At 42.0% G+C, this 142373-nt stretch overlaps 7 protein-coding genes and 1 long non-coding RNA gene across 9 annotated transcripts in view; 6 read left to right on the forward strand and 2 right to left on the reverse strand.

The window, feature by feature from the left end:
- The window catches only part of LOC133215116 (uncharacterized), a 5944-nt gene extending 1842 nt beyond the window's left edge, over positions 1-4102 (forward strand). The window contains exon 2 of the long non-coding RNA XR_009726317.1: positions 3976-4102. This is a non-coding gene — a long non-coding RNA (uncharacterized LOC133215116). The remainder of the gene's footprint in view (positions 1-3975) is intronic.
- A 5980-nt stretch (positions 4103-10082) lies between these two features.
- Positions 10083-17162, forward strand: TMEM72 (transmembrane protein 72). 2 transcript variants are annotated; one of them, XM_061358845.1, is made up of 5 exons: positions 10083-10463; positions 14324-14390; positions 14808-14879; positions 15622-15761; positions 15938-17162. In XM_061358845.1, exons 1-5 carry the CDS (start codon positions 10394-10396, stop codon positions 16396-16398), a joined length of 810 nt encoding a protein of 269 aa, XP_061214829.1. In that variant the 5' UTR covers positions 10083-10393; the 3' UTR covers positions 16399-17162. The 2 variants fall into 2 exon arrangements, with proteins under 2 accessions (XP_061214829.1, XP_061214830.1); XM_061358846.1 differs by lacking the exon at positions 10083-10463 and having other exon boundaries at positions 14816-14879.
- A 17106-nt stretch (positions 17163-34268) lies between these two features.
- On the forward strand, positions 34269-45071 carry LOC133215088 (lipase member M-like). The gene is made up of 10 exons (XM_061358848.1): positions 34269-34557; positions 35939-36050; positions 37198-37315; positions 37967-38165; positions 38835-38944; positions 39625-39761; positions 40340-40486; positions 41555-41626; positions 43091-43162; positions 44315-45071. The coding sequence occupies exons 1-10, from the start codon at positions 34541-34543 to the stop codon at positions 44546-44548; spliced, it is 1218 nt and encodes a 405-aa protein (XP_061214832.1). The 5' UTR covers positions 34269-34540; the 3' UTR covers positions 44549-45071.
- A 148-nt stretch (positions 45072-45219) lies between these two features.
- Positions 45220-61759, forward strand: LOC133215089 (lysosomal acid lipase/cholesteryl ester hydrolase-like). Its single transcript, XM_061358849.1, has 10 exons — positions 45220-47704; positions 51357-51495; positions 52803-52917; positions 54029-54227; positions 54499-54608; positions 55925-56061; positions 56645-56785; positions 58303-58374; positions 60142-60210; positions 61061-61759. The coding sequence occupies exons 2-10, from the start codon at positions 51364-51366 to the stop codon at positions 61289-61291; spliced, it is 1206 nt and encodes a 401-aa protein (XP_061214833.1). The 5' UTR covers positions 45220-47704; positions 51357-51363; the 3' UTR covers positions 61292-61759.
- Positions 61760-63773: 2014 nt separating this feature from the next.
- Positions 63774-72561, reverse strand: ANKRD22 (ankyrin repeat domain 22). Its single transcript, XM_061358851.1, has 6 exons — positions 72229-72561; positions 67926-68117; positions 66366-66473; positions 65968-66045; positions 64990-65088; positions 63774-64240 (listed from the first exon to the last, which is right to left on the reverse strand). The coding sequence occupies exons 1-6, from the start codon at positions 72247-72249 to the stop codon at positions 64163-64165; spliced, it is 576 nt and encodes a 191-aa protein (XP_061214835.1). The 5' UTR covers positions 72250-72561; the 3' UTR covers positions 63774-64162.
- Positions 72562-78336: 5775 nt separating this feature from the next.
- Positions 78337-89583, forward strand: LOC133215012 (lysosomal acid lipase/cholesteryl ester hydrolase-like). Its single transcript, XM_061358615.1, has 11 exons — positions 78337-79213; positions 80947-81085; positions 81929-82043; positions 82303-82501; positions 83241-83350; positions 84205-84341; positions 85289-85429; positions 86347-86418; positions 87506-87684; positions 87755-87891; positions 89017-89583. Exons 1-11 carry the CDS (start codon positions 79074-79076, stop codon positions 89130-89132), a joined length of 1485 nt encoding a protein of 494 aa, XP_061214599.1. The 5' UTR covers positions 78337-79073; the 3' UTR covers positions 89133-89583.
- A 4520-nt stretch (positions 89584-94103) lies between these two features.
- Positions 94104-118267, forward strand: STAMBPL1 (STAM binding protein like 1). Its single transcript, XM_061358847.1, has 11 exons — positions 94104-94250; positions 105664-105841; positions 107212-107429; positions 108778-108853; positions 110858-110953; positions 112261-112615; positions 113197-113321; positions 114217-114354; positions 114991-115103; positions 116661-116760; positions 117964-118267. Exons 2-11 carry the CDS (start codon positions 105758-105760, stop codon positions 118018-118020), a joined length of 1362 nt encoding a protein of 453 aa, XP_061214831.1. The 5' UTR covers positions 94104-94250; positions 105664-105757; the 3' UTR covers positions 118021-118267.
- A 1570-nt stretch (positions 118268-119837) lies between these two features.
- Positions 119838-130302, reverse strand: ACTA2 (actin alpha 2, smooth muscle). The gene is made up of 9 exons (XM_061358850.1): positions 130184-130302; positions 127364-127535; positions 125460-125588; positions 124030-124140; positions 122795-122879; positions 122541-122702; positions 122103-122294; positions 121022-121203; positions 119838-120222 (listed from the first exon to the last, which is right to left on the reverse strand). The coding sequence occupies exons 2-9, from the start codon at positions 127490-127492 to the stop codon at positions 120079-120081; spliced, it is 1134 nt and encodes a 377-aa protein (XP_061214834.1). The 5' UTR covers positions 127493-127535; positions 130184-130302; the 3' UTR covers positions 119838-120078.
- Between the last annotated feature and the right edge of the window lie 12071 nt (positions 130303-142373).

Genomic DNA, 142373 nt, shown 5'->3' on the forward strand with positions numbered 1-142373 from the left:
GATGTGCCATGGACTGCATGTAGTGTGGTGAGACTGGGTGTGTGAGCTGTGAGCTCTCACTGGTGCACACCCCTCTGCTAGGTTAGAGGGTGACTGCTAACCTGCACCACAGTGGGTCTCTTCTGACTGAAGAAGTCTTCATCAAGCTAACCACTCTGATACAGTCCTCTTTGCCTCCCCATGGGTGCAAAGGAGCAGGAGGAAGGTGGTCCAGTGCACACAGCCACCTAAGAGGGTGAGTTTGCAGGATGGGACAGAGTGAGAGCAAACCCAGGCTCTAGCTCACTGTCACACTAGCAGAGCACTAAGCTGCTCCTACTTTTCAGCAAGTACAGAAGAGCCCACATCAGGTTCAGGGACTAGACATCAGTGCAAAGTGTGACAAGAAAGTTGGCATTTGCGGTTCCTCCAGGGACTCATCTAACCTCATCCAATTCATCTCCAGGTCTGTTTCTTTTGCTGCTGCATCTCCTTGCTCTCAGTCTTTTCCTGTGTTCAGCCCCATGTACGGGTGACATAGAATCATAGAATCATAGAATAGTTCAGAAGGTTGGAAAAGACCTTAAGATCATCAAGGTCCAACCCCCCTGCCATGGGCAGGGACACCTCACTCTAAACCGTATTACCCAAGGCCTCGTCCAACCTGGCCTTGAACACTGCCAGGGATGGAGCATTCACAACCTTCCTGAGCAACCCATTCCAGTGCCTCACCACCCTAACAGGAAATAATTTCCTCCTTATATCCAATCTAAGCTTCCCTTGTTTAAGTTTTAACCCATTACCCCTTGTCCTACCACTACAGTCCCTAATGAAGAGTCCTTCCCCAGCATCCCTATATGCCCCCTTCAGATACTGGAAGGCTGACATGACAACCCTCCTGGTTTTAAACCTACAGCTTGAAACCCTTTTAGACAACATAGTAAATAAAGTGATGGATCCTGCTGTGCTTGTTTGCTTTGCGGTCTCTTGGAGGCAATGCCAAATAAAATGAAGTCCCAAGAGTATATCCCACTGAACAGGAACATTTTCACAAATAACCTCAGCTACACAGTTTGCCAGTCCTCAAGTCCTCATTTCTACATCTCTGCAGCCCAAAACATGTGTTTTGTGTTGTTTCACATAAATCTCTCTGGTTATTTATCTGCATAAACCCTTCTACAAATTACTCACTGGGTCTCAAAATGCAGCAAGCAGGCTCTTTGATGTATGTCTCAATCACCAGGTGCATCAATCACTGCTTCGCACACCTTGTTTGCTCCCATGCAGGGAGAAGTTACAGGTCCCCTCTGCCAGAAGAGAGGGCAAAAAGTCAAATGGTTTTGATGGATGGATAAATGTCTGTGGGCTAAACTTCATCCACAGAGCTTGTTTATATTGAGAGTTACTAGCACTCCTTCCTCCCACTAGCTGATAAAGTACTCCTCCTCCATCCATCCTTATGAAATATACTACAGACCAAGAGCCTTCACATGAATATTTGATCTCTTTGTGAGCTCTTTTTACACTATTGCATTTCCTCCTGTGGTGGCAATTCCTCTCCGTACAGGAATTAGTAAAACAGCAGCCTTATTCTGTGGTGTTAAAGTGGTGTATCAGTCTTGTTACAGATCTGCTCCACACAGATGTGGGTCTCACTCTTCATCATCACAACACAACTTTTAGCATTTATTCTGAGCTCTGGGAACGAATCATGTTTTTAGGTTAGGGTTTAAGTGGGTAACTCTCTTGATTGAGAGCTACCATCGGATTTCACAAGGCATGTGCAGACTCATTGACAGACAGGCAAGATTCATCATCCTTAAATCAGCTGTGCTGCTGACAAGCTGTGGGATAATGGCTGGATCAAGGCATCACCCTGCCTCAGTTTCCCCATTCGAAAGAGAAATGAGTCAGTGCAATATAAAAACTGAGACCATGTATACTGCCATAGCAGTCGTTGGGTCTTAGGAATGAAAGTCAGCCTGCAGTACACTGTAACATCATGCTTCTCCTTGTGAACACCCTCATACCCCTGCTCGTGGCTCCTGCATTGCTGTTACAAGTTGCTGTCTCCCAGGGTGACAGTTCATATTAGTGATGTTTTTGTAGAAAGGCAGCTGGAGGGATGAAGAAATTGGAAGAGGAAAATGGAGCCTTAAGCAGCTTGACCAGCAGTTAAAACACCTAGTGTGACAGCCCAGAGCTCCTATCGACTGGCAGCTACTGAGGAAGGATCTGGCTGGCTTTGGGAGCAGGCTGCAATCTTTATTCAGGGGTCCCAACATCAGCTGAACTGTTGATGCAGACAATATGTGTGACTGATTTCATCCCTTCTTTAGCTACATACAAACAGGCTGAGGCTTCTCTCAAGTATTTCATGGGTAATTTTTCTGCCTCTGCACTGCTGCTGTGTAGTTACCTTTTATAGCCCCTGGGCTTTGCGCTTTCTTGTGTTGTGGGGCTGGACTTTGTGTAGCCTGCTGCTAGTAACAAACTGCTATTATGTGGATGGGTCTTTCAAGCCTCTTATTCACCTCACTATTTGATCACTTCAGTTCCATGGGAATTCTTGTGTGGTAAGGAATTTCTCAGTGCCAGTGAGAAAAGTGTCTGCTCACATGGATCACATTCTCCCATGGGGCTGAAATCCATGGTGTTCACATCCAGGTCACAAGCTAAGTCTATGTTGCTGTAAGTGATCCTAAGCGTAGCCTTTTCGACCTGCTCTGCCTACCTGTCTGCCTTGCCAGTCACTTCTAGCTGCCTTTTAGACAATACTAACCAGCTCACCTGCTAGGGGGTTTGTAGACTTTAGCCCAGATGTGCAGACTCTATGGAAAAGGATATAGATCTGGTTTTAGTGTAGCAGTTGCTTGGCAGGCATTGATGCCAGCTTCAGTACAATGAGTCCCTCCCGAGTTTTGCAGCAGACTGACTGATTCATGGTGGGGGGGGTCCTGTGTGTGTGTGCAACGTGGTCTATGTGCCATGTCAGTTTATCTTTGAAGATATCTGGAGTCCCAGTAGCCATAGTATGGAGCAGCTCACTGCAAGGGTGTCTGACTAAGCCCACACTCCTGCAAGAAAGGATGGGAACTGAGGGGCAGCAGGTATACAGAGGACATGCAAAGGGTGTAGCCATATTTCTGGATCACACACAGCTCCCTTTATGTCTCCCTTCCCTCTTCACATGCCAACTCAAGGTCTCCTGCATCCACTTGACAGCCACGGTTAGACTCCTGAAGACCAGAGCCTGATCTGCCCAAAAGAGAGCAACGAAGCCCCAGGTACCCACCACCAAACCCTGCACTGCTCCCTTTGTCCTGGGCATGCCACATGTAATCCCACCATGCTGAGGCTTTGCCCCACTCTCAGTCACTGGAGACTTTGCTGTGTTGCCCCTCAGCACAGCAGACATTGTGTCACCGAAGAGGGCCTGTGCCTGCAACATGGAGCATCCCACCACTTGGTGTACTGGGCATATCCCTGATGGCAGGAGCAACCTGCTGCCTCTGGACAGTAGGCTTGTGCATCCCACTGGCTGGCACCCCCTCCCCTTGTTAATCTGGCGGGAGCACCCCTGTCCCTGTCAGGACTCTGCTGCCTCCACAGTGCTTTGCAGCTCCCAGCCCCACTCCTAACTCAGCCCTCCCAATCACTCACACTCTGCTGTCAGCAAAGACACTTCACAGGCAGCTGAGAAGTGGCAAGATTGGAGGCATTCATTTCCTTGGGGCTTAGCCTTGAACTTAGTGCCTTCAACTTAGTCTCAGCTCTCCTGATATCTCCTCTCCCTCATTCCACTGCAGCATTCTTGGTTTAGGTTTATTGTAATCCCCCAAAGGTCATTAATATAAATCATGCAATTAGAAGTAAAACTACTAATAACAGCAAAAAAGTTTTCTTTCACTTGGGAATTTTCTTTTTTCTGGGTTTTGAATCTCTTCTTATGACCCTTCTCTGCAATTCTGTGACCTAAAATGTGTTTTAATGCAGAGTCTTGCATAATCACATGATTCTGGGAGCTGGATACCAACCTCTGGGAGCCGGACACCAAACTCTGGGACCCCTGCTATTGAACTGAAGAACAGATGCATAGTAAATAAATCTACTTTTGATAGTTCTTGTTATTACAGGTTGGTCTAAGACACACACGCAGGTTTTCTGTGCATACATACACACACACATACATCTTGATCACACATCTCTCTGCCAAGCCCGATGTAAAATACCACCAACTCAGCACAGAGTGCCCAGTCCACCCAGTGCTGGTGAGCAGGGTGGCACTGGGATAGTAACTGGTCCCAGCTGTCCTGGGCAGAGCCCTGGGGGATGGCCATCCAGGAGCCTCTCACACATCCTGCTGCAGGGAATCAGTGTTAGTCCACTCTTTGGAAAGCCTCTAAGGTTGGTGTCAAACAGGTGACCAAATAAGAGAAGGTAAGTTTATGCTGATTTGCCAGGAGGTCCCCTCTGAGCAAGGGGAATTAGCCTGGGGTTTTGGGGAGAAGGCTTGCAGGTTTCACAGGGAAACGAGGAGTTACCAGTAAGTGAGAGGCACAGTCTACTTGGACCCTTGGCCCTCATCCCCCAGAGGCTGATATAAGTGCAATAGAGGTCTGTGAGACCCTCACAGCTACATCACATGTGTTCCCACAGCCAGTTTCTGTTTAAGATTGCCTTTGACACAGAGCAACCAAGCTCTGTCCCCTTCCCTGGCAGCACCCAACACCATCCCACTCCATAGTGTGATAAGCTTGTTTAATGCTGGATGTCTGGATGAGAGCTCACTCCCTGGCCACTGCCAGGCACAAGAAACATCCTGCACAAATACAAGGCCTGGCTCCAGGACAAAGGCAGTGGCTCTCCATCCATGCCTTCAGTGAGAGGTCCCCAGGAGAGACTGTGAGCACAAAGGCTCTTCACTAGTCCCTGCAGCTCACCCTCTCTGCTGGCCCTACCTGCAGCAGTGGGGCTGCACTGTCCCAGTGAGGGACAATCAGGGCAGTATACTGCTGAGGCTTGACCCCATCCTTGGGGAGTGGAAATTCCCAGAGGAGCAGACGAGTGTTCGCCAGCATGTCAGACACCCTTTGATCGCAGAGCATAAAGCAAAACAGGCCAGTTATTGATTCATGTTCACTGCAGCTCTGGGCTCTCCCGGCCCCCTTCAGATCCATGTGGTGTCTATCATGTTTTTCTTGTTCAGACAGTAAAACTCCATGGTGCCTTTTCACCGTCGCCTTGCAGAGGGCTGCCTGCAGCCTGCCTTTTGCAGGGCGCAGTGGGCTGGTGGTGCAGTGGTGGGATCCTGCTGTCCCCTGCCGGGCATCCCCAGCATGGCTTGTGGTGCTGCTCCAGGTCTTAAGTCTCCACAACGCATGAGTTAATGGTTACAGCAGAGCAAGAGGGGGCACACTTAAGGTTTTCTCTGCAGCTCTGCTGTTCATGTGGCTTCAGGCACCGTAGTGCCATGTTTTTTTCCCTACCGCAGCAAAGGAGAGAAGAGATTCAGAGCAACCCTGCGAAGAAGGACTTGGGGGTGCTGGTCGATGAGAAAATGAACATGAGCCGGCTTCAGTGTGTGCTTGCAGCCCAGAAAGCCAACCGTATCCTGGGCTGCATCAAAAGGAGCGTGACCAGCAGGTCAAAGGAGGTGATCCTGCCCCTTTACGCTGCTCCTGTGAGACCTCACTTGGAGTATTGTGTACAGTTCTGGTGTCCTCGACATAAAAAGAGCATGGAACTGTTGGAACAAAGTCCATAGAAGGGCCACGAGGATGATCAGGGGACTGGAGCACCTCCCGTATGAAGATCGGCTGAGAAAGTTGGGGCTGTTCAGCCTGGAGAAGAGAAGGCTACGTGGAGACCTCATAGCAGCCTTCCAGTATCTGAAGGGGGCCTATAGGGATGCTGGGGATGGACTCCAAGAGACCGCAAAGCAAACAAGCACAGCAGGATGCATCACTTTATTTACTATGTTGTCTAAAAGGGTTTCAAGCTGTAGGTTTAAAACCAGGAGGGTTGTCATGTCAGCCTTCCAGTATCTGAAGGGGGCATATAGGGATGCTGGGGAAGGACTCTTCATTAGGAACTGTAGTGGTAGGACAAGGGGTAATGGGTTAAAACTTAAACAGGGGAAGTTTAGATTGGATATAAGGAGGAAATTATTTCCTGTTAGGGTGGTGAGGCATTGGAATGGGTTGCCCAGGGAGGTTGTGAATGCTCCATCCCTCGCACTGTTCTAGGCCAGGTTGGATGAGGCCTTGGGTGATATGGTTTAGAGCGAGGTGTCCTTGCCCATGGCAGGGGGGTTGGAACTAGATGATCTTAAGGTCCTTTCCAACCCTAACTATTCTATGATTCTGTGATTCTAGGTCTTGCCAAGCTACCTCAGGAGGTGCTTGGTCCAAACAGTTCATTCTGACTGGTTTGAACCACTGACAGTACAAGGCAGAGTGAAACTCCTGCTAACTGGAAGGAGCTGGTACCCAGTGAACCCGCAGCTGCCATTTATTGGTGCTTCTAAACGACTGGGTCCATCTACCATCAGCCAGCTGCCATGAAAATCCATTTCCTTTCCATGACAGGTGACCTGGTGTAAGAAGGACCCAGGGAAGCAGCATATGGCACCACAGCAAAGGCTCTGGACCTGCTGACTGACTGTCCTTTGGCAGCCAAGGGAGAGCATTGGTGTCAGTCTGTCTCAGATCGTGGAAAGAGATCCCACCTCTGCTGCTACTGCTCAGAGAGGGCACCAAGGCTGCCAAGCAAGGCTGCTTGACATAGTGGTTATAGCTGAGGGCTTAGAGAAAGAAGTGGGGGAAGCAACACAAACAAATTTCTGGAGCATTGTGCAAGGCAGTTTGGGAGCTGCTTTTACAGGATAGGCAGGGAGTGAGAATAGCTAAGTCAAGCATGGACTCATAGGTTTCTGCCAGAGCCTGGTTTGTGGTGCCCTACACCCTGTGAGGGGAATCTCCACTCTCTGCAGAGGCCAGGCACAAGGTGCATGTTGCTCACCACAGCTTTCCAACAATGGCTGCTCAGCACAGAAACTGCACTGTTGCTTTGGTCACACAAGAACGGGCCCAAGGGCTGTGCCACTGCAAAATACCTTGAGTAAAGTGCAAGGAAGGAGAGAGGATGAGGACTAACATCACAATGAAACCCTAACACTGGTACTAAATCCTCTCAAACCAACCCATATATCACTGGAAGCAGCCTGTAAATGTGAATCCTGGCTGGCAGCCAAAGTGCAAATGGCAAGTCTCCGTGCAAGAGAAGTAGCTTAATGTGTAATGGGGACCACTGCTTTTACAGAACAGGCTGTGCTGCTGCATAGGTTTTGCAGCGCTGGTTACAGGCTATTAAACTCCTCTGAGTTTGTAAGTTCTCCGTCTTCTTCCAATTGCATAAACTCATTCCTAAAAACCTCACCAAAGCACAGGCAAATGGCACAGTTTCATTGAGGATACCATCTCCCCACTGGAATAGAGACAGAACGAGAAGGCACACCTCTACCATGAAAAATCAGGTTCATATGAGGTTGCTTTGTAGGAGTACTCACCAAAAAAGTCCTGTAAGGAAGAAAGAAGCTGCTAAAGGCATGTTGGTACAAAGCAAGCCTGAGGATACCAGTCCTGCTCATTCCATGCTCCCCTCCTGGGCACTGGCATGAGAGAAGCACTACAGCACCAATGAACAGTGAATGGAGAAGACTAAGTTACCACAGACCTCCCCAGGCAGGGGACAAGGACCCTCAGGAAGGCTGATGTAGTCTCACTAAGAGGATGGAGGTTGGACAATAGGTAAGGGAACATGAGAGGTACACAGGAGGTTTAAATTGTTAACTATTAATCTGCCTTTCCCAAATAGATTCCATTCCTTCATCACCACTACCCCCACCTCCCCATAAATTCACATTTATTTTGAACCCTGGGGCTTGTTGCTTTTCAGAAAGGAAACATTGCTGTCAAGGGCACCTAGACAAAGTCATTTAGTTTCTGGGCCAGGGCTCAGTATGGTTTAATAAGAGCTCCAGAGTAACAGCCCAGTGTGCTGCACTGCCCATTTTGGCAACAGGGAATGCTGCCACAGAGGGAGGTAGCGGCTTGCTGCATTGAGAGGTGCTGGGTGCTGCTGAAGGGTGGGTGCTGACAGTGCTCAGGGTTGCACTGTGGTGTTTGCTGCTTTTCTCCAAGCCTAAGCTCACAGCTCTATGGGATTCTGAAAGACTCTATGCTTTCCTTTCATCTATTTGCTTTTCAAGTAGCCTTCTAGCTTTCATGTTTGTAAAGCAACACCTGAAATTCAATATATCAATATTTTAAAAAAAAAAAAAAAAAGCAAATCAGGATAGCTGGTTAAAAAAAAACATCCAGACTGTTTGTACAACCTCAGGGCTCTCAAGCCAGTGATTTTGTTTCCGGAAATGGAGGGTACTCCTGAAGCCTACAGCAGTGCTCCGTGTGAGGGCACAGGGATCACCCAGGCTGGGCTCTTTCCCAGCCTTCATGTGCCCTTCCCCACTGGTATGCCTCTGTTTCCCTCTTTGTGTCTCTCTTGAATAGGAAGTTTTGACACACCGCTGAGTCATCAGTTGTGGAAAAGCAGCAGTTCCTTCCAGCACCCACCTCAGTGTGGGAGGACAAGAGGAAATGGGAACACCCAAAGGCAGAGCTGCATGGCAAAGATACACTTTGGATGTGCACCATTCAGCACTGCCCCTCAGGATGCTCGGGAGGCTCTTGTCCAGTGGGCTTTTCCACTGTTCACGTGGAAAATGATCAGCCCCAAACCATCAGCATTGCCTGTGGCAAAATCCCTGCCACCCACCACCTTGTACGTGTTTAGAAAACTCCTATCTGCAGTTATTTACAGGAGTTAGGGACCCATTCATGAGTTTAGGCATTTGGCTGTCCCAGGAAAATCCCAGTCTGAAATACAGACCAAGATCCATTGGACGAAAAGCTGCTGCTGTGACCTTGAACAAAGTCGTCTCTACACCCGGTACACATCAGTACAACATGTACCAGCCAGGCTCAGTGTGGTCTCAGGCAGGGGAGAAGGGATCACTGGAGACAGGCTCAGCCGGTTGCCATGTCCCCGTGGGGCTGCCTGTACATGAGCTGAATGTGAGTCACCCAGGCCCTCGCCGTCACCACTGCTGCTTCACAGCAAGCACAGCAAGGGGCAGGGGCCTCAGCTGCTCACCAATGGCAGCTGCAGCACAAGGTGAGCTCACTGACCTGTGAACCCTGCAGGCAACAGCCATCTGCTCTGCCCACCGGGATTGTGCTCTTGCTCACACGACCCTTGCGCCAAGACTGCTATGACCAGATGATGCTGCCACACTGCCTCTTCCCTCAACAGCAGCATGGGGATCCATGGTGAGCCACAGTGAGATGCACCATGTTCAAGCACACAGGAATGTGGGACTGGTGTCCAGAGGAGGCCCATGCTGTCCTGTTATGGCTTTCAGACATGCCTAAGGATGCCCTCTTGAGAGACTGTGCATCCTGCAGGGACAAGCTGAAGGCCCCTAACCAGATTACCGAATCCAAAGGGGTCAGAGTACCTATACACCCTGTTCCATGTGTCAGAACAGTTGGGCAACCCTGGTGCCATTCAAGTGGCCCTGGTGACTACAACACGGAAATACTTCTCACTAGGGCTCCCAAGGAGAGAAATACACATTTTCCCTGCTATGGTTGGCCTGGATCTGTAGAACCCTTGGGAACAGACCTAAGCTCCTTGTTGCTGTGGTCGCACATCATCCTGAACACTGCCTGAGCCGTACTAGTCAGAGCCTGGCAAGCCCAGCACAGTGGCAGCAGGCATGGCGGGGGTCAGCAGCAGGAGGCAGCAGGAATGGGGTACCCTGGGAGCCTTGCAGCTCGCCAGCAGCGTAGTGCTCTTGTCAGGAGCAAACATTGCCATCCTCACAAACGGTTAACCTGCCGGGAGCTGCACAGCACTAATGACTTCACATGCATTTAATCAGCTTGGGCTTCCAGAGCCTCCTCCTTGGGAGCAGGAAAGGCCGTGGTGCGCCCTGGTGCAAATGCACCCAAAGCTGCACACACGCCCCCCTTTACCAATCATTAATCACCGCCAGGCCAGCAACGAGAGCAAGCAGCAGGAAAGGCCGAGTGTCGGCATCCACGCAGGAGCAGCGGGAAGCAGTGCTGGCCGGTTCCCTGTGGAGGCAGCTCCCCCTCCGACCACCCTCCCCTGGGAGGCCTCGTGGAGGTGGCCAGTCCTGCATGCACTGCCCTTTCCTTCAGGAAGGTCACTTGGTCCTGGATGTCGGAGGCTTCGCCTGTGGCTGGGAGCTGCTGGGTACGCGTGAGGCAGGAGCCTTGAAGAGGACATTCTGCCTGGTTGGCACCACAGTCTCCATCTCTTTGCCATGCGGCACAAGGTGTTTTGGAGTGCCCTGGAGTACACCTGCCGGCTGCTGGGCATCTCCACTGCAGCAGGTAAGAGCGAGCTCTCTCTTTCTTAGGCATTAAAAGGTGCTGAGTGGGTGTGGGGACCCCTGAACTGTGTCCCTGCCTCTGGTCAGGAGCAGCCACTGTCCCATACTATGAGGGGGACAAGGAAACTTGATCACTTTTGCTTTGGGATTCAGGAAGGGGGTGTGCTGGGTGCTCTTTCCAAATGCTGTGGGAGACACAGTGAGAGCCAGCACCCAGTATGGCAGAGGACAGGCTAAAGCACAACTAGAAAGGAAAACTACATTATGTTTTTGTAAAACAGACATGGGCACAGGCAAGATGTGAATGAGACTGAAAAGCAAAATGCTCATGGCTGTGCAAAACTGCCAGGCTGCTCTGTGGGATGTGAAAAAGGAGGAGCACCTTGTGTTGTGCACAGTGAGATGTCCTGTGCCAGGCAGGATGGAGAGATCCCAGCCATTACAATACACTTACTGCCAGAGTGCTGCTTTACCTCTCTAGCAACCCACCAGGAAGCAGGCTCAGGAAGCAGTTCAGGTTATAACTGCAGTCATAAATTCACTGCATCATAAATTCACCCACCTGGCTAGTTACATCCTCTCACCCACTGCCTGGAGCTGCTTGGGACCAGTGTCCTCTGGGTTTGATGACACATCCAAGAAGTTGGTTTCAGGTGAGACACAGGTGTTTTGAGCTGGATGTGTCATGCACAGTGTCTAACCCTGAAGGACTCAACTGTGGTGGATGATCCCCTCACATGGGGCATATCTCTGGATGGGACATGGGGAAACAGCTAAAGCAAAGGCCTCGGGTTCACTCTGGCACTGCTGCTGACTCACTGTTATGTGACAGGATAAACAGCTCTGTCTGCCTCAGTTTCCCCATCAGTAAAACAGAGATCAAAGTGCCTGATTTGCCTAATGGCTGGAGATACCAACCAGAAGTCCCTGGTGAGAGGTGACTTGAGGTGGTACCTGTGATTCCTGTGTCAGGCCTTTGGGAATTTCAGAGTCAGACATTGCAGAATAGGTTGCAGCAGGCTCTCATACCTTTGCGTTTCCTTTATCAACTGCAGACAGCCATGAGAGACTCTTTGTTCAAGTGAGGGGCAAAGTAAAGATCACACAGGTCAGCTGAAGAAAGCATGGGTCCTCAGTGACACCCAAAGCTCAGCTGGGAAGCTGTAGGCTGTGCTCTGGAATGCGCTTTAAATGACTGATAAGAGGCAGAGATTTGAGTCTCAGAGTTTATACAAACTCACAGTAGATAAGTGCATATGATGATGAGACTGCAGCAGGTACGACCTGGGACACAACTTTAACCAGCAAATGCTGCTCTTTTCCTTCCTCCATCCTCATCCACCTCAGGCCCACGTGAGCCCCATGCTAGTCATATTCTCTGTTAAAGCTCCAAGGAAACTCACAGCAGAGACCTTCCTGGGAGAAAACATGAGCTTGTTGCTATGGGAAAACTAAACTTAGACCAGCAAAATTGAAGGAAGCTTACAATTTGGAAGTGTCATAGTGGAATATAATGTCTCTCTCTCCTGGTTTTCTTGTCATCTTTTTGCATCTGAACCTCTTTCTGTAGTTCTTCTTGGAATGAGTAGTGCGGTTGTCTCTAAGCTGAGCATCACAGTGCATAGACATCTGCAATACTGATCTCCACTTTTCCATAGCTCTGATGCATTCCCAGTATCACCTGTCTTTTCCAAAAAGTCAGTGAAGAATGAGAGGTGCCTGTGTTTTACTCCTCTGTGTGTCCCAGTGGAGTAAGAAAACAGCTTAATGCGTTGTTTAGTGCCTGATGAGGTGTGTGAGGTTTGTGCATGAAATGGAAACCATGCAGAAGAGAATCCCACGGGGTTTATTTGGAAAAAAAAAAAGGAATGAAAGGGAGAGTAGAGTGCATCAGCCTCACTAATTGATTCTGAGAAGGCTTGGCCAGCTCCATAAGCTGCTTGCAAACACAGAAGGTTACCCACACAATATAAACCTCCCTTCCCCCAACATCTTGGAGGTCATGGCTATCTGCAATGGCGGGGTTTCAGGGTTTCTTATGTGTGAGAAATCAGACAGCCCTGCCACCAGCAGACCCTCATGGCAAGTTAGCAGAGAGTGACCAAACAGCTCTGCGATTCACTGCAGTGTTTGGGGTAACTCTGTAGCTCAGAGATTTTAGGCCTTGTGATTTCTACATCTAGGAGTCCTTACTTAATTCTTAATTCTTATGCTTTCAACCATTTAATTCCTAATCATGTGCCTTCAGCCACATGGTTTGGATAAGATCCAAATCAAGGCAGCAACTGGTCCAAACAAACACATCAGAAAAAGCCCTTGGCTTTTTTCAGGTTGTTCATCCAAACAACTTTGTGGGTAAAGCAGAAGCTGTGCAAAATGAGGAAACCTCCCCATCCAGAGCAGAGACTCGATCATAACAGCCAAGCTGTTGAATTCTGCATTCATCCATAGGAAAGGAATGAATGAATGAACAAATTCTACATCTGTAAGAAAGGGTGTAAAGAAGGCTTCTCAGTCACAAGATAGTAAAGGACAATACTTTGCATGTAGGATTACACAGCTCACACAGCTTCACAGCCCTTTGATGAGACTGATTTCCCTGTGCCTCTGCTCAGGGCTGGAGAGGTATTAGATGGGTCCCATGCCTTCACCTAGGTGACAGGGGCCATGTCTGCAGGTGACACAGAGTGCCTTTTTTCAGCCCAGGTGGAAGAGCTGCGTGCTCAGGCACAGACGTCAGCATTGACCCACCTCACAGGCGTCATGGACACTGGTCTGCATCCCTGTTTGGGAGCCTGGTTCCCTTCTCCAGCTGGGGTACACCACAGCTCAGAGAAAGGAAGCCAACTGGCACCCCAATCCTTAGACAGTGTGCCTTGAGCATGACCAGCAATGAACTTCCTGAGCACCAGTGCAAGGCAGGAAAATGTGGAGACATCAGGTGGGCACAGGAGTGCAGTGATTGCCTAGAGCAATGTCTTGGCCATGAAACCCAGGCTCTGCTCAGCTCCATGCTGCTGGAACTTGTGTGCTATGACTGATCACATACCAACCAGCTTGCTGCAGCTAGTGTGAGGCACTTCATTTCCACTCCATGTTGGAAATAGTCTTTTGGGAAACTGAAGCATGTTGAAGGAAATTTTCCATTCCTGAAGCTATTTGCCCCCAACAGCCAGTCCAGTGAAGATTTTACCCTTGCTAATACTCTTAATCCTCCTTAAACTGACTCCCCAGTGTGCTGTGCTGGCCCAGGGCACTGAGGGAATGTTCATTCCCTGGTTTTAATCTGCCTGCTCCAGTTATATGTTTTCCTGTTTGGCTAGCAAAGGATCTTGATGCCATGGCTACGGCCCTTTGGGAAGGCAGCTGGTGTGGTTCCTGTACACTGCTGCTGCCCTGCAGCTGCATGTTGAGTGCAGCAGGCTTGGGCAAGCAGGGAGAGCAGGGGAGTGAGGGGACATGGCAGAGAGGTCCAAGGTGGCAGAGGACGGAGAACTGGGAGGGAAGTCCGTGTGGCAGCTGTGATGGGGAAGCATGGCAGGGGGTGGAAGGGACACAGGACACTGGTGCTCAGCTCCCACAGCTGTCCAAGGTGATCTGGTATCCCCAGAGCACCTCTCAAGGCTGCTGTGATAGCGATGCAGCTGGGATGGGTTTCTGGGCTGTATGTCGAGGACAGCATTCAGCTCTGACCACCCTGGGCTGCCTTGTCAGCAAGAATCACAATGTGCTGCACAGCATGGGAGGAGCAGCCTCATCAGCCCCTGGGGAAGCTGGGGCATTGATCCTGGGAGCTCACAGAGCACCAGAGAGTCAGGAATCAACCCTGTAGTCAGCGTCTTTCCTACCTTCTCTTTTTAGTGCTGATCGGTGTGGGCGTAGAAACTCTGCAGCGAGGACAGTTCAAAAGCCTGGCTTTCTATCTTCTGTGAGTATTTTTGTCCTTCCTGTCAGAGCTGGCAGGGGTGACTCATTCGACCCCTCCACCATATTTCATACCAGACTAGATTACAACAGAGCAGGGAGCAGTATCCGAGGCTTTGGGGAATTCAGGTCTCCAAATTTCAGAAAAGTAAGCTATTTCTGTTAGAAAAACTGATGCTACAGCATCATCCATGCTACTACAGACTCAAGCCAGAAGTCACACTGCCTGCAAATTGACCCCCTGGGTACAGAAGGGCTTTGAGCTCTCCTCCACAAACCAGCTGAGCAGAGGGTGCTCAGACCCCAGCACACAGACTTTGTTTTGAACTGGATAGTAAATCCTGGTCCTCTTTGCCCCTTCCGCCAACTGGAGAGCATACTCAAGCCTAGCCCTGCCCCCCCTGACAGCTCCACCTTTCAGTTTTTCAGGGGTTGCAGTTACTGTCTGTGAAGGCTTCTTCTTTATCAGTTTGTTCCTGGAGATGTGCTTCACGTGAGTAGACCCTGTCCAGTCTTCTCCAGCCTTGGTGGGACCTCCTGAGGCAACTTGCACCTTACAGGCAACACCAGACTTAGCTGAGCTGCAAGTGCCAAACCAAAGGTCCTGTCCCTAATGCCATGGCAAGTCCAGTCAGGCGGGGGGGGGGTAAGTGGGGCCATGTCTGGGGCCATGCCCACAGTCAATTAAACTTGTGGTTTAAGCCAGGCTTGTGCCATAATTTGATGAGCATCAACACAACAAACCCTGGTATTTGGCATCTGCTTAACACACAGTAGGAAGTCCTGCAAGGAAATGGGACTGAGGGAAGAGGCAGATTCCCAGGGAGAGCTGCAACCCATTCCCAGAGACAGTGCAGAAGTTCAAGTTAAAATGTAGAAAATCCTTATGTACTTCTCAGAGGCTGAGCACTTTTGCTGTCTTTTAGCATAAACTCAAAAGCCCTGATATCTTAGAGGCAACACCTTAGTCCAGCTAGTGGGCATTCAACTAGTAGCCATGTGGGCAAACACCAAGGAGAGATGGCCTGAGATGCTGAAATCTGGCAGATGTAACCCCTGGCCTCTTCTGCCTATGGGAGAGGCTCAGGCTTTGCTTACCTTCCCTGACCAACATAATGGTTTCCTGGAAAACCAGAGGGAGGATCTGCACGTCTAGACGGGGGATGGTTAGGTCCAATTCTTCTTGCCATGTGCCATCTGCCCCATCACACAAGGAGCTGTGTTTCTCTCCCCAGATATGAGCCTGACTCCCTGGCACACTCCTGCTGGAAGCGATCTAGACGCCCAGGGAGCTTCCAGAAATTCCTGGGATACACACTTCTCTCAGTGGCTTGCTTCCTGCATCCAGTCCTCATCTGGCACGTCACCATCCCTGGTGAGGATCCCATGCTGGGGTGGGGAGTAGCACAGGTAGAAGAGAAGCATAGTCTTTTGAGTGTCAGAGAGGGTGGGGATGTGCAAGGTGCTGGTCCAGTTGCAGGTGGTGCAGAGCTAGCTAGACCAAGAGCTTCACCTTGCCCCGGCCCTCAGCCAACATAGTCTTCTCCCCAGGGTCCATGCTGGTGCTCACTGCCCTGGCCTACTTCCTGCTGAGCAAGAGAAGGAAGAGCCCAGGGAACAAAGAGACGCATCCCGAGGCAGGCCAATATGCAGACCCTTCAGCCACCGCTGCATCCTCAACCATTGCTGGTGACACAGAGCAGACCTACACCTTCCATGGGGCCCAGATGGAGCAACACCATTCACTGCTGGGCCACATGAAGAGCATCCTGAAGGGCAGCAAAGACAGGAGCCCAGCCCCAGCAGATCCCACTGAACCAGCAGCCCTGCCAGGCCCACGCAAGCAAGTGCATTTCCAGGAGAAGGTGGTGCAGATCATCCCCTCTGTCAGTGAGAGCTTGGAGGACATGGACAGCGAGGCTGAAGAGACCACATCGGACACAACACCCATCCTCACCCCACCTGATGCACCTGTCATCCTCTCTCCCCTCAGCACCACGGGTCTATTTTAAGCCCTCAGCAGGAATGAGGATGGGACAAAGCTGCTACTCCTGGCACTGGCATCTTTCCCTGCTGCTTCAGCAGCCAAAATGCCCTGAGAAGTGGCCTTCCTTGCCCTCCCTGCCTCCAGGGTGACAACTGTGTCACCTCCTGCACTACATGGTCCTGCACCTCGTGACAGAGCCAGTGGTGGTCCCCAGTCCCTGCAGCGCCGTGCCCAGGAGACAGGTGACCTGGGACAATCAGGTTCCTGTTCCCATGGCTTCACACATGGGTCACTCTCCTGTTATGGCACTACACTTCAGAGGTGCTCCTCCTGCCTAACATCACAGCCATGGTGTGTGCCTCCCATGAAGCAGCAGAAGGCAGGAAGAGGGGAGACCACCATGTCCCCAGGGCAGCCTCTGCTGCGAGCAGTTGTCTCCCTCCTGCTCTTGCTGCACAATAAAGAGCTCAGTGCTGGGACACATTCAGCACGGGTCACATTCAGCACCTGCAGCAGCTGCACCAAGCCTAAGGCATCCAAAATGTCATTTCAGAGGTGGGATGAGACCAAGCACACCCCTGGGGCTAGCACCTGCTAAGTGCACTCCCCTGAATCACACTCTGAGCCCTGGAGGGAGATCACCTCTGGCACTGGGGACACCTATGGAGGAGCAAGGACACGGGTTTTCTCATGTCCCCTGCCTGAACAGCCCTCTTGAGTTAGAAGAGCTTTGGGATGATGTGGCAGCTCAGATGATGAGATTCAGCATCATGTTGGCACAGCAGATTCTGGGCAGAGGCAATAATAAAAGTTACAGAACTGTCCCACCAGTCCCCTCCATGCCAGATCTTCCATGAATCCTTTACCTCTGGCTTAATCCTACCATATTTTATTCCCTTTGAGGACCATCTACCTATAACCAAGCATTTCTCTTCTGTTCAACTCATCCCCTTGGCTCTCTTCCACCTGAGAACTAAGACTTTCTGCTTCCAGATGGCAAATGCCATTTGTGCCTGCACCAACACTAACACCCTCTCATCAGTGTCATGCAGGTCTTTTGGCTGGCCATGGGAGAGAACTTGGTTATCATGGTTTTCTCAGGCACGGGACATGAAGCCACACTGACATCACTGCTGGGATGAGGAGGCACACAGTACTGGGGTGAGGTGGTGGTAAGGAGAGAAGATCTCTGATACTTCCTAAAATATATTTACAAGATAGAAGCCAGTGGGTCTTAGTGCTCTGAGTCTCGATCACCATGTTCATTTAGGAAAGCAGTGGAGTGTGAAAATGTAAAGTGTAGGAGTTCAAAATCAGAAGGTAATTGAGATAAGAACACAGTGCTGTTTCTTAATAAACTCTTTTTAAGTGACTCCTAATTTGGAAGATGGATTGGGAAGAAGGTGGAAGATGCTGACTCACAGTATTTGACTGCCTGCGTTTGATATTTAAACTCTGTCTACAAGAACAGCTTATGAATGGTTGCACACATTTCTCATACCTACAGACATAAACAAAAAGCTTTTTGTTGCATCACCAACATTTAAATTGATAGCTCTTGTCAATCTGTTCTAAACATGATACATGGATTAGAGACTTCCTCCATACGGCTGCACAAATTAACCCTCCTCCCTGTAACTGCGTGCCGAGGAAGAGTCACGTACACATCTGCACTTGCAAAAATGTCTTCAGAAAGTTGTGCCCGTTTACAGCCTAACAGTGCACAATAGCAGCAAGGCCAGGACCCAGCCACAGCTGTGCTCTTAAACTAGTGTATTAATCACATTAACAACTGAACATATAGCTGTTTTCTTCTAAACTTGGTGACCAAAGAGTATACTTGCACCAACAAAGGTCCTGACCCAGCCATGCTAACAAGGTACACCCCCTGCCAACTCTGCCCCTAAAGACTGCACTTGGAGCTGGCTCCCCACCTCGAACACACATCTGCTCTGCAATTCGACCCATTCTCATTAGCAGACTCTACTTTCTGCATCATCTGATGCTCTTCTTTGAACACTATATAATTACACACACAGAGATAAGGTTTGCTGGAAAGGCACTGCTCCCACAGCACATCAAGCAATCTGCTTACTACAGAAAGACTACATTTCCCCAGCTGTCTCTTCAGCCCTGAGCAAAGCTCCAGAGCAGCCTGGGTGGGGACAACTGCTCCGTGATAAATTTCATTCTTCAGCCCTTACAAATTCATCCCCATGCTTCCTAGTGATGGGGTAATGGGGCCACCTGGCAAGGGGGGAAGTGATGTGGTAAGAGCATCCATGGCACCATGAAGTGTGTGAGGAGCAGATTTAATTGCCCTGTGAAATGCATAAAATGAGTGCAATTGTTAGTCTGTAGAATTAGACATTCCAGGATTTAGGCTCTTCTTTTAAAAGTCTGTTGTAGGTTTCCCTTAGGGAGCAAGATTGGGAGAATCTAGAGGTGAGGTGGTTGTTGAGCCTTCCTGGAGACAGTATTAGACGTGGTTGCTTTTCTTGCCTACCCCCTTGTGTTGGCCTGGATCTTCTCCAGCCCCACAGCTAGGTAGCCCATGAGATGAAGGTTGGAAAAAATGCTGCTCATCTTTTCTGTGGTATTAAATTGCCTGATCACTTAAGGTACATGACTGGCTCACCTGGAGTCTGCCAAGAGCCTGCACAAGTGCCAGGGAAGTAGATGCTCCTGAGAGGCAGCTGAGCTCTGCCCCAAGTGGCACCAGACTGGTACGATCCCACTGCAGGCACTGACCTGCTCCCTGGATTGCCCCTGCCAAAGAGTCTATTTGTACATGCCTGCTCTGCTCCTCACCACCCATCCCACCCCTGGTGCTATCTTCCAGCTCCATCAGCATACAGAGCTTGTTAGCACAGAGGAAAAATAATTCAGAAAAAGAAAGCTAGTAGCTATCTTCCTGGGTAATGAGCCAAATAAATTAACGGAAGGAAGGGCCAGCTACAAAATGAAGGGGATGGGGGATAAAAGCACCTCTTTCAGAGGCAGCAGGCTGTTAGAGCAGGTAATGGTCAGCCTCAGGGGATGTCAGATGACTGCAAAGGGCTCAGAGATTATTCCCTCAAGTGTGCACTTCTGTGTTGGCTCCTCTCCATACAGCTAGCTGTGAGGGGCGTCCCAGGGTTGTTGAAAGCACCAGAGATGCTATAGAGAGCTCCTGGGGGTGTCTGTATTTGAAAACCTCTCATATAAGCAGGGTAACTGCAGGAAAAGAAGAAAAGGAAGAAGTTTGTTAACTGTGCAATGTAGGGATATCTGAATTTGAACTGCCTGGACAAACAGCACTACATGAACACTGCTATAAAATTTCTGCCTGCATTACAGTTAAGCCATGATATAGCTAATCCATTGAGATTAATCCATTGAGTTAGAGTGCATTAAACTATAAATTCCTATGAATTCACATACTGAAAGGAAACAGGATGAGTCATCCGAAACAAATACAAGTGTAAGGTAAAACTCTGTGAGTTAATCCTGGTAATCCTGGCAGAAATTGTTACCTTCAAAATTTCATCCAAAGATTTCACTGCACAAGATAAAATCCACCTGCTTTGCATGTACATGTGAAGTGGAAACACTTGCAATGCTACTTGACAGCTCCCATCACAATTTAGTGAACAAGTATGTTGCAAACATTGCTCCATTTTAAGTTTTATTTGAAGGAAAAAGTAGATTTCAGTCAGGCTTCGGTTGCAATTCCACTCTTCCTCCAGTGCACACTATTGTGAGTAGCCTCAGGGACTCTAAGCCTCAGTTTCGCTATAGAGAAACAGCACTGCTCCCTATTCGAGACATAGATATGAATGTTTTATTCCTAGAACAGCAGAGTCATGAAAATCAGGTACATTTGGAAAGAAAAGTGTTTGGTTTCTGCAGTGTCAGTACTCAGAAATATCATGGCTTCATGTGCAACACTCGTGGCAGCAAACACTGATAGTCACATCAGTAGCATGGGTGGCTCCTAGTTCAATGTTGAGTCATATCCACATGCAGGAAAGAACCTGTCCACACTCGATTTCAAATGCTGCATGCTCACACACTGAGCACCTTCTCCCATCCCATTCAGGAGATTCTCCCATGTGCTGGGCCAGAAATGCAGCTTCTGTTTTCACTGGACTCCTTCATTTTGTGCAGAAACCATAAACTAGGTCTCATGCCTGCTTGAGATGCCTTGGAGCTGTCAGTTCCCTTATCTGCTTGTGATGGTGTGCAAAAGGAGGAATCTGGCTTCCAGCCACTGTGTATCAGCTTACATGCTACTGGTAAAATGACTGCACTTAGGTTATAACCTGGTGAATGATTAAGGTACCTTAAGGACACTAATTCTAGTTACTCACTCAGCATGTGACTTTATTGAGTCTTATTTTGAGGCATGATGCAAAACACAAAGAACCTGATTTTCCAACCTGTGCCTTTGGATCACAGACTAAAGAGGGAATCTGTATTTCAGACTGTGCAGGGAGGGGCCTGGTGTGATAGAGGGGTGGAAGAGAGAGAGAAAAAGAAAGAGAAAAAACCACAAGCAAACAAAAACCCCCAGAAGAAGAATGTTTCCTGTCACAGCTCCTCCTCATCCAAACCTGTACCTAAAGGGAACTCCATACAGCACAAGAGGAAGTTGTGAACAGCATCTTAACAATAATTCCCATCCCACCCTCACCTCTTCCTTCTGCCCAGTCTCTTCGTCACCCCAGCCTTTTTCCACCACATTGATCAATCCATGCTGAACAAACTCATACATACTGTGATATGATTGCATAGTTCCTCCCTGCCCTAATTCTTCTTCCACTGCTTTCCTCTCTGAAACACCCCTGTAAGAGGGGCTGGGTTTGGTAGTCACCCAGATGCCCAGCCTTGCTTGTTAGCCCTGTTATAAGCCTTGACTTACTGTCAACATTTTTCATGTGGAAGTGCCATAAAAAGGAAACAGCAAACAAATTCCTGCTGACTGGTTTGGAAACGGAAAAGGCTCTGCTGTTGTCATTACTTCTCCTGGCTCTTATCCAGTACTAAACTACCACATTTATGCTATAAATATTTTATCAATCTCCTGCTAACTTGTTTTGTGAAACTTGTGTTCCCTCGCAGCATCTGTTTCTCGTGTAAGCATCTGCAAGCTCAGAAGAAATCATCAGCTGCATAAACGGGAATCAAAGTGTCTTCCTTGGAAAAGTTCAAGGCCAGGTTGGACCGGGCTTTGACCAACCTGGTCTTGGTAGAAGATGTCCCTGCCCATGACGGGGGGTTGGAGCTAGATGAGCTTTAAGGTTACTTCCAACCCAAACCCTTCTATGGTTTTACGATTCTATGATTCTCCAGAAATAGACAAGTTATGTGTTTCACACTGGGGCTGCATATGTTTACAGTGTAAAAATATGACAATCTTACATACTATCAACATCTCTCATGTGGAAGTGCTGTAAGAAGGAAATAGCAAACAAATTCCTGCTGACTGGTTTTGAAACGGAAAAGGCTCTGCTGTTGTTGCTACTTCTCCTGGCTCTTATCCCGTACTAAACTATCACATTTATGCTATAAATATTTTATCAATCTCGTGCTAACTTGTTTTATGATTTCTTCACTTCCAGCTAGTAGTCACAGGCACAAACATTCATTCATTCAAGCTGATTCCTTCAAAACCAAAATTCCAGATGAAAGCAAAGCATAGTCCCTCTGCTAATTGTTTATCAGATAGCCATAAATACAAATTACATTTTTGCATCCTGACATTATTCATAAGGTTGCTGCCACTGTGTGTCTTTGTTTTCTGCTTACATAGCACTTTCCACTGTGGAAAAGCTAGAACAAAATGGCAAAATATTTTTGGCTTTGTGCCCTGCAGCTGCAATTAAGATACCCCAAACCCATTAATTACAGCATTACTCTTTCCCAAAACAGCACCACATGTATAAATTACTCCATCAACAGTGAACACTGTGTTTATAAGCAAGGTACCATGACAGGTCATGCAATACAAACTACCAGATAAGGCAAAGGAAAACAGTTGGACAGAGCCTTGGATGACATTGTCTAGTGTGAGGGGCAGGGGGGTTAGAACTTTCCAACCCAAACCATTCTATGATACCATAGAGAATTCATATTGTCATGGAAATGTTATTGCAGCCACTATGCTGGTTCTGCCCTGAAACAGCATCCTGCATGCCATTCTGTACAGATTCTTTTCTTTCTTTTTACTTGCTTAGAGCTGTAAATGACAGTGGAAAAATACCCAGAGTTCAGCTCCAGCTGCCTTCTCATTCTAGCATCTTCTGTGGTTTGCAGTCTTGTGTGGCTGATGCCTGTGAAACATCCATACAGCCATCAAGGGCTGCATGGAGCTGCCATGCAAAAGCTTAGTTTGTTACTCAATAGTTTTATTTAAAAAAGTGATTATTTGAGTGCCTTATAAGCAGCTATGTCAGTAAACAATAAGAAAAGTGTAATAAAAATTAGCTTAGGCAATGTCTTACACCTATTTTATAAGACTGTAACTCCCATGTTACTGGAATTCAGATGAGCCATTCAGATGGGTTTTCTTTCTTAATAAAAAGATTGTACATCTCAGCAAGCACAGTGCAAATTACAAGCTGAATGGGATGCAGTCAAAGCTAGTATCAAGTAGGAAATCATTAACAATAACTGTAATCAAGTTTTGCAGAGCTTTCATATAACAGTAATTAGATTTCATAAGTCATATTTTTGAAAACAATAATTTCTTTTGGCAGTCTCAATGGTTTTAATGCTTTAGTTACTAAGATGAAAGATTTTTTTATTAATAGCATTTTGCCTTTGTTCTATCCTTTTAGGAAAAAGACTGACATCTCCTAAAAGGTTTCTTATGAAGCTGAGTAGGTGTGTATATGGCTCAATAAGTACACAGGATAGCTGCTAAGAACAAGTTGCTCTGAAGCCAAGTAGGATTTCTGTTTTACTATACCATGGTTTATATTTCCTTTGATCTACCTAGTCATGTTTAAAATCTGATTCATTCAAAATAGTAATGAAAAACTTTAACAGACCTTTGAGTTCACAAGTCTATAAATCAGCTCTGCCTTGTATGAATTCCTCACAAATGAACTTGTGCAAAAAACAGTCAGGAAATAGCTTTTGGGCAACATCTCAGAAATCACATCTACTATATATACCTGATATTCAGGAAAAGACCTGGGACAACAGTTTGCATTATAGTCCTCTATAAAAAAGAATATATTGAGTTTCAGGAGGATACATGGGTCAGGGAATGGACTAGATAGAATGGACTAAACTAGACTTGACTAGCCTGAAATGGAAAGGAAAGAAATAGCTTCAGCTAATATAAATGCAATTCTAATTTAGATGTAATTCCAATTTGCCACTACTAGAATATAGTGGAATTGCTGAGGGCTGATCATTGATGGATCAGGGCTGAAGTCCGAAGGTAAGTTAGTGATTGTGTTTTAAAACTGTGATAATTTCTCAAATGTATGTTTCCCCCACATCTGCTTGTCCCCTCTGTAAACTAAAAAAAGGCCATACTAACTGCTACAGTCTGAAGAAAGAGAGCAATGGTATGACCTGAAATGTTACTCTTCAGATCAGTGATCTAATAGAAGAAATTCCATGACTAGAAGCATTGGGATTTCACTTGTGGTACTGATATGCCTGAGCATTTGATATGATGTAAAGACATGGTGAACAGAAGAGAAACGGCTGTGAGGCAAGAAAATACTTATGAAGATTATGAAAGCAGAATAGAAAAGGGTGTGTGGGAAAGCCAAGAAATGGGAGGAATATATAAAAGGCTGAAGAGCTGGAAAAGGACAAAGGTAGGCAAGGTAGGACAAAAAGGTAGGTAAGGACAAAAGGACAAAAGGTAAGAAAACATGACAAGACACTGAAATGAAAAGCAAATGAGAAACAGGAGGTGTTTGGGGCATGCAAGTAAACATTGGGAGTAGAAGGCATTAACAGGACTAAGGAGATGACTGAAGTTCAGGAAAGTAGACAAGGGAGAGGACACTGGCTAGGTTAGGAGCTGACCTAACTTAATGAACAAAAAGATGCTAAATGAAGATTTGTTTCAATAACCCTGAGTAGAAGTATGGCAACGTATGGTTAAATTTGGAACTGAAATTGTCACACGTATTAGGAATGGCTCCTTCCCCTACAAAGACCAGAAGGCAGACTGAAAAAAGCAAACATAGCAAACCTGGATACATGATAATGAATTATCCTGTACAACTTTTCCATCAGCTTTTTAATTCTGAGATGGTTTGAACACATTGTGCAATACTCTGCTTCTTGCAGCATACTTGTGTGGTTTTGTGGGAGGACAAGTGGGACAATATACACCACCTCTCAGTGCAGATGAAGATGTCTGGATGGGGCTCAGAGACATGGTACACCAGGGCGTGTATGGGAGTGGAACGTTCTTATAGCACCATGATTGCAGCTAACCAGATTTTCCTCAGCTCATACAGGAGATACCACACCTCTTCATGCTACAATTGTATTTAGTCAAACCAGGCTCATCCTAAACGATCTCCCCTATCTATTACTAATAAACAAGACAAATGTGCATTGCATAGCAAGAGCCTGCAATTTCATTCTGTGTCACTCTGGTAAATCCACATTGCTTTGATGGGAAATATCAGGATGATTGTCTCCAATTAGTTGCAGTTACACAATTTCTGACTGCGATTTCCCAGACAGAAATGCATGCGTGCATTCTGGATAGCTGACACATAGTGCATTTGATGTTTCAAAGGCAGAAAACCCTCTAGGATTAGCACACTAACAGAGATAAACTCTGCAGCACACACTTTTCAGTCACACACACACTGTTTAACACTCTATGTGTTGTACAGAACTGTGCAAGCACAATGGCCTGTTGCATGTAATGAAACATATCACGATTAGAAGTCTGGGCATAAATTGCTTCATCACTAGAGTTAATTCCAAACCCAAATATATCAGTAATGGGGAAAAAAACCAACCAACCAACCAACCAAACTTACCACAAAAAAAAAAAACAAACCAAAGCTAACAAAAAAAGAATTCTCAAGCCTGCACAAAATCAAAGAACTGGATAAAAAACTAAAACATTACCTATCAAGTATTCTGAAGTCGAAGGATAATATCAAACCCTATATGTTCATGTTAATACTTGCCTTGCTTGCATTAAAGTCATAACTTTAATTAGTTAAGTTATAATGGTGTTATAAATTAATAAAGACTTTATTAAAAGGTTGGTTGGCATTTCCATTAAAATTGCTGTTTCTGGAGTCATGTGAGGATATCAGACACTCAGTTTCTGTTCAAAGAAGTGCCTCAGTCATAGAGAAAATCCGGCTGCTGCTTTGCAAAACCAAGTGAAGATACCTGCAAATCCAGTCTTCATTATTTACTAATATTTTTGTAAATAAAACAATCTTTAACAGATAAAGATAAAACACTTCACACCCTCCAGACATGATCCAGCAAGAAACTACTTCAGCCAAAATGAATACACACAAAACCTAAGATGAATCCCAGAGGCAGGCAGGATGCCCAAGGACATCTCAAACAGCACTAGAATCCATTATTGGCTCCTTCTTTTTGCCATATCAGGGACTGATTACTGGTGTGTTGAGTAGCCCCTTATCTTGCTACACTCCTTTTCTGTGTCCAGTGTCCCACAGGTAGTCATGGCCAAAGATTTTTTTTTTTTTAATTACAAAATAGACAGATTAGTGACTGAAATTCGGTGACTCTGCAAAACAATTCTGCCCCAAATTCCCTCTGAGGTGAGTTGTCATCTAAGGTAAAAAACAGCTATTGTGAGTAGAGGATTGCATGCGCGCACCCTGTATGCATGTAAACCCTGTATTTAGGATTTCACCCACTAGGAGATCAGCTGGTGTACCACATAGAGAAGTCAGCTCGCCATAAGCAGTTATCTAGCTCTGGCTTTGATTTTAATTTCTAATAAATAAAAAAACTCCAAGACTATAATTCTCTGTAGTTCCACATTAAAATTATAGAGCACTGGTCATAGAAGCCATCTGAGAGCTGACCTGCCCCTGATGCTGCTCACCCTCCCTGGCGCCAGTGGCCCAAACAGCCTGGGGAAGGCATCGCACATGGGAAAGTCATCATATGTGAAGACATCATTTGGGAGATCTGCTGAACTAGGCAGTCCTGCAGGGGGAAGGGAAGGCTGGATCCTTCCACAGATCAGCCCAATGGCCCTCTTCAGCATCCCTCATTAGGACATGAGCTGCGACAAAGACATGACACAGTGACATGGTTCACTTCTGTACAGTCTGGACCAACCTCTAGGGTGCTGAACATGCCAGGTGAGAATTCACACTGTGAAAAATGGTCATGTATCTTTCTGTGTACATGCCAAAACCCTTGGAGACTGGGGCCTCGCGTCCATTGTTAGGTGAGTCTTGTGAGGTTTTCTCTGAACAGGTCTAGTTTCAGTTCCTACTTCGTTCAAATTAAACCATGCACAACCCATGAAAGGAACATCACTAACTTCAGGTTCTTCCAAGCTGGTGCTTTCTGTGGAAAACAAATGTTTTCTCACAAAATTAAGAGGCCAGATACCCAGTATATGCACCCCATACAACTTTTATGGTGCACATTGCACATTAGGTTAAGGGTGAATCTCTAACATCAGAGGATCTAGAATATAACTCATTTATGCAAAATATTTGTACTTGTCTATATAATTTAAAAATTATACTAGTCTAAAAATTTATTCCGTTTTGAAGTGACACAATCCTTTTTTAAAACATGAAGACAAGAGCAATATAGTAACAGTTTAGAACCATACAATGATTACATTCAAAGGCTTAAGGAAGGATGGTTTAGCTGCCTTCCTAAAGGAACAGCGCTCAGGAGATTATGCTGTCTGTGTTTTCCAATGTTCCCCTGTAAATTCTGAGACCTGTGGCCAGTTTTCACTGGTAGTACCATAGTTGTTCTGCAGCATGATTAGAAGGTGAAAAGAGGAAGAATAAGAGCAAGAGAGATACCCCAGTCGTTGGAAATATTTAACTGGAGTTAGCAAACAGCTGTAAGGTAGAAACTGACAGGAAACCAGTGTTGCTACATCTAGTGCTCAGAGAATGATTTTTTTTAAACACAGAAGAACTCTAATAAGATTGAATGAAAACTTTAACAACATTGCTAATTCCAGGGATCTATCTGCCTGTTAAAAATCTGTTTAAATCTCTTTTTTTTTTTCCAGATATTCCTTCCTTTTTTTCAGAACAAAAGCTCGTCAGTGACTTCTTTACCTCCAGTAGTCAATTCTCTTAAGTCTTTGTTAATACAACTTGAAATAAGGACATGTCTGTCTTTAGGGCTTATATGAATAAGATCTGACATGCCTTAGGGCACAAAAGTAAGTATTTCAGCCATGATTTTCATTCACTCATGTGAATATTCATTCAGATGAATAAGAATGCAGTTTGAACTGGAATACCCCTTAAACAGGTGCCAGCTGGACAACAGGAAAGAAACAAAAGTCCTAGAGATCAAACTGACTTGAGCAGAATCACACAACAGTGACCAGTGCTTCAACGTCCTACTCATTAGACCTGGACAGATATTTCAAGGTGCCAGGATGACCTGAGCAAGACTGGATACAAGAAGTGCAGAGGGATTTTTGGCTGAGAAGTGACACAGTAATGCTGGTGAATGCAGCATGGAGATGCCAGTCTGGCTTTGCCATCTGAGGGTCAGGGTGCAATGCAGTGCAAAGAGCACCCTAAAAGTGGTACTGCCACAGCCAGGGCCATGCTGGTACCTCTATACACAGCTAGGTAGTGATGCTGCCAGCTCAGATCAGAATCAGCCTGAGGATCACCGCACAACATCTTGTTGGGCAGTGAAGACATAAGCAGTTTTCCTGTTGGCTTTCAAAAGGAAAATACAAATTACTGACTTTTCAGACCTGTTTCTCGTCCAGCATTGGAACTTCTCTTCTGCAGATTGACAGTCCCACTAGCAGAAAGAATGGAGCCATGAGGCATCCCTGCTGAGGGACATGTCGTGCTCCTATCCTTGGGAATTCACCACTTTTCAGATGGCCACTGTTACATGCTCCAGGGGAGTGAAACAGCCAGGAGACCACTCTGCAAAGGGATCTTCCTACCTCAAGGCTCTTCACAAAATGTTTCCAAAGCAGAGGGGTCATCCTGACCATCAAAAAGACGGATTTCCTTTGTGATGGTAAGAATTATGCTTTGTCTGACATTACTTGGCTTAATGAAAGAATACTCCCTTGTTTCATGGAAACTTTGAATGTCTAGTGCAACATCAAATGGAGCGGAGCTTGAAAGTGGTTTCATTTGTCATATTTCTGTGTGAGACTACGTGTTGGCATTAACATTTTATAAGTAAACTTCCTTCACATAGCAAGAGAATGAAATATTGTTGACATAAGAAAAATAGAATATGTGGACTCTTCATTTAGTTCTGAAAAATGTACGTTGTGGTCAGTAGACAAATTCTGTCTTTATAAGGGAAAGCTGTTATTGAAAACACAGACTGTATTTGATAAGCAGCTTTGCTATTTAAAGTACATTTCTATAGCTAAGGTTAAAATACTTTTACCATGTTCCATTTTCCTTACAAACAGAATATTCTGAGCCTAAATGCAGGGTAATCATCTTAGTTTTGTAATTATTTTTATTATTTTATGGTGGAATATTTTTTTGTCCCTGCCCACAGCAGGGGCGTTGGAACTAGATGATCTTAAGGTTCTTTCCAACCCAAACCATTCTATGATTCTATGGGGGAAAAAAGAGCAAACCAGCAATTTCTATTGGCAACCGTATCTTCACTTTTTAAAGAAAAAAAGACCATATCTATGAGTTAGCTATACACTCACTGTTTCAAAAGAAATTCCTACTGTGTATAAAAAGAAAAGTAAAAAAAACCAAAACAAAACAAAACAAAACGAAGTGCTTTACAATTTGGAAAGACAGAGCTATGATTATCCAAGCTGTTTGCCTAGCAAAAGTTAGTGAGAAATTGTTATGCATGAAAAAATTCAAATCCAGAACGGAGGTAATTAGGAAAGGAATTTGCATTTGAAGAGAATTTTTCAGTAGAAGGAAAAGGGTTTTCACAGGAAGAGAGATGTCGGTCACAGCTGCCAGCCACGAGAGCCCAGCCTTGACCTCAGCTCACTGCCCACTCCAGGCTGCAGCCACCTCAACCCTGGCCCTACCCAGTTATAGACATGCAAAGTCCAAGTTTGAACAGAGGATGGAGGTTTTGTGATGCCACCTCTAACCTTCAGCAGCCTCCTTCTGTCCCAGAGCAAACCCGTTACTTTAATTCTTAGCCCTAAGAAAAACCCAAGCCACTCTGCCCTCAGACCCTCCAACCCATATCCTTCAAAATACCTGGATTTGATGCCAACACAACACTGCTGGAGCAAATTGCCCAGCCCAATCCCAGCCTCATTCAGTAGTCCATACTCTGCTCACCCGTGCTTAATGTCACACGCTCACCAGGACTGACTGGTGCTCACTGAGGATAACTCCTGATTAGTGCTCATGCTTGTTCCAGTGCTTCTGCCAGAAGGTTGGAGTTCACACTACCAAGATTTTCATTAAGCAACAAAAGCAAGAGAAATGAACTCTTCCTAATTCATCTGTCCATTCATGTGTACACAGATGTGTGAATACTTTTTTTTCTAATTACAGTTGATACATGTGCGGATGAGGAGATACTGGTGTATACATTGCCACAAAATTAGTGGAATGATAGAAAGAATTACTTGTGGATTGTAGACCAAAACACTTTGAACAGCTATGCAAAGTTCATGAATTGCAACAGAGACTTCATCCACCCTCAGAGGTGAAGAAATCCTGGCTTGCATACACGTCCTGGTTTTGGCTGGGATAGAGTTAATTTTCTTTCTAATAGCTGGTACACTCCTGTGTTTTGGATTTAGTATGAGAATAATGTTGATAACACACCAATGTTTTAGTTGTTGCTAAGTAGTGCTTACTCTAAATTGAGAACTTTCTGTTTTCTCATGCTCTGCCAGGGACACAAGAAGCGAGGAGGGAGCAGAGCCAGGACAGCTGACCCAAACTGGCAAAAGGGATATTCCATACCATAGGATGCCACACTTGGTATAGAAACTGGGGGGAGTTGGCTGGAGAGGGCCAATCAGTGCTTGGGGTTGGGCTAGGTATTGGTCAGCAGATGGTGAGCAATAGTATTGTGCATCACTTGTCTTTCTGGGCTTTTATTCCTCTCTCTATTTCCTTTTATTATTAGTAGCAGTAGTACATTTTACTTCATTCAAATTATTAAACTGTTCTTATGGGTTTTACCCATGGTTTTTACTCCTCCCATCCCTTTGGGGAGGTGGTGGTGTGAGCGAGCAAGTGGCTGCGTGGTGCTTAGTTGCTGGCTGGGGCTAAACCATGACAATCCATTTCACAAACTTCAGCATCAGCCAAAAAGTACCATGGAAATGATTGCTGTTTTCAGAAGTTGTGTTGCCTTTGGACAGGTCAACAGAGGAGCTGGTGCTAAGCTTTGGGGTTGCAGACTGCCCTACTATGAGTGACTGAGGCTTGGGCAGGAGGGCAGCACTGCCTGGAGTATTTCCAGACAAGGTGTCACCAGTGTGAGCAGAAGAGGAGGGCTCTGTGCCTCCTGTGCCCTTTCTTGTAACACTTCTTACCTTACCTTTGTCACACAGAAGATTCATAATGATGTTAAGTGCCAACTCAGAGCTACCTCACTCATTGCTTAAGAATATCATGCCACTCAGCCTAGGTAATGAAAATTCTCCAGGCAAGCTCATGCCATTTACCTTGATGATGAGCACCATGTATATTTTCACAGACCTGACAAACCTGGGGGGAATGTCTCACCCAAGTAGCACGTGTTCTCACTACTGCTTTCTGCATTTGCACTTGTGTCTCTTTGCCTGTGGATTCCATTGGAAGGAATCCCTTCTCTCTTTGCAGGCGTAGGAGCCATTGTGGGACAGGGAGGCTCTGCCTTCACTCCCAGATGTACCTGTGCTGGGAGCTGACAGCACTCCAGCCAAGGCAATAGCATGGGATGGGGTGGCTTAGGGCAGGCATTGCATCCCCGCTACCAGAAACTGGGTGTTTTCCCAGGGATGCTGTGGAGAACACACTGTTATACCCTGTTCATAATTCCCAGCGTTTTGCTCACTCTCAAGAAACAACTGTTTACATGTTCATGGCATGAATATTTTTAAAGCCATATGAGAGCACAGAGGGGTTATTTCTGGTTTTGTTGCTGTGTGTTCCCTTGGAGAATCCTGGCTGGAAAACTGGATAAAAACAAGTCTGCTTCTCAATAAAACATACCTTCCTTTAAAGGCCCTCCTTAACATACTCAAAATAGCTAAATGTTTCTGATAACTACATACACTAGCTATGTACGTAGATGAAGAATCCAAAAGGATGTACTTGGTCCATGAAGAACTGCTATATTCAGCTGCTCACAAATATCTTCCATTCTTAAGTCACTTACACAGCCAGGTCTAATTTGCGAAGCAGGGGGGAACAGGGGGAGCAAAGAGTCTGCAGAAAACACCAAAATGCTAGGGAGTATATCCTGTGCATTGCTGTTTGGGTTTTTGGGGGGGATAGAGAGGTTATGCAGAAAGAGCACTGGAAGGAGCTGAGGCTTCATAAACCAAACATAGTTAATAATTTTACAAAGGCCCTTATTTATATACAGGCACCTAGACTGACCACTTTAAAGTTCATTTCCTCATGACCACATTAGTGAAGCTGCAGCCACACCTCTGTCAATAACAATCAACCTTTAAGCATTTCCACTGAATTCTACACCTGCTTATAGGGTGAGCAACTTACCCTGAAACATGTGAACTTGCAGCAGAGTGTGCATGTTTGTGTTTAAAAAAAATGAGCCTAAACACCCTTGTTTACCTTCTTTCCCCATCTCAAACAGGCTCTTCAAATGTGCTGCCACTGACCTTCAATGATGACTTTATCCCTTAGTTCGCTGTTTATGGTATTATGCCATTTATACATTGTCCTTTTACTCAATATTGTTTTACTGAGTTCTTTCTGTCACTGGAGCACTGTTTTGCATTAAGGAACGAAGCTGGCTTTGTTTACAGTGGATTATTAGCACATGTTAATGAGTTAGAATACCATGAGGTACTTAAAGCAAGTACATATTTAAACAGTTCGTTCATGGAATTCATGTCGAGCTTTGAAAGACACAAGAATTTTGAAAAGAGAAAATGTATATTTTGGAGAGGGAAGATGAAAGATCTTAAAATATATGAAAGGAAACAAAGAAGGGTCAAAAAAGAAATCCCACCTCATGTAGAGTCAATATTTGGAAACATTCCATGTTCTTAACCAGCTCTTTAAAAATCATAGAATCATAAAATAGTTAGGGTTGGAAAGGACCTTAAGATCATCAAGTTCCAACCCCCCTGCCATGGGCAGGGACACCTTGCACTAAAGCATCTCACCCAAGGCTCTGTCCAACCTGGCCTTGAACGCTGCCAGGGATGGAGCATTCACAGCTTCCTTGGGCAACCCATTCCAGTGCCTCACCACCCTAACAGGAAAGAATTTCTTCCTTATATCCAATCTAAACTTCCCCTGTTTAAGTTTTAACCTATTAACCTGTCCTATCATTACAGTCCCTAATGAAGAGTCCCTCCCCAGCATCCCTATAGCTCCCCTTCAGATACTGGAAGGCTGCTATGAGGTCTCCATGCAGACTTCTCCAGTCTGAACAGCCCCAACTTTCTCAGCCTATCTTCATATGGGAGGTGCTCCAGTCCCCTGATCATTCTCGCGGTCTTCCTCTGGATTTGTTCCAACAGTTCCATGTCTTTTTTATGTTGAGGGCACCAGAACTGTACCCAATACCCCAAGTGAAGTCTCACGAGAGCAAAGGGGCAGGATCACCTCCTTCAACCTGCTGGTCATGCTCCTCTTGATGCAGCCCAGGATACGGTTGGCTTCCTGGGCTGTGAGCATTTCCACTCCTAATTCCCTGCCAAAAGCTGAACATGGATCTTTACAGTTCCTTTTGAAGACCTGCTAGCAAATCTTGTAGGAACAGGTCTTCTCCTGAAATTTTATTTCATATTGCTTTCTGGTCTGTAAATATTAAAGAAAATTGCTTCCGAGTATATATTAAATAATTCTGGTCTAACCAATGCTAGCATTGCAAGGAGAAAATATGCAAACTACAATAGAAATACAAATATCGAAGCCTATTTAAAACCTTGGTAAGTATCTAGGACACCAGTTAAGGAACATGGTTGCATTATGCTTGTACTCCACAAAAAGAAGAGACTTACAAAGATCACTATCCTGAAGATCTAACAATCTACTCAGACCTGCCTAATTTCTACTCCTGGGCAATACTGGCCTACTCCCACTATGCTTGAGACCACTGGGGCAAGTGGCCATTATGGTACTGTTTCCTCAGTCTGTACAGATAAAGGAAAATTATTCTAGCCTCATAACTATTCATATAGGAAATAGCTCTTTATTCTATGGCCATTTTTTGAGGTGAAATATGAATAAAGTAAAATCTCCTGAAACCACTCCTGCAACAAGGTAGAACTATGGAACATCAATATAAGCATTAAAAGAATAAAAGTATGTGCTATAACACGTATAGAAGCATCCAAGGATCCAAGTTTTTTCCATCCTTTCTACATGACATAAGAAGCTGGAATTGGCATGTTATTAGTAAAAGAGGTTTGTTGACAATTTCAATCAATATGATAAGGTATATCTATGAAACATATTTATTTTCAAAATTCCTGATCCCATTCTGCCACTCCACAGAGGCTGGTATTCTCCTTAAAAATCCAGCAATCTGAGATAGTGAAAAGAGCCTTATTACAGCTGTGGTGGCTAAGGAGATGAAAAGCACAAGGTGTGAGAATAAAAGGAATCGCCTCTCTCTGGTGCTACCCTAGGGAAAAACTGAAGTGATAGCAGAACAAATGAGGAGTGGGAAAGAAATAGATGTTCATCATCAAGGTACTGCATGACTGGGGAAAAAACAGCGCATGACCATCATTTTATTGCCATCTTTACCCAGCGCTGCTTCCAAACAGCCTAGAACTGTTTCCATTCTTCTGTTGTTTCTGTTGCTCAGCTGAACGCATGATTTCTGACAGAAGGTCGGTAACACTTTAATTCATCTCTGAATCATCTTACCCAAACTGGTGAAGACTTCAAAAGATGGTATCAAACCTGGTCTTGAGGAGTTGCTTTATTATTTGAGAACAGATGTATTTCATTGTGTTGTTTTGCTTGCAACTCATATAAGTGTCAGGATGGCTATTTCTTGAAAGATTCCTTTCAGCTAAAAGCGAGTAGCATGACTTGTCTAGCTTAAATTAGGTAACTCTGGGATAACTGGAGTGGCATGGGGAAATGGCAAATGTGGGAATATGATTGCAGCGGCTTTCAACCAAAAGAAGACATGCTTACTCAGTAAAAGAAAGGATTTAAAAAAAAATATTTATTCTTTTTCCTACAAAAGAAGATAAATATTTCCAAGATACAGATTATGTGAGTATATATTATAGGTTAGACTATAAATTGTTGTTCTGTGATAAGAAAAGTATTAGGTATTCATATTATTTGAGAAAAAAGTCACAAAGTCTTCTTGATTGGGAAAATATGAAATGCAGTGGACTTTTAGCTGATTCAGTCTAGCTTAGAAGTCTGTAACAGAGGCTTAGACATAGCCTCTAGCAGTTTGCATGGTGTAGAGAGAATGATAATTCAAACACTATGTATTTCGTTTGAGCTAAGAGTATGCAGGTGTTCACAGACTGTGGAGCTGCTATGTGTGCCTCTAAGGAAGCTAGTTTTCTTCTCAGTTTTTTGTCCCTTATTTCCTGAACAAAACTGGACCTCCTGGCACTCAGTCTTTAGCTAGCATTACATTTAGCAAAGCTTTCTTTTCCTTTCTTCATCCTCATCCTATGGAGTGAATAAATTTTACCATTTAGGTTCCTAAGTTCTTCATTAAATGAGAAATACTTAAATCTGTTTATTTTCAATTGTCAGTTTTTTCAGCCACCTATCCAACATCTTGGTTGTCTGCACTTTGGAAACTTCACTGTGACAATGATCAATTTAGCTGCAAGTTACCCAAAAACCCTAGTGTTCCTCAGAGTTAGCTAAAAATGTTTCCTAATTAATCTACAGAACAAATGCATGGCATGGTAATGCAAGTAACTTGCTTCTCAGAAGAATGAGTGAAATCCTTTTCTCTGACACCTTTGCTCCTTTCCTTGGATTCACTGATATTTTTGCCCTGATTGAAAGCAGCATTCTGGTCCAAACCTTAGCAGATAATCCAGATTGCTTCCAAACTCCTTTAGATAGGTGTTTAAAGTCAGCTTTGTCCCATTTAATTAACAAGTGAGGAGTACCAAACCAGCTCATTCAGTATTAGGCAGCATGTCCCTCATCAGAAAAGCAGGGAACCTGTCTGGATTACAAGTGCTGAGCAGGACTACTGACGGATGAATATACTGTTTTATCCAGAAAGAAGATATGGCTCCTTGTTGCTGTGATGTATTTGTTGCAAGGAATTACTTATTCAGAAGAACTCAGAAGAGCTCGGAGAGCTGTGGATCCTGAAGCATTTATGAATATTGTAAGTTGCTCAATAGATGAATGCATGTCTCAAAGCAGAGGGGTTTCTAGGTGTTAGAAATAAGAGGATGGATAAGCTGCCTTTATTTAACCCATCATCTCTAATCATTGTATATACTACTCCTTCTCTTCTCTTTTCCTTTTCTTGAGTTTGATAGAAATTAAAGCAGACACCTTTCCTTAGTAAATCTCCAGAGTTAATTTAGTTTTAAATATCAGTTACCAGTTTGCTATTGCTGGCACTATCTTCCTATCTGAAAGAAAGACCCTTTGGAATGTCAGCATATCGTCAGCAAAGACAACTCTAGATAACTAATGGTGTATGTTTTCTCATTTTTTGAATGACCAGCATAGCTCAGAAGTGGGCAGCTTTTCAGAAGAGCACCTCTTGGCAAGCAAGCTTGTTTAGATCTTTAGTCACTTGTTAAAAACTTGGGGTTTCTGTGCTATGTGGCAAATTACATTACGTAATTCACTGAGTACAAGGTATAAAAACCAATCCTCTTTTGTAACAAAACAGGTTGAGTGCTACATGTCAAAAGTAGTACTTTATTTCAGAGCTTAATAGTGGCTGTGCTAGAGATTTCCCTTGTGACTATGCAAGTTGCTGACCCTGTTTTTTCCATAATGTAGTCAGTTTTTCAGTGGTACTCAATGCATATGTGCCATTCACAAAAGAGCAGTTGTGAAGCTCCCTGGATTTCTCTGAAGGTAGTTTAAATAAACTGGTTTCACCTGCATGACAGCAGATCTGGAACATGTATCTGAGCAGCTCTTCATCTCTAAGGGAAGATGAGAGAGAAGCCAATGGAATAATAAGCTATTTCTATGAGCTTATAATGATTGTTATATCACCAGAGTCAAGGGCTTGTGATGATTGTACAACAGTTGTGTAATACAGGGAGTTTTTAACAGATTGTAACTGAGCAGTTGAATCCTAGATCTAATACAAAGAATGAAGGAAATTTGTTGTAGTATTCGGGTTACAATATCCAATCTGATATTGCTTTATTCAGATGCTTAATATATGTAGACTACAACAGAACCCCAGTTGTATCTGCTTTCTAACATTTCTTCATTATGAATATCTTTGCATATAATATATAAAATAGATGTGTGCAAACAAATACATTTAACTTCTCTTCTAGAATGAGCTCATTACTTACAAGGGGTACCCCAGTGAGGAGTATGAAGTGACAACAGAAGATGGCTATACTATTACTCTTAACCGGATCCCTTATGGTACACAGAATCAGGGAAACCCAGGTACAGTTTGTTAATATGAGACAAAACTAGCCTAGATAGTGCACGTTCTGGAAAGAGATACCTTATATTTATAAAATATCCATTAAAGTTTGCATATGTAAGTGAAATTTTAGCAAAGAATTATGGCAAGACCAACCCAATTTATGTCAAGCATACCTATTTATAATAAAACTCCACTATATATGAACCATATACCCTCATAATAAGAGTTGATAAGTAAAATGGGTTTTTAAAAAATAGGATAAAGGCTGTAATCTGCCCAATCAGCCTGTTTTGTGAAAGCTGTTCCAGCTTCTGATTCTGCTTTTGTTTTGCTTGCACCTGGTAAATATCAGGTAATGATTATATTTTGGGTAAAGGAAACCTCTGCAAACAATCCTACACCTTCATTCTTTATATCAGTGTTGAGAATCTCAGGTTAATGCAGCTGAGCTATACAGTGACCAGAGGGTGCCAAACTAGTTTTCGCTGGTGCCAGACAGATCTTTCCATAAATCCTTACAGAAGCTTAGAAGTTCTCTCTTTACAGTTTGTTTTTGTAATTAGTTTTCTCCCTTTAAATTGGTGCAGGAACAAATCCAGTACTGACAGTAGTATTTCTGAACTACCAGAAAATAATATGAATTGGGTTTTTTTCTATTTGTTTTTCAGTTTTAAAACCTGCTGTGTTTCTCCAACACGGATTACTGGGTGACGCTAGTAACTGGGTCACAAACCTGCCCAACAACAGCTTGGGCTTCCTACTAGCTGATGCTGGGTTTGACGTTTGGATGGGAAATAGCAGAGGGAATCGCTGGTCCAGAAAGCATCAAAATTATTCCATTGATCAAGATGAATTCTGGGCTTTCAGGTAGATGGAACCATTGAAGGGCATCTCCATTGCCCATATTTATTTAAGGTGGCTAAATCAGGGGTTTACGTAGGCTACCTTTTCTAAAACATTCTCTATGTTCACTTTTGCTGAGGTGCACTTTGATAGTAATGGAGACTACTTACTGCTAGGAAAGGTTCTAGAGGCATAACAGAAGAGCAACACAGAAGAACCTGCACAGGTCATCTCCAAGCCTTTCCTTAGTTCCAGAGGCAGTTTTGAAGGCTATTTAGAAGCGCTAGTCTATATATTACAATAATACAAAAATCACAAAAGGAGAAAATGTAAATAATTCTGCACTTATTTTAATGAGCTTTTAAAAACTGACCTTTTATTTAATGCCAAATTGATTAAATAAGTAATCCCATGAAGGAGCTCTGCAAGTATATCACCAATTGTCCCTTTTGTATAGACACACACAATTCAACCTGACACTTCTTGAAGTTATAGTCCTTCCTTTGATGTAAAGGGAGAAAATACCCCAGAAAATTTTTAGTATCTACCATATCCAGTGCCAGAAAAATAGCAGAATGAGTCACTTCACAGTTTGTGCTGTTTCTGTGCTGACAAGCCTGTAATAAAAATGTGAATTCAATTCAAAGTCTGGTTTTTAATTTATGCATAACTCCTTCAATTTCCTGCCTGCAGTTTTGATGAGATGGCAAAGTTTGATCTTCCAGCAGCAATAAATTTCATTGTGGAGAAAACAGGACAGGAAAGGTTGTACTATATTGGCTATTCACAGGGTACTACCATCGGTAAGTAAAATGTGGGTTTTTATCAACTCTATGCAGGTGTGAAAAACATGGGATAGGCTGTTTCAGCATATAGGAATTTTTAATTTATTATAAAGACAGTAAAACATAATGGGCCAAGTTCACTGCTGCTCTAAGTCTATTGATTTAGTTATACTGGATATTACTGTGGGTCATGCAAATTTTTTTATTCTAAGATGCAAGGGCATGCTCAACAGCAGCTGGTCAGTTGACCGAAATAAACAAAACAGGAAGATGAAAGTACAGAAAGAGAAGTTGGCCAGTTTGACAGGACAAAAAAAAAAAAAAAACAACACACACACACAAAATAAAAATAATGGATTGACCATAAGAAAAACAGCTGCACTTCCCAGTAGTATGTGAAATGTATGAATGTACATCAGAAGTGTGCATTTATGTTTAAATGGGTTTGAAAAAAAAAACTGCAAAGGCAAAATACAGACAGAAATTTCTCTCTGAAGAGGGAAACAAAACTACAATCTGGTAACACATGGAGAAGAGGGATTTAACACAAATAGAGGCTGAACTGTGATCTCTGAACAGCTAACAACAACTAACTACAAGGTTGTTTGTAGGTTTGAAATTGCAAAATGGCATTTATAAATAATGAAAATAGTCTGATGTAAAAATGATGATTTAACTCGCCTTTTTTGTTTTCTCAGCTTTCATTGCTTTTTCAACAATGCCAGAGCTGGCTCAAAAAATCAAACTCTGTTTGGCATTGGCACCTGTAGCTACTATTAAGTACGCTAGAAGCCCAGTGACAAAACTTCTCTACCTTCCAGAAACATTGCTCAGGGTATGTGATATCTTGGTTTCAAATGTTTAACCATATACTTGTTTGTTTAGCTTTTAAAATGGATAAACAGAAAGTATAGGGCTTTACAAAGTCTAATCATCTGCATGTGGGTAGGTTTACCTCATGACTGAAGTCTTTGGAAGTTCACACTGGACATTAAAAGAAGCTTTTTATCTAGGGCAGTAGTGCAGTGTTGGGATAGGTCTCCCAGAGAGGTAGAGAGGTGCAGATCCTCAAAGGTTTCCAAGATTCCTGTAGACAAAGCCACAATCAATGTGCAAGCTTAGACCTAAACTATGAATTGGAGTTAACGTTTAACGCATCTCTTCATTAAAAGTGATGTAACCCAAATTAAGTAATGCCTGAGCAGGCTGATGCAATGGAAAAAAAAAAAAAAAACAACCCACCACCTAATTTCTCTCTTGTTTATGTGAACATCATCTGGCAAATGAAGAGAAAGCAAGTGAGAACCGCTGAAAGTGCTAGAGAAGAGGAACAGGACACAAACACCTTTTAAAAACAACAGCACAATATACAAGTGTACATTCTTAAATGAATGTTACCTTTTTATTTCACAGGGTTTGTTTGGCAAAAGAGAATTCCTTCCTCAGACTGAGTGTCTGAGAAGGCTAATAGTTCCTGTCTGCAGCAATCCTGCTTTTGCCAGACTTTGTAGAAGTGTCTTCTTTGGTCTGGGTGGCTGTAACCTGAAAAACATTGACGTGGTATGTATAATTCTTCTACAGCTCTACTGAGGGTTTAAGCTTCTGCTCCCAAAACTTACCTTCTATGGTGTGAAGTGAATCCTGAATTTCTATTAGTCAGCAACACATTGCAGGGAACAGTCCCCACTACTGCACAGCAATATCTGCTGGTTTCCCCATCACTGGCAGAAAGCCACTGCCTCACTCCTTAAAAGAGCACTTGGCATCATCCCTACAATCAACAACTGCTCAAAGTCCCCCCAGAACTCTGCAGTCTGCCTTTTGCCAGACCTCACCTAGGGCACTGTCTCTTGATTCACACTGTGACTACCAGTCTCACCAGAGATCTTCAGTATGCTGGCACACCATGAGAAGAGGAATAAAACCCCTACTTGCTTCATGCTTTCAGGAGCTACAGAGAAAGGAGCACACCCCCTTGCCTTCTTCCTCCAAACCTTGCACCACCAGTGATGTGCTCAGAGGCACAGGATACCTGGGGGTACCTGACAGAGAGTTGGCAGCCACTGGGGACTAAGACATACTTGGACACTGTGCTATGTACAGCCATAGGTCAGACCAGCTGGCATCAAACTTTTGCACCAGCCTTTTCCAGAAACGCCTCCAAGCACGTTCACTGAGGAAGGATTACATAGCAACTTCTTAAGAAACTCCTGCAGAACTAGGGTGTGTTTTATTTCAAGTAGTCATGCAGTCCTCAGGTGGTTGTAGTTCCTTTTGCTGCTCTGCCCAACAGCGATCCTCTCTCACCCAAGATGTGTTATAGACTCCTGACAAAAAAGAGCCCACCTAGTGTGAGATCTAAGTTGCTGACTTGCTATCCTATCCTTTCTATCTGTAGTTTCTTTTAGATTCTCAGTCATCTAAGAAAATGTTCTGGTTGAGGGTTGTTGTTTCAGTGGTCCTCCAAACCTGAGACATTGCCATGTCTGGAGTAACTGAGGGAGTTGATGACCATACCACTCCAATTTCTGTTGATTCTATTGTTACACGACTCTGCTGTGGCAGATATTTTGTTCTACATCTGAACAGAAGGGAGGAAGAGAATACTCACTGAATATTTTCTTTCAGAATCGAGTCAATGTGTATATTGCACAAACCACTGCTGGAACTTCTGTGCAGAACATAGTCCACTGGAGTCAGGTACTAAGAAACTTCTGGAAATCAAAATAGATACTTACTTCTGTCTGAATGGTATTGAATGGGTATAAGCTGATATCCTGCCATGAATCCATTGCTAACTTCTTGGAAATACATGCAACTTGTTCAAGTCTTAATTCAAACCACTATTTTTCATTGGTCCTTTGCCAGCAGGATAGAAGTACCCTATGTGGTACAGGGACATTTGAAGCCAACAATGAAACATGGTATTTCTGTAAAAACAGGTATGCTGGCAGCTGTGTATACAGATATATAAATCTTTCTTCCTCCTGTGTATCTAGTACCTTTTATAAATGATGTCCACAGTTCTGTACACTTTACCTTAAGCAATTAGTATGTTTCCAATGTGGAGTCAAGAAATGAGCAAGACATAGGCTGTTTTGTAAAATACTAGATTTTACTGGTAAAAGCCCTTGTATTTTCATCACTTGTTTCCAAAGCTCTCAATGTCTGAGCAGCAATATTACTATAAATAGTATACTCTTTATTTAGTACACTCATATGCTTTACTTACAAGGTACTTTGACAGTACATCCTCGGCAGCAGTGCTGAGGAAAGCTGCCTTTCAGGCTTTGGTTTCACACTTTCATGATTCATAAAGTCAGGGCTCAGTCACAGAAGCTGCTGCATGCAGGACAGGTTTCCCAGCAGTACTGCAGGCTCTGGAGCAAAGCAGGAAGCAGCTGCAAGCGCAGTGAGCTTGCAAGCATGTTAATGCACTTTTTAACACATCACAAATAAGTTTGGGTAACACCTGCACAGGCATTTACTTAAAATCAAAGAATACTTTTGGCTGTGAATTTACATAAAATCTTAGATTTGATTAAGTTGCTTTTGTGACCATCCTAGGCCTGTAAAGAAAAAGAGTTGCAAAAGTGTAATGGGGGGAGCTCTGAAAATTGACTCGGGTTTAATTCAGCATCTAGCCACAAACTAGCAAGCACAAACATGCAGGACTAATACTCCTAAGCCTTCATTGTCATTGCTGTTCTTAATATTAAAGGAGTTAACAGTTTGACTTCAATGTTCAGATCCCATTGATGGTGTCTCTCACAGTAGTAACAACCCACGCTGTAGGCAAAGCCAAGGAACATAAGGAAAGAACTAGAAATGGTGACTTCTTTATTCAAATCAGAGAGGCAAGAAAAAACATAAGAAGGAGCCCCTCACAAAGCTGAGTGATGGCAACATGGCTGTCAGAAGATGACACAGCAACAGTAGCGAAGTACCAGAACAAATTGCCTGCAAAGGCATCCCTGGGTCTTTCTGGGCAGGAACCATGGTAGTTTTGGTTGTAACAAAAACACTTGACTCCTTTTCACTGATTGATACTTTTAGTTAATGTTGTCTTTTTCAGAGCTCTTAGAACTTCTTCAGCAGGGAAAGAACCCACAAACTTCTTAGATGATGGCTTTGTAACTATCCTTCTCTTGTTCCTCCTCTTAGGAAGCCCATTCAGGGAATTTCCAAGCTTATGACTGGGGCAGTTCAAAGAAGAACATGGAAAAATACCAACAGGTATATTTTGGTGAAATAATATCGTAACACTCAGACAACACAGAAGCACACAGGAAGAGAGCAAGGATGTGGTAGGAGACACATTTTCAGAATACATGTAGATGGAAGTATCACTACTTTCCCGTTTATAATCCAACAGAGAAAGCATGCAAGCACTAATGGCAAAAGCAATTAAAAAAAAATAAAAAATAAAAAGGGGGGTGAGGGGAGACAGAAACATTTAAACTAAAAATGATCAATATGAATAAAAAGAAATAAGGGCAGGAAAGATAGAAAAATGAATTTGAAAAAGAAAAGTGCATCTATTTGGTAAGACTAAAGAGGCGTCTTGCTTACTAGCATGGTCAAAGCAGTTGCCAATGTATAAGTGCTTAGGAGAACAATATTAGGAAGAGGGCAACTGGAGAGCTAACAGCTACCCTGCGTTCTGGAAGCCAGAGGCATAAGGAATTTGTCCTCAGTTCAAGAGTCTAATCCTGTCCTTTGACTGTCCTACACTTTAGGTCTCCACAACAGCCTGTCCTTATGAGTTACACGTTTTAATGATAGCTTGCATGAAACACAACTTCCTTTGGTTTGTCTTGAATTTGTTTGCCCCTGGAAAGTCACTGGATGCTTTCTAAGTTTTGTTTATGAGAAGTAATAGGGTGACTCCTTCTTGTGCTCTTTTTCAATACCATTTGTGATTGTATAATGCTGTCAATTGAACCTGCTCTGGCCTCTATTTTCCAAACGAAGGAGTACTAAACTATTTGTCATTCCAGACTCCTTTTCATCCTTGTCACATGTGTTTTCTATCTAGACCATGTAAGTCTTCTAGGGCTGACCAGTGCTTCAAAAGGACCAAGATGAGGGTTTACAGAGGCATCCTGACATTTTCTGTTTTTGTTGCAGTTTCCTGTCCTGTGAATTCCTAACTGAGAGAGCAAAGACCAACAGTAACACTGTCAACTCAGGAGGCATTTTTCCTTTGTCTGTGTTATCAGCTGGGCCATCCCTGCAAGCAGACAGAAAAGACAAGCAAGGGAACTTCTTCCTGTTTAGTTTAGGCATCTTTACTTTGAACACTGGTAAAAGGAAACCTCAAATGCATGTCTAAAGTTTGCTGTGCTTTCCTAGACATCCATTTCTGTACTTCTTCGTGTTTTTCAGGCTACTCCTCCTCTCTACAATGTAGAAGAGATGACTGTACCAACAGCAGTATGGACTGGGGGGCAAGACTTGCTTGCAGATCCCAAGGATGCAGCCATTTTACTGTCTCAAATTAAAAGGCTCATCTACCACAAAAAGATTCCTGGATGGGCACACCTGGATTTCATCTGGGGATTGGATGCACCTTTGCATGTGTACAATGAAGTTATTGATCTGATGCAGAAGAATCCTTAACCCACAACCAGTAGCCATACCTGATTCATGCAAAGACACTTGCTTTCACTGGGTATACACAAAACTTTGCATCTGATGGTTTCTGTTGGAGTCAGAGAAAGGGTTCCTCCTGATGCTAATTTCTCAGTACATTTCACTGCAATGCCTTCTGCATCCTAAAGATGAACTTCATATATTCTGGCAACCTTGTGGATCAGTAATCACTTTCTAATTGGCACATCCTCATTCTGCAATAACTGTACTTTGCTAACAGAAGAAAGGGTTTTTTTGCAGCCTGCTTTCTTCTTTAAACCCCAACAGTAGTGAAAGCACTGGCTTTCTCTGGATACGTGAACACCAGAGATTTCAAGGTGTTTTCCATTTTTTTTTTTTTTTATTGTTTCTTAGTTTATGGGGCTTGCAGTTATTGCAAAGTAAGTAGAGACTAATTCTAGCACTTATGGTATTGATTAATTTTATTATTAGATGAGACAGTGAACAGAAAGTAAAAACTGAGTTCACACAAAAAACTCACTCCTGACAAGATGATGGTTTGTCTTCATTTGAAACAAGGCTGCTCACTTTTTTCATGAGAGAGTGAGGGAGACAGGGAGGGTAGATGCAGCAGAAAACAGTAGTCAGTCTCATGGTTCAAGCATGCACTTGGAAGATAGGAAACTTGGGTTCAATATCTGTCCCTTCCTCCAACACAGAAAAATCTTGGCAAATTCAATCTTTGCTGACAACAGCTTCAGGATCTGTGTACATGAGCTCTCCAGGGTGGGAGAAAGGTGCTGGTTTCATCTTGGCAATGACAGCACTTCAATGGGACACTTTGGTTCAAAGTTACAGTCTGAACCCATCAGGAACCTCCCATCTCTTGCCATTTCACATGGAAGATACTGGCTGCCAAAGAGCTGAGCTGTTCTAACCCTTATCATGACTATGAGAAGCCTCTTTGGGTTTTAAACACTAAAATGAAAAGTACTCAACCACAGCTAGAAAGAATCCATTATCTCCATCCCATGTGTAATTAGAGCCCTTTGCCCATTAGTGGGAAGGGCTGCTTTGAAAACAGTGCTGAAGAAATTGTCATCCTATTTAATTTCCTGGGTAACTCAGGGTCTACCAATCTTGTTTCAAATGGGTTCTTATAGCACAAAGACTCTGCCTTGAAGGATACCCTCCACAGTTATTATGTTACACCATCATGGGTCACTGTCCCTCCACAATAAAATGTCATTAGCTTCACTATGAAAAGAAACACAGTGCATTTAAGGGTTTCCTTTCAGAGTGATACCATCATTCTCCATTTGAATCAAATGTTAACATGGACTAATCTGGGATGTTAACCAGGCAGGTACAGCTGTTACACTAAGACAGTTCACTGGTTATACTCTATAACCAAAGGGTCAATGTCTCACTCTGTGATGTGGTTCATTAGCTGAACAAATTAACCATGCCTGGTATCACTTCTGTTCCTTTCCCTTCCAAGACAAACAACAGGTCTGTTTCATTTCCTGAGCCCACTGCTGAAGCCTGTCCCATTGCTTTGTTCTCCATGAATATAAGTAGAGTTTGAACCAAACAAAACAGCTCCCCTCCACACAAGAGCATTCTTTACATCCGATACAAATTCCTGGGGACAAATACCCTCCAGAAAGTCAGCCCTTCAACTAACTCATTGCTTGTAGAAGAAACAAGTGAGGACTTAAGACCTGCTTTATGAGTTTTCAACACTTAAAATGGGAAATGAAACAGCAATATATCTAAAAGAAGCCAGAGTAACCCCTAAATTCACCCAAGAAAGAGATTTCAGCCATTCAGCTATTTTGCAACCTTGGAGACCATAAGGGAGGCAAGGTGTTCAATTTTCTGGAAAATCAGTAAGAATCATGCTTAGGCAAGGAGCTTTGGAAAAATCATGGGGACTGCTGATCCCACCTGGGAACATGAGGAGGGACTAGACACCATGTTGCAGAAGCCCTTCAAGGTGATTAATTTATTGTTTGTCACTTAAAGACATCAAAGCAGATGAGTTGCATTCCTTTTCACTGAGAAATTACCAAACTACCCTTTCACCCTCACAAAAAATGTTGTCTACTTTATATGTAAAACAGAAATGTTACTGTGGCTTCACTGGTATCCTGTTCTTATTTCACTCCTTTCCTTCCCCCACCACCCAATAGCATCATATTATTTGCAGTGCTGCTTCCAAGAACACATCTTTTCATCTGGTGTTCTTCTAAATGCTCATCAGTCCATAATGAAACACAAGATCTTCTGAAGACAATTATCAATTAATTGGCTAAAAAGGCTGTTCCTCACATAGGAGGATCCTATTTTGTAGCTGCCTAAGGACACAGAAGGTGTCCTTCTGCCCATGGTTATTAAGCCAATTTCAGTGAAGACTGAGCCCCCAGGCTGTCTATAAGTAATTCAGCAGTTAGGCAAAGATCTCCAGTGATACTGTCTTTTCAGAGTTGATGAAAATGGCTTGGGAGAAGCAAGAACCCATGTTTGCTCCCTCAGAGAGAAAAGTTGTATGATGTTTTCAAGTCTTTAGCACCAGAGTGTCCTTACAGAAGCCATGTCAACTCTGAGCAACTAATGCAGATAGATGGGTTTCATGAGTTGTGCTGCTCACTGGAAAACAAGATAGTCTGTAATGTTAAACTTAACATAAAGCAAATGAAAAGCAATAGCAGAGATAGTGCTCTTGAAAGTGCATGTTGAAAGAAGCTGGACACTTCCTCCTCTTCGTCCTGAAAAGATTACATCTGGAACAGCCCCTCAGCTGGATGACAGTACAGGGCAAGGTCTGTCACAGCCTCAGGGAACTGGAACACCCAGGTACAAGCTAAACATCCTAATTACTGATTTATAGGTACTTCTTAAACTTTCCTGCTCCGCAGCTCATTTTGGGTTTGTGAATTTCACCAGAAGATCTTTTTCATCTCAAAGATTTCCCCATTTCTGAAACATTGCCAAAGCAGCATTTAAACACGCTCAACAATACATGCTGCCAACTCATGACACTGACAGCTGCTACCCTGAAGTGCTCATTGTGTTCTGGCTTCCTTTTATCAGCGCAGGTTTCTGCCAGTGAATCAGTCTGTTAGTGGAGACAGACTAGGAACTGAGGCAGAGGACACAAGCAAGGCAGTCAATACAGAGGTAAGTTGCTTGTGCATACGTCTTTATATGTCGTTTTTCTCTGTTGCCTGTCTCCATAAAGACATTCAGTCTTGGTTTTATGCAGTTGCTTGTAAGAACAGACAGTTTTTTGCCTCTCTGATCTGTATGCCTGTCGGTATACACAGAACTGCTTGTTGGCTCATGATAGAAGACAAAGTTTAACCTGCACAAAAGGAAGAACAAGAGCAACTATTTCATTTCCCTCAGCTTGTTTTCTTCAGGCTGAGAACAAGGGAATGAAAGTCGCAGTGTTGCAACAGTGTGTGTAAACTGGACCTCCTGCTATTGCAGTGTAATGCACATACATGTTTTGTAAGTGAGTAAGGCAAAGCAGCACATTCTCGTATACATTCAGTCACAGTTGCTTCTCTGGTTTGTGTGTGCATGCCTTACAACTTACATGAAATAAATTTAGACTGCTTAAAGAACAAAGAGATATAGATAAATTTCTGGAGGGTTTCTATCTTTGTTTCATTAAAAATACCTAAAGAACTTTCAAGGGCATTTCTCTCTCTGACCTTTTTAACTTCTAAGTATTCTTTAATGACAGTTTAACATGCCCATCCATCTCACTAGAGAAAATGTTGCTCACATCTCCTAATTGTCTTTATTCCTGAACCGTAGGGAGCAGTGGTCTGCCAAGACTGATATTGTTTAACCCACTATATCTGGTTTAAAAGGCAAATAACTGGAAGTCCATGAGCCATGCCACCTAAGCCAGGTGATATTAAAGGGTACGGAGAAAAGTTTGCCTTAAGAAGAGGAATAGTTTAGCCTCTGCACTGCATTGACTAGTTTTGAAAGTGATTTGAAAACAAGCTGAGACATTAGCAGAACTTTTTCTTCCCAAATAAGATTCCCTTTGGAGGGAGGGGGAAGCATAATTTACTGCCATTAGAATGGAGTAAAACAACAGAAAGCTAAAAAGAGTGTTTGGCTGTCTATGTAGTTGTCAGACTTCTTGTTTTAACAGAAATTAACAGGGATTTAATATACAAAGGGAATTGAATGAAGTGTGTTTTAATGCCAAATTTAAAGTTCTGGGTGTTTCCAAACACTGGTTCATTCGAACTCTTCAATGACTCATGAGGTTTGACTCTTTTAAATTTGTTCAGTCAAATTTAAAGGCTAAATTTCTGGTTAAATACCAGAAAATTTTGAAATTCCTTTTCCTATAAAGAGACTTAAAGAGTGCAAAAATATCTTGGTTACCCCTCCCTAACTCCCACAAATCCTGCTCATCTTCCCCATTACTTACCAGAGAATACTTTCGTATTTTATCTTGATTTGTAACTCCATTTCCAAGTCAGAATACATGTCATAGAACAGCATGTCTCCTCACAGCAGATGTCTTATGCTAGAAGCAGACTCCAGAAACATGTGGGTGCATGAAAACCTCTGTTCTTCTTTAAACATTGGATTCTCCATGTCTAATGGACCTAGCAATGCCTGGTTTCAGAAAAACTTGTTTACTTAGTCTGCTTAATTTCCTAATGCAAACTTTAGTAAATGCAGGTCTCCTACGACATTCTCTCACAAGCACCAATGCCCAGCTATGCTGTGACTACTTTCAAGCTACATGGGCACTGACTAGTTGTCTAGTTCACTTTTGCTAGTTGTTAAACTAGTTTCAGAACATACAACAGCTGTCTTTGGCCTGCCTTTCCCCCAGCAACACACTAACTCCATTGAATAGTCTCCTTCAGCAAACAGTCCTCAGAAGATCCTGTGAATCCATTCCCTTACGAGCTTGTATCTCAGTGCTGAACATGCAGATATTTACAAATGACATCCAGAGTTAATTACAGGATGTGCAGAAAGGTGAACTAACATAAACACACTGCAGTCATAGAAGTATGCCCTCTTCTTCTGAGGAAACCAAGCTTACAAAAGGAGTAATGTCCCCAGTCATTACTAGTAACGCAATTTTACTAGACGCCTCCATGAGCTGGAGACTTACATTGCATTGCCTGACCTTTTTGTCCCTGACTCTTTTGTCCCATGGATTCTCTTGCTGAACATTTATGTAGCATGTCTGATCTTTACGGTCTTTATCCACATGCAGAATGGCCGCTACTTTTCTCTTTGCAGCCCTCATTCTCTCCTCACTGATGCAGGCACAGCATACAACTATTAGATATATAATGGCTTTTCTAGAATGTGTAAGCACAGTCCTGAACTTCATGTATGAATCGTTTTTGTACAGTTCTTCAGATTGGATAGAAAAATCCTACCCTACTTACTTGCAGCTCTCTTGTAGGCAAGGACCGCTTTTCTTCTTCTTCAAGAAATTTCAACTGACAGTCCCACACCCAGTAACTTTCTGGGATGCAGAACCTTCTCTTCCATTTTCTAGGGAGCATCTAAGTCAACATTTGTGTGTTGAAAGCAAAGAAAGTGTTCCTGAATTCATTGACTGGGTTCTGGAAAATGAAGACTGAAACCTGGAAGCATGTATACTGTAGGTGAAGTCAGCATAACCTGGTGCTGGATAGACTGCACTCTGCATTCAGAGAAGCTAATCTGGTACCATCAGTCAACCCAGGAAAGGGCAAGGTCTCACTTTCCCATGACCAATACAAGATTTGCAATATGGACTGCCATTTCTAAGAAATATGGGAGGTAGACCCTTGGCAACATGAAGTCAGTCTCAGGCTCCATTGTTCTCTGCTCTAAAACCAAACCATTCCATGGTTTCTTGGCTGGTGGTAGCCATTAATTTTGAGACAAAACCATTGGACTCAGAAGTAGCAGCAGGAAAATGCCATTTCTGGGGATAACAGAGAGGGTTATTGGAAAAAGCAGGCAACAAGGGGCTAGTGAAGAAGTCTCAGGGGCTGGTAAATGGAGAGCTAGATGACTCAGTTTCAGTCTGAAAGGCAAGGCTGACAGGGAACTGACTTATGGGGCTTCTGGGGAGCCACACATGGTGACGTTGTTCACTTCATGTTATCAGAGGAACTAGTTTCAAACAGAACTTGAACCTGGTCTGGGGCACATCACCCCACAGTGAAAGCACGAGCTAGTACTGACCTGGTGCAAGCATACTGCCCTAAGCCCATTACATCTCCTCCCAGAGTCCCTGAATAACTGCCTCTGCACCTTTCACAAGCCTCATTGACTGTCCCTCACCCCAGCATACCACTGACCAGCACCAAGAATAGCATTTGAACCCAAAGGAGGAGAGGGCAGGTAGAGAGAGACCTCTCTCATCTCATTCCTGGTGAGACAGGAAACAAACAGTGTTTTCTTCTCCTTTCACTTCTCCTGCTGGCAGAGAAGAGGAGGCAGATAAAGGCAGACAATCTGGGTGATGGTCATCTCAAGTACTCATGCTTCTTTGTCAGGTTTCTGTTAGATTCATGCCAACACCTGGCGTTGTCTGCCAACCGCAGCTCCCTTGTCACCTGCAGAGTGTTCAGGTGTGTTCACGTGTGGTATGTCGAAGTGTTTTCCTCACCTGTTCTGCAGCCCTGCCTGTTGAATAGGGTGAGCTGCAGAGTGCTTCCTCACAGAGGTACTTATTCTGGGAGCCCCCTGGGGAGCCTTCTTCAACTCCCCAGTTGTGTCTTCCTGTGGAATTCCATGCCTTTCCTAATGCAAAAAAACCTGCATGTGCTCTTTCATTCAGCCCCAAGATGTGGTGCCTCCTCACACTGCTCTGCTCTCAAGCAATTGCCTTTTCAGCAGGATTCACAACACCCTCCACTCTGAACTCAGATGAAAGCCAGTTCAGGAAGACTCGTAACCCTGAATCCCTTATGAATGTTGTAAGTAGGGTCATTTTCTCTCTCTTTCTTTCTCAAGTGTCTCTCCCAATACCCCATCACTAACAGTCCCAGTGAGGAGGCTAAAAAGCATTCCTTCTGCATTTCTTGTTTTCCCAACCTGCCTTTTCCAAAACCACTGCATTAGTCACCGCTGCAATGAGGGTTGGCTATGAATGTGCCAGGGACAGATACAACTCTTGCATATGGCATGAGGACAGACACATAATACTGCAATGGAGGGTGCTGGCTACTACGTTTGCCTCCAGGGACAGGTAACTCCCCAGAAGGGCACTGGAGATCCAGGCTACTGTACTGTGGCTCCAGCAACAGGACTAAGCCTTGGACTGTGACCAAAGCCAGACTACACTCTCCACTCCATACCAACTGTACAACAGAATTTCATTGCCTATATTTAGGGTGAACCCCAACAGAAAAACGGTGAACACAAGGCTGGGCGATGCCTCGTGACACCTTTTTGCAGTCACCTTTCTCAACACACATTGGTATTTCTGGCTGCCGTACAAAGAAGGGAAGGTATGAACCTGGCAAGAGGACAAAGATCCTCCAGCACTATGACAGGGAGTACCAGATAGAAGAAGCATCTAAACAGTCCAAGCTGCCAGAGAAGAATTCCTTTGCTGTGGAGGCAAAGGCTGGTTTCTAGTCTCAAAGTAAGCAAAGCCCTCCCTTTCTGTAACAACTTCTTTCCTCAATATAGTGGCAGGGGAGGATGACTTCTCCCTTCAAGCAGCAGATTCTCATTACACAAAGTAATCCAAGACCCATTGCTCTGAATCACCAAAAATTTCCTCACAGTACATGCAAAATTAGGTGTAGGTGGTCTTACGAGTTCCTTAGTGACAAGAGCTCCACCCTTGTTTGTCTTGCCTGCTTGGCTTGCCTAACTACACTTCAGCAAGGAAGAACTGATTATGGACCAAAACCCACAGCTTTTGGCATTGTCTTATATCAACACTCCTATGTATTTAATTTATAGAAAGATATGATCTCTATCAGCCTTGCAAAACAGGACAAACTATCTCCCAAAAGGTTGGTCACTCAGTAGAGTCCTGTTTCATCCCATAATGTGCTGTCAAATACCAGACAACTACCACTTAAGCAGGACTGAAGAAGACTTTGGTGCATCTTTTTACAAGACCTGTAATAATCATTCTCAGCCATGGTCCCTGTGGCCAGTGGCCTTCCACTGATGTCTCAGAACATCCCACATACCCACTGCTCAGCTTGGTTACCCTCCAAAATAGGACAGCCTGCATGTTCACAAACTCTCCTTTGGCTTCTCACAGAGTGAAATTATCAGATATCATGGATACCCCAGTGAGGAATATGAAGTTACTACAGAGGATGGGTACATTCTTAGTGTTTTCAGAATTTCTGCTGGGAGGAACAGCCAAAATACAGGTATGAAACAGCCACAGGATGCAAGGAGAAAAAAAAAATAGGAGAAAGCCTGTGGGTCAACCCTTCTATGGGTCCGCCATCTTTCTCCTTTGCACATGCCATGACATGTTCCACACCTTTCAGTCTCAGCAAGACCACCTAGTAAGGAATCTGGCCTGAATTCTGGATCCATCTGGAATCCATGCATTCAGTGTCTCTGTTCCTATTTGAGACTTTTCTAATAATTTTGCAATATCACAGGTTTGTTCTTTCATGTGGGCTGGGGAGGATGTTTTAAACTGGATTTTTGGAAAGTTTTGCATTAGCATTATAAGTAATATACATTTAAAATAGAAGTCTGACAACAAAGTCTCTCAGGTTGGGCATATGAATATTAGTTCCCAGCCTTTGAAGGACAGAGATATTCTTAAGCAAGTTGATAAGGTCATCAGTGAAAAGCAAATGTGTTTCATTTTTTTCATCATGTTTTCTGAATGGAGAAAGAATTTCCATCTGGAATTTGAGGTGCCCCAATGATGTTATTTTGTTTATTACTCCTTATTAGAACTATAGAATAATTCATTCTGAATGCCTATTCCTATTTGGATCTCCTCCTTCAGAGATCATCTGGACCAGCCTTATTGTCAGAGTAAGGTTAACCAAAGTTAGATCAGGAGCCCTGCTTAGCTGGCTACTAAATAGATGTAAGGGTAGATACGCTGCCTTATCTTTATACAATGTTTATATTTACAAAATATATTTACAAATATCAAAAATTAATGTTTGTATTTAATACACATATGCCTTCAGCAGTTTTCAGCTGTTGATAGATGGTTTCAATATAGGCACCTGTAAGTTTGCTTTCCAGTACAAAAGGAGCTGGGGACAGGCCTCCTCATAAAATTCCTTTATTTGCCAGTCTTGTCATGAAATTGTTATGAAATGTCATTAAATGTTTCCTGCTTACATGGAACAAACCTCTCAGGTTTCTCCGACCATTATCTATGCATAGTTGTCCTGGGAGCTTCTTGAAGAAGGACAGATTTAAACCCTCTTACAAGCTAAACTCTGCACCCCAATCTTAAATACACATTAACGACTGCTCCAATATAAGATATTTTTTCTTTTCCAGGGCAAAAGCCTGTAGTCTTCCTACAACATGCTCTTCTAGGAGATGCTACACACTGGATTTCTAACCTGCCCAACAACAGCTTGGGCTTCCTCCTCGCAGATGCTGGCTATGACGTCTGGATGGGAAACAGCCGAGGCAATACTTGGTCTTTAAAACACAAGACCCTTAATCCCAGCCAGAAAGCGTTCTGGCGGTTCAGGTACTCTGTAGAGGGAAAATTACTCAGACAAAAACTCTGAGGGGACTAGATAGCTTCAGCCTGAGGGTTTTTACCCAAACCAACACCAGAACAGAGTATACACCAACCAAGGAGAGTAAAGAATCAGGTGAAGAAGGATGCTCACTACTACACAGAGTTGAGAGCATTGGCTGGGGAAGGGATTTCAGACTGGAAAACAAAATGGAATACTCAGCAATTCACACTGTGATAGCTAAATTGCCAGCTAACATTCTGTGTTTCTCCTCTGTAGCTTCGATGAAATGGGTAAATATGATATTCCAGCAGAGCTGTACTTCATCATGAATAAAACTGGACAGAAGGATGTATATTATGTTGGGCACTCTGAAGGCGCAACATCAGGTAATGTTAGGACACTCACAGCTCACAATCACACATGTTGATATCTGATCAGGAGGTGGGTCTCCCTATTATTTCAGTTGTTTTTCTTGTTTATAGAGAACTAGCAAACATAGAAGTGGCTTCTGAGTTGAGATTTGGAAAATATGCAGAACTTTTCTAAACCAAGCTTTGACTACTCTTAATAAGCAAAGAAACCTAATAACAGATCCAAATACAGTTCAACTTTTCATATAATTAGAGACATGAGAGTAGTTATTTACTCTGTACTTCAGGTATTTTTCTTAAATTCTTAGCAACAGGAATTTTTAAGTTCCTCTTTTGTATTAAAATATTCAGTTAATTCCTTTGTGAACAGGAAGGAAAAGCTAAAAAGATAAAACAACAAATATAATACAAGATTTCAAATAACAAGACAAGGAAAAAAACCCTTAACATTACCAAGTCATGTGACTTAATGGCAATGTTAAAATTTAAAGCATAGTTTATGAGTCGCTTTAACTGGCAATATTAATGTTTAAAATGATATTGTCAGAGACTGAACATTAGGAAAAAAGTGACAATAACTTATTTTCTCTTAGTGCCAGCCTTTAGCATTAACTCACTGCATGGCCTCTGAATGCAACTAACTTTCTTTTAGAATAAGTGTAGAGTTCCTGATGTTTACAGTTTAAGTGTAAGAGCCGTGAATGGACGTTGACTAGAAAATGAGCAACTGCCAGTTCATTAATGTGAAATGACCCAGAAAAAAAAAAAGGAGATGTGGGAAAATCATATATTGTCACAGTTCCAGACCTTTTCTTTCTTTTCTTCTCATGAAATTACTTAAAGACCCTCATGGCAAAACAAAGTAACGATCTAGGACTTCTTCAGCTGCCTTTGATGCAATCAGTTGAAAAGATTCAAAGCTCCCAGAATTCAGCTAATTATTCTGCAGTTTAATGGAAACATGAACATACATAGACCTTTAGAGACTATAATATGAAAAACTCATTTTTCATGAGAGTTTTTTGAACTTTAGGGGGAATTGATTTTATCACAAAAACCTCATTGACATGTTGCCTACAAAAACTGTTCTGATAAATGCAATATCCAGACATGCTCTAAAACTCAGAATGAACTTTGCCTTCCAAATAAAATCAGTTTCACGACTTAGCTTCAACGTTTGCCTTAGGTAAAACATGAAGCACAGACAAACATGAACAGACAATGAGCTGCAGAGCTAGTCTAATTTCTCATTTGCTGCCTACTGTTTATTTGTTTAACTTGTCTGTGGAAGATGTTTTCACTAACTCAGGCTGTCTCTTATGTATTTGCAGGCTTCATAGCATTTTCTACGTACCCTGAGCTGGCTAAAAAGGTGAAAATATTCTGTGCTCTGGGCCCAGTAGCCTCATGTTCATATGCTACAAGCCCTCTGATTACGTTAGTAAATCTTCCTGAACCGCTGATGTGGGTATGTCATTTTTCCTTATAAGGGTCCCAGTGCTTGATTTAACTTCACAGTGTTCATCCAATCTGGGGTGAAGTGTTCCTGAACAGATGACATGCTGATGCTGAGCTTGGGATGAATTGAGTGCTTTTGAAAAATATGTTCCCAGACTCTGTGAGGAAAGTACTGGAGATACAGGGCTTGTAGCAGCAGGTCCCAGTCAAGCAGGAGACTTGTGAAACTCTCTCATCATAGGACTCTTGTACTTAACTAATATTTTGCTGGCCTCATGCAGGAGGAACTAAACCAGAGCTGCAATAGCAGCTATACAATCTCTGGGATTTCAGAAATGAGTGAGCACTGAGGTAATTTCACTAGAAATGGAGGATGGTTTCTTCCAGGATGGATGACCGTTACAAGAAGAAGGAAGGATACATGATGCACGGAAGGTGTTGCAAGGGGTACTGGGAGGGCAACCTCCTTTAGCAATGTTTGAGTACTGAGTTAGGAGGCTAGGCTATTAGCAACAATTTCATGCATAAAATACTCCTGTAACAAGGGGAAAAAAAAAAAAAAGTGTTGTGATTGTGCTTTTTCCTTCCCTCAGTTACTATTCGGTTGCAAAGGAACCATGCACCAGATAGGTTTTTTGAGAGGACCTGTGACACAGCTATGTGCAAGCCTGGATAAGTTTTGTGGCCACATACTCTGTTATGTAGCAGGAGGCAGCATAAAAAATCTGAACACGGTATGTATATGCAAGAACACCTACTCAAAGTAAAACTGAGTTGATATCAAAAGTTACAGAAATTACATCTGTGCACTCTATCCTTATCTAGTAACTGTCAGGAATGTAAACATATATAAACCACAACATAGTTCTCAGCAGATGGAGGGAATGCCAGGACATTGTGCCAAACAGGGACTAGAGCTAAGGATGAATGGGAGCAACAATTAGGCAAATCCTACTCACAGAATGGACAGAAAACAATCTCGAGCTATCCTGCACATGTCAATAGATGTGCACTCTTTTGAGGCTAAGTCAACCATGTTTTGGTCATACACAAATGCTCTTTAAAAAGAGCAAATGGATGATGGAGTCAGACTTCTTGGTAATACAGTTCCCAGTTTGCTTCTTTAGCACACAGACACCAGGGTCCTCTGAACACTGGAATAATTAAAAAGCAAGAAAAAGCTCCTTTTCCCTTCCCATTCTTCAGACTGCTTGTACCAGATTTTGGACCTAAAGAGCTATAGTAAGGTGCATTTTCCTTATTTTCCTTTATTTTTTTCTTTTTTTTTTTTTTTTTTTTGTCCTTAGAACTGTGCTCAACAAATTAATCTGCAAAAATCTGTAGAGCTACAGAAAGCCCTTCCCCTGTGTCTGTGGAGTGCAACACATCTACAGTGGGATTCACAGCAATTAGCAAGTCAGGCAGAGTGGACAGAAGAGACAGCAAAGTTGTCCCTATGTTTACCAACATATGGATGCTGCAGTGTGTCTTAAATTCCCCTTACAGTGGCCAAAGTATGCAGAAGCTGGCCTGTGTAATGTCTGTTACTGCAACACCTGTAAAGACTGAGGACCATTTTTCTCCATCTACAACCACTTGTAAAATCATATGCAGGAAAGCAGTGAGAATCAAAGGTTCAATGCAAAAACAACTAGAGGCATTGCAGCTCCTTTGAATTGCAGAGCTAAACCATTAAGGATCTTTCCTGACTTGGGTTAAATCACTAATGTGGTTCTCAGTGCAAGATAACAAGTCTGAGGAGGAATCTGGGGGATGGAGTTAGAACATCTCCTTAACAGAACTATAAAAATGCAGAACTAAAAAACAACAAAAGCCAGAAGAAAAAGCAATTGGTTTTCTAAGCTGGCTTCTTTAGCACAAGGAGTAAAGTGAAGAGAAAACCAAAGCTTTGAAAGACTTATAAACTCATAGGAATTTGATGTGAAGTGAGGAATCTACTTGGCAAGGACTGGAAGGTTTTTCCCCGCTGCTGCTGAACCACAGGATCCCGCAGTACTGTCTTCAGGGAGCAGATTTGCTTTCAGGGAGAAAGTGTGCAGGTGCATACAATTAAACAGCTATTCCTAAGTCTGCTTCTCAGTTTTCTGTATGATATTTGAGGCACATCCTATTAAAATGGGGGTTTAACACAGAAGCAGTATGTTGCTCAGGTCCTTCACATCTTTATTCTATCACAACGATTATAACACTTTGGATCACTGCGTTTATAACACTTCTGCTTTCTCTCCAGAGTCGAATAGATACATACGTAGGACATTCTCCTGCTGGAACATCAGCACAGGACTTTATCCACTGGCATCAGGTATAACTGCATACTGCCCTACACTTACTACTGCTTTTAATTCAACCAACAGCCCACAGGGAAGTCCAGAGAGGGTGGATTTGGGAAACTGCCCATCACATCCTCTCACATGCTTCCATGGGCACCTGCCAGAAGGAGCACTGTTTCCCATGGAACACCAAAGCATTATCTGAATTGCCCCTTTGGTATCAGGCACTGAGATTTCCCCAGGACATATCAGACAGTAAGGATCAAGATAAAAAGAAAATAACAAAGGCAATACAGCAAGCAGATTTCTATCACATTTCCCAGCTACTTGAAACCTTGAAGTCAGGGTTTTCTAAACTGACAGACAACCTTTTATTACATGCAACCACTCACAAATAAAACTGCTTTTGTGCAAAATAAAGTGACAAAAAAAAAAAGGAAAAAAAAACACAACCCAAACACACACAGAAACAAACAAATGAAAAACCAACAACAAAACCCACAAAAAACCAAACCAAACAAAAAATCCTCAAAAGATGATTACTTAACTCTTAACATCAGTCCTGCAGGGCATATAGAATCTCTTCTAGACAACCAGATCAGGAAGGCTAATGCCTGTCTCTAATGTTCCACCTCAAAACTGCTATCAGGGCACAACTCACGTATAGCCAAACTCATGTAACTACAGAGCCTTTGCAAGTATCACCACTTCTGTGAACAGGCCAGACAAACCTGACAAACAAAACATGTGATGCATAAAGAGAGATCTTATATTATGCTAGACTAGTAATAAACTAGTAATAAACCTGAAATGTTCTAGACATTCAAGTCCTCTTCCTGTGTGACAGCTGAACCCAACTGCGCATCACAAACAGGGACTCCACCTTTAGTTAACTAAGGTACTCAAGTGAAAATTTAATAACAAAACATACCAAGGGATGTGACTGGGGATCAGGAGAAAAAGTTAGCAAGAGGAAAGGATGGCGCTACTCACCCTACTATCCACCCTCAATGCCCGTGGAAGCCTGCAGCCAGAGGAAGGGGTGGGAGTAACTCAGAGTTCACTGCCTAAGCCTTGACCTCAATTACAGGCAGGAAAATACCTCCTGCATGCTGCTTCTTGATCCCTCAACACTTCACAGTAGGTTAGAGATTGGAAGGGACCTCAAAAGATCATCTAGTCCAATCCCCCTGCCGGAGCAGGAACACCTAGATAAGGTTACACAGGAACGTGTCCAGGCGGGTCTTGAATGTCTCCAAAGAAGGAGATTCCACAACCTCCCTGGGCAGCCTGTTCCAGTGTTCCGTCACCCTCACTGAGAAGAAGTTTCTTCTCAGGTTTAAGTGGAACCTCTTGTGCTCCAATTTGTATCCATTACCCCTTGTCCTTTCATTGTTTGCCACTGAGAAGAGCCTGGCTCCATCCTCGTGACACTCCCCTTTATATATTTATATACACTAATAAGGTCACCCCTCAATCTCCTCTTCTCCAAACTGTAGAGACCCAGCTCCCTCAGTCTTTCCTCATAAGGGAGATGCTCCACTCCCTTAATCATCTTAGTTGCCCTGCGCTGGACTCTCTCCAGCAGGTCCCTGTCCTTTTTAAACTGAGGGCCCAGAACTGGACACAATATTCCAGATGAGGTCTCACCAGGGCAGAGTAGAGGGGAAGGAGGACCTCTCTCGACCTACTAACCACCCCCCTTCTAATACACCCCAGGATGCCATTGGCCTTCTTGGCCACAAGGGCACAGTGTCGGCTCATGGTCACCCTAACACTTCTATCTGTTCTTTTGACAGATAAGATTTGCAGGCCAATTGCAAGCTTTTGACTATGGCTCTAAGGAAAACATGAAGAAGTACAACCAGGTAAGGCAGTACAGTTTCCCTGAGAACTATCCTCAGGTCCTGAAAAAAAAATAACAGAAAAATGACATTTCAGCACCTGTAGGTGATACAGACAGAGGGAGAGAGTGTCTGAGGTAATATTTCACCTGAATTTAATACTCATAAAAGTCTGTTCACAGAGAAGGCATAGGCGGGTCCCTGCAGACAGCTAAGAAAGTTTGGTTTGCCTGTTCTACTGATGCAGACATGTGTCCATTGACATGTCAATTTACCTGCCATTCCCAAAAGGTTAACAGCCAATCCTAAGACTGGATGAGTATGGAGCTCTTCACTGCCCCAAAATCCTCAAGATCTGCCTTTCAGCTAAGGAAAGAAATGATTCTTACAGCTAAAAGTGAAATGCGTACCTTGGTTTGGGGGAGCTCAGAAAATTTCTAGAGTGAAATTACAAATGACCAGAGTTTTTCCTTGACACTTAAATCCAAAGCATAACGAATAAGACCAACAGTTGCACTCTGTGCCCCAGCAAAACTTAAAGATCTTCCCGCTCTAAATATACACATTAATAAGCTCCACAGTTCTTTGACTGGTAAACAAAGACTGCTCTTTTCACATCTGTTCTGAAGGCAAAAGCAAGCAAGACAACTATGCCACGTCTTATGGAAAGACACAGGAATAGAATGGATCATTACTTTTCACAGTAAACAGGGAACAGAATTAGGGAAATAGACACTAAGAGGGTGGTCTTCATCCTTACTGTTTTATTGCAGTGAGCACATAAGGGAAAGAGAGGTGCTTGCACAGAATCCTTCCTCTAAATGCAAACCCCTGTTATAACAGCATTTACTCAAGTCTCCTCCCTTTCTTACAGTCTTCTCCTCCTGTGTACAAGATAGAGGAAATAAGCACACCAATTGCTGTCTGGACTGCTGGACAGGACAAATTTGCAGATCCGAAAGACATAGCAAAGCTACTCCCTCGGATTAAAAATCTCCTTTATCATGAGCATTTTCCTTCTTGGGGTCATCTTGATTTCATCTGGGGCCTTGAAGCAACTGAGAAAATGTATCGGAAAATCATTGAACTAATGACAAAATATTGAAACCACATGCACATGATTCACTCAGCAGAAATCTCCAGAATTTCTGTTTTGCAATAATGGTAATACCTGGGGAAGAGGTAAACACAGAGACACACATAGTGGACAGCAGTATTTACCTACACTTGTTTCTTGCATTCCTCATAGTTTGAGGGGTTTTTTGGTGTTACTGTGACTGCTGTCTTCCTGAGAAGTTTGAGGTGTATAGGAATGAAAACTGAAAACATGAATATACTTGAGTACACGCTGCAGGGATCACTGAAGTTTGACAATTTTTATTTCTACAAGACTGCAAGACTGATTTTCCTAAAGCTAAACTCTGTTGGTCCCATGTGTATCTTACATACCCCACAGAGCCATTTCCATGCCCAAATTGTATTTTCCCATGAAGACCAAAATGTGGGATTTGTTCATTTGTTTGTTGAAGTACAACTGACCTTTGTTTAAATTAAATCATTTATCTACTTGGCAGAAAACCTGGTTGTTTTGTTTTTTTTTTACTTCTTTTTTCCTCTTTACATTTACTTAAGGTATCGACAGTCAAGAGATCTTGAGAGACAGGTAATTGAGCAGGCAATAGATGACTTCCAAACAACAAGAAATCCAGTGTCAGAAAAACTTGTAGAAATGTTTTCCTGCCCTCCATGCCTAGATGTCAACCAAACATTTGTTCATGCACTCTAAACTGCCCAGCTTCAAACACCGTGGAGGCAGCTGAGGAATAAGGAGATATAGATCTGCCAGGCAAGCTTCACTCCTAACAATACAGCTTCTACCCTATGAGTTACTCTTGACACCACCAATGAAGTTAGAATCTTAGAATCACAGAATAGTTAGGGCTGGAAAGGACCTTAAGATCATCTAGTTCCAACCCCCCCGCCATGGGCAGGGACACCTCACACTAAAGCATGCCACCCAAGGCTTCGTCCAACCTGGCCTTAAACACTGCCAGGGATGGAGCATTCACAACCTCCCTGGGCAACCCATTCCAGTGCCTCACCACCCTAACAGTAAAGAACATGTTACCCCTTGTCCTGTCACTACAAGTTTTTACAAGCACTCTCAGCTATCAGCTTTAACTTCCAAATAACTCTTTGTCTCGACTCTTGTCTTTGTTCAAGCAATTTCTACAGCATGCAAAAGCAGTCAGCTGTTTCCCCTTTCCAGCCATTAGCCCAAAGAGATAGCATCTTCATTACCCATGCTAGTGCCTCACATCTGCTCACCTACAGCTTGATCTGGAGGTAGGAATTTCTGTCCCCAGGTTACACCCAAAGTGTTCATTGCTTACAGACTTTGAAAGGGTAGCTGTTTTCTGGGTGGGGTGTTTCTGGGTGGGACCTCAAACCCCCATTTCCCAACCAAGACACTTCATACTTGGAGTCAGCATCCAATGGAATACTTACACTGAACAACATATCTGTTCTGCAGCACAGGACAAATACATTAGCTGGTCCATGTACCTAGTCTAGCAGCCATTAGCAGTACTGATGATGGCACCTATATTGTGAACTTATGACAATTCACAGGAAATTACCAAAACTTTCAAGAAAAATAAAGATCTATTAGACAAGGAAAGCAAGATACAATAGAATCTGAAAGGAGATTCCCCTTTATTGCTATATTATTAAATCACAAAGTGCCAGGCCACATTAATACATGCTTACCACTGTAGGTTTCCTTCTGCCTTCACCTAGGCAAGAGAAGACTCATGAATTTATTATTATGGTACATGCTGTGTGCACCACTCTGAGAAGCATGCTGTCCTGTCCAGTCCCATCCCGTGGGGAGGATACATCAACAGCAATTCATGTCTTGAGTTTTTTTCTTTAGTACACTGTTTATAATGGAAAGTACACCAAACATTTTTCATTATTTTTTAATGCACTAAACAAACCTGTGAATTGGCTTTCTTTTTGTTCTCCAGCAACTCATTGAGTTATAGAATCATAGAATAGTTAGGGTTGGAAAGGACCTTAAGATCATCTAGTTCCAACACCACCACCCCACCCCCCCCATGGGCAGGGACACCTTACACTAGACTATGTTGCCCAAGGCTCTGTCCAGCCTGACCTTGAACACTGCCAGGGATGGAGCATTCACAACTTCCTTGGGCAACCCATTCCAGTGCCTCATCACACTCACAGTAAAGAAATTCTTCCTTATATCCAATCTAAACTTCCTCTGTTTAAGCTTAAACCCATTACGCCTTGTCCTGTCATTACACTCGCTAACGAAGAGTCCCTCCCCAGCACCCTTGTAGGCCCCCTTCAGACACTGGAAGGCTGCTATGAGGTCTCCATGCAGCCTTCTCTTCTCCAGGCTGAACAGAATCTCTTTTTGCTGATTCTTATATGAAAAGAAAAAAAAAATATAAATCACTCCCATTGTACGAAGAGAAATATTAAGGGGAAGGTACCAGCCTTTGTATAAACTGCTGTGGCACATTGTTCAGTTGTCAAGTGTATACCCTGCAGAATAAGAGACATACACTCTAAAGGACATTTTATTTTTCTATTGCCTGCCAACCATCCTCATTAGGCTTCCAGACATGTTAAAGTTAGCTTTCAAAATCCACTGTCCTCACAAGCAAAGTCATAAAACTGGGGAAGCAGATGGGAAGGGCAATATTTTGAACACTCCTATAATCATTCAAGGCTTAGTAAGATCAAATTAACACTTTCCAGTGCATGTGGCCTTGAGGTCATTGACAACTCTCACACAAAATAGTCAAAAGTCTGCAGCAATGAAAGGGTGGATTTGGACCAAGTCTTTATCAAGAAAGAGCCCTCAACCCTCTGCAGGACTCCTGCTGCTGTGCAAGATGGATCCCCAGATGAGGTAATTTTCTGCATGTTCGGGAGTCCTCAATGACTAGGAATTTTTCCATAGCATACTTTCAATGCTGTGGAACTGAAGTCTTCTTGCTATATCTAAGGGAGTCTCACCATCCTGAAAGAAACAAATGACACATATTGCAATACAATAGACACGGGTCAAGTACAAAAGAGCTTTCCTGAATTTGCCACCCAGATGCAGTGCTCTGCTGCACAAGTTTCATTGTCACACCCTTGGTCTAAAACAAAGGTTTCAGAACATGTTGGCTCTAATGCTGCTTTCACTGAAGCCAGGGGCAGAATCCTGTCCTCCCCTCCAACAGCGACAGCCATTCCACTGTTTCCTGGGGCTAATGTCCAGAGTCAGTGCAGAGCTAAGCTAATGGCTGATTTCAAAAGAAACATGGACAGTACGTTGCTCACTTCAACTCAATAATGCAGAAACTTCCAGGCCAGTATTTATCTGGATAACATTTGAGCTTTTCTAATGACAGAAGCAGCTTGACTTTGCCCCTCTCAGAACAGTGCCCAGTGGCACAAAAAGCACCCCAGAAGGCTCTTGCCACTCCCCTGCAGCCTGCATCTTAAGAACAGTGGCAGAGCAGTTCTGAGTTAAGAAGAAGATCCAGTAGACATCCAGGCAATGTTTACTGCTGGAAAGCCAGCAGTGAAGGATTTGGACTTTACAATTGCTCTTGCCAACAAAGGCAGTGGAGCAAACTTTGCTTTAAACCCCACAGCAAACAAGTCCACTGACAGGAAGCTATGCATTCTTTTTTAAACTGCTGTACATCAGCTAAGGCCTACAATGTACTAGTTCACCATCACGATAAGGAAATACAGTTATCAACTTCACCTTCTTACCTGATTCTTTAAAGAAGTGTCTGCATGAGCTTGAAGCAGTAGAGGAATAACTGCTTGGTTGTTCATTTTACAAGCATAGTGAAGTGCTGTGCTGCCTGACTGAAGAGAAACAGGAACAGATGAACTTTAGTTCTATTACTTCGTTAGTAAATCATAGGTAAGTACGACTACCTAAGTACTACTACAAAGCTTTAGCAGCTTCCCCCTAACACCTGGATACAAAAGACATACCATTTCCTGGCATGACACTAGGCAACAAAAAAATCCATTTGCATAAGACCAGCAGGAACAAAAAAATCATTTCTTCCCTGGGATGCAGCTGCTAGAACAGGTCTGTTATCTTCAGCAGGAGGCCAACAGTTCTTCACTAACTTCAGAGGATTCCATGATCTTGATCTCAACAACTATGTCTTAAGCAATACTGTTTGTTCACAGTTCAGTTTTAGAACTTGGCTGCTGCTAGAATTGGGTGTTATCCTTTTCTACCTTAGAGTAGGGGGGCTGTCTTCCACACCTAAGTAGGACAGTGGATACTGAACTCCACAAATGGCAGATCAATGCACTCTGAAGACCAAGAGAAGACACAGGATTTAGCACTGTGACATGGTCTTTGCCCTCAAATCTGTTCCAGTCTAAGAACTCATAAATAATGATCAACTCAGACCCTTATATCACTAGAATCTTTATAGGATCAGGTATTTAATATGTAAGTGTCTCAGCATAGCTTGCCTGGATTCTTTTAAGAGGGTATTGGTCAGAAATGGAGAATTAGTTGGTCAGTGGAGAATTATTTCTGTGCACTTCTCAAAACCATTGCCTAAGTGTTGAGGAGGAACACTGAATCCTCCTAGTGCATGACAGTCTGTTCAGTCCTAGATCTTATTCTGAAAGCAGGACTCTGTTGCTGGAAGATTTATAAGTCTATTAGTATTGTTGCATGCATAAGAAACACATCTGCATTTGTATAAACCCACTTACAAAGTCTGTAGCATTAACATCAACTCCAGCTCTAAGCAACATCTTGATCAGGTTTTCATTCTGTTTAGTCTTTGAGACCTGCTTGGCACAAGGGAAGAAGTAACACTGTAAGACAGTCTATCTGCATATAGTACAAAGGAGATTATGGTTAAATGCTGTATTATTTCCTAAAAGAAATTTGCTTCTGCAAATGCCAGACTGATGCAGTGATAGAGTTCTGTTGCTTCACCAGTTATAGTCATGACAAATTCCCTACTTCTTCTGTTGCTTTCATCAGTCTTTGCTTTAAAAAACAGTCCATATCCTGTGCAGGTTCCTGGCCTCAAATATTGCCATGAGAAAGGTGATAAGAGGAAAGGAAAAAGTACAGGGTTTTTCCCGCTTTCACCCAGACTCACCATAAGCAGGTATCCAATAAGCATCACTGGCATGAGGATAATGATGAGCACATAGTCAAGGAAGGTAAACCTTTTTCTCACAGCATAATGCAGACAAGTGCGGTCCTTCTAAACACAGAATAACTCCGATTAGTACCAGATTCAGTGATCTGATTATATTTATTTAATATTGGCAATAGCAGACCATTTTGTATTTCATAGACTTTCTTTCAGGTTATCTACTGGAAATATTTTCTGATTTTCAAGCAGAAACAGACACATGTATTTTAATTCCTTAAGCAGAAGCACATTTAACATATATAGGCTCATGTAAATTGGGCTACACATGCAAGAAGGATGTGGGATCCAAAGGATTCCATATGTATGTCTGCAAACTTGGACATGGCTGCAGGGAGAAAGAGGGCAGAGCAGACATGTGACGGCTAGTGCCACCCAGCAAGTTAAACCAGTAGGAAGAATCCCCACAGTGACTCTTCCTATAGAGGTGCTTGTTACAGAAACAAAGACATATGAGAGTTTATGACATCTCGTTTGGCACACATGAGAAACACAGGCAAGTAGCAATACCTGCCTGTATTCTCTAGTGAGAACAGAGTTAAAAAAATCTCCTGTGAATACCAAGTGTATCAAAGCAAATAAAGGTCAGAGCTGTAAATCTGGGTGTTAAAGACCACTTGTGTTAAATCTCCTGTAGGTTGTTACGCTGGAGTTAGACAAACCAGGTTAGTGTTACACTGTGGCCAAAATAAGCAGAAAAGCTTTTCTGTGCTATCCTCTGCTCCCATTCTCATTCCTGAGAACCAGAGCAGAGCTCTGCATCAAAGAGAGTGATTCCACCTGTGAAGGTGAAGCAGACACATTTAAGAAAGGCAAGCACAGCTAGGAAATGGCTGCCAATGCAATTAAAATGACCTTACTGCAAAATACTGAGCCCTTTCAAAGGGACTTTCAGGTAAGATAGAGAGCCTTTTACATCAAGAAGAGATGGGGTAGAATATGCCACTGACCTCATGATAATTTCCTGCTTTCCTGTGAAATAAACAAATGCACTGGAAACCAGAGACAGAAGATCATTCACAAATGTATAGGAACTTGCTAAGCATTGCTTTGGAGCATGAGATAATATGATAGAATTGACGGAGTTTGGGGTTCTTTTCCCTGGTTATTTATCACCTCTAATATCGTAAGTTACTAATGAAACCAGAGCACACACCTTTCAGCTACTTTTCATTTGTAACCTACCACAAAACCATACTTCCTCTTCACCTTAAGGAAAATAGCTAGTCACAGCTCCTGTGCGTGACAAGTGTGTGTAGAATAGGGAACACGGGAGGAACAGTGGAAGGCTTCCCTCCTTGCCCCCCAGCATGCTATTACGAGTCATGCTATTGTTCTGTTGCATGACAAAAGCAGGTCTGCAGTAGCAATAAGGCAGGTTTTTGTGGAGTCAGTTTCTCCACAGGCACACATTTGTGAGAGATGGACAGGCTGTCCTTCCTTTTAACCAGGGTGGAGAAAAAGAGAGAAGCAAAGAAAGGCTACAGAAGGGCGGCCACTTACCTTGTTTCTGAGGTTGACATCCGCATTTCTTTTTAGAAGATAGCTAACTATCCTGTTGTTTCCCTGTTTACATGCACAAATTAATGGGGTGTCTCCACTGAAGCAGTCCTGGGTATTCAGACAGTTGCTGTCACGCTCCAGAAGGGACTGAACTTCACTGAAATCGTTATTATAAGCTGCCTGACAAATGGGCTGAAGAAAGAAGATAATATTAATCAGCACACGTTTCACTAAAACATACCTACCTCCCGTTCTCACTCGCAAATCCTAAAACACGCAAGCACTGCCAAGCATTTTGATAGAGGTTGTAGTTCTAGGCGACTTCCAGAAGATGGCGGTAAGAGATACTGCTGCAGCTGCTGCACAGCAGCTCGCAGCCTGGGAAGTCACAGCCTTTACACAACGGAATGAACTTTCTGTTCATTTTGGACCCTAATAATATACATATTCCATATATATATGAAGATATATAATCCAAGAAATAAATCAGGTTCATCTGCAACCATAAAAAACCGCCGTCTTCCAATCTTACAGAGTTATTCACTGTATTAAGAAGCAAGCACAAACAAGCCCATGCCTCTCAAAGTTTACAACAGGCTTTCTTTTTGGATGAACACTGCTGAATGAGGTATCACTTTTCACTCACAGTTCCCAGAACAAAACTACGCTTTCAACAAAGAGCTGAAAAATCAACCCCCCACAATGTTTCTTTTCAGGGCTTGAAGTTAAATCTCAGACCTAAAATACACACGTATGCCCACAGCTCAGTGTGGCTTTTGAGAACTATTTGCTGCTTAGTTTCTCTCACTATTTCTATGCACCCTTCACCTATCCTGCAATTCCTTCCCTCTCCAGCAGCAAGAACTGAATCTGAGTACAGGAGTACTATGAGTTTCTAACGGCCTGTAACAGTGGGAAATACAGCAGACTGGTAGCATTTGAAGTTATCCAGTGGAAGAGAGAATGAGTTTCTTCTTTTTGTCTTCGATATTGAGGTTTTTATTCACCAATTTCCAAGATACGCATTTTCTTTGAATATTATCTGCAGATTTTCCTTTCCATCCTCCTTTTATTACATCCTAAATACTCTACATGAACAAGATCTAACCCTGAACTCTGAGCTCTTTCCTCACTCTTCCTGCACTTAGGTTTCACATACACACACACACACATTAAAAAGATTAATCCTATTTACACTTTCACTTCAGACAAACTTTGATCTACCACACAACTTTACCTCCAGCATCATTGCTGCTTAATCTTCTGGACAGCTACATAAGAGAAGTGATTCTCCTTTCTAAAGAGATTATTTACAAATTTACCAGACCTCACACCACTTCTTGTTCTGTTTTATTTTATCAGACAAAAATCTACAAAGAATGCATGCAATATTGCACATCTGTCTGTATTCTTATAAAAGCCTACATATACCATTTGCTATTTCACACTCCTCCAGAACCAGAACCAGTTTAATGATTTTGAAGAGAAACTCCTTTTTTAAACTCCTCTTCTTGTGACCTGCACACCGGTGCCATCTAAATGATCAGTATGCTCTAGAACCTCACTCTCTGTCATGTTAATGTCTAATAGTGCAACTTCTCCAGGAAAGACAAGATCAGGTGCATTCTGCACCTCTGGTTTTCCTACCTTTAAGTATTGCTTTGCTTATTTAAAGATTACTCAGGTTGCGCATCTGCCCAAATCAGCCATTTTCCACACAGATTTTCTCCTTTTCTACTCTGATTCATGCTAGTTCAGCAGCTCGTGTCACCAAATGGTGTGCTTTTGTGATTTTCTTTCTATTCTGCCTCAAAGAGTTTAACTTGCTAGGCCCTTAAACCCAAAACATTTCTGACCTATACTCTCATTGACTCATGTGATCTTTTTAAGCTTACACTACTGTTGAACCCTGTTCTAGAGCCATTAATAATGATGGAGCACTTACCATTCCCTAAAAGACCATGTTATTTGAGGCTGACGTCACGCACAGAAACCAGCACACGAGTCATTCATGCTTTTTTTGCCACTGAAACCAGAAAACGTCCAGGGTACAAAGGAAGTAAGGAAATGGTTCTCATCCATTCCAACAGCTAGTCATGAATAATTGATGTACTGGAAGCATTTTTTTAATTATTATTATTTCACTGCATTTGGGGGTCTATGTAGGATTGATTCTTTCACACACTGTGTCTCATTCATACAAAAAAACCCACAACAAAACAACAAATAAAAAAAACAACACAAAAACTCCATAACTTTTTCCTGGGTTTATAGGATTTTCCTGAGACCCACTCCGCTGGTTTTCATTCTAGAAAATGCCTCTTTTAGTCAAAGAAATAGGAAAAGTCCTATAAATCTGACCTGTAATATACCTCCCAAATTGACAAAATACAACTCCATGACTGAAGGAGCTAACATAGTAGCAGGATATTCAAGTAAGGACAAAAGCCAGTCAAAATAAATATAAGCTCATTATTTTAATATCAATAGTAATAGGACTTCAGGAAAAAAGTTTTAGGTGGCAATCTGTCACCTGTGTAAGAAAGGCATCAGAAGCTGCAACCAGTGGCAAATGTTGGATTAGGCAGTCTTTCCCACAGAAAGAAAAGAAAACTGTTACAGAAGACACTTAAGTGGAATAATAGATATGGAGGCTTCAGGAAAGGTGAGAAGTAGTCATAGAACAGGCAAGGGTTTTTATGGCTGAGTTCACTCAGTACGAGATCACCAGATAAGGGGTGCAAGAAAAGCAAAAAGAACTTTTGGTGTCAGGACGGACAATACCTCTACACAACTGAATTCTTCATTATTTCTATTTTTTATCAGTTGAGGGCAATGGGATGGCAAACAGGACCTTGTAGTTTACACAGGTCCACGTGAACACATCTGCATTTGTCTACTTGTTTCCAGAGCTTCTTGCAACTCCTGCTTAGCTTTGCTGAGGTAGGGATAAACCACAAGCTATTCAGCAAGTTCTACCACACGTGAAATAAGGCTTGGCACTAAGGACAAAGCATTCAGCCAACAGAGAGGAGGGTAAGGTAAAGCCAGTCTTGCAACTGGGAGCACAATTTCAGATTATAATTGCTTCCTTCTTTGAGAACTTCAGGGGATTGCCCAAATTGCATCAACACTTTGCAGTAGTTTAGACAAAAAGGAGTTACTTCAGAACATCCAGATATTCTGAACTAATCCATAGTCTCTTTCTGTACACTGAAATGCATCCAAAGGCCTTGAACTGAACATGAAAGTCTAAATCATGTTTGTGATACTGAGTGCACTATTATCCAATGCCTGCTTCTCAGAAAAGGCATCGTACACCTTCTTGTATGCATTGCTCTAGATTTCTATACTGTATAAATGGATCATACTTTATCCAGAAAACTCTCATTCAAAATTTTAAAATATGAAACATTAACTAATAATCATGGAAGATATGGACAGCATTTGAACATTCTACAAACACCACTTTAATTAAGCTAATTGACACTGTTTTCTTGTAAAATACTAACTCAGACTAGTAGACATGCAGAGAGGCAACAGATCCTTTCAGAACAAGTTGCAGTCTACCCAGCCCATCACCTTTTGAATGCACAGATTCAGGCTCCCTGTAATACAGAAAAAGGATAAGACACTTGATTTCATCGAGTAGCCTTTTAAAAATAAAGGGATGGCTTTCAGCACAGAAATATAACCTTTTAAAGGAACAACTATGTAATGTTATCTCTGGGAAAAGAAACAACAGTGCAATCCACTGTATGGGCAGTTGAAAAGAACCAAAATTCTCACTTGCTCCCAAGTGTGCAAATGGAAACTTTATGAAATAATGAATAGATTTAAGTAGCATTTATGCTAAAATCCAGGGGTAAGCTAAATGGACCATGGTCTGGGGACAAACCCATAAAGATAAGAGCTAAAAATGAAATCAGGTGGGAGGGAATGTTTCCTTGAGCAGTAGCTTTTTATTACCTATATTCAACACAAGCAAGTTGTTTGCAGTTTGTGAAGTAGCTGTTTGTACCATGCTCAGAATCATTCTGATCTCAACACAGAACAACAAAAAGTGTTAAACACGTACTTTCTCCATGAAATCACAATAATTATACTGATTATTGCATTTTATTTACTCCTACAAACTGTACTTTTGACAATTTGTAATAGCTGAAGTACAGCATCTCCAAAGGGAAAGAACATCCAGACCTGTTTAAGCCTTGTATGGGAGGTTGCAAAGAGAACAAATCAAACCCAGTGAATATCTGTATCTTCCATAGCTACAGTTACTGTGCAAAAAATGGTCACCTACCTCTGAATAGAGTATCCCCATGCCTATTCTTCACTGCTTGAGTTCGTTCTTGTTCACCAGCCCAACAAGTTAACCTCACTTGAAATATTCTTGAGCTTGTTTGAATCTGGTTAATATTTAACCTAAAAGTATCACTCTTTCTTTAGATACATTTCCTTCAAATGTTTTCCACTTGATAGCATGAAACAATTGTCTTCAGAAACCCAACCCAAGGAGGTAAACCTGAGAACAGCAGCTTACAGGAGACTGACGGAACAAGTTACAACACACAAGCATTTTCCTTTGTCATTTTTGCAATAACACCCTCCAGTTGCCTAAAAAGGAAAGTAGCAAAACAGGCTGAGGAGGGTAGGAGGGAGAGAGGAAGAAAGTTTCACAAGCGAAGAAAGGGAGGGAAAAAAAGGTAAAAAAAAAAAAATAAAAAAAAAATACAACCATGAACCAAATACTTAAAACAAGTAACTATGAATGGTAGCTGGTTTGTCACCCAAGCTACTTCTGAACGAAATGTATTCCAACCCCTCTGCAAGAACAGCTCAAGACGCCTACTGGGAAAAGGGAAGCAACTAGATCCCACACCCTTCATAAGAGCTCCCGGTATAACTAGCTTCAGTCTCATTAAATCAGGAGCTGCTTTCATCATGTTTTGCTTAGGTTTCTCTTCCTAGACCAGCCCAAAAAAAAAAAAAAAAAATTAATATGATTCATATTTAACCTGCTAATTTTGTATGTAAATTGGATTAGATCTTGGGAAGAGAATTATTGTGGATGTCTCCACCCCCTTTGTGTGTTCATGGCTCTGAGGATAAGATGCTGATAGTATTTCTGTAGTACAGTCTTTCCAAGTAGGGCATGCACATTTCAAGTGTCTGCTGACAGCCCAAAGTATCTTCTTCCTTTATAGTTAAAACTCGTGTTTCAAGTATATTTTAAAACATGTTTTAAAACAATGCATGTAACTGTCAGTCTTAAATCCAAACCCTCTATCTTATGTTTGAGAGCTTTTATTTCCATATCATTCTCATGTTTATTCTTCAGTGAGGTGAAGTATCATATAAAATCACTTACAGTCTCTCTATCCTTCTCTGATTGAAGTAGTGCAGCACTACTGATGGTAGTGTTACTTTGCTAGCACCAGTTCTAACCCTTTTAGTGGTTGTTTACCTGAAGAAAATTAGATTGGTTTGTAACAAAAACATACACTACACCCATCTGTAACAATCTATTGGGAGGATCTCAATAGACTGATCTTTCAGCATGTGGTGGATATTTCTGTTGGCCTAAAGACATGGAGGAGTGATTAACAACTCAAAGGTGAAAAAGTATTCTTTGACAGTGTTTCTTCACACCCAGTTCCTACTAAATGGACATCCTCCTACATTAACTAGCCAGGCTGTCATAAACAGGAATTTATAAACTATAACTTGTTGAAAGAAACATCAAATTGCTCAGCTGTTACATAAAACATCTTAGTAGTTTACTTAATCTTCCTTAAACGAACACCAATCTATAAATATATGGTAACATGGAAAGTACTCAAAAAAAAATACACCAACAAACATTAAAAAGAAAACCAAACCACACAACCAAAACACACCCTCCTCTGTAAAGCACAGCGATAGCTTCAGGCAACACCTTTCCCAAGTTAGTGTAAATTACCATTTTATCCAACATCACATCTTAGGCACTCTTGAGAATCAGTTAAGTGATTGCTTTGATCAGAGCTTCAGCTGGAGAGCAGATAAGCAGCCCAATTATGATGAGGTATTAGACTTATGCAAATTTATGTAGTCAGGTCTAATTCTGCTTCACATATTGCTTTTTCATTACTATGCTTATGAGGATTTGAATCCTGAAAATTTTATCTTTCTTTGCTGAATAAGTCTTTTTTTCTCAAGAAGGTGCCAAGACTCAATGCCTGAGCAAACTGTCATCTATTCAGTCTGTGCAGGAAATCTGCTTCATACTTCCTGAAAGGATTGTACTATACTTCAAAAGTTTCATGTGAGCCAGAAGTGAATTAAGAGTTTGTCAGAAGGGCCTTCACCAAAAAAAGAATAAGGTGCTCACCTAGTGACTACTGGATTACTTCTGTTACAGCCCATCCTGTGGCTCAGCTCCAGCAGTTCAGCCAGCAGGCTGATCCTAGACTGCATAAGATCCCAATCCTCATAGTCAGTTCATGGACACAATGTAGAGCACAGCAGTCCTGTAAAAGCGAATGGGGTTGTACAAACCTGCTGGCACACGTATGCATTTGCATGATCAATAGTATCTCATATGCTGATTGTTAATTTAAAACTGGCCAAGTGGCATAGTGACTGGGCGATACCTCAGCAGACTGAAGCATTTGATAAACAGCTAGCTTCTTTCCTGTACATGCCTGCTCAACAACAGGTAATCATGTGGAAAATGCACCTGGGTCGGGGCAATCACAAGCACAACTACAGGCTGGGTGGAGACTGAATTGAGAGCAGCCCTGAGGACAGCTTGGAGGTGTTGACTGATGAGAAGCTCAACATGAGCTGGCAGTGTATGCTCACAGCCCAGAAAGTGAGCCATATCCTGGGCTGCATCAACAGGAGCAAGGCCAGTAGGTCAAGGGAGGTGAGTCTACCACTCTGCTCTCATGAGACCCCACCTGAAGTACTGCATTCAAGTCTGGGGACCCCAACACAAGAGGGACTTGGAGCTGTTGGAGTGACTCCAGAGGAGGCCACAGAGATGCTGAGGGTTGAAGCACCTCTCCTATGGAGACAGGCTGAGAGAGCTGGACTTGGTTTGCCTGGGGAAGGCTCACGGTAGACCTCATAACAGTCTTCCAATACCTGAAGGGGTCCTACAGGAAAGCTGGTGAGGGACTTTATACAAGGGCAAGTCGTGATAGGATGAGGGGGAATAGTTTAAACTGAAAGAGGGTAGATTTAGATCAGACATTGACAAGAAACTCTTCACTATGAAGGTAATGAGGCACTGGAAGAGGTTGCTGAGAGTTGTGGCTGTCCCATTCCTGGAAGTGTTCAAGGCCAGGTTAGATGTGACTTTAAACAACCTGGTTTAGTAGAAGGTGTCCCTGCTTGTGGCAGGGATTCTTTACTCATAGAATCATAGAACAGTTGGAAAGGACCTTTGGATCATCTAGTGCCAAACCCCCTGCCATAGGCATGGTCACCATGTACTAGATCATTTAAGGTCCCTTTTAACCCAAACTATTCTATGATTCAATGATTCATTCTATGAAAGGCAGGGAGAAAATTGATGAGAACTGTAAAAGTACTTGAGAAGAAGAATGGGGTTAAAAGACAAAAGGAAAAGCATATACAGACTATTTTCTTAGATGAATGTTACTTTTATATTTTACAGTGTTTGCAAAAGAGACAGGAACATGTATTCCCCTTTGTCCTCCCCCTCCAAGCCTGCAGATCATCAGGGATGTGTTCAGATTCACGGGCTACCTAGAGGGTATTTAAGAAGGAGTTGGCAGACACTGGGGGTTAAGACATAGTTGGATACTTCATACTATGTGAAACTTTTGCCTCAGCATTTTCAAAACAAAATATTATCATCTTAGCTAGCATGGCTCTCTAAGTAAGGAGCACATCCGGAGAAGTTTCTGTATACCTGTCCTGGGTTCAGCAGTAGCAGTCATTTTTCTCCTTCTTAGTAGGTGATGCACTGCTGTGTTTTTGACTCTCAGCCTGGGAACAGCACTGATAACACCGATGTTTTAGTTACTGCTCAGTAATGTTTACTCTGACCAAGGACTTTCTGACTCTCATGCTCTGCCAGGGATGAGGGGAACTTGGGAGGAAGCAGAGACAAGACACCCGACCCAAACTAGCCAAAGAGGTATTCCTTACCACAGCACGTCATGCCCAGTATATAAACTGGGGGCAGTTACCCAGAAGGGCTAGATCACTGCTTGGTCGGGCTGGGTATCGGTCAGCAGGTAGTGAGCAGTTGTATTCTCTTCCCTTGTTATTTCCCTTAGCATTGTTATTATTGGTGGCAGCAGTAGTGATTTGTGTTATACCTGAGTTACTGGAGTGTTCTTATCTCAACCCATGGGAGTTATATTCTGTTGATTCTCCTTCCTATCCCTTCGGGAGTGGGGGGAGGAAGAAGGTGGGGGAGTGAGCAAGCAGCTGCACGGTTTTGAGTTACAGGCTGGGCTTAAACACGACAGTTCTTTGTGGCCCTCATCGTGGGTCCTGGAGGGTTGAGGTAATGACAGATCTAACCAGAGTGTGTCTAATTGTATTTGATAAGCATTCATTGCTTCGGATTAACAGTCACGCATCACAATGCTGATTTATTGGCTCTCAAATTTGTTGCTTTTTATCTTGGAGTTTCAGCATGTCATACCTTACTTACAGCTGGTATTTGCTGTTTTAATCTTTACTGGCTGGGGGGGCTTGGTCTAAGGTTCTTGTTTTGCTGTACTTTATGGTAACGACTTGTAATAGAATAGACTCATTGATCATGAAACTGATCTGGCTTGCATTCTCAGTGTGGTCTCTACCTCTATACTTTGGGAGGTATATAATAGAAGTGTTTAGAAATTACACATCTTTTTTTCCCTCCTCGGGTGGTCAACCTATGAAGGAGACACTCCTTTATGTTCCCAGCTCCCCCACCAGACTATTTACAGCATCATTCGAGAGTTCTGAAGGTTTTGAATGGGGCCTTTGGGCACCCTTGAGACCTGCCTGCTGATTGATGGGGATCACCATGTCGGCACGCATACAAAGTGTGTTTTACTCGCGACCATGTCATCTGATCTTGAAAGTAAGGCAGAGTCAGATTTGGGTCTTGTATAGGGTTATCCAATGGCATAGGACGACCAAGAGATTTTTCCGATGCTGGACAGTCATGAGTGGCACGGAGCCTGGTTGCTCCGATGCTGGGACAATGGGGCCAATGGTCACAAACTAGAAGGTAGAGAAGCCAAGCAGTTGGGATCACTTGCTAGGGAAGGGGGACTTGACAAAGCAATTGCAAAAGCAAAACAGTCCCTCAGCTTTTGCAGGCAGCTCTTGACAGCTGTTAAAGAAAGGTTTCCGTACAAGTATGATGTTATGAGTCATTCAGCCAACTGGACCATGATAGAGAAAGGCATCTAGTCTCTGAGGGAATCAGCCATTGTAGACATGATCTATAGCAAGCCAGATGCTGGGAATGCATCCGTAGATCCAGACAAAGTTGAATTTACATGACCCATGTGGCAGAAATTTACAGAGTGCACCAGCATCATATGCCCACTCATTGGCAGCAATAACCTGGAATGACGTAGTGCCACCAACAGTGGATGAAACTATTTGTTAACTCTGAGAGTCTGAAGACAATCTCACCCCTTCCATCATTTCAGCCGTGGAAAAACTGTCCCAGGTGTTCAAACAATTGAGAGACTATCTATCTGATCTGCCCAGCTGCCCACGTGTACCAACCCATGTCTCAGCTATTAACAAGAGGCATCCTACTGCTAGAGAAAGAAGATATAAAAGGCAGAGAGTGCAAACGCATTCCCCCACTACTGCAGATTATGCAGTTGAGTTTCCTGCTTTTCGGGAAATCGCAGGGGTCAGCGCACCCGGAGTGCAAAGGATGAGCCTTGCCCTGGGAAAAACACTTGCCTGATCATTTTAGGTTTTCTGTTTCCTATGCTCTTTTTACAGGCAGTACTTTCATAGTCTCTTTTCCCTGTTCAGGTAGGTTAACCTATCTTTCATTCTTTGCTAGATTCGTACTAACAGTATCACAAATGATACCACACATTTCTGGTGAAACTAGGTATAATGTTGCAGATCCTTCCAGGCTGACAATTCTACAAGACAAAAAAAAAAAAAAAAAAAAAAAAAGTAGTATGTCATTAGCTGGGAATAAAGCAGAGAAAAATCTTTTGTATCTCTCACTAGGCAGGGGTATGAAATGTGCAAGACGTACTGTTTTTCATTGAGAAATCACTTTTTTGGCTTTTCCACGGACTGCACTCTATAAAGCAGAATTGTTTATGTGGTGACTCTCTGGCTTTGTTTACTAACACAGACTTACTTCATTCTGTTTACTCATACAAAACAGCAGATGCTTAGCGCCCACATTCCAGAGAATTTGCTGTACCAGGGCACCAGGCCAGTTCCAGTGAGTACGGAGCCCCCGGGCTGACTACAATTAGTTCAGTGGTTAGGCAGAGGTCTTCAAACACGCTGTGTTTTCAGAGAGTTCATGGAAATGGCTTAGAAGAAGCAAGAAATCTTGTTACCATCCTCCCTGACTCAAAGTCTGCACACTTCCAAATCTAATTCAATACCTGAGAGTCCTTACATAAGCAGGCTAATTCAGAGCGAACTGGTCTTTGCAAGTTGTCGTGTTCACGGAACAACAGATTTAGGAATGTATGTTTGAGGTTAAACACACACCTTTCAGATCACTTGTATTTTTATTCTAAGATTACCTAACAAAGAAGAATTGTCCCTGAGCAATAAGCAAACAGCAGTTCAGAAAACAAGTGGCAGGTGTGGAATCAGTGACCACACCAGCTTCTGTGCAAACCAGAGCTGCAGAGACCATGTTCATGGGTAGGAAGTGTTGCGAAAAGCTTGATTTTAACTCCCTTCATCTCAAAATAATGTGGCCACAGCAGTCCCCAACACCAGTACAGAACAATATCTGTCACAGCCTCAGGGGACAAGAATACCCCAGCTCCTTGCTAAGTGTCTTACCCACAGGTTAGACGCCTCTTTACCTCTCGTCCAAGATGCAATTTAGTCATTTAGAATGTCGTGCAAAGGTGCTGTTTATCATAAAATAACTCCACTCCTTAAATACTGCCAAATCAGCACTTAAACATGCTCTCCCATACGTCCAGACATCACACAGCACTCTACTGCTGCTCCTTTTATTGGCAAAGGTTTCTGCCAGTCAATCAGTCTGCTAGTGGAGACAGACTAGGAACTGCAACAGAAGACACAATCAAGGCAAAGTGGAGGTAAGTTGCTTGTACATATGCATTCATATATATTTTTCTCTGCTGCCTTTCTCTATAAAGATGTGCAGCCTTGTCTTTGTGCAGTTGCAAGTCAGATTAGGCAGCCTGCATCTTTTCTAATTTGCAAGCCTGATGCTATGCATCAAAGTGCATGTTTGATAAAGTTGAGAAGAAGATGTCTTTGCTCTGGACAAACAGGAAAAAGGAGTATCTGATGGTTTAATTTTTGTTCTAATTGTTGGGTTTTTTTTCTAAGGATGGCACTGTGGATGCATGATAATCTCAGTATTGAAAGCATGTGCATAAATAGGACATTTTGCTCTCGCAGTTCCAATCGCATGTAAGCTTTCCTTGTAATTTAACCAGGAGATTCTGACATTTGCTAGCCACATTAACTGCACTGGTGCCTTTCTGTTCCATTTACAGTGCATGTGGAAAAAAAAAACCAACTCTCTCAATAGTACAGTGATTAATTTTTAGAAGATTAAAAGCCTATTTTCATTAAACACCAACAATCTCCAGAAACGGTGTTTTGAGTGTGCTTTTCGGGTCTCTTCGTCTTTTTTTTTTTTTTTTAATGAAATGTTTCAGTTAATTCCAGTTTGTCATAGTAAATGCTACTCTTGTTGTTTCATTACATAAAAAGACTAGACTGTTCTTCAAGGCTCCTACAGTCAAGACTTTGCCACTGAAATTAATGAGACATTGTGTGCCAAGCCTTGGAGTTAATTGGCGCACTCTGATGTAAAAAGCATTCATCTGAAAGTGTGTCAAAACATGTCAGCTAAGTCAGGTGACAATATAGTATATAGAAAAAAGTACACCCTAAAAAGGCAACAATTTAGCTACCCTATTGCCGTACAAAAACAAACTGTGATTTAAGCTGAACTTTTCGATTTTGTTCTCAAACATTGTTCCACATGTAGAAATAGAGGAACAGGTTTTACTTCTGTTTTGAATAAAACAGCAGAAAACAGTGGAATATCAAGTATAAAATTGTGCTTCCAGATCACAATGCTATTCTATATGACAATAATTGAAGTATTCTCCTACCAAGTGGGGGGACCTGAATATATCCAGTTTTGGTTTAATCCAAATGTTCCAGTGACTCAAGGGATATAACAGATTTAATAAAAAATGTAAAGGACTGAGGACTCCCTCCCTCATGAAGAAGTTCAAAGAAAACAAAACCTTAGGCTATCCTTTTCAGGCTCTCAATGTCTTAAAAATCTTCCCCATGATATGGTCATACAGGACACTCTGGTTTTATGACCTGTTTCCTCTATGCTGATTACAAAGGTGGATGCAGCCAAAAAGCAGAGCACTAAGTAAAATGCATTTTAAGATCTCTATTCAGAAGAGCTACCCTGTGCCCATTAGTCCACCCATAAAAACACATGAAAATGCAATCTTTTCTTCAGGTGGCCAATACACAGATTTACAAGAGGGAGGACTATATGTGAGAGAGAAAGGAAGGAACTTATGACACAAATTAGCACCAGTATTATACAAGCACATTGCCCCAGGTTGGTTCCACATCCTCCTGGAGCCTTTGACACAATCCTGGTCCTTGTCGAACAGGGTGAGCTGCAGACAATCCCTCCTCACTTATTCTGGCAGGTGCTTGGGGAACAGACCATGGGCAACCTTCAGAAGCCTCCCCACTTGACTTTGCCTGTGGAATTCCATACCTCTCCTAATGCAAACAACCCTGCATGTGCTCTTTCATTCAGCCCCAAGATGTGGTGCCTCCTCACGCTGCTCTGCTTTCAAGCAATTGCCTTTTCAGCAGGATTCACAACACCCTACACTCTGAACTCAGACGAAAGTCAGTTCAGGAAGACTTGTGACCCTGAATCCTTTATGAATGTTGTAAGTTTGGTCACTTTTCTCCCTTTCTTTCTAAAGTGTCTCTCCCAGTACCACTGCCACTACCCCACCAATAACAGTCCCAGTGAGGAGGTTAAAAATAACTCCAGCAATGTGAGAGGGACCACTAGCCTAAAAGCCAGTGCTAGCACCTTGATGCTTCCATCCAAACAGTCCGAGCTGCCACAGAAAAGAATTCATTTGCTGTGGAAGCAAAGGCTGGTTTCTAGTCTCAAAGTAGGCAAAGCCCTCCCTTTCTGTAACAACTTGTATAGTGGCAATGGATGATGAATTCCTCCTTCAAACAGCAGATTGGCATTACACAAAGTAATCCAAGACCCATTGCTCTGAATCATCAGATTTCCTCATGTTAGTGGCAGGAGTGTAATAGGTGGTGCTGTAAGTGAATTTGTAATAGGAGACCCACCCTACCTGGCTTGCCTAACCACACTTTGATAAGGAAGGATTGATTATGGACCAAAACCCACAGCTTTTGGCATTGTCTTATATCAACACTCCTATGTATTTAATTTATAGAAAGGTATGATCTGTATCAGCCTTGCAAAACAGGACAAACTATCTCCCAAAAGGTTGGTCCCTCAGTACAGTCCTGTTTCATCCCATAATGTGCTGTCAAATACCAGACAACTACCACTTAAGCAGGACTGAAGAAGACTTTGGTGTATCTTTTTACAAGACCTGTAATAATCATTCTCAGCCATGGTCCCTGTGGCCAGGGGCCTTGCACTGATGTCTCAGAACATCCCACATCCCCACTGCTCAACTTGGTTACCCTCCAAAATAGGACAGCCTGCATGTTCACAAACTCCCTTTGGCTTCTCACAGAGTGAAATTATCAGATATCATGGATACCCCAGTGAGGAATATGAAGTTACTACAGAGGATGGGTACATTCTTAGAGTTTTCAGAATTCCTGCTGGGAGGAACAGCCAAAATACAGGTATGAAACAGCCACAGGATGCAAGGAGAAAAAAAATAGGAGAAAGCCTGTGGGTCAACCCTTCTATGGGTCCCCCATCTTTCTCCTTTGCACATGCCGTGACATGTTCCACACCTTTCAGTCTCAGCAAGACCACCTAGTCAGGAATCTGGCCTGAATTCGGTATACAGGTTAAAAAACTCCTGCAAAACCGTACTCTGCACCCCAGTTTTAACAGACATTACCTACTACAGCATAAGAAAACCCTCTTCTTTTTCAGGGAAAAAGCCTGCAATCTTGCTACACCATGGTACTTTAGGAGATTGCATTCACTGGATTTCTAACCTGCCTAATAGCAGCTTGGGCTTCATCCTCGCAGATGCTGGCTATGACGTCTGGTTGGGAAACAGCCGAGGAAACACCTGGTCTTTAAAACACAAGACCCTTAAGCCCTGCCAGAAAGAGTTTTGGCAGTTCAGGTACTCCATGGAAAAAGAATCACTGAAGAAGGAAACTCTCAGGGGACCTCTCCCTTTCTGGTTATATGAAACATATACCCTTCTGGATTATATGAAAACCATTATGGCTTTCATATAATCTGACTTCAAGTGGGATATGCATCATCTAAGGAGACTAGAGCAACAGATGCAGCCACTTCTGGTTATGCCAGCGGGGACATAACAAGGTCTTGGCTGCATGATCTGGGCAGGCCCTTCTGGAATTACCATATACAGAAGCACATCTGCAAGCACACAGGTCACCTTTGTCCAGACACAGTGCTGGTTCCTTTGGGGAAAAGACTTCCAAAATTGGGACACATCTGTAACTTTGAAGTCTCCCATACCATGTCCTGGGTGCAGACAGGAGAGGAGACGACTCAGCTCAGTGTACAAATCTGATCTAGCACAACTGATATCAGCTGAGAAATATTTTTTTGTAACCCATGCTGGTGAGAGCAGTAATTACATTCACTTCTGCAAGACCCTCAGCTAAGAGACAAAACTAACACCTCCTTTGCAGAGAGTGCAAGGCATCGGACATCCTCACAGTTCACTGTGTCCCTCTACCCCATTCCCCAACTCAAGCAAGAGTGCAGACAAAGCATGAAACATCATCTTGAAATCAGTTCTGCTTGGTGCAATGAAGAAAAACGGTATTCAGTAGCTCACACTGTAAGAGCTAAATTATCTGATAGCTTTCTTTGTTTCTCCCCTGTAGCTTTGATGAAATAGGTAAATACGATGTTCGAGGAGAGCTGAACTTCATAATGAATAAAACCGGACAGAAGGATGTATATTTTGTTGGTCACTCAGAGGCTGGAACTGCAGGTAACGTTAGGACTGCCTGGTCCAAAACAGTTAATGGTGTTTACGATATGTATATATATATATATATATATAAGATCTATGAGCACACATTGGGATTTATGCCATGGTGTGCCACTGCATTTTGCAAAAATAAACTCAGAAACAGGAGAAAATGTAAGTGGCCACATTCTTAGGCAATTCTTCTTCTTTCTTCCCATATGTGTATTCTAAGGGTCTTTTTCCAGAACAAATCATTTAGGCCAAAACATCTTTGCCTTTAGATTCCTATGTTTTAGGCAGCCAGTTAAAGTTCTCAGCAAATGCAGCAGTGGACAAATGTTCAGGAAACAGGATGTGATACACCCTTTTTTTTTAATTCCTTTTTTCCTTCTCTGTACTCCTTCTTTATGTGTGCATTCACTGTTACCTGGGTTTACTCTTAGTTATGAGTAAAAACTCTGCTCTTAATCTTCAGATGATTATTGTACTACTGTGTGTCAGCACAAATATATACAGACTTTCAGAGACTGCAAGCTGAAAACCTCATTATTTTATTAGGGTTTGGGGAACTTCAGATGGAATTTGCATTCAGAAAATCTGACTAAAGTAACTTCTCCCCCCTCCCCAAAATGGACTGAACACAATATTTTCAGTTCTGAGAAAACCAGTTCCTAGACATGCTCTATCCTTAGAATGAACTCTGTCTCCCACATAAGTTTCAAGAATCAAACACTTCCTTCAGGCCTGCAGCACAGAAATGAGCAACTGCCAATGGCCTGCTAATCTAGTCTCAATTTGCTGCCTACTGCTTTTTTATTTAATTTGATCTATGGAGATCTCTTCACTAACTTGGCTCGTGTCTTCTGCTTTTGCAGGCTTTATAGCACTTGCTACTTATCCTGAATTGGCTCAAAGGGTTAAAGTGTTCTTCGCTTTGGGACCAGTAGTCACAACCACATATGGTACCAGCCCTCTAGTAACATTTGCACGGCTTCCCCAGTTTCTGATCAAGGTATGTCATTCCTCTTGCTAAAATACATAATTGTCTGCTTTGTCTCTACTGAACTCACTCAACCTAAACTGATTTTAAGGGGGTGGAAAATTAAGAATTAATTCAGTGTATCAGACAGCTGACAGTGCTGGTAGACTTAAGACTTTGCACAGATCTAAGCTGCAAGGCTTGATGTGGTATCTCTTTTGCAACTACTTTCAGTTAAGAGACATATTTTCACCTTTCTTTGTTTGAATCAGAAAGTTTTGAAGGAATCTCATAAACACCACAATCTAAATCTACTAAATCTAGCCTTAAGCACTAGTAGAAAACTACAAATGAAACACCTTAATTTTATTAGACACACAGTTCATTTATGCTTATGAACATTCCCTTAAAGGGAAATACCTATTTCACACCTGAATCATAGAATCATAGAATAGTTGGGGTAATTTGCCAATTTAATAGAATTTGGTAGGAATGGTGGAAATCCTGCATGCTATATACATTATGTCAAACTGCCAGAGCACATACTCTTTCTGCCCAAGTTGTACTCACTGTGTGATATAGACTGTCTAGCTCTACATCATTCTCTTTTGTCTGCTCCCTTTTTACTTAGCAGAAATACTCACAGCACAGTTTGTGTACCTGCCTGGAAGAAATATTAGGGCAAAAATGGATTTCCTAGACTTTGCAGTTATGAATGCAGCCAACTGCCCCTTCTCACTGAGGTCAGAGCATTAAAACCAGACAGATAGTGACCTGAAGAACTCATGCCTAATAATAAACAGCAGGAAGAACCTGTGGTATGGTCTTGGGAAGAACACACTTAAAGGGTACTGGGATGGCAAGCAGTTTCAGCAATCTTGGTTAGGAGGCAAGGCTGCAGAGAAGGAGTGACTTTTTTTCTATGTGAAATAATCCTACAAGAAGAAGAAAAAGAATGTTTGCATTTTTGCTTCCCTCAGTTATTCATTGGCTGCAAAGGAGTTCTTCAGCAGAATGAGCTGCTGAAACCGCCTCTAGTATGGTTCTGTGGATCTCTGGGAAAGCTTTGTGGCAGTATCTTAGGCTTCCTAGCTGGGGACAAGGTTCAAAATCTGAACACGGTAAGCATGTCCAAGAACACCTTCATGCAAGTATAACTCATGTAATTTTAAAGGAAAGCAATTTTTCTGCCTTATGGCTACTTACAGTTGCAGAGGCATAGAGAAATGTGTTAGGGTTTTCAGGAAATGCCAACTAGGACCTCAGCTAGTGACAAGGTATACCACCAAGCACATTCAAATCACACAAGGAAGAAAGGCTTATTTCAGGATGGTTCTGTCTTGCAATGATGTTCCTCAGTGTCCCACCTTATAGGGCTAAGCCAAAGAAAAATTGCACAGATACAAAAGCTTTTTAAGGTGGAAAACTGGATGGAGAAAGATACCTTTTATTTTGCACAATTCATATTTTCCTTCTTAAATAGGAAGACGTCCAGACCATCAAAACATTTTCGAACCCGTTTCTTCAGATTTCTCCCAATGGCAAGGTTTCATTCCTTTATGCTGGCTGATAGCTTTTTTTCTTGCAGACATTCCACATGCTTGTACTCCAGTGGCCTTCCATCTCTCATACTAAGACTATTTAACAAGTGTTCCCATAAAAACCTCCCACACATGTAGCCTCATTATGCTCAAGCAGACAATGTATTAACAATCTTTTACTGATTAAGCACAGCACTAGGCATCATACAAACTGCAGAAACTGGAAAAAACGAAGGCCAGACAGACTCCCCAAATCATGTTTTCCATATGACTAAGCACTAATGTGGAAAAGAAGCTCCCAAATGGATAAAATTCTGCATACTCATTCCTACTGTAATCTCACACATGTTTCTCCTCAATATTCTTTTTGATATTTAAAGAATGTCCTATTAAAATGGGGTTTAACACAGAAGCAGTATGTTGCTCAGGTTCCTCACAGCTTTATTCTGTCACAGCACTGGATCACTGCACTTATAACACTTCTGCTTTCTCTCCAGAGTCGAATAGATGTATATGTAGGACATTACCCTGCTGGGACATCAGTACAGAACGCTCTTCACTGGCATCAGGTATAACTGCATACTGACACGCTACTGCTTTTTATGCAACCAACAGCCCACAAGAGAAGTCCAGAGATGGTGGATTTGGGAAACTGCCCACCCCATCTTCTCACATGCTGCCATGAGCACCTGCCACAGGCAGCACTGTTTCCCATGGCACATCAGACCATTACCTGAATTACCCCTTTGGTATCAGGCCAGGGGATAAGCCAGACAAGGAAGTGATCCAGGTTAAGCTTTATTCCCAGAGAGTTTATTGCAGCCAGGCTCACATTCCAAAGCCAACCACACAAACCCTTTTGCTCGCACAAGCAGGAGGTGGGGAACTGCCACTTCTGCTCATCTTATGCCACTCTCAGAGCTAAGCTTATTCTGTCTATGCTTCAAATCAGACAAGGGCAAAAGAGCATTGGCCCAGAAACACATGGCTGTATGTGCAGAGAACTGTGTTACTTCTGCCAACACTTAAATACATGCATACTCCTGCACACACCCCTGACTAACATTCCTGGGATCCAGACCACCAGCACCCAGAGCCAGAAAAATAGAGACAAGCCAACAGATTTCTAGCATATCCTCAGTTACTTAAAGGTTTGGTTAAAAAAAATACGCACAAATTTTCATTAAAGCAGGTTAATCTTTCAGGTTTGTTTTTGGGTTTTGGTTGGTTTGTTTTTCCTTTTAGACAGAGCACATTCAAGAAGACAACAGGTTAGTGTTAAGATAATCACAACTTTTATAAGAAGCCCACAGTGTCTGTGTCAGGGTGCGTGCAGAGGTATCATATGTTATACTAGATTAGTAACATCCCTGGCACACTTCTGTGTCACAAACAGAGACACCAAGTACCAAGCTAAGATAGTCAAGCAAAATTTTAATAACAAAACATACCAAGGGTGGTGGCTGAGGATCAGGGCAGAAAGTTAGCAAGAGGAAAAGTGATGAAGCCACTCACCCTAGGATTCATCCTCAGTACCCCTTGAATACTATTCACTGCCTGAGCCTTGGCTTCAATCACAGGCAGGAAAATGCCTCTTGCACTCTGCTCTGCCTCTTAACACTTTAATTTTATCTGTCCTTGTTACAATATTAATAGGTAATATATGCAGACCAATTGCAAGCTTTTGACTATGGCTCTAAGGAAAACATGAAGAAATACAACCAGGTAAGGCAATACAGTTTCCCTGAGAACTCATCCTCAGGTCATGAAAAAAAAAATAACAGAAAAATTCACATTTCAGCACCTGTAGGTGATACAGAAAGAGAGTGTCTGAGGTAACGTTTCACCTGAATTTAATACTCATAAAAGTCTATTCACCGAGAAGGCATAGGCAGGTCCTTGCAGACAGCTAAGAAAGTTTGGTTTGCCTGTTCTACTGATGCAGACATGTGTCAAAAAACATTTCCAAAAGGCTAAGAGCCACAGCCAAGTCCTAGAACTGGGTGAGTATGGAGCTCTTCACTCCCCCCAGAATCCTCAAGGTCAGCCTTTCAGTTATGGGAAGAAATGAATCTCACAGCTAAAAGTGGTATGCATACCTTGGTTTTGGGAAGCTACTTGCTGCAAAGATAAAACAGAAGGGATGATTCAGTACAGCACAATGGAGACTACTGCTGTGATGAACTTACATATCCTGTACAGAAAAAAGGAAAGAGACAAAACTTGGTCATGAGGCACTTTGGTTATTCCTTAGTCAACACTCAGAAGTACTTCACTCCTGCAACACTGATAACTTATCTGACAGATTTTTTCAGATTTGATTTAGATTTTTTAGATTTAGATTCTAATCAGCTAACCTACAGTGAGCTTTCCTGAGTCAGGGCAAGTTATTTTATGGGTGGCACACTATTTTACAAGTGGAGAAAAACTCCAGGGATTGCTCACATACCTTGCATCCACACAGTCTTTAAAACTGAAGTTTAAATTTTCAAGTGGCAATATTCTACTCCCAATACTTTGGATGGTTAGGAAACTGCCCCAAAAAGCAGTCAATGAGAAAAATAATAAAACCACCCTCAGATAATAGGGGTAAATTTAAAAGCATCTTGTGCATGGTCCCTTACCACCCTATAGACTAATAGCCATCCTGCATTAAGTCATTTGCCTCATGTTTCAGATCTCCATTCTACTTGCCCATGTTTTTTGATTTCCTCTGTAATGATATTACTCCGTCAGGATCAACACTGTGACCTACAGTGTCAAGTGAAGTATGGTCTAATGCAACTGAAAGTCCTGTAACTCCCTGCCCCATAAAAGCATGCAGAGGACCCTACATTAGCCAAAACCAGGACACATAAGAACAATTACTCTGCAACCCCTGCCTGATAAAAACACTGCTCTTTCCATATACCCACCTCTTTTGTACAAGTAGGTGTCAATTCATAGTTGTATATTAAGGAAAGACCTATAAACAGGATGGATTGTTCCCTTTCATGGTAGACAGGGAATGGTGTTAGGGAAATAGACACTAAGAGGGTGGTCTTCATCCTTACTGTTTTATTGCAGTGAGCACAGAAGGGAAAGAGAGGTGCTTGCACAGAATCCTTCCTCTAAATGCAAACCCCTGTTATAACAGCATTCACTCAAGTCTCCTCCCTTTCTTACAGCCTACTCCTCCTGTGTACAAGATAGAGGAAATAAACACACCAATTGCTGTCTGGAGTGGTGGACGGGACAAATTTGCAGATCCAAAAGACACGGCAAAGCTGCTCCCTCGGATTAAAAATCTCATTTATCATGAGCATTTTCCTTCTTGGGGTCATCTTAGTTTCATCTGGGGCCTTGATGCACCTCAGAAAATGTATCAAAAAATCATTGAACTGCTAGAAAAATATCCTTAAAGCTTCACACACAGGGAATTCAAACACTCAGTAAAACCCCCAAATATTTCTATTTAGTGGTAGAATATGGTTATAGGGATTGGTATAGGCATTTAAAAGCCACTGTTGGTTGGTTTGCAACTTTCTAACATTGTTTTCCATGGTGTTGCTTATCTTGGTGACTGCAGTCTCTCTGAAGATGTTGAGGTACATGGGGATGACCACTGAAAATACAAACATATTAGAAGGAATGCTTCATGGATTACTTCGTTTGGAAGATTTTAGCTTTTTAGGACTGATTTTATTACAACTCAGATTTCATTTTTTCGTCCCTTGTACATCAATACCACATATTTCACCTGAGACAGAGGTTTTATCCCATGGAAACTCCAAAATGGAAGATATCTTTTTCTCTGCTGAAGTACTACTGATCTTTGCTTAAATTAAATCATCTATCCTTTTGACAGAGTGTTTTAACTGTTTTCCTCTCATCACATTACCAACAGCAGCAAGCCAGACCCAAAAGATCTTCATGTGTGAGATTACTCTGGTGTCTAAGCAGGCAGTAGTTGGCTTTAATGGTCCAAATGCCAAAGAATCCAACATCAGAAAACCTATGTAAGAGTGAAATCATTTGACTGTTAGACAGATGCAGAAGCTCCCTTATCCTCACACTAATGGTTTGTTAGCTCTCTTACTACAAAAAGCACAACTATCTTCATGCTCTTAACTTGGCAGCTGAGGAAATGCACATAAAGAATGGCAGATCCACCTCAAGAAATGTTCCTGGCACTGTCAGTGAAGAAGTTGATTCAAGTTCTTCTGGCTTCTCAGTTCACTATGTTAGTGTGCTCACCTACAGGATTATTCCAGGAATCAAAAGATCACATGAAAGGGCTCATCATTTCAGGCTAAGACATGGTAGTTCTGCCACTACATGTGTTTCTGGGCAGGAGTTTAAACCCAGATTCCTCAATCAAGACTAGCAGCAAGTGAAACCCATTTGATGATAATCTGGGAGATAGATATCAATATATAAGCAAAACATGTTTGCCTAATGCAATATAGAAAACACATGCTAAGGAGATGACACACTTTCTCTAGCAACTTGTGGTACCACCAGAAACTGAGCTCACATCTTCTGGAGAGATTTGCAGTCCAAGACACAGAGATTGTGAAGTGGCTGCACATTATTTATAAACCGCAGTTTCCTGACCATGCCATAGAAGTCAGAACAGACCTAGCCCACCTCCACAACGTAGTAGGGCAGGCCTGGTACAGGCACATCAAACATTACACTCAATACAAACGTGAGCTTTAGGTCTGAAGGGAAGGGGAGCAGAACCAGGAATTCCATCTTACGTAAAGAGGAAGTGAGCACCTCTTTGAACTGACTGGCAGCAAAGCCTCTACTGTCATTCACACTTCTGCAGCACCACCCAATATTCAGACAAGATGCACACAATGAATCTAACAGCATGATACTGTACAAAACACACGATGGAAGGGAGGGGAAACAAAAAGAATCACAAAACCAGCCTCCTACCCTCACCTTTTACCTGCCCCAAAATAAGGGCTACCCATGAACCAAGTTGGATACCCTGTGAACCGTTGTCGAAGCAATCCCAGGCACAGCTACAGTTTGGGCAGAGAAGAGATTCAGAGCAGTCCTGTGAAGAAGGACTTGGGGGTGTTGGTCGATGAAAAAATGAACATGAGCCGGCTTCAGTGTGCGCTCGTAGCCCAGAAAGCCAACCGTATCCTGGGCTGCATCAAAAAGAGTGTAACCAGCAGGTCAAAGGAGGTGATCCTGCCCCTATACGCTGCTCTCATGAGACCTCACTTGGAGTATTGTGTGCAGTTCTGGTGTCCTCAACATAAAAAGGACATGGAACTGTTGGAACAAGTCCAGAGGAGGACCACAAGGATGATCAGGGGACTGGAGCACCTCCCATATGAAGATAGGCTGAGAAAGTTGGGACTGTTCAGCCTGGAGAAGAGAAGGCTGTGTGGAGACCTCATAGCAGCCTTCCAGTATCTGAAGGGGGTCTATAGGGATGCTGGGGATGGACTCTTCATTAGGGACTGTAGTAACAGGACAAGGGGTAATGGGTTAAAACTTAAACAGGGGAAGTTTAGATTGGATATAAGGAAGAAGTTCATTACTGTAAGGGTGGTGAGGCACTGGAATGGCTTGCCCAGGGGAGTTGTGAATGCTCCATCCTTGGCAGTGTTCAAGACCAGGTTGGACAGAGCCTTGGGTGGCATGGTTTAGAGTGAGGTGTCCCTGCCCATGGCAGGGGGATTGGAACTTGATGATCTTAAGGTCCTTTCCAATCCTAACTATTCTATGATTCTATGTGAACATGGCTCTGCCCAATTGAAAAAAAGCATCAGGCAGAAACTGGGGACTGTCCTTTCTGGGAGATGAATGAAGAAGGATCTAGCAGTTCTTCAAAACCCGATCATGTGGACACAAGTCTGAGATTAAGCTTACTGAGCTTGGAAGCAGCCAACAAGGCATGCTCCAGGATATCAAGTTCAAACTTCTCTAGAGGGCCTTCCTGTTCCATAGAAGAAGGACCATCCACAGTGCTGTGGTTTAAGCCTAGCTGGCAACTAAGTACTATGCTGCCACTCACCCAGTCCCACACCCTGCAATGGGATGGGGAGAAGAATCACAAAAACCAGTAAACCCCATGTGTTGAGATAAGAGCAGTTTAATAATTGACACAAAGTAAAATATAACAACAATAGTAATAATAAAAGGAAATATATACAAAAAGGAATAAACCAAAACCAGCAATAAAATTAACAAGTAGTGCACAATACCATTGCTCACCACCCACTGACCAATTCTCAGCCTGTCCCCAAACAGTGATAAGCAGCTCGCAGCCAACTCCCCCCAGTTTATATACTGGGCTTGACATAGAATCACAGAATAGTTCGGGTTGGAAAGGACCTTAAGATCATCAAATTCCAGCCCCCCTGCCATGGGCAGGGACACCTCGCTCTAAACCGTATCACCCAAACCACATCACCACATGCTGTGGTATGGAATACCCCTTTGAATAGTTTGGGTCAGGTGCCCTGTCTCTGTTCGCTCCTGGCTTCTTGTGCCCTCCTCATTGGCAGAGCATGAGAGACTGAAAAGTTCTTGATCAGGGTAAGCATTACTGAGCAATAACTGAAACATCGGTGTATTACCAGTGCTGTTCTCAGGCTAGAAGCCAAAACACAGCACTGCACCAGTTACTAGGAAAAAAACCCAAAACTCTATCCCGTATGAAACAAGGACATACAGAAACAATCTGCAAAAGGTTACAGGGAAGCATTCAGGTCAGTAACCAACACTTCTTGGAAAAGAGCACAAGATGTAGTGTCTTCCATACTGAACACCTAAATTAGCCTGGTGTCCAACCTAACATCACCTCTGACCTGAATTTCACAAAGGATTGCCAAATTCTCTGATGGAAGACAACATTTTCCAAATAGTCTCCAGATAGGCTCTCTAACTGCCATAATTTCCTGCAACCAAATGCTTTCTTCTTATTGACATCCACCTGGAATGCAGTCCTGGAATGGGCAGTGTCTGGACAAGAGAAACACCCACTGCTTACACTTCCTCACAAGACAGTTAGCTACTCAGAAAACACCCTTGCAGCACTGCAAGTGTCCCTTGCATGTCTGCTTCTGGATATGATTAACTCAACAGTTCCAGTGAGCACAGATAAAGCCCTCCATGGCATAGACCAAAGTCTGTATTTTATAATATTTTCAGCCAGACTTGGTGAATTACAAGTGTTGCAGGAAAACCTCAAGGTAACAAGGTGTTTGAACAAACAGTATTTTTACTGCTTGCCCAAATCAGTCCCTTCTGTTCTTAAAGCCAGGACCAAGACCTGTTGCCCCATACCACAGCCATCAGCACCAAGAGTGATACTTCAAGGCTGGGATGCCAAGCAGCCAGAACAGCCACACACACACCAACAGGAAGGATGGTAAATGCCCTTGCCATGCCTGGGAGTGTAGGGTGATATAAATACAAGTATCTTAGACCACATCTAGACTTGTATGTCCAGGTCTGGGCCACAGGAAAGACAATATGATTAATATCTGCTGAGCAAGTTCAGTAGAAGGCCACCAAGAAAGTAATCCAAAGTTATCATGGACTGATGGCTGTGTTGACTGGACATTCCTAGCAGAGGTTAAGGCCAGCCCATAGTACTGCACTGCGCTGCACTACACTAAACTGCACTACACTGCACTGCTCTTCATGCCTGCTCAGAAACCCAGGCTGGCAGCCTACTGCAAACCCCCTACTTCCTCTGCCTTAAGGAAGAGAGTCCCCTCCCCTCCAGCGATCCCTCTCTCCCGGTTCCACAGCCCCATATGGACCAACACGCCTTCATTTAAACCTTCCTCCTCTTCCTCCTCACCCATATACCTTCCTTAGAAACAGCGCTGTGTTCCCCCTCAGTTAGCCGCACTAGCGTTCAGGTTAGCTCAGGTGCGGCACGCTGGCCCCGGTACCTAACACCTATGGGCTGGAATGGCTGGGCCGACCCAGGAGCGCGGGTGAGGTGCCAGGGACACCCGCGGGTGTGCACGGGCCTTGGCGCTCCCCTCGCCCTCCCGGGCAGTCGCTGGGATGTAGCGGCAGCCCCTGGCACACGGCGGCGCCCGCGGCCGTTGGGCTGTGGCTGCGGGGGACCCCGCGGTGCAGAGCGGACCGCTGCCACGCCGCTCGCCCCGGCGCCGCGCAGGCTCCTCCCTTCGCCCCGCACCGTAACCCGGGCCGGCTGCGGCGGCGCAGGGCGCTCCGCTCGGCTCCTCACCGCCGTGCCGCCGGCACCTGCCCGGTCCTGCGCGGCGTGCCCACGGCACCGAGTCCCGGCGGCGGAGGCCCGGGCCGCCCGGCCTCTCCTGCCCGCTCCCCTAGGACCCTGCAGTGCGGCGGGCACCACTCTCTTTGTCTCCAGAACCGGCCGCCGGAGCCGCTCACACGGATGCGAGATCCGGTAAGCAGCCGTCGCCTTTCCCGGGGAAGCGCGGGTCAGGCAGCTGGCGGAGCGCTGCTTCCATCCCTCTGCTTTGCGCCAATGGTCCCTGCGGGCAGAGGGAGAAGGGGGTGGCGCCGCGCTGTGCCGTGCCGTGCCGTGCCCCTTCCGGGGCCGGGGAGCAGTGTGAGCCGTAGCCGGTACGAGCTCCATCAGCCCCGCTACCGTGATGAATGTCCCTGGTGCGTGATCAGCCGGTCCGGTCCCCGCCCCGGTGTCAGGTGCCGCGATCCCAGGAGGCCCGTTGGAAATCGCCCTCCTCCAGGCAGGGCGGAACTTTGTGTGCGAGGAGCCTCTGGAGTGTGCGTACCGGGGCGAGGAGGATGGTGTGGGGATGCGGCGGAGGCATCGCGGTGTCAGTTCGTGCGGGAAGCGAGAGCAGCGAGTCCCGCTGAGCAAAGCTGCGGGTTTCACTGCGCCCACATAAACAGGTGATGATAGGTAGTGTGGTGGGGAGCAGAGTTCGGAACGTTACCCTGTGTCAGAGAGAAAGCAAACTCAGAACAGCACTCTATTTTTAAATAATTTCCATATACTTGTGAAAGATCAGCATCGGAACTTAAAGTGAAAGAACGTAAAAAAAAAACAAAAAAAAAAAAACACCGAGAAGAAACTGTGTTCGCCGGGCATCAGTAACTCTCCCATAAGCTGTTTCTGCTCGAGTACCTCATTTTGTACCTACCTCTGACTGAGTGCAAGTGCGCTGCGAGCGTAATTTGCTTCTCGCACACATGGATGCACTGCCCTGTCTCAGAAGGGTGGCAAAAGGTCACTTCTGGAGGAACTCCTCTTGATTTGGAATTATTTTATTTAACATGCTCAAATCTGGCCTGAGAGTATTTTTAAGAATTCCTATGGTTCTGAATGCTTGTCTGAGAAGTTATGGGCAGGAAAAAGCCACCTTTTACTGAGAACAGAAAGTGGTGAGATTATGAAGTCCTGGATGGACTGTCGTTCCCAAGGAGTTCATTCCTCAGGCAAAGGCCAGTTTTGAGAAAGTTCTGTCTTCACAGAAGTGGATTTCCTCCTTACTGCAGGCTGAAGAGCTTGACAGTCCAAAGCTGTGGTTAGCATATATTTGATAAATTGCCTTAAACCATCAGGTCCTAGAAAATAGGATACAGACTCAGAACTTCATTATATACTCTTAGGAGAACGGAGTCCAGGTTTGTTATGAGTGTTGCAGAAGCAATATATTGTATTACTCTAACAGCTGGATTTTCTGATATACTAAACACATTTCTGCCTGCTATACTGGATGTTTATTCATACCTTTAGGTGCTAGTATTGACAAACCCAGAATTTCATGGATCACAGGAGAGTGTAGGAAGCATTCCTCCCAAACCCTGTATAATTCTGTAGGTGAAAAATTCATGCTTACATTTCTTTAATGGTATTTTAAATGGCTGCAAGTGCAGGGGGTTTGTTTTGTAGTATAATGTTTAAAAACAGGGTTCAGCGTCTTGATCAATCTTGCAGTCATGTGTATTATTAATATTGCTGTGGGATTACAGCAGAGGCATTTCTCATGTGGTGTTTTTTTATGTGCATGAAGTATGTTCAAGGTCAGGCCTTCAGGCATTTCCTGGAAGCTAATTACCAAGCTGAGGAAAAGTATAGCTCAAGGTGAGGGGCGTCATGAACTCTTCAACTGCTGAGGGAGTGGCAAGGTCACTTATGCATGAACACACAGAGGACATGCTGTATAAAAATAAATATTTGGTTTCTGCTGGACTTGTATGCATAGGGGGCTTTTTTTTTTTTTTTTTTTTTTTTTTTTTTCCTGTTCTTATCTAATTCCTGAGATTTTATTTCCATATCAAAGGTTACATTTAAAGTTTGTGTCCTGAAACTTAGTTTGCTGCCATGAAAGTCTTTGTCTATATCGTTTTAATAAATATTTAAGATTTAGATTGCCATGCCAGGAAACATATTTTCTGGCCATATTTTCCATTATAAATAGAAGTATTGGTCCATTAAATCAAATTATCTTGCTCATACAGTTCATTAATTATCCGTGCGTAGTGGCTTCATACAGTTGCTGCATTGGCATCCCTGTCACAAAAATCCGGCATTTTCAGTTTTACATGGATGGTGATACCTTGTGGTAATGCTGTGAGTCAGGCACCTTCTCAGACACAGCCCATTGCCTACCATTTCCTACTGGCAGCTCTAGATGACTCACAGTTTAGCGCAACATGGAACTGCATTAGGGAAACTGTGGGCTCAATGTGCAAAGCGTCTTCCTCTTTTAGCATCTCTGAACCACTGTTGAAAGGCCTTCAGAGATGTCTAGGTCTTTCCATTGATACAGAACGGGGCTTGGCTAGGCTGCAAAGATCACTGGAATCATCCTGAAGGGAAAAGCAAGTAATTTGGCAATAAGCTAAAAAAATAGCCTGTGCAAAGCTTCACTGGGATAAATAGCCTGTTGGCCAGCCAGTGCTCAGCTTTGACATTCTGGGTAATTCAATTAACTTTAAAGCAGCCCTGTGAGCTGACTGTGTTACGGTCAGTGCTGCTATAAAACATGTGCTTATCATTGTCAATCTTACAAAAGAGATTAAATATTGTAACTATCCAAGTAGGGGAAAAGAATAAATGGTCTAAAGCACACTGTATTCTTCTCATACAGCCTGACATTCCTGGGGTTCTTTTCCCCCATCTGCTCATAGCATGAGAAATCCTGAATCACTTAGGATAGGGAAGGACGTCAAAGACTTCATTATGAAACCAACTAACTGTGTTATCTTACTATAAGCACCATATTGCAGAAACATGCCAGAATAACTGGTAGTTATTTGTACTGGTTGACCACATTCCATCCTTTGGTAACACAGTTATTATCTTTTTACTTGCACTTTGCTTACTTAACCATTAGTGTACAAAATAGTCAGAATCCATTGAAGTAATGCCCCAAATTAGTTTTTTGTAGATTTGAGACCACAAGGCAAGCTTCATTCATTATAGACAATTTAATAGACTTCAGATGAACTGTGAATTTGTTTGGGGGCTTTGAGCAACCTGGTCTAGTGGAAGGTGTCCTTGCCCATGGCCAGGGGGCTGGAACTAGATGATCTTTAAGGTCCCTTCCAACCCAGATCATTCTATGATTCTATGTCAGAAATGTCAATTAATTTTAATTCTCCTTTTTTTGTCACCTGCATTTTGAACCATAAGGAAGTAAGGCAGAATAGGAATTTTCAACAGATAGGACAAGAAATGTATTATTGCAGCCAGTTATTCACCCAATTAACCTTCTTAGAGGTTATAGAGTATGAAAGTCTTACAAAATTAAGTAGCAAATATTTCCAGAAGAACCATTACCTTTATAGGAAGAACTGGAAGGTTCTTAACCTTTTTTATTCTAGAGAGAATTTGCCTTTGCAGGAAATAGTGTTACAGGTAGAAAAATCTGTGAAATCATGCTTTCTACATTTCTTGGAAGTCTATGAAATGTTGCAGACCTCTGTGCTGATTTTAGCCTCTCATTTGTTTCCCTTAGCAACACAGCTTCTGGTCTTTATGTTGGAAGTTAGTTTTATCAGTGATGTTATGTATTGCAGGTATCTCTTTTTTTTCAATAGTTCAGCTAAATATCAAAGAATAAATTATATTACAAGAGCTATTTCTTTTATTTCTACCCTCCTCTGGTTTACTGTGCCTCAGTACACTAGTTTTCATGCGGGATTGCTGTGGGTTTACTAAAGGAAGGAAAATGGCACTGTTTCTCTGTGCCACATCTAGAACACCTTTTTACTGGGTCACTGTCGACATGCTGTTCTCTATTGCATAAGTATATTTCAGTGACTGCTGAAATCCAAGACATTCTCACATCAGTGATACTTTATCCATCATGTTAAAAATGCTTTTCTGCTGAAACTGAATGGTGCTAACAAAAAAGGGAGAGGGAGGGGTTGTGTTTTGTTTTGATACAAGAAACCACAAGAGAAAGAACTGTCAGCAGTTCACAGAAGCATGTTTCAATGTTCAGTATTTCTAGTCTGTTTTTAGCATATTCTCTTAAAAGTGACTAATATCTTTGTAGACAGAGCTTATTAATAAATCTGGTAGAGAGCCATCACCTATGTGTACAGCTCAGATGCATAGGGTTAAGTTGTAGCAGCACAAACATATTAGATTTTGACTTCAAAATAGTCTGCATAAAAATAAACAAGAAAATAGGTGGAGTCAGAGGTCACCTCTGTGCTCTGAAGCAGTGAGAAAAGCCTGTATGTTCTACATTCATATTCTCTGTAGCAAGTAAAAGACAGGATCTTCCATGTGTCATTTTGGATGTTATCTGTATATTGTAGTGGTTTATCAGTCTCAGCTGACTCAATAGCAATATAATTTTATTGCTGTAGCTTCTTAATGCAGTGATGTTTGTATCTGTTCCAAAAGGAAAACTGTCCATAAAAAACAGCCAGTCAACGATATTCAAATGGCTACATTAACTAACTGCAATAATCTAAATATTTTTACAGCAACAATAAAAGTGTTCAAATAATTGGTGTAAATTTTTAAGTATAAAAAAACAGACCCTTATGTCACCCACAGTTTCTGCAGGTGAAAATACAGCTCAGTTTTGTGAGGTAAGATACAGCACTGCATGGCGGATCCATACAAGCAACAGTTGGGTTTGGCAGATCTGTGCATGGAAGATCTCCTCTGCACATGATTTCTCCCTCTCATTACCCAAAGCAGGTGAAGATACTATTGTTGACTTGCTACAGACACAATATGCAGAGAGACCTGTGGGCAGTGTGCTGGGAGATGGGTGGGTCTGGGCCTTCACAGTAGGTGAACAAGAGGATGTAATTTTGACCCACTTCTAAGAAAGATGATTGTATAGCTTGGCAGCTGTCTCTGGGAATTAGTGGAGCCTGGGAGGAGGTCTTGGCTATTTTTTTTTTTTCAGTGGAGCCATATAGCTATGGGACCATGTTATGAACTGTTACTGAGACAGGCATTTCTACAGACAGGTTTAGTAGCTCTTACTATGAAGAAAAACCTCTCCACTGAAAGATGTGGGGTTCTCAGCAAGCAGCTCCTTGCAGTGCTTCTTTTCAATGAAAAGCCATTCTGTTGGTTTGGTTGATTGTTTTGTTTTGTTGTTTTGTTTTTTTTTCCTCTGCATGAGAGAATGATTTTGCCATGACATTCAATGCTTTGTTGTTTTTTCCAGAAGAGACTGCTTGCTATACTAGCTGAATCATTTGCTGTAGCGGTGAACAGTTGTTTCAGGAAACATGTTGACAGATGAACATGCTGTTTCTTTTTGGAGAGAGCCAGCAGAAGGCAGTTTTCTATTTAAGCTGTTTGTTAGCAGGTTTTATATCAAGACCAAGTGTGTGTATAAATTACTGTGTGCTGTGCCAGTATATGGCCTGGCATTTCAAAAAGAGCTGAATGAGTTTGGTACCTGCATTTTTAACCTCTTTTTCACCAAATTTACTTGAACATTTCAAGGTACAGAAGTACAGGTATCTGCATCATGGGTGACATTGGCCTGAAACAGGCCTTTATCTGACAATCACTGACTGACCCTTTTATATTTTGAGACACATCTAAATTCTAGGATTCTATAATCGTCACACTTCTTAGTATAGAAAAATGGAGTATTACTGTTTTAACTTCTCATGACAATACTGAAGTAACCTTTTTCCTACCACAGGCTGAATGCAGAGTAGTGATGTCAAGTAGATTATAAAAAGCAGAACTATGCCACATTTTATCTCCTATATTAGCAAATATTTGTCAGTATTAAGATTGGCATCCTTATGTATGAACTGAAGTGAATGCTTTTGGTGGGAACCACATCTGGGCTTTACATTCCACAGAAATATAGAGCAAAAGGATGAATGTTTCTGAAATAATCCGCTATTTAAAAATATGCAAAGAATAAGTCATTGCTAATGGCCTAGGTCCCTGTTATTTTCTTAACAGAACCTAAGAATTGAATCAAAATGTTCTTTTGAAAGTTTTATCCATGATCTCTTTAATGCAGTGTTTTAGTAAGACCACTAGTCAAAATATTGACAAATGTTTCCAACAGTGGCCAAGTCAGTGTGTTATGACTAATTCCCTTGGCATTTAAAAATCTGTTACAAAGGGGAAACAAAGTTTCAAAGTAACTAATAACAATGTTTCAAAGTAACTCTAATGAGTAAATCAATACTGAAATTTGGCAGTTACTTGTTTATAAATATAAAAATCTCCTTCAACATTTGAAAACCTCTTCTGAAAAACTGAAGATGGAAAAGCAGCCTCAAGATAATAATAAGTAATCGAAATTCAGTCCTAATGCTGTACAGTCAGCTAGTTTCTGGAAGTTACTGGTACTCTTGAGCTCCTCTTTGACTGTGTCTCCTCCAGCAAGTTTGAGCAGCACAGCTTGTGCTGGGGTACCACCAGTCACTGTGAGCATCCTTTGGCAGAGCATGGTCCTGCTTGGCTTCGCTGTCTTTGCTGGTACAGTCCACTCACATAGTTGGTGAAGGATGTGTCATAATAAAGAGACATTTCAAAGCCCATCATAGGAATGCATGAAGACAGATAAAAGCTTTTTCTGCCCAAACTGTGAGCTGGCTTTACAGCAGCCATTGCAAACACAAAATATGTAGCATAAACAGTTCATACTGCACTTGAGCTAATAATCCTCGCTGTGCAGCTATGTGTATCACATCTTGCTGTCACTGAACATAGTTATATAGCTTGAAAAATTAGCAGGGTTGTGCCTCTCAGGCTCCAAACACAGGCAAAGAGGCTCATTTGTCCACATCCATCCTTCCTGACAACTGTTTGATACATGCCAGCATGCAGCAAATTGTGAGGGCGTTGGAGAATTTGTGATGAATTATGATATTATACCTCTCAGAAAACCATGAGAGTTTGTGTATGTATTCTCTAGATCTTCTCATGCCACCTCTGTCTTACTAACCTACTCTTGAGGTACTCTGTATGTCTTGATAGACATATTCTATCTTTATGCATTACTATCTGCATATACTTTTAAGTTAAAATTTCTCTTTCTGCTTCTCACTTCTATGGTACTTGGTATCATGCTTGTTAGCCTGAAAAGAAAGAATCACTTTTAGTGACATTTAAAATGCTGATTTTCTCACTTTGCTCTATTTCCTATAACTGAAAGCATTTGATTTAATCTAGCTGGGTTTTGCAAAGGATTAATGAATAGTAAAAAAAGCTGGATCATATAGGAAAGGAAATGTTCTTTGAGGATTTGTTGGGGAGTGCCATTACCAGTAAAATTGAGAAAAGTTTCTTAACTGTTGAAAGGATGTTAAATTCTTATATATAATAACTGTCACAACATATATAATTAGAAAAAGCTTGATTTGCATACTAAATGTCCAGGCATTTCTTCTTAATCAGCATTACCTAAGTCCATCTAAGTTAGTTGGAGTGCCTAAAACTGTAAAGCAGAAAAAAGATGCATCTTTAGTCCTTGAATTTAGAACACTTGACACTCTAATAAACTAAGAGAGCTTCAAGCTGGCGTTGTTTCTTATGGCCTGTAGTTAGGGTTGGAGTGTAGTTCACTGTGTTAGCTTAACTATTTTGTGTGTTTGAATATAAAGAGGTTTGGTATTTTGCTCTTTTAGAGTGAAATGTAAATGTTTTTCCAAAATACACAGAGAATGGCCAATTCTTGTAGGCACTATACAAGCTCTTAGGGTGCATTTTCAAAGCCAGCTCATAATGATCTAGGACAGTACTGCCTCAGAAATGGGCAAGTCTGCTTGCTGGCTTCATGTTTCTGCCTCCTCCCTTGCATTTCAGAGTTTGAGGAGGAAGTAATTCATTTTAAATTTCTATTTGTTTTTAATTTGGATCAGCTACAACTTGTCTTGAAGTCACTGGTGTCAACAAAGTGAAAGTACAGGGAGGTGTGGTGGGGGTAAGAGGAGCCCCTTGGCAGCGTCATGGCCTTCAGCCAGCTGAAGGCAATTGTGAAGCTGCGCCATGAGGAGCATTATGCACAAAGGCATCCCGGGGAACTGACTGTGGTGGTGTTTTTAGTAAAGCTTAACTTTCTGCATTTTAATCGTTTATAATTCTGGCCAGGGTGTCTGGAATGCATTCATAAGAGAGCCCACGTTCTTTATAGTTTTAGGGGGGTTTTAATTATGCTGCCACTTGTAATAGCTAATATCTTTGATTTTTATTTGTCATTTTTTAAAAAGTGATACAAGATCATCCTAGTATGTATTCTTTATTTGCAGTGTCTGAGTTTTAATGTGTTCCCAAATCCAAATTTAAACAGTTTCCTCTTTCATTTGCAGTGATTCTTATGCTAAGCTCTTGCACTGTGACAGAGCTTCTTCATCCTTTCAAAACTTTGACACAATTTTGAGGAAGTGTGATTTTTTGCTGTTACCAGATGTCTCCTCTTTAAAATACCTGGTATTACACTTTGGTTTTCCTTATTGTTAATACTTGTTTAGTTTTAAAAATTCACTGAAATCGCATTTATAACTTTATATTCTTAAAGTCAATCAAAATGAGAATTTTTTGCAGGTAAAGAGTTCCATGATATCTCCCTGTGCCAGTTCCAAAAAGATTTTGGCTGGAGGATACCATAGGCTTCTTTAACAAAGGCCCAAACCAAACCACCAATTAGTGGGTTTTGTGTTCCCACTTGTTGCAGTAACATTTTCCCCCTTACCTAGCAGGAAGGCTGAAAGGTCTAGGTGCAGTAATAGCGGAAAGCAACATATGATCTATATCCCATGCCCTCCATTGGAAAGCATCTCAAGAGCATTCTCTTAAATATTCATTTCCTCACTAGGTTTTGGAGAAAGTCAAAGCAGTTTTCTTGCCCAAAAGCTGCTAATTGAAATAGAGAACTGAATAGAAATACATTTCCTCTTTACTTTTGAACTATTTTTTTAAATATATAAATAGAATTCTAGAATATTTTGCAGCTGTCATACTTGAGCTTACTCTAGACCAAACCCATCCTTCCATTTAGCTTAGATCTCCTTTTGTGATTGTTATTCCCAAGCCACACAGAGCATATGAATGCAGGGTCTCGCACCGAAGATATTATTTCTGCTTAGAATTGGGGCTGCAGGGGCAGAAGACTAATGTGAGCTCTGCACTGGCTAAGCTTTTGGCCCTCTCCTTTCACAGCCTACCGCACCTGCGCTGGTTCAGCTTGATGCACGGATTGACTCCACAGCTCGTTAAAGTTGTAAAGTAGGTATGCTTTTTATTCAGCGCTGAGATGCACGGGGATAATTCCTCAAAGTCATGCGTGCCCCAGTGTTGTTTCCCTCTACATTTATAAGGTTGCACCATACGCCTATACATATTCATGTCCTATCCCCGGTTCGTATTACAGTGAGCTAGAAGGTCCTTTGCGCCTGCGCAGTGCCCCCTCTTTTCATGGGCAGGGGTCTCAAGATGAAGTAAATGAGTCTTCCTCCTGTGGGTAGGGGTCTTCAAGATGAAGTAAATGAGTCTTCCTCTTCTTGAACTTTTCACCTTTTAGTCTTCACATATGGCCTTAGGGTTTGGTCCCAGCCATCAGCCATCTGCTTCTCCCTCTTAACAGTAGATTCAGCGGTCTGCTTTTCCCGATCAATAGGTGCTTATCAGTAGAATCAGGTGTCTTCTTTTCCTTGTCAATAGAACCAAGTGCCTGCTTTTCCTTGTCAATAGAACCAGGTGTCTGCTTTTCCTTATCAATAGTTAGTGCTTTTGTTCTGCTTAGTAGGCATGATAGGTATAGACAATACCTTTGCTTAAGCAAATTCCTCTAACCCCCTTGTACAACCCCCGTGTACAACCCCCCTGTACATTGGTCAACCCTCTGCATCAAGCTGAAGAAGGGTTTCAGGTGGAACTAGGCAAGGCAGTAGGTTTCTTTGTATAGGCTAAAGCAAAAAAAATATTAATTACTGTGATCCCCTGAGGCCTTTCTACAGCTCACAAATAGGCAATGAATAGGCTCTTCTGCCAAGGTGATCCTTTACACCAGAGCTCCATGATATAAAATTAAATTGTTTAGAGAACTGTTTCCATTAGCACTGCAACCACAACTAATGTTGATGTCTTGGGCGTATACAACATGTTCCATCTTTTTTGTCACAAGTTGTGCAAGGATTTTTAATACCTTAATTTCAAAAAACCTGTGACATACTTGATAAGGAAAATAAAAATCCTGAAAGTGGAAACCATGGATATAAAGTCAAGGAAGAATATATTCATTGAGACTGGGAGGTTGTACAGAAAAGTGGAGGAAGAACTATCCAGTAATGCAGCGTGAGAATACCAGTAAGGGCTTTTACAAGTAAAATAGGATGATTCTGATTATTTCAAAGAAAGTCTATTACTGAAATGGATTTAATGTCCCCTGTAATACTTACACTAATAGTTAAAATTAATGACTGATCTAATAGATACTGTTAGTTTTTTTTGACAAAATATGGAAGACCCAAATACGGAAATCAATACTTGGGAAACACAGCCAGCTAAAAACACATTAGGGTTGTTTTTCTCTAACCCAGAGTCCTCTAGCCTCTAGAGAGAGATGTGCTGAGAAAATATCTTTGCTGAACCCACTCTTTATGCTTTTATGAAAGCATAAAGCATATTTATTGCAACATATAAAGTGCCTTTGACATTCAGGAGCAAATCTGTTTAGATTGAGTGCACATATGTGAAAAAAAAACCACATTAAGAGCTTCTTTTTCATATTTCCATTGTAATTTAAATAATTAATTTCCCTTTCGCAGTTGGGTTTTTATTTATTTTTTTCTGATGACCACATGTCTAAATATTTGTCTTCACTGTTCAGAGCTGTGAAAGGAGCAATTAATATCAGTTAACTCATTAGAGTTCACTGTATTTCGAGTGTTGTTGAAGTCAGGAGCACATAGTGCGTGAAGTATTTTCTCTGCTTTACATTACTGGTATGAGTTTGTGCTCAGTTTAATTACAGGTTTAGCAGAAAAAAAGATGCCAGGTTCACACTGTTTGTAATTGTGTTTGTCAAAACATACTCTCAAGGAAACACAGGTTCTGTGATTAGTCTTTGAACTTTTGAGTTTTCCACTTAACACTTGAAAGTTGGGAAGTGTGTTAAGTTACCGTAAAAACTGTAAATATAACTTGTTATTACAGAGGATTTGGACACTTTATAACATTAGAACAAGTCAGCTAGTCCAAAATGTCCTGTAAGCCCCTATGCATTCCCATTTTAAATTCTAGATGCCTGGTAAATTTTAGATTATTATTAAATATGTAAATACTGTGATAGTGAAGTTATGAGTAGGTGCAGGCATGCAAACTTACATGACATTTGCATGTAGTACTAAATCAGAATGACTTGCCTTATTTTTTCCAGCACATGACCACAGTTATATATCTATGTTTCCCTTGGGCTAATAAACCCTGAGACAGCTGGCTGCAAATACTGAGTGCTGGATTCCCACTGTCAGATGGAGACTTTGGAGGAAAAGAGCAATCTCCTTGGTTTGCAGACAGAAAACAACATGGAACAATCATTCACTGTCACCTCATTGGTATGTATTACAAAGAAATGCTTTAGTGGCTGAGCACCCTCCCTTTCAAATAGGAAACAATTCAAAATAGATGCTTAGTGTTGGCTGTCAGCTACAAGGGTTGCTTCCCGCATACTGCCAGTTCCTCACACATTCTGCCCCATGGCTTTGTTGCAACATATTTTATATGTGGTTTATGGGGTTTCAACTTGCTTCAGTGATCAGGTTTTTAAGAAGTTGAAAGGAACATTTTGAATAGAAAGAGTAAAAATTTTCATCAGAGTAAGAGGAAATAACTTACAGTAGCCAGTCATTTAGTCACTTAAGAGGAAGTTAATTATTATAACAAACAGCTATGCTTCTTCAGTAGAATTCGTTCTAACTTCTTGGGCTGTAACTGCCTTGTTTGAAACTGGAAATGAACATTTGAAGTGAACTGTTGACTGAGCAGGGAAACTTACTGCTCTTTATTAGGAACTATACCCAGCAGTCACGTGATGGAGTCAGAGTATTCAGGCCCTCCATCAAATTATTACAATAACTTAGGACAGAATACTGCAAAACTTCATGTATGGAGGTTTCTAAAGAGAACACACTTTGTGTTGCCTTAGATAATTTCTACAGAGATTTACTTAATTTTTTTGTGATTTGAAGATTTGTGAAGGGGATAAGATCACTTTTTATTTATGATTGCAATCACTATTTATTTGCAATTGAAAAACATTTGAATGTTTTAACTGTTTTCCTGGTGGTGAAAACAATGCCTGTTTTGAGAAAAAAGCTAAAGATTACTATGTTCAGCTCCAGGGCACCCAGCACAAGAAGGACATGGACCTGTTGAAACAAGTCCCAAGGAGGGCCATGAAGATGACCAGAGGGCTAGAGCACCTCTCCTATGAAGACAGGCTGAGAGAGCTGTGCTTGTTCTTCCTGGAGAAGGCTCAGGGGAGACCTTATAGAAGTCTTCCAATACCCAAAGGGGGCCTACAGGAAAGCTAGAGAGGGACTTTTTACAAGGGCAAGTAGTGGTAGGATAAGGGAGAATAGCTTTAAACTGAAAAAGCGGAGGTTTAAGTCAGAAATTAGGAAGAAATTCTTTACTGTGAGGGTGGTGATATTTCGTGCAGGCTAAAGCAAGAGAAGCTTTGCCCAGAGAGGATGTGGCTGCCCCATCCCTGACAATGTTCAAGACCAGGTTGAATGAGGCTACCTGGTCAAGTAGAAGATGTCCCTGCCTGTGGCAGGGAGCTTGGAACAAAACGACCTTTAAGATCCTTTCCAACACTAACCATTCTGTCATTCTATGACTTCGAGTTTCTTGAATAAGATCACTTACTGAAAGCAAAACATAATATCTGGTTCTGTTTGCCAACCTCTCTGTTCTTTTTCAGAAAAAGCTGGTAGCTATTCCTGACCATACAGACATCTCTGTGACCCCAGAAGAGAGAGTACGTGCCTTAAGCAAACTTGGCAGCAATATCACAATCAATGAAGATATCACTCCGCGTCGTTACTTTAGATCTGGAGTAGAGATGGAGCGAATGGCATCAGTATATATGGAGGAGGGAAACCTGGAGAATGCTTTTGTGTTTTATAATAAGTTCATAACGTAAGAAACTGTTTGTAGTCTTTACAGCTTATAATTCTGAGTAAACTGAAGAGCTGCAGTGAAAACAGGGCACACCTTTAGCTTAGGGGGAAAATGCTAAGTGTGTTCTTGCAGAATAGCTTTGTTCTCTGGAGATCTTTAACTAGAGGCTTTGTTGTAATTTCATCTCAACTGTTAGTACACTACCCCTATCCACCTATTAACTGCCAGATGTGAACTAGCCTAACATACAGAAGTTTAAGTTTACTATACGAGGCTACACTATAAACAATGTTATTCTATATCTGTCACCATGTTGGATTAAAAAGCAATGGTTAGATAAAATTTCTGGGCCTTTAGTAGGTACAGCCTATGAGCTTCTGCTGATCTTAAAGATGGTAGTATTGCACAGCACTTAAAAACCATGAAAAAATGGCTTTTTCCTCATTTTATTTTTCTTTCCTAAAAGGATTAAGTAAAATGTATTGCTGCTTGCATGAATAAACACAAAATCTACAACATATGTTCTTTGTATGATTATTTTTCCCATGCAAACCACCAAATCTGGAGAGCTTTCTTTCCAAATCTCAAAATAACCAGCTGAAAAATATATCAGTGGCAGATTTAAAACTAGTTAGTTTTGTTATAGTATTGTTTGGTTTTCTTACTTCTGAAATGGAGTTTTTTGTATGTGTATTTTTAATTTTTTATAATGGGATATCTCTTTCCTCCTCCCTTATTTTCCTCATGCTTTGAAAACTAGACCAAATCTTTCTTATTCCACTTAATTTTAAACATCTGTATCTCTATAAAAAAGGTCTGGAGGTGAACATCATACAAATTGCTGAAATAACGATAGCAGCTGTGTATTCCAAAGTCTTTGCAGATGGGTATTGCCATAATTTAGATGCCAGGGTAAGTTCAGAACACTGCCGTTAGCTGTGCAGCTTGGTCTGGTAAAAATAACTGCTGTAACGACAGTCAGTTCTGCATTCTGGACTTCCCATGTAAGATTTAGCATTTCAGGTCAGGACAGATAAAGACAGTAGAAATAGGATTTATTAACACTGACTAGGTGTATGGTGATTTTGAGAGCTATTTTTAGGTGCTGGCTGCTAGTTAGCCCTTTTTTAACCTAACCAAAATATGTTTAGATGTAGAAAATAATCTTCTGTCATTACCCTATGTGCCCCATGCAAGTCTATACAAGCATTTAAGTGTTAGTTTAAACAAATGTGTAGAAACCTGCTCTGAGTTGACTGGAACTCAGTGTTCAACAGTTATGTGAAACTGATTTTTCTGCCAACATAAAAGCTCTTGTGAATGTTCCTCTAGCTGTTGAAGTGAACACACACTTTTAATTTTCTAGGTTGTTCGTGGAAAAGCTGCCTAATCACCGAGACTATCACCAATGTGCAATACCAGAAAAACAAGACATTATTAAGGTAGGGTTATGGTTTCTTGGCCTTTAAGAAATGTTTGCCCAGAATCTCTATCTATTTTCTCAGCACTCCCAGTTCACACATACCCCATGGCAGCCACCACACCTCTCTTCACTAACAATTCATGTCTTTTTTTGGTTTAAACACATGATCATTATTGGAAATCATATTATCGATCTACAAAGTGAACAAGAATACTCTCTGAAGAAGTTAGTACATTGTTGGAAACCCAGGTGCATCTATTTCTGAAAGACTATATATTAACTGAACAGTACTTTGAGTTTGATTCTGGTCCTAGTTACATGAGTAGATAATGGTCCAAATTGACTATTGCAAACAGGAAAAGAGAGATGTGTGGCGTTACTGGTGTCTGTGCAGTATTTGTTTACCCTGTTAAATAATCAAAGTATATTTTTGCTTTCTTTATTGCCAAATATGTAGTTACTTCATACCAGATTTTTCCCTCCACTTGTGTATAAAATAGTTTTACCTTCTCTTTTTTTTTAATTTCTAAAAAAGAATTTCAAATACGGTCTTATTCTGAGCTTAAACTATCTGGAATTGCCCAGTGAGAATTGTTAGAATAAGCATAAGTGCTCCTTGCTTGATGCTGCCATATTTGCATCCTTTCCCTACAGTTAAAGCTCAGTGGTGTTATATTCAAAGCTGTCAGGGTCCAACTGGGGAAAACCCCAGTGACGGAAATATTTCATTCATGATTCCCAGAATGAAACTAAGACACAAGTGAGGTTATGTACCAAAATCTGTCAGTTTGTTTATTATTAAAAGACAATTATTATAAAAAAGGAAATGACTATAAAAAAATATAGCTATAGGACAGATCAGAAAAAAAGATAGAAATTCATTCATTCATTCAGAGCACAGAGAGATAGCCACCACCATGGATCCAGTGGTGTCCTGAGGGTTCATAGTCATCATCCTCAGTAATGGGAGTCCTCCAGGTTCTGTAGCTGGCATCAGAGGTCAGTGTCCCCAAGGGCCCATAGTAGTCTTTGGATGTGGATGATTACCTTTTTCCCCTTTTGTTATGAGGTGGGGGGAGTACCTCTGCTCTTAATGTCACCTACTGCACGTTCCTGGTGGACCAGTTTCACTGACCTTGCAGCCAGCTCTTCAACTGTGCATGTCTGTCAGCTATCATTGAGATAATTAATGCACAGTCCTTGAGATAATGGATGGAGGAGTCTTATCTCAGCTCCTCCCACCCATCTCTCAGATAACGGACAGCGGAGTTCTATCTCAGTTTCTCATACCAATCTTTGAGACAATGGAGAGTGGAGTCTGGTTTCAGTTCAGTCTCTCACAAAAGCCAAAATGCTTCATGTCAAATTTTTGACTGTCTCACACAGTAGGGCACTCAGTAGGATTAAGCAAATGGTCTCTTTCCCTGTTTTCCCTACAGCCTCCAAATTATTTTGTAGTAGCCTCTGCATCAGTAGAAAACATAGGGCATTGCTTTTGTTTTGCAAATAGGGGTGTCACAGGAAGCTACCAGCTGTCTCTGCAAATAAATTCTTTTTTTTCTCCACCTGGAAATGGCTATATTCAGACATATTTCTGTCCATGGATTCCCAGAGAAAACTGTGATGATCCTACCTGAAAGTCTGCCTTGGCTTCTTTAATAAATTACACCTACAACAAAAAAGTTAGTCATCACACAGTTATTAAAGAAAACAGAGATAACAGACAGCAATCTGGAAAAGGATTAATCTTCCATTGAGATAAGTAGTAGTCATGTCACATCTTTCACTGACATATAGCTTTATCGAAGTCAGAGTACTACAGAAGTTTCATAATATGATGAATTAGTTCTTTTATTTCCTGGAAGAAGATCAGTACTTTTTTTTTTTTTTTTTTTTTTTTTTTTTTTTTTTTGCTATTTTGCAATTTTAAGATCTGTATTACAACTGAGTTTGTTTTCCAGGTGGTTCTTTTAAAAAACAGAAAGTAAACTTATCTCTCTTTCTTCTCCACCCCACCTCAAAGAAATTGAAGGAGGTTGCATTTCCACGGACAGATGAATTGAAGAGAGATCTTTTAAAAAAATACAACTTAGAATATCAAGAATACATGCAAAATCAAGTAAGTTTTATATGCTTATTAAATCATTGTTGGTATGAGTTTTTCCCTGTCATATGAAACGTCTTAAAAACGAAGCAGTAAAATGCCAGTTCTACAAGAACCTAATCATTTCACAGGATGCTTAAAATGACTTCTCACTTTTCAGAACCTAACCAGTTGGTCATTTGAAAATAAATAATGCAAATGTGTGCTTGGAAATAAATGTGCTGTGATACTTACTTAATGACTGTCTACAAGTATCTAAATAGATCTTGGTTACATTCTGGTTCTGTTTTGTAAGAAGGGTACTGATAATACATCTGTGTGAGTATACAGAAAAAGTCCCTTAGCTCCTAATACGTTCAAGTTTGAACTGAGCCTGCTCTAGCCTTTAAATAACTGTAAATACTTGTGTCTTGTGTATTGAAGTTACTGAGAACAGGATCTGTAGCTTTAAAAGCTTGCTTGGAAAGAGTATCTGGGAAAAAACATCTTTTTCTTTCCTTCCCTTAAAATTGACTCCATATTCCTGTCTCTGATCGGTTTGAAGCTTTCTTTCCTGCTCTGTTTTGTTCATGACATTTAAGAAATAACTTTGCTGTGGTTTTGTGTTTTTTTTTTTTTTTTCATTTGCTTCTGAAGATGCTTGAAGTTCTCCTTTACTGGGGAGGAGGAAGGGCCGTCAGAACCCAAAGCTTCCCTTGCAGTTTGTGGAACAGCAGGTGGCTTGGGGACAAGCACACATAGGCTAGGGTGGAGAAGCCACCTAATGCATCTGAGGCTGGGGAGGCTATGCACCAAAACCAGATTAAGCAATCCAGGGAAAGCTGAGGAAAGAAAGTAGCAAAGAAATTTTCCTAAATAGCAACTTACCGGAACAGCAGCAACAAGCAACAAAACCAGATAACAAAATGGATTGTGAAATCTATGCAAAAAAACTCGTGTTCATAGATTTCTTATTGCATTAAAAAAATGCAAGGGCTTACTCTTCCGTCTAGTCTTTTTACCATCACTGTTCCGAAAAGTCTTGTTCTGATGACTTTATATATGGAAAATGAGGCCAGTGTTACAGCTGCTGAAGAAAAAACAAAATAGCACTCAGCACACATATGCAGATTGGAAATTTCATGTTAGTAGTTCCTTACTTTCTGTATCCTACTGCATTTGGGGATATAGTTGTATTTGCCAGTTCAGCAAATTTCAAAAGACTTGATTTTTATTGACAGGACTTGGTGGTTTTATTAAACAATTAGATTGCTTCTTTCCCTTCATTTTTTTGTACCCTTTTTTAGTGTTTTGAGGCTATCACTGTTTTTCATATGTTTCAGAACAAACGTAGAACCGAATTTCTGAAGAAACTAGAGCATCAAAAGCTAATAGAGGCAGAGAAGAAACGAATTGCACATATGAGGCAACAACAGCTTGAATCAGAACAGTTTCAATTCTTTGAGGATCAACTTAAGAAGCAAGAACTAGCTCGAGATCAGAAAATCAAGGAGAACATGGTTATGTCTGAACAGATAGATGGAAGTACGCTATCTTGTATTTCTGTACCAGACAACAGCTCCCTGTCTACCACACTGCTTCAAAAAAAAGAGGGGAGCAGCAAATCTGGCTGCGCTGGACATTCACCTCCAGTAAACCGGGTCTTAAAGCCAGCAGCTACTTTAAGTGCTGTTCAGAGTAAGTGCAGAGATTTTTCTTAGTTTCTTTTTTATCTGCCTTTTTGCCATTTATAGCAGCCCACATATTGCATATGCTTACATATGTATTGACTGTGAGGATGTCCATAGTGAAATAAGCATGAACCAGTTCATGTACACACAGCAGTTCCATATAGTTTCTTCGTTTTAAGAGAGGAGATTAATTGAACAGTTTCACATTTTCCATTTGAGTACCAATAGATGGATCTGGGGACTGAGCCTTAGTGTTCCTGTGTAATGAACTCCAAATCTTGCCATGGACTTCAAGACAAATAAAGCAGAACCTGCAATGCTTCACCCTGGAAAGCCCTGGCCAGGGATGGTATCAGCTCATTGTCACCTCAGGTGCAAAGCAGTGGGCTTATTTTATGGGCTGGTGACCTCAATTTAGCGTGAGGTGATTGTGCTATAGATTTCTTCTCATTAGAAATTTGTGATTTGGAATTATAATTCTTTCACTTCTAATAATTTCTTGTAACTATGTATATTTCTTTATTTTAAGGAACTTCACTGTGTAAGCTGCAAATGCCTTTTTCTCTCTCTTACTTTCTCTTTTGTCAGCTCAATTGGCAGAAGCACTCAGAGGCGTCATTTTGCCCAGGGATCTCTGTCACAAATTTCTGCTGTTAGCAGAGGCAAATACATTAAGAGGAATAGAGACATGTGGAATTCTCTGTGGAAAACTGGTACAGTTAAACCCTCACATTTATTTGGGGAAGACATTTGATAGTGTTGTATTTTCCTGTAATGTCTTGATTTCAGAACAAAAGCAGATCTAAGCAATTAGTCTTTAGTGCAATTAACTTCATATTATAAATTGAGTGGTCACTTCAACAGTGTAGGCTTGCCTTATTGGGGAAACATCTGATCAAAGTACACTGTTGTTATGAAAGGTAGCAAGATTTTCAGCTGTACGTGCTGTACAATGCAGGCTTTTTCGAGTACTTTCTCTGACATTCATGTAAGGTAAGTGAGGTTTAGTTGCAGGACAATGAAATATAAAGACTGTTAAAATCTACAGGAGTCATCAAATTCATAACAGCACAACAAAAAAGAAAACCCCTCCCCCCATCAAGCTGTACTACATCTGATTTTCAAGCTGGGTTTGTTTGTTTTATTTTGGTTTGATTTTCCTTTGACCTAGATAACAATTTTAGAGCAAGGAAGCATGCCATGGATGATGCTGGCATATATAGAATTTTAAAGATGATGTCCAGGTGTATTTGAATCATGTAAAGAGAAAGAATAGCAAAAGTAGTGATGTTACAAGAAAATAGTCACAGAAAATAATAATAGTATTCTCAAACCTCTTCTTTCATGTTATTTTAAAGGACAACCTTTTCACAGTCATCTCTGAGAACACTGCCATACAACAGTCTCGTGTTGTTACTAATACTACCCTGTATGTTTTCATGATAAAATGTTAAAGCATGTTTTCAGGTGCAGTAAGTGAGTATAGCTGCACTGGAATCAGCAGAGCTATACTGCTTTGGTTTAGCTGATAGGCTGACATGTTTCAGATCCTGATTTAGCATTTATTTATTAGTTCATTTGTTCAAACAGTCGATGTTTGTTTTACAGACACATAATGAATTTACTATCACCCATGTAATAGTGCCAAAGCAATCTGCAGGACCAGACTACTGTGACATGGAGAATGTGGAAGAGTTATTTGGTATTCAGGATCAGTATGATCTCCTCACTTTGGGTTGGATCCATGTACGTATGACTCATAGATTCCAGCTTTTAGTATCAGCTCTGCATACTATGTGGAAAAAAAACCCTTGGAAACAACAAACTGAAGAACTGGAATAATCCACATTAATTTGCTCACTTAGTTCTCATTGTTGTCATGTAAATGAGCACTAATGCTCTCCACAGATAAGTGTTTCTTAATGCAGTTGAACTATCCTGATCACACAACGGGCCTGCATTTGCCAGTACAGCTTCTGTTTATGTTGACCTAGGGGTATTTTATTACTTTCTAATGCCATTTATTTTCTACTGTATTCAAAAGGGGAGGGGACAGAAGTATTGTGTTGTTTAAATTTTATATTAATTTCACTCTTGGGGATTTTGGACAATCGAGTCATTTGCCTTTGTCTTGTGCTTCTTCACTCCACCTTTTTTCCCCCATGATCAGAAAATTGCTTGTGCATCTGGTTGTGAATATGCCGCTATAAATCTCATACTGAAAAGCCACCCTAACAATGTAGAATCTGGTTTAACAGAAACCAATGTGGGGAAGTACTGATGCTTTCACTTGTTACAAATTATTGTTCTTTCTTGAATGTGTATCAACCTTGATTGGTAAGAAGTATTTCATGATGTTGAGTTTTCCTTTTCTTTTTGTAGACACATCCAACACAAACAGCATTCTTATCCAGTGTTGATCTTCATACTCATTGTTCTTATCAGCTAATGTTGCCAGAGGCCATTGCAATTGTTTGTTCACCAAAGCATAATGAGTGAGTTCCGATTTTTCTAAGTAATATTTAGATATTTTCCCCTGCTCTTTATTGCAAGACCTAATGAAGTGCAAACAGCACGTGTCAACTGGGATGAAGGGCAGGAATACTGTGTTGTGAGTTTGCTTTCTTTAGATTGCTTAGACTTGCATTCCAACTAGTCTCTATGCACAGTGCTGTTTATGGCTTCTCTCTCCCCCTCCTCCTTTCCCAGCCCAAGGTCTTAAATTTTGTCTATTTTCATACTCTGCTCAGTCAAGTAGTAGTGACAGGAGTTGTTCTGGAGACCTCAGTGTCAGTGCACTACCACAGACCTACCTTCATTCTGTCTGATAAAGGAAGCAGAGGGGTTAGACGTATTTCTCTAGGATGATCTGGAAAATGCAATTTGGGGAGTAGAAGAGTAAAGATCACATCTTTTATAAAGTCCTATTTTTGTACTTTATAAAATACAAACAATAAGTTTCTGGAAAATAAATGAAAATATTTAAGTATTAATGTGAAGTTTTATAATGGAACAGCTTGCCCAGAGAGGGTGTGAAGTCTACATCCCTGTAGATACTCAAAACCAGGACGTGGTCCTGGGTAACCTGTTTAAGGTGATTCTGCTGAAGCAGGGTATTGAGGCTGTAGAGGTTCCTTCCAACTTCAACAATTCCATGATTCTGTTTTGGAGTGCTTGGCACTTCAAGACCCCAGAGCTAACTTAATTTTTTACGTAGTGCATTTCTTCAGCCTTCATTTCTGTCCTTCCACCTTTGTAGATAACTTCTGTGAATCCCATTCTGCTTGCCCCGTTTCCTATATGAGCCGTTCAGGTAGCACAGCTCTAAATACAGGCCGAGTGACAAGTGTGCTAGGCTTTGTAACCTAGAATACACCTGCGTATCTTTCCAAAACTGGCTTCCAACTTCTTTTGTAGTTCATGCAGATACTCTGTAACCAAATGTAACCTGTTACTACTATCTGTTACTACTATCTGTAACATATTATCAATCAGGTTCTGTCCTGTAGCCATTAGGTATTAACGTTGTTTTCAAAAGGATGGGGTCTCTGACATTTTAGTCAACACCCAGTTTTACTCAGCAGTGCAATTTGTAGTACTTTGTGTTACTTAATTACCCAAGAGTGGGGAGGATGTGTACTCTCACCGGTCATTTACACAGCTAGCTTAAAGGCTGCTCTATTTTACAGTTGTCCCTCTAGAGTTCAGTGAGTGAAATGCAGTCCAGAGCACCTAAGTTTCTGGTTTCTATCCTTCTGCGTGAGCTAGCCTCGGCCCTTAGTAGCCTAACTTGCCTAATGGGAATAGCTCCAGTACTGTGATTTCTTTTTTTCAGTCTTCCCTTCCCCTCATCATGTCTTCCTTCACAAGAATACAACTCCCCTTGATTTCAAATACTTTTAAGTATCCAACTCAGCCTTGGCTCCTGAGTACCAAAGGTCATTGAGTACCATTCTGTTGTCCTTCTGTTAAGCTAAGCAATTTGCATGTGAAACCTTGACCATGTATTATGGGAGCAGTATGTAACAGGAATTTAATCTTTTGCTTTCCAGCACCGGCATCTTCAGACTTACTAATGCTGGCATGCTAGAAGTTTCTGCTTGCAAAAAGAAAGGTTTCCATCCACATACAAAGGACCTTAGGTTATTTAATGTAAGTATATAATCCAGCATGGTTTTGACTATTCAAATTCTTGCCTGTGGTTCTGCTGCAAGCAGAAATTGTATGTGTTTCAGGTTAGATTTCTTTATAGGTTTTCCTCCATGTTAATAATTTGTTACCTGTAATTCCTTCATCGCCCATAATTTTCCACTGGCTTCTCAGTAACTACCATATCTTTTAATGTTTTAATTAGCATAGTATGCTATATCTATAGTATAGTTAGAATTATCAGAAATGGTGCAGTCATCCAGAAGAAAACAATTTTTACCATTGGATAATGAAGACTTTCTTAAGGAAACTCATTCTCCCACTTCATATACAGAACATCTCATATAGCTCAAATAAAAATGATCAGATACAGAGAAGTAATGCTGAAAGACATTGGAAATTATTTCTTTGTTGAAGGACTCTCAGAATATCAATATTACTCCTCAAAAGGAAGATAAATTTGGGTTGTTTTCTTCTCTTATTTTATCATTGACTGTAAGGATAATGAAAAGGTCATCCAACTCTGAAAAAATGTACGACTTCTTTTTTCAAATGGGCTCTTTTCAGTAACTCTTTACAGAATTAGTTCATTAATGAAGTTACTGCCCATTTGAGCTGATTTATATTCATTAGACACACTGCTGGTGTTGTATATTGAACACAAATATCTTTTCAAGCGCAATCCCTAAAACACATGGATATTCCAACAAAATCAGTGGGATCACAGCCTCTAAAGACACAATCTAGTCCTTAAAAGAAATCCACTATATGAGCAGACATATCTGAAACCACTGCAGGAGAACAAGTGTTCACACATTCCTTGCTGCTGTCCCCCATCACCTTTTCTAATGCAGTACACACCACCTTCCTTCTCCGTTTGAGGTATCCCACGCTGTGATACATAAAGGATCGCACAGAACTGTGATCTATTGCACAGGCTAAACCCTGAACAATATTATCTTTAGAAATTTATTTCTGATTGGATGTTGTAGTCCTTGTTTTATTCAGCATTGTATACCTGTGATGGTCAGGTTTGCAGTGGTCAGGACCAGTTTGCGCTGGTCAGGCACAGTGACAGGTACAGTCAAGGCTGGATAGATAGGCATAGTATTAAGCAGGCTCAGAAAATGAAAAAGGAACCATAGCCCTCTTATGCTGCTTTACTGAAAATTATTTTTGTGACTAATGGTTTGTCGTCTTCTGCAGCCATGTTCCCATGTGGTCGGGAAGGACATAAAGATAATTGTGCTGGATCTGAGGTGATACAGATGGACAATCACTATGTTACTGTACAAATGGCCAAAACAGAAAAATGGATCCCCGTTTTTCCTACATTTTCAGAAATGAATTTTATATTTATACATTTTAGATTGAATGGTTTGATATTTATTGCTCTAGCCTGTTTCAGAGTTATTTTGTTGCTCCTTCAAGATGGATTTCAGTGGCATTACCCCTGAATCTGTAAACAAATCTCACCTATAAACCACAATAAAAATAACTTCAAACAACAGTAACTGTGTTGAAATAAATAATGTTTCTTCTGTCACATGTTGGCATTAATTGCTTTCTGAGAACTAGAGATTTTTAACAGTGGTTGGCTTTTTGTGACGTCTAGCTACTTATATCTCTTCACTGCTTCAGAGTCTTTGCATTATATGTAGTAGAGACAAATATAACATTTTGGGTGATTTGGGGGTTGGTTCCTTTTTTCATTCTTTTCTCTGTCCCATCCTTGTATAGCTCAACTCTTGGCTAAGTTATTAGCAGAAAATGTTTAGGAAAACACAACTCCTTTACCTGACAGCTAACCATCATCACATCTTGAAATATGAGAGATACATCAGAGTTCCCTGGACAAATGTGTCTTCTCCAGTGACCCTGCAGTAGAAACCTTTATTTGAAATAAAGTTCTTATCCCAAAAGGGATTCCTTGGGTCTATCCAGTGTTAGATAAAAGATGTAGATAGAGTTAGAAGGAAGAATCATACAAAGTTATTTGCTCTTACAAGAATTTATTTAGTGTCTGTTCCAAGAACCTAGATGGGCTGTACTTTAAATAGCACGGTTAGTACAAAAAAGTTCGGAACATGTGCTAACAGTCAGAAGCTGGACAAGATCTGGAACCCAGGGGTTATGCAGACATGGTAAATAACAGGTGCTGTTGCAAAAAGCTTACAGTCTGAAAGATAACACACAACAGAGGAGTGAGGTAAACTATAGAGTTTAGTCAGGAAAATAGGTAACAAAAATAAATAGCATCCTTTATCCTGAACTCTAATGCATACAGATTACAGCAAGTTCCTTAGAACTGACCTTTTCCAGATTTGTCTTACTGAATTCTTTTTTTATGTATATACTTTTAAGACAGTACCACTAGCATCAGCTGCTATGCATATACTTCTAGTTGAATATCATTTTTTATGTATTTAAGACTATAAATGGAATCAGAAAAAAATTAACAGAAAAACAAAACTGTCTAAATCATCTTATCTACTTCAATTACATTACACCACCCACCCCCCATAAAAAACAACCCAGTTTTGAAGAGAAAGTGTATTAAGCCAGCTTAATTACCCTTTAAAACTTGCCAGAAATCACAACATAAAAATAACAGGCTGCCCTCATCCTGAGGGCATATGATAGAGAAGTCACGTGTTCAATCTAAAATGAGTATTTAGGTGTGCTCCCGAATGAACAGATTCTTTAAAGAAAACACACAGAATTGTTGTAGTATGCATCGTACACCTCTGGGGCACAAACTGTAAGAAATTAGCGTTTCCAGCGTGACAGCTGTGAGTTAAGAAGTGGTGTGGATAGATAACATTTCTGGATAGAGCAGATGCAAAGCAGAGTGCAGATGCTCATCCTGATATCGAACATATGCTATGCTCCTTTGGTACTGCCCAGAACTTTGGAAAAATTGAAACTGGTTCAGTTTGAAGACTAAAATGCTTTCAGAGGCTAAACTTTGACAATGCGCAGCCTGATAGCTGAGCATTTTCTAGCATTGATAACATTGACTGAAAGGTACTTCTTTTTCTAAGCCCAAAATAGTGTAGTAGCAAATTGGCGTCACAAGATGGAGCTTCAACCCAGCTGTAATGGTACCTCCACACAAGCATTTTCTTTTCTTTTTTTTTTTTTTTTTTTTTAAATAGGAGCAGCAATTTCATAGTATATTTAAAATTTATTAAAAACAATACAGTACCCAATTAATTAAAGTAATTATGATGAAGGATTTATGGAATGAAATTATAAGAATGTATTTTCCTGAATACATTCACAGTAATACACTAGGGAGGCATATAAAGATAAAGTAATTTAAAAGCATTTGCGGTGAACAATGGATGGTCCAGCTTCATCATATTCTTGTTTGCTGATCCACATCTGCTGGAAAGTAGACAAGGAGGCAAGAATAGAGCCTCCAATCCAGACGGAGTACTTACGTTCAGGAGGAGCAATGATCTGTTTAAGAAACAAAAGCATTAAGTACAACTGTCTCCAGTGAATAAAATACATTTGTTATAAAAAATTATTAAAGCAGTGATATTTGATATGAACAAAAATATTGTATATCTGTGCTAGTGTCATCCCTGGCATTACAATTATCCATTGCTACAAGCAGTAAAGTTAAAAAGTTGATATTTAAGTCTGAGTCTAAATTCTCAATTTCTCTGCCTGAGTCAATCTCCTGAGTAGGAGCAGTGCATTCAAGTTTTCATGGTTGCATATGAGAGAAGAAGACATGATACTTGCTCTGGAAACATATAATGGTAGCCGAGGATGGCTTGGAAAAATGAGTGACCTATGGAGCATTCTTATTAGTACAGTTGATAAAATGTTTGTAAAGCAATGAAGGAAGATCTGAAGCAGCAGAAGGGATATTGGCTTGTCAGAGGTTCTTCCTTTTCTGAACTTTCAGGCCAGGGATAAAACCAGTATTTCCTCTATCTCACCTCCATCAGCCAAGAAGGGCTGAAGAAGCTCACATATAGCCCCAGTGGAAAATTTAGCTTGCTGGATCCATACTATGACCATGCTAGTGCACTTTGCAGAATTCACTGTGAACAAGGAAATGAGAGGAGGGAAGGCTCTCTTCCTTTCAGCAACTAGGTCATCAGGTGGTGGTTATTTGATAGAAGGTACAAACACAACTCAAAATATGTACAAAGCAGTTACTTTGTAAAGTGTTGCTATATTTCACAAGAATTTTGATGACTTTGTATGTGCCAACTCGAATAGTCTACAGATGATTGCACCATACCTTGATCTTCATAGTGCTGGGAGCCAGAGCAGTTATTTCCTTCTGCATCCTGTCTGCAATACCCGGGTACATTGTAGTGCCTCCAGACAGTACGTTGTTGGCGTAAAGATCCTTTCTGATATCTATGTCGCACTTCATGATGCTGTTGTAAGTGGTTTCATGAATACCAGCAGACTCCATGCCTGGGTAAGGCACAGAAGAACTCTGAGAAAGCAACTCCATACAGAGACTTCAAATTGCTAAGACAGAACCGACAACATGAACTTCAGTGTCTCTTTAGAAAGACATCAATCTTCAGAGCTGTGGAAACCTGGAAAGTCATTCTGCAGCTGCCCAAATTATTTGCTTAGTAGGTCCTTGGTGTGCAGCTCTCCTCTCCCCTTTCCACACACAACTCCTCCTTCAAAAGAAAGCTGGGGGTGTGGAATAGTAAAGTTTGTACTAGACTTTTGCAGGCAATCTCGAATGTCCTAAGAAATCCTTATATGGTCTTGGAATCATTTCTGTTCTTTTTTTTTTTTTTTTTAAACTTCTCTTTTTCTTTTTTTTTTTTTTTTTTTTTTTTGTTAATGTAATGAGCCAACCCAGAGACAGAACAGTCACAATATGTCCTGATGCCTCTAACTATGCAACTACTTCATCTATTTCTGAGCTGAAATTCTGCCGACTGGCAGAACCGATGCTGGGTTTCTGTGAGACCTCATTGTAAATTCGCCTTCATGGCTGGAGCAGCCTTTTGGAAAAATAGAACTGGTGTTGCCTGCTCCCCACAATCCTCACGCTACTTAGAAAAGTGACTTTGTGGCCACATTTCTTGTAGCAGCCAACTGCAAATGGCACAAGCCCAGTAGCAGAAGCCAGGAGTAAACATTCAGGGTTTATTCTGAGAAAGCATTTTGCCTTATTGTTTGATCCAATGTTCCTCCTACCATATTAACAGTACTGTTCTAAAAAACTATTTTATAATGGGTGCTAGGACATACTTGTCTATAGGTCTGACTGAGTTAGCAACGGGACACAGTCAAAAGAAAATAGAAACTTTATGTGCAGTTTACAAAGGCAGAACAATCATTCAACCTACCAATGAAGGAAGGCTGGAAGAGGGTCTCTGGGCAGCGGAAGCGTTCGTTTCCGATGGTGATCACCTGGCCATCAGGAAGTTCATAGCTTTTTTCCAGAGAGGAGGAAGAGGCAGCAGTGGCCATCTCATTTTCAAAGTCCAGGGCCACATAACACAGTTTCTCCTTGATGTCACGGACAATTTCACGCTCCGCTGTCAAGAGGATTCAGTCTTTAGAATGACACTCAGGAAGCACACAGACATATTGACAAGTTATTCCCTTTCATTCTCCAGCACCCTCCCTGTTTTTTAAACATATACTCTGCTAGTCTTACAGAGGACTTTCCTGTTGTATTCCTTCTTGTGTCTATTCAGCTGCAGAACCACTGCTAGTCCTTCTAAGGCCACTAGAAACGTACATTAAACAACTCCCCTCCTCAGACAGCAGTACGTCCTTACCAGTGGTCACAAAGGAGTAGCCACGTTCTGTCAGGATTTTCATGAGGTAGTCTGTCAGGTCACGGCCAGCCAGGTCCAGGCGCATGATGGCATGCGGCAAGGCATAACCCTCATAAATTGGCACGTTGTGGGTGACACCATCCCCAGAGTCAAGCACAATCCCTGTGACAAAATAACACACATTTCATTCCCCGGTGGACGTCAACGTGCTTTACCATTTCAAACATCCATGTCATGTTCCTCAAGAGGCCTACCTGTGGTACGTCCAGAAGCGTAGAGGGACAGGACTGCTTGAATAGCTACGTACATGGCTGGAACATTGAAAGTCTCAAACATAATCTGAAATGCATTAAAATATTTTCTTAACACTACAGGGTTTTGCTTAATTGAAACAATTTACTGAGAGGGTGAAGACAAGGTTATCTGTATTTCTTCATGGTTGGTAATAACAAAGAAGGAAAGTACAAACTCTAACTCAAAAAATATTTGTCCTACAAGATATCTTCTTGTAGCTGGTCTGTATCTTTAACATATGCACATATTACAGTGTCCTGGGTTCAGCAGTAGCAGTCATTTTTCTCCTTCTTAGTAGCTGATGCTGTGCTGTGTTTCTGACTCTCAGCCTGAGAAAAGCACTGATAACACCGATGTTTTTAGTTGTTGCTCAGTAATGTTTACTCTGATCAAGGACTTTCTGAGCCTCATGCTCTGCCAGGGATGAGGGGAAGCTGTGAGGAAGCAGAGACAGGACACCTGACCCAAACTAGCCAAAGAGGTATTCCATACCACAGCACGTCATGCCCACTATATAAACTGAAGGCATTTACCCAGAAGGGAGAGGTCACTGCTCGGGTCAGGCTGGGTATCGGTCAGCGGGTGGTGAGCGGTTGTATTCTCTTCCCTTGTTATTTCCCTTATCATTATTATTATTGGTGGCAGTAGCAGTGGGTTTGTGTTATACCTTAGTTACTGGAATGCTCTTATCTCAACCCATGGGAGTTACATTCTTTTGATTCTCCTCCCCATCCCTTCGGGAGCAGGGGGAAGGAAGGGGGGGAGTGAGCAAGCAGCTGCATGGCTTTGAGTTACAGTCTAAGCTTAAACCATGACAGTTCTTTTTGGCGCCCAACGTGGGGCTCAAATCCATGACCCTGGGATTAGGAGTCGCATGCTCTACTGACTGAGCTAGCCAGACTCTGTCAGCTTAAACCACGACATACAGATAATTTTGTAATAAGCCTGGCCATAAAAACAGATTAAGATGACATGAAGCTTGGACAGGCTGAAGTACTCACATTCAAAGCAGATACACTGTTTTTCTAAAGTAAATATAATAATTCAGATATGACAGGTGATCACTATTCACTTTGCATCTTCCATAACCAAGAAAGACAGACTACTGGAGATCATGACTAACTGAAACAATGAAGTTCATATCCTGTTGGATTCACAAAGTTGGAATTACTCAACATCTTTAGTATAAGCTTACCTGGGTCATTTTCTCTCGGTTGGCTTTGGGATTCAGTGGTGCTTCAGTCAGCAGAGTCGGGTGCTCTTCAGGTGCAACACGGAGCTCATTATAGAAAGAGTGATGCCAGATCTGAGAGCAATGGGAGAAGCCAAAGGAAAGAAGCACCATCAGCCAGCAGCTCAGAATCACTTTCAGACAGGTATTGTGCTCCAGATCTCTGCTTAAAGCCCTAGATATAGGCTGGTATGTTTCTCATGCAGTTGTTCTTACAGCCTCCACAGAGGTTACCAAAGTAAAAGCACTATCCTCAGGTTTTACTGCTAGTAATACATGACCTATTTTAAGGTCACTTAAGTTAATGAAAATAACTTACTGTTACTCTGACAGTAGAAGAGACAGAGCAAGACAGCGCTGATTGCAGCAACACTATTTCAATAACGAATGAAAGTTCCAGAACAGCTCTAGAACATATTCAGACCTATGTAGTCAAATTCAATAGATAATATGTCTTTTTAACAGTTTCATCTTTTGGTTTGTAGAGGCCAGCCCAAGAATTCATAAAAATAAATGAAGTCAAGTAGTTTGTGAGGATGAAAGTCAGCTTGTGTTTATCACTTCTGCACAAATTATTCCTACCAGCTATAAAAATCTGATGCCAAGTGAAGTGCACTGAGGATGTTAATAAAGCAGCAAGAAGTAAAACCATCGGACTTTCTAAAGACCAAGAAAGTAGTTCTAAGCTAGTTTTCAAGCTGGTGGTGATGAGGGACTGATTGATATGTTAGGCATCTGAAAGGTTTTGCTCCCAGGTAAAAGAGTCAGTGAGTTCTGTGTTACTCCACACACTTGCGGTATGTTTTGGTAACCCAACTGTTTCAAATATCCTTATTTCCCAGTATAATAGAACAGAGGTTCCATCTTAGAAATTATATAAGCCTTACAGACTGTGACTATAAACACAGCTCTGGAAGACTTTCATCCAAACACTGTCTCTGAAAGGGATGTATTGCACTGCAACATTGCTAATCTTTCCAGTGTTAAATAGGACACGTGTAAACAGTGACCTTCATATCAGAATTACACAGATGCTTTGTATTTTTGCAGAAACAAGTAACTTCTTATATTGCATTTCCTTACTGGTAAATTGAAGATATTCTTACATTCATTTTCTTTACTTTTACTTTTTCTTTTTTTTTTTTTCTTTTCCAGTAATTAGGAAATATTTATAGATCAGACTGAGCAAAAAAACTTCAAACAACTCTTTTGATGTATTCCTAGTGATACTTCAGCTTTAGATGCAAGTTGACCTTTGCTTTAAAAAGCTTCCCATTAAAACATACTTGATAACATAATGCTTTCATCTAAAATTTAGTGAGTATTCTATAAACATTTGGTTCACAAAGTTCTGTTTACCAGTAACACACATCGACTTTTTAAAGCTGAAATACCTTCTCCATGTCATCCCAGTTTGTGATGATGCCGTGTTCTATGGGGTATTTCAAGGTCAGGATTCCTCTCTTGCTTTGAGCCTCATCACCTACGTAGCTGTCTTTTTGACCCATACCAACCATCACACCCTATAAAATAACACAAATGGAGTTAGTTTCTCAGGGAGCGGTGTCACAAAGTAGATAGAACATTAGCTGTGAAATAAATCCAGTTGCCAGTTATTCTAGATACTAAATACTAAGTACTTTACGAATACTAACAAAAGGAGAGTAACTCCGAGAGTAAAGAACTAATGTTCTTTAATTGCCAAAATTAAATGTTTAGTTCACTTAAAACTCTGCAGTTCATGTTTCCATTACAGTTTAAGTAAACAGAACAAGTACAGTTTTAAATGCATCAAGTGGAAAAATAAGGTTAACGTTTGCTACTATTTAGGGATGAACTGTCTACTGAACTATAACAAAGTGGAGTAAAAGCAGAAAGTATGTTGTGCCATCTAAGGGTCAAGTCAGAGCAATACACAATTCACATTTCCCAAAGCTTAAATTTCAACATTTTTTAATATAATTTTTGAATACTATAATATTGTCATTAGAGACAGACAATTTTAGTCTACTGCCACAGGTTTCTTTTTAGGTATTTTTGTGGGTCCTGTAGAGATGCTCCATGGACCAGAAGCTGGAAAATATGGATATACACTAGTCTTTAGGTTAAAGTCAGAAATACTGGGAAAAAACAGTATGTAGGAGGATGCTTTGAGTGCGTAATACTCTTGTCAGAACTAAGTCATTACAGACTCCAAATCTTGGCATCTCTAACACTGTCTTAAAAAAAGACAACTTGGATTTGCAATTTTAGATGGTAAAATCTTTCAGGGGATTAATAGTATATTTGATGCATGATCAAGAAATAAAGGTTTAAAAACCTGCATTTGTTTCCACTGTGGTGGTACTGCTTGGTTTTGAGCAGTTAATAGCATTTACAGTGTCTTAAGAAGCTGGTGCTTGAATATGTTTTTTAAATGATAATACCCAGAGGCCTCAGTTAGACCTCCAGGCCCAGCTGCTATACTGAAAGCTCCTAAAGAGCTTAAAATACTTTTGCTGGATATATCAAGTGCTGCATTTTACTACCAGTTACCTCTTTCCACTTCACCAGGGCCTTGGATGGCATAGAAGCAATTAAGCGGATTAGTTTGTTGTGACTTAGCCAAGCTGTTCATATTAATGATGAAGCTAGTTCATATTATGAATATTATTATGAATATGAATATAATATTCATTATATTTATGATGAAGCTAGCTCATATTAATGATGATCTGGCTCAGAACAGAACTCCCTGTTAACAACTCAGATAATAAATGCATTTAACGAACTATTAAAACTGAGTGGAATGCATCATATACTTAAATGTAAACCTTGAAGCTGAAGAAACCCAACCATAGGCAGGTGCTCATTTGTGATACAGTTAAATGAATAAAGTTAGGAAGGTTTATAGGAAGCTGACTGAAATCTTCTCCTTCCTCCTTTAGTTTTTCATACATCACCTATCATCAGCTTTTAGGGCAGTCAAAATTTCCAGATACTTCTGTGTTGGGCTTTTTGGTTTGGTTTGGTTTTTTAACTAGTTTTATTTACCAAGTTCTCTGAGTGATCCAAAATTAATGGCCAAGGAAAGGAAGGCATAGAAGGGAGTGAAAAGTTTTGAAAGGATTTCTCTCACAAGGCAAGAGACTTGCTTTGACTCAGGTGAGTGCACTCTGGACTAATTTTGCCTGGAAATACTGTTATACAGATCACCCAGCCCTAGACACAGAAAAGGTGGCTCTGGAGTGGAGAACTGGGGCTGGTGCAGCAAAACTTTCTACAAGCCTAACACAGAATAACCAAAGCAGTTCATCACCTGGTGCCTGGGACGACCCACAATGGAAGGGAAAACTGCTCTTGGAGCATCATCCCCAGCGAAGCCGGCTTTACAGAGCCCTGACCCATTGTCACAAACAAGGGCAGTACTGTCCTCTTCCTCACACATCTTCTATGTCAACGTCCTCAGGCCCTCCAGACAGAAAACAGCCCTATGAAAACAGCAGGAAAGAATTTTTAAAAACAACAACAACAACAACAAAACAAACAAAAAACCAAACAAAAACAACAACAAAAAAAACAAACAAAACCCAAACAATTAAAAGTACTCAGCCCCCTCAAAACCCCATACTCAGGTAGCAGACCCATCCTTGAAGACAGAGATGGCTGTCTGAAAGCAACCAGCACCAGCAAAGAGAGGCACCAGTTTGGCAACCTCCAGGTCCCTGCATGAGCATCTGAAGGAACGGGCTTCCTTTTGAAACCATCAGAGGTTTCAACGACATCTGCCAGAGAGATGTATGCACTACAGATTATCCATAGGATTCCAAAGGAGAATTCCAGTCCTGTGGCATGGGCAGACAGATCAGGGAGCAGCAAATGTTTATCTAAATTTGGCCACAGAAATCCATGGCTGGGGTGAGAGATAAAAGAGGACACTGGGCTGGCAGCTGCCAAAAAAAAATCCCTTTGCATCGAGTCAGCACAACTTTCCCTGCTCTTCTATCACGCTGACAAAGTCCTCACACATGCAGAAAGTTGTCAAAGGTAAGAGCACTTCAGTCTTCCCCATTCAGTCTTGGACTTCCCAAAAACTAACCAAATTTAATGTTATGCATGTACCAGGGATATTTTCCAGTAATCTACTAAGTGAAGGTGGCCAATTAAGCTTCTGTTTAACCTTCTAAATGAGAAGAAATATTCCCAGTTAAAACCAACAACAACAAAAAAATAAAAGCCTTTTCCAACTCTCTACTAGTCACTTAATGAAGATAACCCACCTCTAAAGTGAAGGCAGGGACAGCATGTGTTTTAAAAACAGGCCATAGCAGATGCTATACCATCATTTCAAAGCAGCTAATAAACCACATTTGTAGAGTTTCAAAGTAATTTATGTTGGCTCCTTGTCTCAGTAAAAAGAAACTGTTTTCCTCCTCTGGCAAGAGGAAGATGATAATGGGGAATAAAAAAGTTTTGAAAGCTTTGTATTAAAGTGAATTACAGAAACAAGCACTGAATACTAGGACTCAAGAAGAACTATTTGCTCACAATTTATAGTGTGGTAGGGAAACACTTGGCTAGCTCTGAGCCCAGGCTTCCATGCAGAATTCAACAAATTGCAATGTGTTAACAGCTAAAGGAGACAGCTGTCATCCACAGACCAGCTGACTCCACATGCAGTCTCCAAAACCTTCTGCCGCAGGAATACTGGAAGCTCAGGGCGAAGTGGGAATGGGGTCAGCAAGAGCCACGGACGATGAGCAAGGGAGCCGACAACCTGTTTAGCCTCTGCAATGGATGGGACAAGCATGGACCATATGACGTTCTTTTGAGATTTTCTGTCACTCTCCAGTGAGACAGCCACAAGACATGGCTGCAGCCCTGCTCCTGCAGGCTGATCGGTCATAGATCCCAGGAGAAGACAAGGACAGGGAAATCTAACTTGATATACTCCAGCTATTTTATTATTATTATTGGGAAAGGGAAGTAAGTTGCAATTTTTGCATTTATTAACCTCCTGGGAAAACAAGCTTTATATATCCAAACATTTACTGAATGGAGTACAATTGGTATCTAACATGAATGAACAGACTGGTTTGGACAAACCATTTCCTAATTAGGAAATAGGCTTCTCAACCGTCTGTTTTTGGAACAGAGTTCGAGGTCAGGGGTTTTGCTCAAACCAATGCAGCTAATGCAATGCCAAAAATCACTTGGGGGAGGGGAAAGAAGGGGGCAGGAAAAGCTACATTTCTGGGCTTAGTGGACTCTAAATGAAAACCATATTTAGTAATAAAGTGCAAAAAGTTGAAAAATCAAAGCTGAATGATTTCAGACAGTGCTCTGCTGCCAGCCAGTGAGTTAACAGCTCAGGACTGCCATGGCATGCAGTAGCAATGTCTTACAGTGGAAAATGTCGCTCAGTACTATGGCAGAAAGGGTTTTTTTCTCCCAAGTAATTAATACAGTATTTAGCCTCTCCTACCTGCTTTACATCTAAAGATAACCAATCACCTTGTCAATATCCACACCACACTATTAAGAGAACTCCAGCCCCACAAGAAATACTGTGTAGTCTGTTCCTCAATGAAATGTTTGGCATTTTACAGAACAGTAGTTTCATATACACAGAGACAAGGACAAATACACACACATCCGCATTAGATAGTGCTAATGTGCATACTTCCCAACTCTTCTTGCAGTCACATTCCCTGGTACACTCACGTCACATTACACTGAGTTAACAGCACTGAAGTAAACCTGCTGAGAAGCACTATTACATACCCTTCCAGGAACTCTGTTCTGTCCCAGACTAACACAGGTCCATTTAAACATGAATATATCTGTAATTCCAGCTGTGGCATTACACAGACTATGTCTTTACACAGTTGCTGGAGTGCTGGTGGAATCAGCAAAATCATCAGGTAGAAATCCTTCCCTTTCAGACATGGTATAAAATAAAAACAACTCAGTATTTTCTACAACTACAAGCATTTTCATCATCAGTTCAATTCTAGTAAGTTTGCTTAAGCAAACTACAGCACAGCAGTACATCCTCCTGAATTGCTTCCATTTGACACTACTTAATTGAAGTCCTCCAACAATCTGTAAATCATGCTACTGGTTCTGTGCCACTTACCCTGACAGTGCTTGGCTGGGGATAGCTGCTCTGGGATGGTGCACTCTATCTGAAAGCTCTGAAGTTATATAGCCCCTTCAGCTCTTCTCCTCCCACTAGCCTCCCAAACAAGGAGCAGAGACAGGCAGAGACAGAGCTAAAGTCTCTAACAAAACCATATAGGGACCTTATTACAAAAACCTCTAATCTGGATGGCCACAGGCCCTGGGTCTCTTCCACTGCATTCCAGTATAGAGCTCAAGAAACAGAAGGAGACTTTCAGCTGTGTAAGATAAACACTTTAAAACTTCAGAAGAGTTGCTAAAATACAGAGAGACAGAGCGTGCCCACAGTAGACACTCTGGCAGGAGAAGCATGTGTTCAGACAAGAGAGGTCCAGGCCTCCATAGTAACATCCAAGAGGCAGAAGGAGAAACTGGAAGAGCACTCATTTATACCAGGGAAGGTGTTTTTAAAGAAACACTTTGCTTTCTTTAATGATTCTATGATTCTATGATTTTGACAAAACCAATGGAAACATTTCTAGGAAGAGAAACAGCTGCTGAATTTTACAATAAAGTTTGTCATTTTGCTTGTATGCTAAATGTTGCCCATATGCTTAACAGGTAGTGAAAAAATTACCTGCTGTTGTACAGGGTTCACAGTGAAGTCTTCAAAGGTTGCGAGAATGTTCTGTTAAAAGATTCTTTGATCCCCTCTGGACTGTGATGGGTTGAAATCCATTCTGTTTCTCTGCCAGTTTATTTTCAAAACCCCAGAACCTGGGGGCCAACTTTGCGTTAGTGCTACTCCACTGGCAGTCACAAGTCTGGACTGACATAAACTCACAGCTCAAATTGTTCAGAGTGAAGTTCTTGAATTTTATGACCTTCAGCTAAATTTTCTGTTGAGCATATCTTTAGCAAATAAAGCAAGGGTTCTCACTGTACAAGTTATTTTCAACACAGGACTGGAATTTTGCAGCTGTAGCCAGCTGTTCTCTGGGCAGGCTGATTCTAATGAAGCAGCCTATTCATAGTCAACAATGTTTTGTCATTAAGTTTGTACTGAACACCAAAAATCAGCATCTCTGAAGTCCAATACGAAATCATTATAAATTCAAAATTGGTCAAGAAAGATGTGAGAATCCCAGCAAGATCCTTGCTTTGTGAATCTTGTTGCAATGAGGAAGGGCATTATGTGTTTGCTTACAGAGTGTTTTCTGACTAATTGAGTAGTCTTAATGCAAGAAAAGTTCCCATAAAACCACAGTGGGAGTTTTTCTGATGTGGAGATTTAAGGATTAGGCAACTAGTAGATACAGCAGATAGGCAGAATTATGGATTGAAGACCAAAGGAATTTAACTTTTAAGGAAAGGAACTTTTAAGGAATGTAACTGCCTTTGAGGGTCAGAAACAGAAGCTAACAAGTGTTGGAACATGAGCCATGCAAAAGCTATTTATTATTTCACTTCCAGCACTCGGCAAAAGATAACAGATACTTTAAATTAAAATAATAAAAGGGAAAAAACCCACCAAGGGAAGGAACCTGAACTAGAGGATATAAGCAGATCCTTTTTTGCATATCTTCAACTGACACTCAAAAGACAGCTAAACCCAAATTCTTTGTTTTCAAACAACACTCAAAAACATAGCTGAGGGCAATTACATACCTCATATAGAACGTATGGTATTAGATCAGGGAACTCAGGTCAAGGGGAAAGAGAATTTCACACAGCAGAATCCTCCACTGCAGTGTCGTGTCTGATTTTGATGCAAACATCAATTACCTTCAAACCCTACAGAAACATCATCTACTACAACTCCTTGGAAATACCAAGACTGGGGCAAAGACCAAAAAGAATCCAAACTCTTCACCTTATTGAGAAGAGGTTCATGCTCCCAAAAAAGCTTACTGGTGATGATACTATAGCAATTAAAGCACCTATGAGATTCCAGAGCCAAGTAAACAACCCTTCAGTAGAACTGGTACACCATTCACACTGCACCTCAGCATAGCTAGAAATACAGGCAACAGTGTTCTGCAAGAGGCCTCAGTGGATATTAGAGGAGTCAGTGGCCACACAGATACTACAGACACCTTCATATCTCTGTTAAGCTTCATCACAACTGCTATAAACGTAGCCTGGTGTCTACCAGTGGTGGCAAAGATGGCCGCACCACCACCTTGCCTGCTATGAGGAATGGCTATACGGTGGGGATCACACATCATCTTGCCTGTCATGGGCACCAAAGATGTTGGAATCCTGGTTTTCAGGGTGCTCATGAAAAAGATATGGCTGACGCAAAGTCTGCTTCAGAGCAGGCAGTTGATATGGCAGTAAAGAGGAAACATCAGTTGTTTGGAGGTAGCTACCATATGAAGGATATTTGTTAGAGTCAGGGCTATGCAGACTAGAAAGGGAGAAGTACTCCCAGAATAGTGATGGATACACATGAACAGCACAGGAAAAATGCAGAGATGCTGTACAGCCATGCCTCCAGCACACAATGGAGAGCCAGCGCTCAGCAGGCAGCTCGTCTCTGGGGCATTACATTATGGAAGGTGCTGGGGCAGGAAGGAAGGAAGGAAGGCAGGCAAACAGGTGAACTATGCAAGGAAATTAGATCAGTCTGGCTTGAGAGACGTTATAGAATACAGATATTTCTCTTATTTTTAGTGACTCCATGCTCAAGTTATGATTACACAGATATTACTACAGATAAAAACACATGGGAAAAAAATACATTAGTAGTTCTATGTCTTTCTTCTCAGCAACATAGGTCATTGCCAGAGGGGTAGGGGGCGAGGGGAGAATGTACTTGGCATGAGACAGGAATAAGAACCTACAGATAACTGAACAGGGTGTCTTCTGAAAAACAAGCCTAATGCTGGGGATCAAATCTCTGAACCTTTTTTTGTAGCTACAGACAACTACCAGCTTAGCCCAAATATATATAGAACTGGCTGGATGGCTGCACTCAAAGAGTTGTGGTCAATGGCTCAAAGTCCAGCTGAAGACCAGTAACGAGTGGTGTCCCTCAGGGATCAGTGTTGGGACCGGTCTTGTTCAACATCTTCGTCGCTGACATGGACAGTGGGATTGAGTGCGCCCTCAGCAAGTTTGCTGATGACACCAAGCTGTGTGGTTCGGTTGATACGCTGGAGGAAAGGAATGCCATCCAGAGGGACCTTGACATGCTTGTGAGGTGGGCTGATGCCAACCTCATGAAGTTTAACCATGCCCAGTGCAAGGTCCTACACCTGGGTCGAGCAATCCCAGGCACAGCTACAGGCTGGGCAGAGAAGAGATTTAGAGCAGCCCTGCAGAGAGGGACTTGGGGGTGTTGGTTGATGAGAAAATGAACATGAGCCAGCTTCAGTGTGTGCTCACAGCCCAGAAAGCCAACAGGTTGGATTGTATGGAGCAATGCAGGACCAGCCTAAATATTTGAGCAAACTGGTATATCAGCCAGACGCAGCACACAAAGCCAGCATCTTAGACACATGTGAATTACATGTAAATGTGACAGCAGGATCACACTGAGTGCACTCAGAGCCGAGAAATCCAACTGTATCCTGGGCTGCATCAAAAGGAGTGTGACCAGCAGGTCGAAGGAGGTGATCCTGCCCCTCTACTCTGCTCTTGTGAGACCTCACTTGGAGTATTGTGTGCAGTTCTGGTGCCCTCAACATAAAAAGGACATGGATCTGTTGGAACAAGTCCAGAGGAGGACCACGAGGATGATCAGGGGACTGGAGCACCTCCCATACGAAGATAGGCTGAGAAAGTTGGGGTTGTTCAGCTTGGAGAGGAGAAGGCTGCGTGGAGACCTCATAGCAGCCTTCCAGTATCTGAAGGGGGCCTATAGGGATGCTGGGGAGGGAGTCTTCATTAGGAACTGTAGTGACAGGACAAGGGGCAATGGGTTAAAACTTAAACAGGGGAAGTTTAGATAGGACATAAGGAAGAAGTTCATTACTGTAAGGGTGGTGAGGCCCTGGAATGGGTTGCCCACGAAGGCTGTGAATGCTCCATCCCTGGCAGTGTTCAAGGCCAGATTGGACAAAGCCTTGGGTAACATGGTTTAGTGTGAGGTGTCCCTGCCCATGGGGGGGGGGGGTTGGAACTAGATGATCTTAAGGACCTTTCCAACCCTAACTATTCTATGATTCTGTATATAATCTTTTTTTCAATAAAAAAGAACACACCACTCCTGAAAGTAGTTTAGCTTCCCCTTTGAAGGCCACTTCCATCACCATTTTCTGCTGCCTATCTCTCAGTACTCATCCCACTAATTTATGTGGAAACTGGCACACCACTATTTGCCTGGTGTGGCTATACCCCGATGTTCTATTTCTTTCATTGCATCCATAGTCAGAACCTGTGGGTTTTATGTGGCTTCCAGTGACAACTTTTCTGTTTGTCCATGCTGAACCCTCATGCAGTCTCCATCACAGGAGAATGTCCAGAGCATGATCAAAGAAAATAAGCAGAAAAAGTAATTTTGCCTCTTTGTTTCATACCCTTTTCCCTGACTTCTTTATAGCGATAGTAGCAACACTCCCATGCACTTTAGGAACTTCCCTATTGGCTTCAAACATCTTTTAACATTTCAGTGAAAACTGTTGGCTACATGTTCCTTAAGTTCCTTCTCTTTCAGTAACTTCTGCAGATTGTTATATGAACACAAAATGTGCTTGGGACTCCACAGCAGCAGGAGCTGTACAGTCACCACACCTAGGAAATGGGCTTCAGCTAGCTGGCCTGAGGAATGCTAGCTCAGAGGCCACACACCAGTTTGTAGATGCCATACTTTTTTGGTAACGGAGGGCAAAAACTGCAGTCTTATCCCAACTGCTATAGAAAACCAGGAATAAAGTAACCCCTTTGCTCATAACATTACAAGCCATTACTTTATAAGGGAAAACAACTTCTGAGATGTGCGTGGAGACCTTCCTGGCTACATCCAATTGGCTGTTGAGGAATGAGGCTCTGCTAAATATGTCTCTGGCTTCTTTTTATTTGGGGATTCCTTTCATCTTCGTAGCATTAGCAGAATCTCTAAATGTTTTGGTTCGTCTGGCTTCAGGCCCTCTCCCCTATCTCATTGATAGGCTTTACACATCCCCACCCACCCATTTTTGAGAAAGACAGGAATAAATAAGCTTTAGGGAGCAGAAAGTCCCTCTGCTAACCTGATTTATTGCAGCTGTCACACAGTATGTATCTGCAAAGTGTCAGATCAACCATAAGCTGCCAGGACCATAGGCTAGCTTTCTCTATGATTGTCAGGCTCTTACACTGGTCTCTCCCTAACAACTAAGAAGAAATGACTCTAATCATTCTCAAAGATGGAAGTTTTCAACCTAAAAAGTTTGGAAAATAGTTATGCCAGTGTTATTCAAGAGCTACAGGATACAGTGTTTGCCTCCTGGGCCTCTCGAGCAGGGTGATGAAGCATGTTAATTCACAAGCTTCCTTCATCTTCTTGACAAGGTATCTTCCTCCATGATAGTGTGGTAAGATATCCCTTATTCAAAATCAAAGGAGCGCATTCAGAGTGAAAATGAGCTAATGGCTTCTTCCTTGTCCTTCTTAGATAAATAAATAGAGAGTAAGAATGAGCCCTGGGTCAGGCTGATATCCATCTAGCTCAGTATCCTGTCTCTGAGATTTCCTGATAGCAGATGCTTAGGAAAGAAATAGGACTTGTAGTGATAATTTTCCTCCTATATCCTTTCTGCTTCCTTGTGTGTAGCATAAGGATTTCTTGAGACAGGAGTTTGTACCTATATCTTCATGCATAATAGATGCAGACAGATTTTTTCCTCTATAAATCTGCCTGATTTAAACACATGATTTTGGAGACAGAGTGCCCTCCTTTTTTTTTTTTTTTTTTTTTTTTGTGGAAATAAACTCTACATTTTATCTGCAAGGCAGCATCCATAGCTCACACTCCAGTCCAGCCGGCATAAACATGCCTAATATTAGAAACAAAACATCAAATATACCAGAAGCATAGTCAAGGGAACAGTCTTTACACCACGAGCTGCAAATCCACCAGAGATCCTGGATAAGCCCTGAGGCCACTGGCTGAGCTCTGCCCCACTCTGTGTAAACTCCTAGCAGCCCCTCAGTATCTTGTTCACAGGTCATGCAGACATATCTGCCCTAAATGAAACTGCAGACAAGGCTTCAGTATAATGTTACACTGGCATATCTCCTAAGGGCTAAGAGAGAACAGGCTCCCCCAGACAATTATCCGAACCTCTTCAGTAACATGCTCTGAAGTTGTCAAAATGTAAATGCAATCTTCCACCATATTGCTGTACTCCTAAAACCTACACATGTGCTTAAGGCAGGCAGAGCACAGGGGTCCTTCCAGCACAATAACTTCCAAGCTCTCCAACCAACATATTCCCAGACTGACAGTAATGAGGAGACTAAGTTTCCACCACATTTTTGGAAATGATTGCTGTGTTGTTTTCTCATCAAAAGAAAGGCTTCTAGATGAGCTTGCACATTAAGAGAAATCAGATCATTCCCATCAGAGAAATTTGCTGGAAGCAGATGTCATAAGACTATGACTTACAGATTAAACCTGTCGACTCTGCATGCCTTGTTATATCAAGCAGCTTCACGAGCTCAAGTGCCTCTATCAGCCCTTTTGGCTGGCCCACCAGCAGGCAGTGAGGAAAAAGACCTCTCCAGGGCAATTTCTTTCACTATCAAATTTAATAATTTTCTGTAGTGCCAGAGTGTCATTTTTTGTGACTGGCACAGCTTCTTTGCCCACGGGCTCTGGACGATGGCAAACTACAGACATCAACAAGGAGGTACCTGCCTCTCCAGATGGCCCATGCCTGCTCTCTAGCCCCATTCTCTTAGCACCTGGGTTCGCTGGATGCAGAGCAGTTAGGTGTCGCTGCTGCCCAGAACAAGGAGACACGGCCCTGCTGCAACTTCCTTATCTTCTGTATGAACCACTCAGCACAACCTATAAACAAACACCTCTTGAGAGCACGGCTGAGCTCTTTTTTTTTGAACCTACATGAGAACCACCCTATCACAGTGAAACAATGAACATTATGTGGCAATAAACCAAAGAATGCACAAAAAATACAAGGGGAAATCCACAACCTGTGTGACTGAAGTGAACACATACTTTTAGAAAGACCTTATGGTAAAAGGGAAATGTACTTTTGGGACTGGCATGCAGCTCTATGAGAGTAAATGCTGTCATATGGAATTGGCAAAAATAACATGGCAAATGCAAACATATTTAACTCATGTGTGTTTTCTGTACCAGGAAAAAGTCAGATGTCAATTCAAAGGATTGCAAAACAGTTTGAGTATTTCTATTTTAACTCCATGCAGGATGATGCTAAAAGAGCCAGCAGTAAAGTTGGGCATGCACAGTGCAGCAGATTCAGATAGCCTGCATTCGTCCAGGTGCTCCACAGAACAGGCCAAAGTTCCTGCAGAACAATTAACACTTATTTTCGTCAGTCCTTAAAAATGCTTAAGGGGTTTTCCCAGGACATGGAGAAAGGCAGTTAAGCAAAAATTTCAAGCATGTAATAGCAAGAAGTAGCTAATTACAAACTTGCCAGATGAACACACCACTCAAAGTTAAACTATCACAGCTGCCAATATCGAATCCAAATAATAAAAAATAAAAGGAAATTGTATAACAAATGCTGATGAATAAGGCTTTATAAAAATGAATTCTTGACAAAATTTATATGAGAAGTATTACAAACATAGTTGTAAAATCCCTCTAAAAACTTACTTTCTAAACCATGAGCTAATTAAAAACAAAGCAAATGCAGAATCGACTTATACAGAGCAGCATGAGAAGCACCTAGCTGAAATCCCACAGCTCAGCAGCACAGGAAAGTCTTTGCTGAGTGGATGTGATTTTGTGGGACCTTCTCTACCCATCACTGGCTATGCACATTCATGCCTTTATAGATGATCTGAACAATATCATGAGTTACAGATAAACATTACAGATAAAGGGTATGTGTTTTTATAACTTGCCACAGCCTACCTTATAGATCTATGATAAAACAGAGTCCTCTCCAGCAGAATCCTGTTTATAATATGAAGCCTTGAGAAAACTCTTAGCATCTCCAGCCTGTGCAAAAGGATCCCTAATCCCATCCATTGCACCTTTGATGAATATTATTGTGGTTGATGGAAAAAAGGCACAGACAAACATCGAGCAAAGTGGTGCCTGACTCACCGCAGGCTGCAGGAAGGATATGACTTTGCTGGTGCTCTCCTCTGCCCTGTGTGCAGTGTCAACCTGCCTCTGTCACCTTCTTGCACACATCCTGACTGCTACTTGGGCCTGTAAGACACTCCTTGTACCTGCTGTGGTGCTTCAGGAGACTGACAGCTGACAGAGGCTGGTCACTTAACCAGAAGGAACTGAGCACATAGCTATTACTCATCCACATTCAGCTTACATACCTCTCCCCAAACAGTAAGAGGATTGAAGCAGGCAGGCTTTTTGCATTTGCTTTGAAAATGCATCTTAGTTATGTAAGGTAGTTTCTTCCTTCTCTTTCTTACACACAGTCATAAGAACTATGGGAAAGTACAGATAAGATGCTGTTTCTTTTTAGTAACTTGGTGTAGCAGCATTTTCCAGCTAAATGTAGGGGTTTTTTTCCTCTTCCACCAAATGTGTTTTACATGCCCACCTTTAACTGTTTACCCAAATCCCCTATCAGACCAAAGAACAATGTTTTGCTCTTTTCCTTTTCTGAGTGTAAAAGAGGCTTAGAAACAAACTTCTGAAGCAAACATAACCAACCTTCAGAAATAAGGAAAAACACAGAATTCTGCAAAGCTTTTGCTCATTCCAGCCCATTTCTACAGCAATGGTTGTACCACTGGCCTAGTGCGGGGTGAAAACTGTCAGGACTCAGGTCTACTCAGCTTATACCCCAGCTGGAGATTTCTCCAACCTAAACTGCTATTTGACCCATTTCTTAACCAGTTAATGTCCTGTATTGCTCACACACACATATAGTGTGCCCATAGGGACCAGTACAGATACAGCTTTTCCTGCATGCAGCTCTCCATTTCGTTGATGGAAGGCAAACATCTGTCTGGTTTCACTACAGTTTTCAGGACTTCAAGAATATCCCAAGTACCTACAGGCAGAACATGTTAAAGCTTACTGATTCATGTTCTGTTCTTCTTGCAAGTCAGTAACAATAAATAAAAGATGAGGTTTGTATATCTCTGTCTCACAATTACGGTTCCTACCACGCTGTCAGTCCTTTAAGTACTTCCCAGGTTTCTGTGTCTTTCAGTTCCTTGCTAGTAACTTTTTTGAATAGACGTAGTAACTCCTTCCATGGCAGCAAAACACTGTTACCCAAGGATCTTGAAAAACCCTGGATAGTTTCCACATCAGGATACCAGAAATACATATAACAGTTTCAGCTTCCCTAAATTACAGCCTGTTGCATACTGCATTGTATTTAGCTGTCTCTGAGAATTCATTTACAAAGCCAAATGCTCAGACCCATTCAGAGTACTATAAATCTTTCCTCTGCACACTGATTAGTCTCTGTTACACAGCATGAACACATTGTTTAATAGAAGAATAAAATGATGTAATTAGCAGGTCTTCAGCATGTCCCCTTTTCTGAATTGCATTTCAACAAAGTAGTGTTGCTGTGATATTTTATATTGTTAAAAACTCACTGCCATTTGCACTGCAAATGGCCAGGCCTTCCCAGAAAAATGAGCTGGGGGCAGCAGGAGACAACCACACTTGGGAAAAAGGGCTGACATTTGTTTTCTTTTTTCTGCTTACACAATACAAACTACTGTTTTCATGAGAGCTAAACTTCCTCATTACCTTGACTTTCAAAATGTAGTTATTCTTCTATAGATTTGTTTTTATCAGATCCTGGTATTCAGGTACGTGCCCTGAAAAGAAAACTTGCAGGTTTTTTACCAAGTCACTCAGGAATAATGGAACGGTATCTGGGAGAACAAGGAACAAGCTCCATGTAGCAACAGCCCTTCACTGCACCAAACCAAGGTGCTCCAGGCTGCTGCCACGAAGCAAGTGCAGGGCAGACCAGGCTGCCCCTTGGAGGGGCTGGTGGACAAGGAGGTTGGTGGATAGCCCTGCCTCCCAGAGGGAGGGAGGCCCCTAGTTACTGATATAATGTACTTTATGCACATGTTGTGAAGTTTCAGCTTCAGTAAAGACAACATCAAAATTAGCATCAATCTTAAGTAAAATCATGGCTCACTTAAGTAATTCAATGAAAGCTGACAATTTGGTCCAAAAACTCTACTACAAGAAGGTAAGACGATTTCCTTACGCTGTTATAGCAAAGGAATGTGAATCTTTCTCCATTTCTCACATGAAACTGAGGAACTACTCTCCTTTCAGCAGGCTGCTTTTAGACAGGGGATTTCTGAGTATCCCCAAGCTGGGGGAAATGCGTGAAAAACCTTTGGCTGTTAAAGCTGTGGCCTGCACTGGCACCAGACTCTCTTGCCTATCCCAGGGAACCAGAAGCACATGTTTTGCTGTTCATCCCTCTACAGTCCCCTGTCCAGTTTCCCATTCCTGTGTGTGAGCTGGCTGACAGCAAGAGAGGCAGCTACCCTGAAGTGCAGAAAGGATGCCTCTTCTGAAATACTTGGCTTCCAAGAAGCATTTGAGAAATGATTCAGCTGAAAAACATCACTAACATCTTATCTGGAAACTTAACACACTGCTTTAGGCAGCAAATATTGGTGTATCCCTTCTTGTCATGATCACCCCTGGACACAAAGCTTTCTAACTCATCATTTAATTGCTGATGAGAACCACCAACAGAAAATAATGAACTGCATTTTGGTAGAAATATAAATTAGTCTGTACAACATACTCATTTCATTTGCTTCATGCTTATAAAAGCTTGACTATGCAGCAGGCTGTGCAGCTGAACAGAGAAGATATGACTCACTCCTGTAGCTGCATGAGCTACGCAGGCCTCTGGTCTGTTTGTGCAGATGTGTGGTAGAAGTGGGTGAGTAGGTGAAGGCAGGGAACAGTGACAGCCCTACCACCTCCACACCTTGCTCTTACCACAACAGCCCCTCTCTGCCAGAATTAACCCTTGATCATCCACCTGAAACACAGGCCCTTGTTAGAAGTGCACAGTAGTCACCAGGAGACCAGCATTCAGAGCAAGATCACTGCATCCTGTTCTTGCTATGAAGAACGTTTGATGTCTCAGAGGGTGATGAACTGCATCTGAGACATTAGTGGGAGGGATAAATCTTTTCACAACGCTGTCCCTCCCCTTCACCTCCCCCTCCCTCCTCAAAGAATTTAAAAGGTTGAGCAATTTGCCCCAAAGAATGAGTTTGAAGTCTCAGCTACAAGGCATTGCTTTGTCTAAGTGTGCTAGTCTCACTTATTAGAAAGAGGAGCATGACAGAGCAAAGCAAACTGGTAGAACTACATCCCAAAAGACATGTTACTTACAGTGTCAGAAATTCTGATCAAGCGTGGTATGTTAAGATCTTTAAAAATGTTTCCTTTATCTTCTCCTCCCCACCACCAACTTTAATAAAATTTGTCTTAGATAACTTTTAAATTATTATGAAAACTTCTTTCCTTGCAGGGTGCTTTTTTGGGTGTCACTCAACATCGGAAATAAAGACATCTGGTATGTCTGTTACTGCCATCTTCAGATCAAAGTTTAAAAGCAGAACTAAAGACCTCCTTTCACTCACATTTACCTTTTAACACCAGATATTTCTCTACAGATCTTTACAGATCTTTCCTCACTCATTCTCAGTACAAGGATTCAACCCTAGATTTCACTCACAAATGCAGAAAACTAATACTACTCGCATACTAATGGCCTGTGCTCTGGGCAAGCAGTGTCTGAAGGGGAAAGGTTTGAACACTTACCTCTGGAGAACATCTAGCCTCCCTAGCACATTATTTCAAGAGCTTTTACAGCTCATCTATTACACATTTGACAGTTAGCACTCGCTGTATGCCAAGTTTTGCAAGCATAAAGCATTATCTTAGTATTAGTAATACTATCCTCAAAAAACAACTAAGAACAATTAGTCTGAAAAAAGAGAAAAGAGCACCAGCCAGCCTTTGAAGCAAGGGGCTGCCTGCTGTAGCTCTGTAAAACACTTAAAAGAGACATATTTACAAT

This window comes from Neopsephotus bourkii, unplaced genomic scaffold (genome assembly GCF_033783945.1).
Source record: "Neopsephotus bourkii isolate Nb327-2 ecotype Australia unplaced genomic scaffold, CSIRO-AGI_Nbou_v1 NB_951, whole genome shotgun sequence".
Lineage (NCBI taxonomy): Eukaryota > Metazoa > Chordata > Aves > Psittaciformes > Psittacidae > Neopsephotus > Neopsephotus bourkii.

Coding starts and splice junctions, on each gene's coding strand:
- LOC133215089 (XM_061358849.1), top strand. CDS start 51,364: ATGTGGTGCCTCCTCACACTGCTCTGCTCTCAAGCAATTGCCTTTTCA. Junction 51,496..52,802: donor CTGAATCCCTTATGAATGTT/GTAAGTAGGGTC, acceptor GGCTTCTCACAG/AGTGAAATTATCAGATATCA. Junction 52,918..54,028: donor GAGGAACAGCCAAAATACAG/GTATGAAACAGC, acceptor TTTCTTTTCCAG/GGCAAAAGCCTGTAGTCTTC.
- ACTA2 (XM_061358850.1), bottom strand. CDS start 127,492: ATGTGTGAGGAAGAGGACAGTACTGCCCTTGTTTGTGACAATGGGTCA. Junction 122,880..124,029: donor ACCGAGAGAAAATGACCCAG/GTAAGCTTATAC, acceptor AATGCATTTCAG/ATTATGTTTGAGACTTTCAA. Junction 122,295..122,540: donor CTACTCCTTTGTGACCACTG/GTAAGGACGTAC, acceptor TCCTCTTGACAG/CGGAGCGTGAAATTGTCCGT.
- LOC133215012 (XM_061358615.1), top strand. CDS start 79,074: ATGCTCTCCCATACGTCCAGACATCACACAGCACTCTACTGCTGCTCC. Junction 84,342..85,288: donor TTCCCCAGTTTCTGATCAAG/GTATGTCATTCC, acceptor TGCTTCCCTCAG/TTATTCATTGGCTGCAAAGG. Junction 85,430..86,346: donor AGGTTCAAAATCTGAACACG/GTAAGCATGTCC, acceptor CTTTCTCTCCAG/AGTCGAATAGATGTATATGT.
- LOC133215088 (XM_061358848.1), top strand. Junction 39,762..40,339: donor TTCCAGAAACATTGCTCAGG/GTATGTGATATC, acceptor TTTATTTCACAG/GGTTTGTTTGGCAAAAGAGA. Junction 40,487..41,554: donor ACCTGAAAAACATTGACGTG/GTATGTATAATT, acceptor ATTTTCTTTCAG/AATCGAGTCAATGTGTATAT.
- STAMBPL1 (XM_061358847.1), top strand. CDS start 105,758: ATGGAGACTTTGGAGGAAAAGAGCAATCTCCTTGGTTTGCAGACAGAA. Junction 113,322..114,216: donor GAATTCTCTGTGGAAAACTG/GTACAGTTAAAC, acceptor TTTGTTTTACAG/ACACATAATGAATTTACTAT. Junction 114,355..114,990: donor TCACTTTGGGTTGGATCCAT/GTACGTATGACT, acceptor TTCTTTTTGTAG/ACACATCCAACACAAACAGC.
- TMEM72 (XM_061358845.1), top strand. CDS start 10,394: ATGCGGCACAAGGTGTTTTGGAGTGCCCTGGAGTACACCTGCCGGCTG. Junction 10,464..14,323: donor GGGCATCTCCACTGCAGCAG/GTAAGAGCGAGC, acceptor TTCTCTTTTTAG/TGCTGATCGGTGTGGGCGTA. Junction 14,391..14,807: donor AGCCTGGCTTTCTATCTTCT/GTGAGTATTTTT, acceptor TCCACCTTTCAG/TTTTTCAGGGGTTGCAGTTA.
- ANKRD22 (XM_061358851.1), bottom strand. CDS start 72,249: ATGGGGATACTCTATTCAGAG. Junction 68,118..72,228: donor TGGGGATACTCTATTCAGAG/GTAGGTGACCAT, acceptor TTCTTTCTTCAG/CCCATTTGTCAGGCAGCTTA. Junction 66,474..67,925: donor ATGTCAACCTCAGAAACAAG/GTAAGTGGCCGC, acceptor TTCTGTGTTTAG/AAGGACCGCACTTGTCTGCA.